This window comes from Salvia hispanica, chromosome 6, assembly GCF_029641045.1.
Source record: "Salvia hispanica isolate PSC_SH4W2 chromosome 6, Shi_PSC_v1, whole genome shotgun sequence".
NCBI classification, from domain to species: Eukaryota; Viridiplantae; Streptophyta; class Magnoliopsida; order Lamiales; family Lamiaceae; genus Salvia; species Salvia hispanica.
This window is the reverse complement of record NC_142697.1, coordinates 2,484,118-2,625,158: the sequence shown is the minus strand read 5'-3', so window position 1 is coordinate 2,625,158 and position 141,041 is coordinate 2,484,118. Positions and strand designations below refer to the sequence as shown.

Here is a 141,041-nt window from a genome sequence, read left to right as displayed (position 1 = left end):
TCCACGAGGCTCAGGTCGTAGAAGTCCTTCCCGGCGTCGCCGTCGAGCGTGAACTCGGCGAGCGTCACCGGCGTGGCGGCGCCGCCGCCGCCGCATTCGAGCTTGCCGGAGCCGCAATCGCCGGTGGCGCAGGAGAATTTTCCGGCGGGATCTTCGGAGCAGTGCGTGCGCCCCCAAAATCGGCCGCCCCAGGCGATGGGCGCGTTGATGATTCTGGATTCGCCGGTGTTTAGCGCGAAGCCGGTGGTGGAGAGCGGCGGGATTCCGGCGTTGGACAGAATGCCTGGCCACACAGTGAACTTGCATTTGTTTAGGAATGTGAATGTGGCTGTTGAATACACCTCTGAAACAATAAAAAATAAAAAAAAGAAGTTAGAAATTGAATCAATATTAGTAATTGATATTGAATTTGTGGATGAGGAGTAATCAAGTATATAATTACCTGCTATAAATGAATTAGAAAGAATTAGGAAGACAATATGGAAGTAAAGCTTTGCCATTATGTAGAAGATGAAGAAGTTTGAGAATGCGAAGAAACAGAGGAGGAGAAAGAGTTTGTAGGGGATGGGTTAGGGTGGTGGAGGTATATATATATAGGAGTGTAACTATATTATCAACTTGAAATATGGTAGCCTTGTGCAGTTGTGCTTCAGCTGCTTTCAAAAAATTATTAACTGACGACAGTTGTTAGATACTCCCTCAATTCCAGATAATTCGTCTCAGTTTTCCATTTCGGTCCGTCCCATATAATTTGTCTCATTTCACTTTTTACCATTTTTGGTAGTGGACCACATATTCCACTAACTCATTCATATTCATATTTTATTATAAAACTAATATATAAAGGTAGAACCCACGTTCCATTAACTTTTTCAACCCACTTTTCATTACAATTCTTAAAACCCGTGCCCCATCAAAGTGACCCGAATTATCCGGGACGGAGAGAGTATTTATTATTCTCATTAATTCAAAAAATTGAAAGGACTTTCCATTCTACTCCTAGTAATTAACTTAGAAAGCAAATAAATACTACCAAAACACCAAAACAACTCAAAGACTGAAATCCTAATATGTATAGGAATGCAAATTAAAGTTAATTAATTCCAACTATGTAGGCAACATTAATTTGAATCGTAATTTTGAGTTTTGTCTATTTTGAATTTTCTCTCGAATTTTCAATTTATTAAGACTTATCAAATGACATTTCACAAGACATCATTCGCTCCATACCCCGGATTCACTACATATAAAGCGGCTCATTTATCTCATTTGGGGCGTCATGCATTTACTCATATCAAGATTTGCGCCGCGTGCCAAGTTTATATGCCATCAATTCTCAAATTAAGAACAAGGACTGTATTAGCTGACGTTCACGTGTGATTTTTTCAGCAGAGGTATTAGATATAATTTTATTAAAAAAATGGGTATCGAATGATTGCGAACAAATTCAAATATCACAATATGATCATTCTTAAAGTTGTCACATGAGTTGTAATTTAATTAATATTCATCATTATTTACAGATTTGCCTTTTTCAGAAATCTAGTGCACTTAGTGCCTGTTCGGTTGGAGGAATGAGATCTCAGGATTAAATTAATCACATGTTTGGTTCACAAATTGGATCCCCCAACTCAATCTTAGATAGACAATCATAGGATAATAAGTCATGGCCATCCCCCTCCTACTAATTAATCTCACAACTTAATCCTAAATTGTATCTTACTACTATTTTATTTGTCAACCGAACACCCCCTTAGTTTGCACAATATTTTCAAATTTAAAATAGTGCACGATTTGCAAAATATTTTTTTTATCGAATTTTAGATTAAAATTTGCTATTCGATTTAGAATAACTATATTTTGGGTTGGCAATAAAGTGTTTGATTAATTGATTTATGATCCGTTTGGCATCATAAAATTAAAATTAAAGAAATTAAATTCTGATTTAATTTTAAACCCTTTGCTGTATAAAATTTAGTAAAATTAAGTAGTTCATGTGAAACTAAATTTGGTTTAATTGTGAATACTTCACACTGTATACTTTAAGAAATACTTACCTCTGTCCCTCAAATTTTGACACAGTTTACTATTTCGGTGCATCCCCCAAATTTTGACACACTTCACTTTTTACCATTTTTGGTAGTTGACCTCATATTCCACTAACTCATTTCTACTCACATTTTATTATAAAACTAATACTTTAAAAGTAGGACCCACCTCCCACCAACTTTTTCAACTCACTTTCCATTACATTTTTTAAAACTCGTGTCGGATCAAAGTGTGTCAAAATTTGGGAGGCGGAAGTAGCAGTAACTAACTAAACTCATTCATTAAATTGGGCCAACTAGTTAAACTAATTTAATTCAACACAAAAAAAATTATTGGTATTCCTTTATCTTTCCTAGTATTTAGTAAATATACAATGATTTGGGTTTGAACGTAACAAATAAATTTTTGAATAAAGTTACTTGAGCAAATTAAATACAAAAGTGGGTATTGTATATAATTGTCAAATATGCAAAATGAGATGCGTTTTGAAGTAACATTAGATTTGGGGCCATTTTCCTTTTTACTTTTGGATTTTGGGTACCTTTAGAGCTATTTTCTTGTTTAATTTTGGATTATGGGCTGCATTGAAGAAGTTCTTATTCTGTTTAGGAATTTGGTATGTCCTACCAAAAATCATTCTACGCTTTCCAAGATTTATAATATACTGTATTATTAATTTTGTTTGTTAATCTAGTAATAGTATTTTTTTTTAAAGATTTATCTGTGCAGAGAAAGAGAATGTGAACAATAGTTCACACTAAAATAATAATGAACTAGTCGAATTAGAGAATTTCAAAACTTATACAGTATATTATGGTTGGGTCAATATTGGGGGAGTAAAAAAAATGTGGTTAAGACAGTGATATTGCGGCTGCGGCTTTTTCTTCTCATTCTACTACAAGTCGTAGTTGTCGACGGTTAATGTAAATCCCACTTGTAAATAATTAAGTACATAAAAAATGCACGTTTTTATTAGATATTGTTACTTTTACTATTTAATATAAAAACCATAGGATAATGTTTTTGCTTTGTTGTTATATCCACTTACCAGAAAATCTGGACAAAAGGGGTCTGCATACTTGAGTATATAATATTTTATTCAAATTAAATACTACTATTATTAGATATAATAATATAGTAACTTGTAAAAGTACTTGGACATTCATTCAAATATTTATAAAAAGCCATATAAACATTATTCATGACACAACCAACACCATCTACTTTTCGTAGTTCATCGATAGAGACCAAAATAATACTCCATCAGATCAACATCTAGCATAATACTACATGAGATGAGATCAAGGCTTGTGTTAAAGGATCATTTCTCTTAACAAAATTTCGGCATTGTCATTGCGATCAATATTGGAGAGATAAAAGTCTATTGTGTGAGCTTGTCCGTCAATCAAACCAAGAACAATACAGAACTGAAATAAATACGTAAAATAAAATAAAAATAATTATATTTCTGGGTTGATGGAAAAGAATAGCTCTAACTTAATGAACAAGAAAATAATATATGAAAAAAATATAATAATATAGTAATGATAAACAAATAATAGAGATATGCTTGGCTTGCACCCCTCATGTTATCCAATTGTTTTCACCTGCTCCTAAAAATCAACATTAGTGCATTCATATAAAATATAAATATACGTATATATCTACAACACACAAATGCACACATAATATATTCCCGTTTCATTGAACCATATAGTCAGAAATGGAGTACAAGAATAAAGAAATTCAAATGTACGTGTTCGGATTAGAATAAGTAGTACAGTAAATTTGTTATATTATATTAAATCACGAAATTTCAATTTAATAATATTATATCAATATATAACCGTTGGTTGTTATTATGCTCAAAACGATAACATTTAAATAAGTAAGAATATTTTTCTCTAATTTTCCTTTCAATTTTTTATTCTTTTTATTTTGTATTTTATTGAAACAATGCCGTTTGAATGTCACTAGTAGACGTCGTTTTGAGCATGGGTGAGACAATTAAAATAAATTAAAACTACATAATTTAATATTCAAATTTCATATCATATTAAATTAATAGAATTTGACTAAAAAGTTTATGATTTAGTTATATTATGATTCCTGATAATTCATTTTATTAGTTGTTTAATTTCTTACTCTTAAGTTTGAAAAGATCTCAATCAATGCAAAGGGATAATATAAAGACTATTTCATTAATTCATATGGAGTATGTGAACACTCTTCGTAGCGGATTTTATACATTTCGAATTAATCATCCAAGCCTTTCTCAGCCACCACATCTTTTGACAATTGAAAACATCACCCAAATAATATCTTTTTAATCATATTGACATTTCTATTGATGTCTTATCTTGATAGAATCAATATCAATTTCAATCACGAAAATGAAAAATTACAGCTCAGCATTGGGGCAGCTCATTCAATTGAATCACTCTAACTTAAGATTAAAAAATTTATAGTCCTAATTTAAACGTTCACATTTATATTTGGATTTGAAACTTCACTATCTTTTTCACCTTGGCAAAAACTCAACGAAGCCTCATTTCATATTCCAAATCACACCACAACTCAATTTTTAACGTTAGCATTCCATCAAACAATGTGGTTGTATTGCAGAGAGGGTGAAAAGTGTGAGGTGGTCGCGACATTTGGTGCAATTGGAGCAGTCAGCGCAACGATGAATGAGGCCCGAAGATGAACAGTAGTTGTACTGGTTGCAGCATTGGGTGCAATTTTGATTTTTAGTTGAAAAGAGTGAAGCATATACTGAATGTTTCATAACTAAATGACTCGAAAGTAGTCCAGAATAAATTATTGTCTATTTCAAATCAATTATCTAAATTAAGGTCTATGAAAAGAGACCCAGTGAACAAAGAACTCCACAGATTAGCAATCAAAGATCTAAAACAATAAACTAAAAGAAAATCAGTATTAGAATTCTTCTGGCATAAAATGCATTCTAAAATAGCATGTCAGAAAATTTGTCATAATATATTAAGCTGAGTTCTTAGAGCATAAGAACCATTAGATGACAAAACTATAAAGACAAATAAATAGAAACAAAGATAAGAAGAGACTTTTTTTTATGTAACAAAATGATGATCTGTAAGAAGGTGAAGAGTGACTTTTGTGGCTTCAAAGAACAGATGTTTCCAAAATAGGCCTGTACATACAAGAAAAGTTAGAGAATGAGACTTTATCTCACCGATCAAGTTTTCGTAAGCAAATTAAGGAGAGATAAGCTGCCTTGTGTTCTGCTCTTTTCATCCGTTGTCACTTTCTTCCCTGCCTTGGCTCCCTGAAATGATATATCGCAGTTATATAGTTGTCATTGTCAATACAACGAAAGAAACAAGTATCTTATGTATGCTGAATAATAATGTGCACAAATCTAAGAATAACCATGGGGCCATTGCCTATGCTTTAAGGTTAAGAGATGTGTACAAACAGTTTGAATTCACCTTTGGTTTGTCATTTTCATCGTTGATGTCCAACATGCTCAGATCCTTTAACAACAGAGACGAAGCTGGTTGCAGCCTCCTGAATAAGTTGACAAAAGTGATTGATATGAGTTATTAGTATGTGAAGCGGCAGGACTTCCAACAAATCAACCATAAAAATACCTTCTCGGTTTCTTAGTAAGCTGATTGTTGCAAGAAGCAACTTTATGAGATTTGGGCTTGTTTTGGGCATCCATTCCTTCCTTCGGCAGTATACTACCCAGTGGCTTCAGCTGCCACCATATAGTTCAAGATTATCAGTTCTTTTCCAAAAGCCATAAACACTGAAAATTTCATAATTTTAGCTCTAGAAATGCATAAATACATCCTTTTAACACATTCCAGAATCAAAGGTGAATATAAGGTTTATTTCATGCATAAAGCTCAATTTTAGAGTGTCAAAAGTGAGAATTAGAAGTAACGGACTCTAGAGTTTATCCATTTAACAGACGTGCACCTCAATCACAACTTCACGAGGGCAAGCTGAAGGATTAGTAAACAGAAATTTGGACAACAGAGTATGCAGGCAGTGCTATAAAATATAAGTATCCCACATCGGTTATGTAACATAGGCAATAAAGCACCGGTTGGCTATTGATATGTATGCTACATTACTACACTGCAAGTGCACGTGCAAGTGAGAGATGAAGAGTATATTGAGCTTACAACAAATATCTGAGAAATGGTTGTCTTGTTGCAAGTTGCGACAATGAACACAAACATTTAGCAAGGAGATTGACATAAAGGAATAGAGACAATCCAGGTAAACTCGAATAATGATACTATTTGTTACTTAATGGAGTAACTGAGTAAGATGGAATTACAGCAGATTTCTTGGGAAGGTATAGTCAAGTAGTTCAAGAAAGGTGGAGATACATGCATTGACACGTCTGCTCCATTTCATTTTTTCCATTATGCTTGATGCTAGTAGTAACATAATGCATTTGTTGATGGAGAATATAAGGTTTAATCCCTTATACTCCCCCAATGGCCCCCCCTCCTAAAATAGAACCCATAAAAGTTATTGTCCTCTAGCATGAATGTGGAGTAACGTTGTATAACAATACTTTAGAAGAATCCTTCATGATTGTGTAGGAAAGACTAAGACGAAGTGCTAAGGTGAAATTAATATATTGTCATTGCTATACACCTTTATTTTGACTAATGGAGCGGAAGAAAATTCTCGTAAATGTCTCCCATGGTAAGCAAAGGCTAAGCATTGTCTGTTGGAAAAGACACAAATCCAAAATATTAATCTCATAAATTCTTGTAACTGAATAGCATTTTCCAAAGACAGGCATATATAAATAGATTGTGAAGAAAGATGAATACAATTTTGATAACATTCGAGGACTTGAAGCATCAAACTTACCGTATCCTCTTCTTCTTTCACATGATCACACTTTACACCATTTCGAGGAGATCTCGATAACTTAAGGTCAGCAGGCAAATTCTCTGACACGGAAACATTTTGTTCTTCGACCAATGATGTGTCATTATCTGCAAAATTGGCATGATTATCTGTGTCACCAATCTGACAAGATTCAGAAGACTTCAGGTCAGCATGCGAATGGGCTTCCATGGGAAGATTTTGATGCACAACCAATGATGTGCTGTTATCTGCAAAATTTGCATCACTGAGAAGGGTGCAGAATATAAAGGAATAAGCTAGAAGCTTCCAAAGATATTTTCAGAGTAATAAAACATAAGAGAGGAAGGGAAATTTTGTGTTTCAGAATCGAAGAGATTAAGAATCAGGTCCGGATCAGGGAAGAAAGTACTATATCTAGCATGCGTAAGAAAGAAATTGTATAACAATTGAACTTGTCATACCATTTTGCAACTGAGTTAGCTCTTCTTCCGTTTTTGCATCTTTCAGATCCTCATGGTCATGGGTGTTTCTATTGTTTTCATTTTCAAGATAATCCACAAGGCAAGATCCATTCAGTGCAGATCCACTCTCTAATTCCAAACTCTTTACACCTCCCACAATATTTAGGGCATCTTGTTCAGACTTGTAACTGGTACAGCTGGACCCACTTGTCGACTGAATAGCTGCCATAGAATTTTGCAACTGAGTCGGCTCCTGTTTTGCTTTTGCATCTTTTAGATCTTCATGGTCATAAGAGTTTCCGTTGCTTTCATATTCAACTACACCCACAAGACAAGATCCATCCAGCGCACATTCACTCTCTGATTCCAAATTCTTCACATCTGCCCCAGTATTTAAGGCATCTTGTTCAGAGTTGTGATTAATGCAGACAGACCCAAATGTCGACTGAATGGCTGTGCAAGAGATATCCATTGTGCCCATATCCTCACAGCAAACCAATTCTGGGGAGCTGTCAGTACTAGGTAGAAGTAGAAGTGCTGTATTTCTGAAGCATGTATCTGGTGTGGTTGTATCTCTCGAGCCCTTTGTATTTTCAGTGTCAAGACTACATTCTTTGAGATCTTCAAGTTGCTGATGAATATGCAATTGCAGATAAGTGTAACACATTATAAACAATATGAACTAGAATATTGTAGGAAAATCTTGCCCAAGGAAGTTCAAGGGAAAAAACAAATGATTGAGAACTTGCTTAAAATGTGTACCTGCGGGTGTTGCTCATTGCTTCCATCTGAACAAGAAGCAAAACATCTAACCAAATCTCTAGCCTGACCATTGATAAACTAATTTCAATATCTAACAAAGAGAAATATAAGGTGGTATTAAATAGAAATGTTAATAGCTTACTGAGGGATTGGCTGTATTCTCATTTTCAGTCTTGGAAGGAGATAAAATGTCTGACTTCACCTGCAAGAAATTTAAGAATGAACAAGAAGTTAATTTGTGAAATAGAAAAGGATATCTCTTATCTAGGAATTTCAAACAAGTTTAAAGGGTACATTCTACAAGGCATAATCGAGCAGTTTCAAAGACTAATAGCATCTGCATTGCAGATTCTGCAATAAATATTCAAGTAATATTTCACATAACGGGTCGAGGCAAAAGATTGAACCAACTACAAAGCAATTTAGATAACAAATTTAAAAGTTCACATAGTTATTTGGATATAGGAGAATAAATTACTTTGGTGAAGAGTGAAGCATTAGGTAAAAAAAATGCTTCCAAACGACTTTGATATGCATGCTTTTTCAATACAGAATTGGAAACAAATCATCCCTTCATTAATTAATACTAGAATACAGCCCAAATCCCCAATCTCAAAGACACAAAAGAACACGAACTAAAAGAAAATCAAGTACAGCCTAGATATTTACAGTAATCTGTTCCCGAGTCTTTTGAAATCTTTCACGTGAACTTTAAAAAAGGAAGAGATACAAATATAAAAACAAGGTAGGTATGAGATCTTGCAGTACCTCCGGAGTTTTAGCCATTTGATAGTGTGAAAGATCAAAATCAGATCCATGTGTTGACACTTCCAAGATATTAGCTGAAGGTTTACTACAAATACATCGAGACTTCAACTCCTTTACTTCATTTTCCAGGTCCAAGATCCTCGTCTTTTCATTGGTAAGTTCATTCTTGAGGTCCAGACTTCTTGTCTTTTCATTGGCTAAGCTTTCCTTGAGATGACAGTTTTCTATTTCCACTCCCTGTTGATAAATATTGTAAAAAATTAATGAATTGCATTGCATCTGGAAAGGTACGTATTGGATGAAGAATAATCCAAACATAAGAATATCAATTCATTTCCAACATTATTTCTCTTTCAAGGATTTAACACCTCAGAGAATAATCCAAACATAAGAATATCAATTCATTTCCAAATTACCTCAAGTTTTTCCTTGTACTGTTTCAGAACATTCCACAATGCTTTCGAAAATCCTTGCAAGATTCTGTACTCCCTGTCCTTTTTTACCTTAAGATTGTTGACATTTACCTTTAACATATTTTCATGAATCCCCAATCCAGAAATACCATTGGATAGAGCATGAACATTTATGCTCTCATCGTTGTCTTGAATGCTTTGATCAACAGAGCCCTCAATTGCTTTAACAGCAATCTCTGTCCACAAGACAATACCATATAAGGAATTTTAACATAAAACGAGCCGTAATAAAAGGGTTACTGTAATAAGTTGCAGTGGGATTTAAATGTAGGCTGCATTGGACAAAGCTAAAATACTAATACAACCTTTGTGCAAATTTTCTGGGAAACATCTGTCAGTTTTTCCTTCAGTAATCTGAAAGATAACAATAAGTCAACTCCATAGACATGATAAACTTGAAATAGAGGAAGACATTTGCTGGAATGTTTGAGTTAATCGAATAACAGCTGCAATATAAATTTGTAGTAAAAGACAATTGGCATCTTGTGAATGCTATATACCGAAGAATTTTCATTGCTGCCAAACTTCATTTTCTTTAGTTGCCCTGCTTGAGGCAATGCTTGGTTGGGCCTCTTGTTGGTTAAATTTATAGGCTCCTCCACAGTTTTAAACCTACATTAGTTCCAATAAACCATAACTATGTTGAGTACAAACCTTTCCCACATGAAGTAATGATACATGAAGATGCTTACTTTATTTTTGAAAATGGTGAAGCCTGCCTCAACAGGAATGATGTATCAAGATAGTCTTCTACTCCAGGTTTGACGGTTAAAATCTGCAGGATATCATATTCAAGATAAACAGCACTAACAATAAAAAAAATGAAACAGCAAGCCCACAAAAACAGGAGAACTTACCAACATCATCCTCTTCTTGCCTTCTAAATAGTCTCGCAAATATCTGGTTAGCTGATCAAAGTAAACCAATGTATATGTTCTTAAATATGATAATTCCAAATAAAACTGTCACTAAAGTAGCTAAGAGTACCAAGGAATTTTTGTAATGCTTCTGCAGTGTTTTATTACGGTTCTTCTGGTGCTCCAACAGTGACTGGAAATAAAAAATAAAATTTAATGAATAGAGGAAGAGATGCTTAACAGCTGAAAAAAGTGTGAATTGAATGTGTGATAATAGTAATGGATAATATAACAACACAATAAGATATACTAGGATGCAAATTTATTTCATACCCTCAAGCATTGTCCGAACACCATTGATGTATTGTTGATGAAATTACTTTCGAGCAATCTAGCCCCCTGAGAAACAATATGGGAACCATACCATTAGCAACAAATCAGTTTGAGTTTTACACGAAGATATGGCTGTGATACAGCTCTAGTAGTATATAGCTCGGATGATTTGGATGCTATTGATAAGACCTCAGTCTCTTTGCATAATTATGTCGAAATGCCTATTAATAACTAATATAACATCTCAGGGTATTATAGCCCAATGCTTTCAGAAAACTATTATTCCAGAGTGGAATTTTATAAATCATGCATAGAAGAAAGATAAAGGAGTTTAATTGTATCATACTTAGTGAAAGATAATAAAAATATAGTAGAGCAAGAGGATAATATCAAACTGTGCAATCTATCCAAACAAGAAAACATCATGATTATCCTTAACAAGTCTGATGAACTTTTAAAAATAAGAAAATGCCATTGTATTGTTTAAGATCACTTCAAGTTGTCCACAAAAATTTAATGGTTGATAACTAATTTCCACTTACGGTGTAAGCAAGCCAAGTCTTAATTAGGTTATTTGTTCTGGTTGTACTCAACTCTGCCATGAACGATGAATCTTGTTTAGGTTGTGATATTTTTTGTTATGAATGATTAAAAATTATTTAAGTTTGATCAATCTAATTGAACTTGCTTTGTATTTTGGCTTGATTTTGAATTAAAACATGCTTTAGCACAATATGTGCAAATTATCAAGTTGAGCTGAAGCTTAACGAGTTTGCCATCGAGTCAATCTCAAGCATGTCAAACTGGGCTTGCAAGTTGAGCACTTGAGCTTGAATTCAAGCATTAAATTTTTCATCGAGCTCTCAAGCTTGAAACTATCAGACTCACTCGTAGCCTAGTTGTTTAAAGTGATACAACACTTGCATGGAACTTATTGATTGAACTAATACCTGATTTCCCGTCTTCTTTTCCCTCTCTGCTCCAGCAAGATCTACAATTGTCAATGTGGTGTAGTTCGCATCACCATCAACTTCTTCACCACCTTGCTTGGAACCCCACCGTATGTTAATGATGCATTGTGAACGGCTACAAAAATTACAGTCACCATTAAAACAAAGAGAAGAATCATTAGCAAAACTACATAAGTATAAGTAGGAACAGACAATGAAAGAAGACTTGAGAAACTGACAGAAGTGAAATACAGAAGAATATAACACACAGCCAATATACCAAGATTCAACTAAGTGGAAATAGTTGTTAACCAGTTCAGTTCACATTCAAGATTTACCACTACTAAATTGAACTTGATCATATCATTAACTTATCTTTGAATTGTTCGACAAAAATAGAAAAGATAACGATCTCCTGGATAAATTGTCTATCATGTTATTCCTCACCACTAATCCTACACTCATAAAAAAGAGCCAATTGAGAGGAACGAGAAGTTAAGTTTTCACATTCAAGCAGTCATGCAAATTGCAAACTAATCATATTAAGACAAAAGACAGTTTTTCTTGAAAAAGTAATACTTAAGAAGAAAGCTACGCGTGAAATACAGACCTTGACTGACTATTTGAATTTGTTGTAGCTGTTGCTCGTTTCAGCATTCCATGTGCAATCAGAGACTCAGCTTGCTGAGCATCATTAACAACAGCCTATACAATACAAGCCAACCCAAAAATAATCACATGATTGTCAATATCTCGGTTTTTTATTTCAAGACAAGATGAACAAAAGCAACTACGCAATAAAAGTGGGAAACAATTCTCTATAGAAATAACCTCTCGAAGTCCTTTGAGAACAGAATGTTGCAAGCTGACATCACCGCCATCATGTAGCAAATCAATCATTTTTTCACCCTTTCCTCTCTCCGAAGATATCTCAAACATTGAAAGATAGATGACCCTGCGGACATAACAAGTCAGAAATTAATGAGCAACAACTGGTTTTTTTATTCTCCCCAACATTTATAAGAAACTGAATTAAAAGTCCACCTAGATGATTGAGCTGCGGTGCTTTCATCTTGACTGAAAATGCGACGAAGGGCTAGTGGTACCATACCAGGTTCTCGGGCACTCCCGAAAACGGTGTGAGTTTTCCCCGAACCACTAGGTCCCAAGGCAGCGAGCATCCCACTTTTCCCCTTGGAAAAATCGTCAACTAGAGGCTTCACCATTTCCTCATAAACATCATTCTAACAAGCCATAAAAAGGAGATCATTTCAGCTATCATTAATTTAAACACGAAAACAATATGTATAACCTAAGTAATTATGAACCTGAGATGATTCAGCAGGAAACACTCGCGAAAACCCCTCATACACCTCCGATTTGATCCTCTTCATCTCTTGCAGCGGCTGCGGAGTCGAGACTGTGACAGAGCGCAGATCTTCGTTCGGTTGTACGCAGATTTCAGTGGCCTTCTTCGTCTTCGGCCTTGCATTGGTCTTGGGATTTTTCGGCCAAGCGTTCTTCGATTCTGCGGTAGTTCTGCTGGTTTTGTGAATAACGGGGGGGCGAATTCGTAAGAATAGCTTGAGATTTTCGGGGAGGGTTGTGGTTGGAGAATCATCGGGTTGTTTGATGTGTTGGGCATTGTTAGGGTTGTGGTTTGCGGCATCAGTGGCGAAAATGTCTCGCAAAAGAGAGGGTGAGGGTTCCGGTTCACGGAAGGGGATGACGGATGAGGGAGTTGGACGTGCCCTTCGAGGTGGATTGCGGCGGACGGTGACGGTGGCTGGACCCGGCGAAGGCAGTGGAGATTTCATCTCTACTTTTTCAGCCGTTAGGCTACCTGGATTTGAATGAATTGGGGGGACGCCCGAATTCAAATATATAAATCAAATGGCCATTACAATTTTTTTTTATTTTTGAAAAATAAACACTTTTTGAAAAGGCACGAGTCATAAATATAGTATCAGTGGAATGTATAGTCTACTTCTTTATTCCTATATATTTTCTTATTTTATTAATTTTTTTGGATATAATTCTAAATGCAAAAAGATAAATTAAACATTTGGTCATGCACATAGGGGCATAAGAGATGATTTTTTTACTAATAAAGAACCGTGAAAATAATTAGTAGCAAATATATGAATTTTTGCTAAAAAAAAGTTAGAATAAATAACAAAAAGAATTTTGAATTACTCCCTCCGTCCTTGATTAAGAGTCACACTTTGACCGGGCACGAATTTTAAGAAATGTTAAGAAAAGTTGGGTGAAAAAGTTAGTAGAGTGTGGAACCCATTTTTTTATATTGGTTTTATAATAAAATGTGAGTGAATTGATTTAGTGAAACGTGGGACCTACTTACTATATGGTAAAAATGAAGTGTGACTCTTATTTGGGGACGGACCGAAATGGAAAAATGTAACTCTTTATCAGGGACGGAGGGAGTATATGAATAGCGTCTTATTACTGGCTATTTTTTTAGCGAGTACCATAGACATATCCGACATATCCTTGGTAAGCAAACATTCCATTCCATATGTTGCATGCTCACATTTACACTGATGTCGGCCAAAGCCGAGGAAACACCATCAAGAGACGGATTGGGTGGGAGCGGTGGCAGTTCCTATGGAAGAAGCATTCGCCTTTCCTTTCTCTTCGTCGCTTTAATCCCCATCAAAAGGCTCTGAGTGTAGGGTGATGATCTGAAGTTATTGGACTCTTCCTCCACCGCATGGTTAAAGTCGATGGAAGCAGCTCCACCGCTCGAAAAGTAGTCACCACTGGCTGAAGTTTTTGTTCTCTTCGGCAACCCACTTCCAGCCTCAGCCTCCGAGCCACCACTAAATTTGGGACTCCTTGGAGAAGTTGCTAGACTTGTAAGTAGAAATGCCTTCTTATCCTCGGAAAACAAGACATCCTCACCTTCTTGGCAATGTCAGCCAAGTTGTACTACTTCCGCACGTCCTTCTCAACCCGACCTAGTGCTTCCGGGGCAATTCATACCCACGCTTTGGAGTGCCTCTTGGTCTCAGAGCATTATAATTATCAGTAAACCGGTCCCACAATATCTGGAACTTCTGATCGTTTCTGACGATCAGATTCTCAAAAACATTGATGAAGCACCTTGCCAGCAGCATCGTCTCTTTGGCTCTTTGGCCCCGCGTCTCCCCTTGCCGCAACCCCTCGCGCCCCCTTCCATTTGACTGAAAGGTTCAACGGATGAGGGGAGACAATATGTGGAGTGTCGGTTTCCCACTCCGAATGGTTACTCTGTACCCAGCTCCTATAGGCATTAAACTAGCTCATCTCTTAGCGGGGGACGAGATTGTTGAAATGGAGATGAAGCTGTACTTGTATAATTTTTCGACTCTAACTTTTTTCTTATTCACACAACTACTTTTAATAATAAAAGAACCTCATATCCCACTAACTCAATCTCCTCATATTTTATTATAAAATTAATATATAAAAATAACATCCATATTTTTCTAATTTTTTTCATTCACTTACCACTGCATTTCTTAAAACTCGTGTCAAATCAAAAATAGCCAATTAATAAGAGACTAAAGGACATGCTTGGTATGAGTATGATAGAATGAAATATAGATTGAAATGGAATGAAAATAAGAATAAAATGTCAATTTCCTTGGATTTCCTTTGCAATTTCATCAATTCACTCATTCATTCCATCACACAGGCAAATGAATAGAATGAAAATTGGAATCACATTTCATTCCAACATTCCATTCTATCGTACCAAGAAGCTCCCAAGGGAATATATAAGAACAAAAAGGAAAGGGAATTTGTGATGGAGCTTCAATTCAACATGTAAATTAAATCTACCTACTAGTACACTGACATAGTTAAAACTATACAAAATATCTTACAAACTCTCACAATTCATGAAACCAGTCCAGCAGAAATGAAATCTTATTAACACATACTACCAGATAGCATTATAGCTATAAGCTGCAACCAAGTTTATTTCCTGAACAATACAAGGCCGGAGGGATCAGAGAGTGATAAGTTTAGGGGCAGCCTGCGGCGGATTGGTGAGCATTTGCACGACTTGGCGCATCGTAGGGCGATCGGAGCTCTCGTCTTCAACACACATCATCGCAATCTTGAACAAGTTGACCACCCCAATCAGAGGGTACCCGGTGAGCCTCGTGTCCACCACAGCCAGAACCACCGCTGCATCAGACGGCTGAGACAGCTCCGCTCTCGTCTTAAACACCCATCGCACAATGTCCACACCTTCTCCAAACTCCCCCACCGGCCTCCGCCCCGTTATCAGCTCCAGCAGCACCACCCCAAAGCTGTACACGTCGCTCTTCTGGTCCACTTTCAATGTGTAGGCATACTCTGTTTACACACCCACAAAAGATCATGATTTGATTATATAGATTCATAATTTTTAAATTGGAAACTATAACTATGATGAAATGGATGAATTTACCAGGGGCAATGTAGCCATAGGAGCCAGCAACGGAGGACATGCACTCAGATGCACCGGGATCTTGCAAGAACTTAGCCAAACCAAAATCAGCAACATGAGCCTCGTAATCAGAATCGAGCAAAATGTTGTTCGACTTCACATCCCTATGAATGATCGAAGGCGAGCAATCATGGTGCAGGTAACACAGCCCCTTGGCCGCCTCCACCGCGATCCGGTACCTCGACTCCCACTGCAGATGAGCCCCTTTCGAGCCGTGAAGCAACTCACCCAAGCTCCCGTGCGACATGTACTCGTACAACAACAAGTTACTATCCTTGTTCGACACGTATCCTAGGAGACGAACGATGTTCCTGTGCCTGATCCCTCCTAGCGTCTCTATCTCCGCCTTGAATCCGTGATCGTTGCAGCTGTTAGCGCGACCGCTCAGGCGTTTAATGGCCACGTCGATCCCATTAGGCATCGATCCTCTGTAGACGACTCCAGCTCCGCCTCTGCCAATGATGTTCTCCTCTTTCAGGCACTCCAGCACGTCCTCGACTCTCAGCTCCAGCCTCTGGAACGCAGTGAGCCTCGGCTTCTCCAGACGACGACGCCTCAGCATGAACAGGGCAGCCGAGGCCATGAACAGAGCAGTCACCAGCACAACGATCACGATGGCCGTGCTCGATGAATGCTTGTTGTGGGAGGCGGATTGCGTTGGAGTCGAAGCCGAGGCGCAGTGGGAGCTGCGAGGCGGGCATAGATTCGGATTGCCGGCGAAGAAACGGTCGTCGAGGTCGCTCAAGAGTCCAGTGGTCGGGCGTCGGCCGGAGAAGTCGTTGAAGGAAAGGTCTAGAACGGTTAAGTGTTTCACCAGTCCGATATCACCCGGTATAGGACCCTGCAGCCGATTTCTCGATAAATTGAGGAGATTCAGATTCTGGAGCCAGGAAATACTCTTCGGAATTTCGCCGCGCAGATCGTTGAGGCTGAGATCAATGAATGTTAGATCGGAGCATTCAGCGACGGACGGGGAGATCTCGCCGGTTAAAGCGTTGGAACTCAAGTTCAGCTTCTCGAGCTTCTTTAGTTTGAAAATTTCCACCGGGATTTCACCAGAGAGTTTGTTCATATCGAGAGATAAGGACACGAGATTCGTCAATTTACCGATAGCCGGAGAAATTTTCCCGGTGATCCAGTTGTTGGAGAGCGTGAGGATACCCAATTTATCGGCGAGAATCTCCTCCGGCAGCTCGCCGGTGAAGTAATTGTCGTCCAGCTCGAGCAATATGAGCAAAGGAAGCCGGAAAAAGCCCTCCGGAATTGTACCGTTGAGGAAGTTCTTTTTAATGCGTATCTTCGTTAGCGATTTGCATTGCCCTAACTCCTGAGGCAGAGCACCGTAGAAATAGTTCTCCATTAATATCATCATCTCCAACCGTCCGCCTTTGCACAAGTCTTTGGGAATCGGCCCCGTGAGATGATTCTTCGCGACGTCGAGCAGCTTGAGCCTGCCGTTCCGCCCGAGATTCTCCGGCAATCCGAGCGTGAAATTGTTGTTCCAAATCTGTAAAACCTCGAGATTGGGGAGATCGCCGATGAAGCCGGGGAGAGGCCCCTCGAATCTGTTCTGAAACAAGTTGATCAACGTCAAGTTTCTCAGCTCTGCGAAACTCTCGGGGATTCTGCCGGAGAGATTGTTGATTGAAAGGTCCAGCGACATCAGACTCGTCATCGCCGACAGCTCCACCGGAATTTGACCGGTGAGATTGTTGATCTATCATACAACAGAGATATATACATAGATATAAAACAGTGTTATGATTCAAATAGGAAGTATTTAGTGATCCGTGATGGCACCTGAAGGAACAGAGAGTGCAAATGCTTGAGATTCCCGAGACTCGCCGGAATCACACCGGTGAGATTGCAGGAGCCTAGGTCAAGCAGCTTGAGAGTGGATGTTGAGCCGAACTCCGGCGGAATTCCGCCCTCGTACGTGTTGAAATAACCTAAATACAGCTCTTCGAGATTGGGGATTTTAGCCAATCCCGGCGGAATTCTCCCGCTCAAACTGTTCCCCTGCAACGCCAAATGCGTGAGGCTCGTGAAATCGGAGTACATCTCCGGTATATCGCCGGTGAAGTAGTTCCCACCGAGCCTGAGAACTCTCAAATTCTCCAAATTCACGAACTCCGTCGGCAGATTCCCCGTGAAATTGTTGTTGTAGACGTCGAAAACCTCGAGGTCCGCGAAGCTGAGCACCATCTCCGCCGGGAACGTGCCGTTGAAACAGTTCCAGCTGAGGTTGACGTACTTCAACGAGGAGAGATTCGACATCTCAGGCGGCAGCGGCCCCGAGAGGTTGACAACGGCGAGGGTGAGGTTGACGAGGGCGTCCAGCAGCCCTATCTCAGGCGGCAGAGTGCCGAAGAGCGGGACGCCGGTGACGTTGAGCGAGGTCACGCGGGAGCCCTCGCACGTGACGCCGGAGAAGGCGCAGTGCGCGGAGGGGGAAGGGGACGACGGCGGAGTCCAGTCATGGAGGGCGGAGGCGGCGGCGGAGGGGCCGAGGAGAGATGATTTGAGCTTCAAGAGCGTGTGGAGGTCTGATTGCTGTGCATGGATGAAAATCGATGAGAAATTGAGGAAGATTAGGAAAAGCAGAAACATTTTTCAGGTTCCAGCGTGGTGGAGATTTTTGGATGGATGCGTAATGGAATTGCAATTGGGAGTAATAATTTATACTCTATTTTTGTTGGTAGATTTTCTTATAATGAATGATGATGGAAATGGAATTGTGGCATTTTGGTTCAGAGGTGGCGCATTTGAAACTGTTTTAGTGAGATTCTTCTTCTCTGTGTTGGACGTAATATGTCTAGCTATTGTTGTCACCGTTAACTTTTTAACGCCGTTAAGGTGTAACACTACAGCATCCACATTAGGGGGCACAGATCCTCTGCAGTTTTAGAAACCACAGCAGTTTTAGAAACCACAGCACAAGCTGCTGTGGTTAAAACGCAGCTAATTGTATATTAAACGCATGACAAAATCCTATTCGTTTCATTTTTCTGTTTGCTATTTTAGTTTTTAGTTTTGGAACACTTCATTTTATTTATACATTGAAGAACACTATCAAACAATTAAGTTTATTAATTAATACTCCACGCATCCTACATAATTTTACCCAATATTCCATTTTAATCTGTCCCACATAATTTTACTCATTTCATTTTTTATCATTTTTGATAGTGGACCTCATATTCCACTAACTCATTCCTACTAACATTTTATTATAAAACCAATACTTTAAAAGTAGGATCCACATCCCACCAACTTTTTCAACTCACTTTCTATTACATTTCTTAAAATTCGTGCCAAGTGGAACGGTGTAAAATTATGTGGAACGGAGGGAGTACGTATAATTGATCTTCACTATTTATTTAGGACTTTTAAATTCACCACTAAAAATACTTATAATTTGTAGTAGGTATCTTTTTTTTAATGGTAATTAAACTAAAATTTACAATAGCAAAAGGAAATAGGAAAAAGGAAAAAGGAAAAAGGAAATGAAGGGATTGTGTCAAAGTCTTGCGTTTAGCGGGTATATGGCTGCGTTTTAACCACAGCAGCTTGTGCTTTGGTTTTTAAAACTGCAGAGGATCTGTGCCCCACCTAGGGATGCTTGGCGGTAGGGCGCCCTGCCGCGGCCCGTTGCGGGTAGGAGTGACGGGCGCATGACGGGAGACAGGACACGGTCGCTCTGCGATGCGCAACGGCTGGGCATGCGGCATGTGAGGAGGAGGTTGGGGTCTGATTTTTTTAGTACTTATTTAGTCTCCGAAAAATATGAATTTTTTTTTATTCCGTCTATAAAAAATATGGACGTTCAAAATTTGAAAATTCTATTCTATTAATGAAATAAGAATCATTATCCACTAATAATACTTAAATCACTTTTTTTCTCTCTCTTATTTTACCAATTGTATATTAAAATTTATACTCCCTCCGTTCCATTAGAAATGAAACGTTTTCCTTATTGGTCTGTCTCATTAAAAATGAAACGTTTTTAAAAATAGAAACAATACTCTCTCTACTTTTTCTTCTCTCTTACTTTACTCTCTCTTCATTAACTCACAAAATAACACTATATAAAATCATGTGCCGAAAAACAAATATTGCATATTTAATGAGACGGAGAGAATATTATTTTAAATATTAGTAATATCTATTTTTAAGGAAAGAATAGAGTATTGGATAAATTTTCTACCTCAACCGATTTAAGAGTATTTTGCAAATAAATGCATAATGAATGGAATCTGTTTAACGTAAAAAGGAGAATATGCAAGTATAGAAACGAAAATAGAGAAGAGGGGCCATAAATTCAAATCCTAGTGCAGTAGACTCTGCAGTGACGGCGGCGGGTGTCAAATTAGCCATTCCTGATTTTAGCCGTACGGATGACGTGGCAAGCTAACGGCGTGAATTGGAGGGTTTGGGCCTGTCATCATCCGGAAAGACAGGTTTACCCCTCTCTGACTCGATTTTGGTTTTAACTACAAAGTCTACTCTGTATCTTGTGTTTGTACCATAGTCTGCCAACTTCAATCACTTGTGGGGCCTGATTCACAGCTTGACGTTACCTCTTCGCTTACATTTTTATAGTAACCTCACTTATGAATAACCTTAATATCGAATGGAAAATTAATTACTCTTTTAGCACCAACGAAGATGTATTTTGCACCCAATTTGAATTTTTATAAATACTCCACGTACTTTTACTCTCTTAATCATATACTTCTATCCAATCTAATCTATTTACTTCTCAAACGCAATAGCATTGGAATCATGTGAATTTTATTGTGCCTTTTCTGAATACTTCATCCACCTTAGTATAAGTTGATTTCTTAAGGATACGAGATTTAAGAAAATAATACTCACTTCGTTCCACTTTAAAAGTTCGGTTGAGTTTGGCACGCGTATTAAGAAATGTAAAGGAAAGTTGGTGAAAAAAGATGGTGGAATATAGGTCCTACTATTTTATACTCCCTCCGTCCCATTAAAAATGCAACATTTTCCTTTTTTGGTTGTCCCATTAAAAATGAAACGTTTCCTTAAATGGAAACAACTCTATCTCTACTTTTTTCATCTCTCTTACTTTACTCTCTCTTCATTAACTCACAAAACAACACTACATAAAATCCCGTGCCGATTCTCAAATGTTGCATTTTAAGTGGGACGGAGGGAGTATTAGTTTTATAATAAAATATGCGTGGAAAAAGGTAGTGGTCCATATTCCAACCCGGACTCCTAAAGTGGATTACTCAAAAATTGTAAACCGAGACTTCTAAAGTGGGACGGAGGGAGTATATATATTAAGTTAAAGTGGAGTGAGTAAAATATAAGAAATAAAAAGTATGATAGATAAATAGATAAAAAAAGTACTCCCTCCATCGCTAAAAAATAAACTAGTTTTTTCATTTTGGGTCGTCCAATAAAATTTGACAAAGTCTAAATAAGGAAAGTTTTGAACAAACACACACCACTAATAATGTGGATCTCACAATTCACTAACACTACCTCCACTATCTCCCCCCCTTCCCCCTTACTTTTTTATATATTTCTCTTACTTTACCAATTATGCATTAAAACTCATGTCATATCTCCGATAGAAAATAAAGTAAGGGAAGGGTTGAAGTTTTATTTTCAACTAACAAAGAAAATTGATCACTTATAGTGGAACAACCCAAGATGGGAAGTTTATCACTCATATCGGAACATGGGAAGTGTGATTTACACACGTGCTTAATATATCTCATAAGAATTACTATTAGCTATAAAAAATGCAATTTCAAATATATTAATGATCGAAATTCTCTTGATCGGGCATATTTCAAACAACTCTCGTTCACTTCTTCGATAGATTCTACACAAAATAGATCGTCTTTCATTTTTTACTACATAATTGAACTATAACTAGCTAATCACGGGCTAACACTCCTACGGATATGCAGTAAATAACTCCTACGACCACTCATGATTCATGAAATTTTCTCGGATCATGATAAAATTCTCAATTTCGTATTTTCTACTTTCTGCAATCCCGCTACAAAGTGATGGATTTCTTTTAAACACGAGATTTAAAAAAATTATATTTATTGAATTGTAGGAGATGATAATGTAAAAAGGAAAAAATGAATAAATATGTACGAGCCAGTATAAGAGAGATTTAATGTTTTATTTTTAACTGAAATAGGAGTACAAATCACTTAGTAGTGGAACAAACAATAAAAGAAAAATCAATTACCTGCAATGGAATGAAAGAAGTAAAATTCCACTCTTGAGTTTGAAAATTTTCACTCTTAAACTCTAAACTTTTTAACCAACAACACTAATACACAAAATACCCACTCAAAGAAGCAAAATGGATAAAAACATACAAAAACTAATTAACTAACTAAATCAAGAAAAGTAGTATCATATATGGGTTGCCTCCCCTATAATCTATATCATTTTTGTTTAACGTCGTTAAATTAACTCACTCTCGAACAGATTAGTCTTTTAGATTGAGTTCTCATGTTTGATCTATATCAACTTACCTTAAAAAATAATCACGATATATAGCCAATGTTTCATTGTGTCCAAAGTGTAGATGATATATTCTCGTAGGAGTACCATTAGACGACATTTTTTGTTTGTCTTTTTTTTTTCCCTTTAAGGAGTATTTTTATTAATGCCTGGGGCTTTTTTTACCCAAAAACTGAAAAACCCATTAAAATGGATTTATTTTACAATAGGGAAAAATGTGGAATTTTCTTTTATTTTTGTAATTTTATTCAATTACTGGTTTTATGTTTTTGTTTTTTTATTTAATTATATTATTTGTAATCAAATATAAAATTTTTATTGATCATTGCAAATTTAATTAAAAAGTGAACGTGCTGTAATCATTTCTAATGACATAAAATTTTGTTACTTATATTTATTTTTTATAATAATTCGTTTAATTATATTATTTTATTAAAATCTAATATGGCTGCCATATTATGGCATAAGTTTTAAGTTTTTCTTTCCACCATACTTATTCCCTTTAGAAAAATTCTCAAAACTTATGAAGTACTACTACCACATCACAATTAAAATAAATCCATAAAGCAACATATTCACAATTCACCGTAGATGGACGAGTACAATTGTCGTATGTCAACACATCAACATTTAAAATAAATGGGATGTGCAATATTCGTTAAAATTCATAAAGGCAGTATGATAAAAATAAAATAAAATGCTGCACCTTTATAAAAGGAGACTTGAATAATTAAAATAACTGAATTGGATTCAACTGTTGGATAAAGTGACATTAGGAGTGAATTTGTACTCACAAGTAAATAAATAGGCATAATTTGAAAGCCGAACAATTTAAGAAAAAAGGCAGCATATATTCCCCAACACTAGTATTTATCCACTACCTAAGCAGAACATATTCACATTCCAGAACTAAAGTTATTTGTATTTTTGGTGGAGTGAATTATACTAGAAGAATTATAATTTTAAAGAGATTGGTGTGAAAAGAGAATAAAGATGTTTGTATATTTGTTCCAAAGTAACTACTCCAATTTGAATGATGGTCATAGGTGCTTACACTTTGTGGTGAAGCAGATGCCCATTACATTGTGAATATTTGACTCTCTTTTTTTCCTAAAAATATTAATAATCAAATTCTTATATAGTGTGTGTTTCACATATTTGGGAATTGAAACTATGCCCATTTACTTGATATGCACCATTATATGGCAGCCAGTTAAGAGGATGCATCCAATATATTACTGGTTGATTATCGAATCTTGGTTTGGATAATTGGAGCCAACAATCATTATTGAATTGAAAATTTTTATAATAAATTGATGCTATCACGTAAAAATCCCACTTAAGGTCAGGTTTTAAATGTCCCACTAAAATTATCAAATTTCCAATAAGGTCGGCTTTTAAATTGATGTTACGTTTTTAAAGAATTGTACAAATAATTTGAAACTTTTAGAGTACTAAATAAAGATTTTCATCTGACAACTAGGGGTGAGAATACAGATATTGGGTATTGGGTTTACCCGTACATAATCCGATATTTGGTGGATATTGGATACCCAATATCCAATTTTATGGGATTGGGTATGAGATTGGATATTGAAATTTAAGATAAATTGGGTATTAGGTAACCCGAATGGGTATTGGGTATTACCCGAATATCCAATTTATTATTTAAAGAATTTTTTAAATTAGGTTTAGCCATTTTGAGGTTCAAGAGCTGAGCTAATTTATTTACTAATTACAACTTACTAGGTTAACTTTCTCTAAATTTATATAAATAAGTCAATCTCTCTTACTCTAGGTCATGACTTCTCCAAACTCTCACCTCGCATTCATCCTTTGGAATAATTATTTTGACTTTTGAATTATATTATTGGCTGCTTCTACAATTTAATTAAATGCGTAACTTTTATTATTTTACTTACATATTACATAACCAATCCCCACAAATATAATCGTATACTTTAAAATAAAAGTGACCTTTTTTTTAAGTTTTATACTACAAAATAAATGCAACATTAAAAATATTAGTCAATTTAAATATTTCTATATTTATATTAATATAAAAAATTGATTTTTTTTATTAGTTATTAACACATGTAAAGAGTTGGGTATTTGGGTACCCAATACGTCGGGTATGCATACCTGGGGCGGATATTGGAGTACCCAAATATATATCGGGTCGGGTTTTGGATAGACATTTAGATGATTTTTGGATTTGGATATCCAGTTTTTCGGATCGGATATCCACAGATACCCGTATTCCCACCCCTACCGACAACGATCAAACGAAATAGTACTAGGAGTACTTTAAGTACTGGTAATATAAATTCAAGATTTTATTAGTATATTTTTATAGCACTTAGTATATTACAGTTATGAATATAAATCCACATAAAATTACTGTAAAATGATGGCATATCATCAGAAAAGGTAATCCATCAGTATGCAAACCTTATTAAATTGATGAGTAAAAGTCAAAACTGGTTCTGAATATATGCATATTTTACAATTTTAGTCATATATTTTATCTTTTGAATTTTTGCATCCTGAACATTTCAACTCAGATCACAATTGATCTTACACTAACAATTCTGTCAATTTTTAAACGATTTTAACCCGATTTTGATCGATTTTAATGGTTTTAACAGTCTCATTCAGGTTAAAACCGTTTAAAAATTGAATTAAAACAGTTTAAAAATTGACTGAATTGTTAGTGTAGGACCAATTGTGATCCGAGTTGAAATGTTCAGGATGCAAAAATTTAAAAAAATAAAATATAAGACCAAAATCATAAAATGGACATACAGGTCAGTTTTGGCCTTTACTCTAAATTGATATAGTAGAGTTTTGTTGGAGAGGGTCTTGTTTAAAATTTGCGTAAATGTGTCCCTCCGTACATTTCTGTCTTATTTTTAACATTTTTTTTTAATTTTTGTCTTGTGTGCTTTTAGCCTTTAGTTAACTTTTGGTATGTATGTCATTTTTCACATACTATTTGTTTTATATTTCTTTAATTTATATTTTGTGTTCTTTAATTAATTTTTGTACGTTTTATCAAGAGTGCACTAAATTAGAGTATGTATTTATTTTTCGAAAATTTATTGCCACTTTATTGGATAAAAAATTATTATTAAAACTAAAAATATAATTGTATATAATTTTTAAAGTAAGAATTACCATTTGTATCAAAGTTCACGAAAAATAGGATAACTACAGTATTGAAATCCATTTGATATTTCCAACTCCTTTTGTGTTAGAGCATCCACGACGAGAGCTATTTGGCGCGTCCTGGAGGGACGGGATGGCGAAGGGAGGCAGTGCGGGTAAGGCAGCTCGAGCGGAAGAGAAAGGTCTTGTCCGCATTTTTTTTTGGGTTTTTTGTTTATACCAAATATAATTGAGTCGATTTTAAATGAAAATACATACCTAATGGGTCTCATTAGAAATGAGTCACTCACTCCCTTAAAAGGTCTTATAATGAAATAGCATCGTCACCAAGTCGATGTACTAGGACAGGATTCAAGAGATTTTAACACACCCCTGCACGTGTGGACCGGAATAACACATCAGACTTCTCTTGAATCGGATTATGCATATGTTCCGTTTTCGATCTCTAAATATGTTTCCATTCTTCGCCAATCTATCTCTTGTTTCGTTTTTGTGCCGATTGATTTTCGATTTTCCCGCAGCTTAGTTCGATTCTCTCTGAACTGTGTTTTCTTTGATGTTTTTCATTTTCAGCTCTGAGTAGTGGTTACAAATGGAAAACGGAATGCAAAGGAGAGGAATAAACTACCATGGAAACTGCCATGGTTGAGATAACCGTCGCCTATGAAAAGAAGAGAAAAAGGACAGATTTCTTTAATGACTAAATTATTAATGAGTTACAAACTACAACAAAGACTTATATGTAGACTAGATAAAATAAAGTGCTAAAAGTAACTCACAATAGTAGTAACAACTTTAACTAGCCTAATAATATTACTAATCTAAAACAACTTTATTTTTCAATTCCAACAACCTCCCTCAAATGAAAGCAAATCAATTGCAGCCATATATTAACAAGAACACAAACTACAATCTCAAACTTATTCTAACTATCATGACAACAACTTCCAACTACAATCTCAATCCATCTTGAACATATTACATTTTGAAATTCGAATTGTTGTATTTGGTTCAACTTTTCAATACAACAGCTTCCAAATATTTCACATTTCACTTCACAAAACATACAAGCTTCCAATCTCAATAAAATTAACTCTTCGAATCAAGACAAACATGATAATGTTCCACACAACACCAAAAACTTGAAAAACATGAAGAAGAAATCACCATTTATGTTGGACAATCAAAAATTGATAGGAAAACAGAGAAATCATCCGATTTAATCGGTGAGGAGAACAATATCAGATTTAGAGAAAAACAGAAACAGACTCAACCGATTTCAATTGTTTCAACAAAAACAGAAGAGATTTTTCAAGACCATGTTTGAGATTCACAAATTTCTAAGAAAAATGTAGAGATCCCCCGAGATTTTAATCGGCGAGACAGAAGACATAGAATTAGAATAACGAGATACAAAAAAAACACAGATTCAAAATTTTGATCGGTGAATAAAACATTTAGATTCAAACAGATACAAACCGATTCAAACATCGGAGAATGAGAAAAAGAATTTAGATTCAAACAGATACGAACTGATTCAAACATCGGAAATGAAGATTCAGAGAGAATTAAAGAGAGAAAACTGTTTTTCGTCAGTGATATTCGAGCGGGCCAAAATTCCAGAAAGCGCAGCGGATTTGCACTTCGATACCATTTTTGAAATGAGTCATTCACCCCTTAACAGGCCTCATAGTTATCCACTCTTATATAGATGACATAGGATAATCACCATGTCGACGTAGAACAAAATTCAAGAGATTTTAACACGTCTTTCTAGTATTTTCTCTATCTTCTTTCTATTCTATTTTCGATCTTAACATGCCTGTCTAGTATTTTCTCTATCTTCTTTCTATTCAATTTTCGATTTTAAGTGACTGTATTCATCTCTCCATGACTGAATTCAGCTACCGAATGATCTGACTACAGATGCAACTTCTTGAATTTCCATCTCAAATATGGTAGTAGAGTACCATAAATAAGAATAATTTTCTACTTCAAAGAAGAATTAGGAAATCTAATAAATCGCAAACAAGTTGTACACAATGGAGAAATCAACTCCAATTTTAGGTCAAGCTCCTACAGTTTATAAATGCATAACCTAAAAATCAAATGCTAACTGGAAAGTGAGCATTTATAATTCAATTTTGTCACACTTTTACCGGGCACAAGTTTTAGGAAATATAAATTTTATACTACTATAAATTTGGGATTAATTTCATTTTAAGTGTAATGAGACATCACTTAATAAAGTAGCTCTTAACTTAAACTAACATATTAATTATATGCATTAATTCTAACTTAAACTATAAATAGTGAAAGGAGTTTGTGACGAGCTGAAAAGCAACAGTGTAAGTAACATGAGACAGATGGAGTGATAAAATGTGAGTTGAAATGAGTTAGTGGAATATGAGGTCCGCTACAAAAAATGGTAAAAAGTGAAATGTGACAAATTTTATGCGACAAACAGAAATGGAAAAATGTGACAAAATTTAAGGGACGGGGAAGTATTATTTATATAAGCTATAGTGTAACATCAATTACTGCCTACTGAACAGTATTTCCATGACTTTACATGAACAAATAATGTTCCCTTTGAATAAAATGTAGTATAACACAATTTCTTTTTCTGAGTGTCCACCAAAAAGTATCATTTTCGATTTAGTTATTTTCCCACTCACATATGAAAAGTCATTTTTTCACTCAAAAATATTTTTACAAAAAATTTGTAAAAAAATGTATAGACACCAAAATGATACACTTTTGATAAAGAAATAAAATGTACTACGTACTATTTTTTTTAATAAAAAATGAAATATCATTTTTTTTATAAATACATGGAGTATAATATATATATATGGTCCTTTTAAATTGACAACTATCTTAAATTGATAACCGTCAATTATGTCAACAACCTATGTTATGGATGTCAACACAAGGCATACATATGTGAATTACATTTAGTTGACATACATATATGATTAATTGACACCTATAACATAGATTGTCGACATAGTTGTCAGTTATCAATTTAATATAGTTATCAACCGATCATATCATATCTTCTTTGAAAATAGTTATACATTTTGTCTGAATAAAAATACTACATACAGTAAATGAAGCAACGATAGGCCAAGCCCGGGCTGCCCGATAAAACATATAAACTCGATGGATGGGCTTGGTTTGGGGTGAGTTATATTTTTTTCAATTTGGAATTTTTTAGTCAGAATCGACCTAATTTTGGAAAAATAGCCAAATGGCATGGTCAACTCGATCTTTTGGCATGTCTATTAGTAATAGTGTGAAATAATCTCTTTGTTTCACAAGAATATGCACTTTTAGTTGGATACAAATTTAAATACATAATTGGTAATATAAGGAAGAGATAAAAAAAAAGAAAAGAAAAAGTAATAAAGGAGTACATTTTAACATATTTCACACGTGCTGCTTATACCAACAAGGCGTATCATCCTTTATGCCATTAGAGCATCCGCATCGCGTCTCGATGCGGGCTCGCTCTCATCTCCGAGACGAGACCGCATCGAGATAGCGATGCAGCCTCCCATCTCGTCGCCATCTCGTTGCGTGGCTCGTTCGGGAGAGGAAGCTGGCGAGCTCCCGTTCGTCCGTGACGCCCACTCGCCGGCCCGCGAGTGGGCTTCGTTTATATCCGTTGAAAATGTTTTTTTTTTTTTTTTAATTCCGAAAAAATATCCAAAATTAATAAAAAAAATTCCAAAAATTACAAGCCATTTATAGCCATTTTTTTTAATTTTTAAATTTTTTTTCTATTTTTTTTAATCCCCCAATCACTTCTATAAATATCAAATCATTCTCACAAATTATCCACCATAAAAAAACTCTCTATTCTCACTCAAACACTCTACATTCTTGCAATTTAAGCTTGCAATTTTAGTGTGCAATTTTTAATTTCTAGTTTTTTAAAATTATGTTTTTTTTAAGATTTTAATTACGTGTTTTTCAATTTTTTTAGGATTTTAAATTATAATTTTCTTTTATTTAATAAAGTGCGTTTTTATTAATTGAATTTGTTTGAAATAAAAATAAAAAATGAAATTGAATGAATAGTTAATAGATGAGATGGTTAAAAGATGGGGGGGTGCAAGTGTTGTCTCTTTCTTAGTTAAGAGATGGGGTGAAAAGTACATTAGGGTCTATAAATAGTGACGAGATGAGACGGTATTGAGACGATTAAGAGACAAGGATGCGGATGGCCTTATCTCGTAAAAGCTCTACAAATATATGTGTTTATCCTTGGACAATTCTATGATTATTGACTGTTAGAATGTTTCTCAAAACTTCATAAGGATAAACATCCTAGAAAAACTTATGTTAGTATTTGTTGGGAGCAATTGCTAGATTGTTACAATGCATAACAAACACATTCAAAGATCTTATATACATCCTTAATATACATTACAATTCCATATTATATGTAGGAGCTTTGCAATCAAACAAACAAGACAAGGTGAAGATTTTAAGAAAGAGGAAGACAGCAAATTTCTCTGCATGGATTTATCTAGTTTGTTTTATGTTTTTCATGTCTTTTATCTGTTTTTTATTTTAAACTATTTATCTATAAGTGACTAAACTCATAAAATTCTAAGGCACGAGGGTAATTGATCCGAATGTTTTTATGGTTATCTATCCAACTTCTAAACCTCATCTGATTTTAATAATTCTTTGCGATTATGCTTTTGATTGTTAGCCCAATATATGAATGATTTATTGTATTTCTACAAATCACGAGAGATGAGTATTAACATGTTGAACATAAAAATTGTTAACATCAAATTAATAATAACCAAATATATTTGTCACAAAGTGTAAGAGCACAATGGAGCCTATTCCTATACGTTATTAGGAGTTACAATACTCATGATTCGTAGTAGTGTCAAGTTTGTGATCGACATTGAGTTAAGTGGCATTAGTGATTATTATTGTAAAAGTTGAGTCATAATAATTTTATGTTGGATTTATAAATTGAATAACATGATAAAAATCTATAATTTCCTTCTTGTCCTGATAAAATCTCATTATTTAATTAAATTTAGTCTTTATATATATTTTATTATGTTATGTTTATTAGTTAAAAATCAATCTTAACATTTGTAATAATATTATACGTTGTGCGTGCTAACCATTAGCAATACCAAAATGACAATGTACACATGCAGTTTAGTTCTAATACAAACTTCGTCAATTTTCTTTTTATCATTTGGAGTAAGTGGTTTACATACTCTTGTATTACAATTATATTTTACAGTACTATAAATTTTTATTCCAATAATATTTTTTGCACTTTTCGAAATCTAAATCGAATTAAATGAAATTTAAATTATCGACAGATATTATTTTTACTGTATATTTGACCAATTCTATTAGATGGGACTATTTTTAAATGCGTGTTTATTGGTCTTGGAGAAATGATTATGCTGCATGTGATAAACTCATAGGTGGAGGCGCAGGTCATGTATTTATAGGACTGCAGATGGATTGATTTGTTGTCGAGATATTGGTGATAATGTTTAAAATATACTCCTACTCTCTCCTCTCAAGATTTATGTTAATCACAAATTTTAGCATAATCAAAATAAAAGTGAAAAAGAAAAAATAGTTAAATAATATTATAAAATCTATAATAATAAAATAATGAAAAGGAGAAATACTATAAATAATTATTTGACTATTTCTAATGGAAAAATTAAAAAAAAATGTAAATATGGTTTATTTTTGTAAGATGGAAAGAATATTTCATGTCTTCCATTATAAACATAAAAAAATAAAAATAAATGTCAATTCAATCAACCAAAATACTGATAGATGGAAATAAAATGTTGATGAATCTGGCGTCTGTCATAAGATTAATATTGAGATAAGCTCATTGTTCAATGTCCTAGCCCTTCTATTATCCAACCAGAATATCCCGTTTGCTCAGCTTTTCAATACCAAATTATGATGATTAGAAATTGAATCTTCGAAAAGGGAATACTCACTCCATTCGTCGGTCCCACTTACAGGCAACACAAAGTTTTAAAAAATATTAAAAAAATATACGAAAAAAAGTTAGTGGAACAAGAGGTACCAGTTATATATATTAATTTTAAATAAAATATAAATAGAATGAGTTAGTAGAAGACGGAATCCTATTACCACTTATAATAAAAGTAAACCGAGATTCCTATTCGCGAACGGACTAAAATGGAAAAACAAAACTCCTATTCGCAGATAGAGGGAGTAATTAATTAGCAAAACTAAATACTTTGAGGAGAAAAGTGTATTAATGTCATGATTTAATTTTAGAGGGCCGATAATACATGCGTATAACAAAAGAAAATTTTAAATTTTAAAATTATTTTTTAATTTAATAAAATGTATCCCATATTTAATTTTATTATGGATAATAAACAAAAGGTTTTAAAAGCAACATCACGATGAACTCGAACTCGAGATCTTAGACTTTGGAAATTAAATTGCAAGCATAAAATCACCACAATTGTATTTTATTTTATTTTTAATTACCATGGGTATGGATCGGTAGGCCCAATGACTAATCCTCACTCTAATTTGTGGGCACTTTAATGGATGGAATAGCTGACCCAATAATTTAAAGCTACTCCCAAAGGTAGGGATCATCTCCTGGAGATAGTAAATGTATATGTATTACTACCTCTGTCCTTGAAAGTTTGTGTCATTTTTCCATTTCCGTCCGTCTTCCAAAGTTTTTCCATTTCACTTTTTCACTATTTTTGGCAGTGGACCTCATCTTTCACCAATTCATTCCTACTCACATTTTATTATAAAACTAATATATAAAAATAGGACCCACAATCCACTAACTTTTTCAATTCATTTTTATTATATTTCTTTAAATTCGTACCAAGTCAAAGTGGGATAATATTCGTGTTCGGGTCCTCTTGTTGCTGACAACGTCGCATAGATGTATATCGATATAACCCAGAGTTTCCTACGTTTAAGTAAACGACCAAAATTAGTTGGACTCTATATTAAGCCTCATGGAAATGGGCCTATTCGCTATTGAAGTGGGCCTTTCTCCGTCGTTAAATTAAAACCATTGAATTTCAATATTCATGGATTTTATAATGTATGTAGGGTGTGATTACTAGTTATATTAGCAACCTTATTGATGGGATATTCATAAGTCAGATTCGGTAAATTACTACAATCAATATAAATTTCCTATGAAAAGGTATACTCATTTCCCATCATATACATAACTTTTGTGGAAATAATGGAACCCAACTTTTACCTTTTCCATTTTTTTAATTTCTCCAAAAGGCATGATTCCGGCCTCCGGGCGGGGGATTAAGTTGGAATGGATGTGTTCATAGTGGTAGTGTGGATAATAGCCGAGGCTAAAGGTATTGTGTTCGAGTTCGCCGGGATACATTCTTTAAATTTATTCTACTCTTTATTAATAAAAAGCTTGAATAAAATTTTACCCATAAATAAAATAATTTAATTGCAGCAAAAATATTTTAAAAGTCGAAAAATACTTGTAATGCCAAATGAACATCATTTTCATTGAAGCAATGCAACATGTAAAATCCATCATATAACAAGACGACTAAACTATGAGTAATGTAATGCCAAATCAATATGTATTATTTGGTCATTACTCATTAGATTAATTTTCTTTTTTTATTAATGTTTATTGATGTGTGACAACTCATCTGTGATAGCGTAAGATTGTAGTATAAAATTAATAATACTATTAGACTAGTTAAGCAAAAATCCAATAATATACATCATGTCTGCTACTGACCAAACAGGAGACACACATTAATTATGAAGAGTTGACAAGAAGCAAAATATATGTTCTAATTTCTTAATGTATGATTTGGTTTGATTGGAGAATTAATTATTGGGTTTGTGATTAATTATTTGGTGTGATGTAACATGCACCGACCAAAATTCAATAGTATCGCCTAATTCTGACCAATGCGGTTTCCTAAGAAGATCATTGAAGTATTACAGCTAATGCAAGCTGAGTGATTATCTTAAATCTTGTTGATAATTCCCACTAACTAATCATTTGTTATTAACAATTATTGATATCATCCGCCTTCTACTTTTATTTTTATTCCACTTGCCTTATTATTGTTTGAGTATGCACTTCGAATTAAAATTTATTTAAAATATGTAGTAGTAACATTTAAGAAATCAATGAGCGGTAATTAGCTTAATTAAAAATTGGTCGGTTTCAGACTTCTGAGTTTGGGTACGGACATCTACTAGAGAATTTGAACTTCCAACTAAATTTATAATCAAAACATATGCAACCTAGATTATAAAACAAGATCACTCTAGCTACTCTAAGGCCCTTTTTTTTTCTTCTTACAGTACATATCTATAGCAGTATATAATTCAATCTCATAATTTATCTAGACCACGTGTAATACAATGTTATACGTGTATTTGCATAATTCAGTATTTAGATCGATTTTAAAATATTAAAAGGGCAGTAATAAATGTATATAATTGTGCATATATAATCAAACTTTTTTAAAGATTTTACATTGAAAATCAATTTATAAATATTAATTTATTTAAAATAAATCACATACTAATCATGTTGCAACAAGTTAAAAAAATTAAAATTTTAAATTAAATAGTATTTGATCATATTACAATCTGAGATAAAATTTCTATATCATTCCTTTCTTATTGCTATATAATAATATAACAAATAACGAAATTAATTTTTAATTAAATTCAATTAATCTAAAAATTAAGGATATTATACACGTATATAATTTATGTACATTTTATCTTTATTTATATTAAAATATGTAAAATCGGCTAGTTTTTTAGTTTCCGTTTCTTTATTATCCAATATCCCATATATAAAAGTCCACAAAATCGACAAGAAATACTAAATTGAATATCAAGCATGTTTGCTCAATAAACAACCAGACAACCACACATATTATTTTGAATAAAAATGATAAACTGATAATCTAAAATAATCTTTAAAATACAAACAATCGTGATTCTCTTTTCTTGATTGCCAAGTCTATTATGAATGCACTCGTAGCATATCTTAAAAGCTATAAACGATATAGATAGATTATATAAAATGTGGAAAGAGTTCCACGTGAACATGGTCTAGTAATATGTAAAGATCTATGCATAAAGGCTTCATCAGTATCATGGAATTGAGCCGACGAAATTGAAATTGGAGGCTTCACTTTCATAAATTGAAATTGGAGGCTTCACTTTCATAAATGTTTTGTATCACAAAATATTTGTATTTGGATTTGGATTGAATTACGATTTCTTTTAGGCTGTGTTTGGGAACATGGAATTGGAGCTGTGGAATTGGAATTGGTGGCTCCAATTCCAATTCCATTATTTGGTAACACAAAAATGCAAAGAATTAGAATTAAATTTTAATTCCAAAATTTTCAATTCCATAATTTCAATTCTACAGCCCAACAGAAGAATTCTAATTCCAAAATTACAATTTCCGGGTCAAATTTTAAAAAAAACGCGGATCTTATTCGGGTCAAAATAAAAATCCGGGTCATAAATTTTTTTTTCCCAACGCTCTCCGCCTCTTCTCCTCTCTCACGACTCTTCCCTTCTCTCTGCAGATCTGCCTCCATCGCTGTTCACAGGATTCATCAAGGTAATTATTCCCATAAAAAATTTAGATTTACAACTATCTTCTTATGTTATGGTGTGTATTTTCTCGTTTTTGCATTTGAATTTGCGAATTTGTAAAAAATTAATCAGCCTAAAAAAAATTCAGATATCGATGGTACGTTTTGTGTTTATCTTAGCCAACGTTTTTGGCTTTTGGGTATCTATCTAGGGTTAATTTTTTCGGATCTCAATTGTAGTTGTTAGCTAGGGTTAATTTCTTTGTGCTCTTTTTAAATCCGCCACAAAATTTGTTTGATTTCCTAATCTTCTAAATGACTAGGGTTAATCCTAATCACATTTAGAAAATTAGGAAAATCAAAAAGGAATCGACAATCCTTATGCAGTGCGTTATCCCCAAATTAATTAAATTTTAAGGCACAAAACACACAAATCACATTCATTTTAGGGCTGCCTACAGCAGCGGTTATGCCCAAGCAAATTTTAGGGCACAGAACATACTAATCACCTAGTTTGATTTTCCTAATCTTCTGAATGTGATTAGGATTTAATTTTTAAATATGCCGATTCCTTTTTTATTTTCCAAAAATTTGGTTGATTTGGGAGAAGAATAAAAGGAATAGGTGTGAATATTGAACTTGTAAATTCAAGTTGTGAAAGGGGAAGGCTTCTGCATTTACACAGGTTTTATTTGGTTCTGTTGTGTAATCTGCGTTTTATTATGAACTCAACTCCATAATGGATGTTTTCAAGTATTTAAGTGGAAATATTTTGCTACTTTTCTGTAAAGAAATGCTCAAGATTTATTTAATTTTGTCCGTTTGACTGAATGGATACATAAACATATCTGGCTCCCTACAAAAATTCAAAGATTTAACTTTTTCGGTCTCATAACTGAGCATAATTTGGTACATTATACAAATATATGGTTAAATGAGTCATAAAAATTTCTCAACGATTAAGCATGTTCCAGTGAGTTACTTCTCTTGCAGGTTTCTGTTTCCACTTTCTCTCTCAAAATACACCTTTAGTATACCTTTGTCCTAATTCACCAGATTTTCTTAATTTCTTCTCCACAAATGTTCTTTCAAAGCACATTATTAGACTAGTTTTACATGGTTAGATGTATGAGTCATGAAATAAAACATTAATGTCCAACTGAAAATTTAATCAGCTTTCCCGATTCTATAAACGATTGCCTGGTAATAAATGGCATGTCCTCTAAATAAGTGTTACCACCAGCCCTACTACTTTTCATTATCTTATCCACAGGCTTGTCCTTATTGATGATGTCAGTCAATCTGTTAAAATAGCAAATTACAAGTTGAGTTTTGATTGATCTCTTTTATGTTGCTCTAATTTTCTTGTATGGGTAGAATATTATGTTAGGATTGCTAAGAAATTGCTGGGACATCGTTTATGAACGGTCAAATTGCTGGGCTAGCTCAGAATGGACAACAAGGTATGATGCAGAATGCTATGTCTGAACAACAATGTTGAAGCCAGCAATATCCTCCCCAAACACTTCGTCATATCATATTCAATAACAGCGACAACAACACCTCATCCAGCAACATTTAGCTTCTTCGCAGTTGCTTCAAAATTCAGCGGGCATTAACCCACAGCATTTGTCTCAAATGGTACAGCAGCAAACACAAGCCCAATCACAGATGCAGCATCCTCCACAACAGCAGAAGTCACCGAGAATCTCTGGGCCGGGAGGCCAGAAATCTGTGAGTATGACTGGATCACAGCCAGATGCTGCTGCATCAGGAGCAACTACACCAGGTGGCAGTTCAAGCCAAGGCACAGAAGCATGTATCCAAGCAGCACCATCTCAATTATTAACTATGCATCAATTAATATTTAATGAAGCTATATAAATTTTAGGGATAGTCTAGCCGAAGCTATGTTTCTTCATTATCAAAATAGGCGTAACTTGTAGTGTCGTGCTTATGAAACTAAATACTATGTAATAGAATTTGTTTTGTGGTACAATGTTTTGTGGTGTTTATTAATCTAAAAGTTATGTTTTGTGGTGCTTATTAGACTAAGCCCAACTTGATAAGTAAGTTGTCTTTCAATTTGACCTTTGTTAGAATTTGAATATGTTATGTATAGTCTAGTAGACTTAGTTTATGAAGAAACTAAAGAATAGTAGCTTTTAATGTATTGTTGAAACCTTAGTACATACCTTTTATACATAAAGTATCTTAACTCACATAATTAATCATCATTACTTTTATTATTATTATTATTATTATTATTATTATTATTATTATTATTATTATTATTATTATTATTATTATTATTATTATATTACGTACTAATTCTATAGTATTTTTTATCTTTGGAATATAAGAAAAAAAGTTTAGATTTACTTAGTTAACGCATATATAATATAGTATATTGTTCAAAGTGAATGTGAAAGTAATTATCAAAAGATAATAAAAAATAATATAGTACATAGTTCAAAGTGAATGTTATTTTAAAAATAATTAAATCAATTCCAAATCTATGTTAATTTTTTAAGTTATCAAACAATGGATTTGAAATTATAATACAATTTTACATCAATTCTGTAATAATACCAAACAATAGATTTGGAATTGAATTAGAATTCAATTCCATCCAATTCAATTCCATAGAATTCCAATTCCAATTCAATTCCAATTCCGTGTTCCAAACGCAACCTTAATTTCACAATTTGAATTCCGTATAAAAAATACATAACTAGAATTCTAAATAATAACTTATAAAATTAGGCACCTTCGTATACTACATACAAAAACACACTACATACAAACTGCACCTTCACACACACACACTACAAACACACACTTCACCGCACGCTCAATTGAGATAGATATTTATAATTATAAATATGGAACAAAGTATTTTATCCCAAATCCAAAGATAAAAAAGAAAAAAAGAATACTCAAGTTCATCATCATATTTGTGATAGAGAAAGAAGCAATCTTCTTTAAAAGGTAATTTTATTAAAAGTAACGATCCTTAAAGTTTAAAATGATGTTGAAATGAAGATCAATTTAAAATGTGGCATCGCAATTCGTATCACATAACGTAGTGAAGAGGGCAAGATCAACTTTCGGTAGTCGTAACTCATTTATCCCACCACTCAATGCTAACTTTTCAAATCATTGTCAAAATTCATATTTATGGAGCTTTCAAATCTCTAAATTTCTTTGTTGTTGCATGCATGCACCATTAACTTTTTACATATTTTTCTTGGATATAGTGCATGATTCGAGGAATGTGGAGCATAATTTAAGTTAATCGATTATTTACTCTTTAACATTTTTTAATATTTACTTTAATAGATTAAATAATTAAACTTGTTTTGATGATCTTAATTTTCTTACAGTGAATCTTATATTTTATCAATTTATTCTATTATTTAAAGTAAACACCATCTTAATAATATACTTTCATATTGCTCAATTACAGTACCACGTGTATTCTAATATTCGTGTGAACAAAACACAGGACAGAATCAATAAAATATAACCCCATCAAATTTTTTATATAATGAATAACATTCGGTATTAGTTATATTCAAGATGTAGTTTCAACCCAACCCGGCCCTGCCATATATATAAACATATATATTAATTATATTTTCTTATTATTTTTATCATATAAATTTTCATTGAATTTATCTGTTTTCCATTGATATTTATGGTATAATTAAAGAAAACTAAAGGGAAATAGATATATTGAAGGCCTTAGGGCATCCGCAATGGGAAGTGGAGGGATACGGACGAGGCTAGGTTGCGGCGCGAGCGTTGCTCGCTGCCACTTCGACTCACGCAGTGCTGCCAAGGTTCTATGGTTATTTTTCAAATTGAAAACCATATTGTATGTGTTTGTGAAAACGGTCTCGTCTCCAACAACTCCGAAGATGGCGTTGTTCTCCCAAAAGCAGGAGTGGCGATGTTGAGCGTGCGTTCGGAGTTGTCCAATCATGTTGGATGATAGTGCCCGTCAAGTTCATAATTTCGATGTATAATCTTCGATATATAATCTTTGACATTATGTATATATGTGTATTATAATGCATAATATGATAGTTGAAGATGTCAATGTCACACTGTGACATGACGAGCAGTGCGCTTCGTACCTCTAGACCGACCATCATCGATCCCCCAACTGAAGGTGCTCTCCAAGATTTCCAAGAGATCATATATTGATGAGCTTCTATGCTATTCCCTTCGTCTGGCATTAGGAGTCCCGGTTGAGTTGGGTGTGGGTTTTAAGAAATGTTTGAGTGTATAATAATTGGAGTGTATGATAATAGAATGTGGGACTTATTTGCTTGATTCTTTGGATGTGTTTTTACTTGTGCTTTTTAGTGTTTTATTTTATACTACTAATATTTTTATTCATTTTTTATGGAAATTACAAAACGAGACTCCTAATGTCGGACGGATGAAAATGGTCAACCGGGACTCCTAATGCTAGACGAAGAGAGTACTAAAATATCTATGATAACCTTTAAGACGACTTCACTGAAAAAATTATGACACACAATGTATTTCAATCCCGAATTATTTCAAAAAAAATATTTGTAGGATTGTACTTTATTTTAACTTTAATAAAGTCTTTTGTTATTTATATTGTTATGAATATCATGTACCATTATCTATAGCCAAAATAATGAATAGAAAAAGAAAGTATATTGGTGAAAAAAAAAAACAGACGATTTCGGATAATCATCAAACAGCCACAAAATATTATTGACGCGCTAAATCCAAATTTGGCGTACTATTCCATAAACACATCTTCCAGCAAATATCGAAGTTATCCCTCTTGTTATCTTGATTTATTTATTAAACCAAAGTTGAAAATATATTCGAAATCTGCCCAATCAATTTTTATAGTCTATTAAAATTGATTAATGTATTGCCTCCTACCGTTTTGTGCTTTGTGGTGCCAAAGCCCATATCCCTCCACGTGTAGGAACATGAGTGGCGTGTATGGCCAGGATCTCATCACACGTCGAGGATGAAAATCAACGGTCACCCTCTTGACAACGCGTACATCTCGTATTGCCATAATCCAACGGCTGCATTCCTTTCTGCGGCTGCCGCCCTATTTTCCTTATTATAATATTCCTAATAATTAAATAGTTATCGGAAATTCATCCAACTCGTCGTCTGCCGTTGTCGGGATTAAAAACATTACTCCCTCCCTCCACAAATAAGAGTCCCGTTTTTTATAGTCCGTCAGCGAATAAAAGTCTCGATCCACTTCTACCATAAATGGTAATAAGGTCCCACCTTCCACTAACCCATTTCACTCACATTTCATTTAAATCTAATATATACAAGTGGGACCTTATTCCACTAACTTTTTTTCACCCACTTTTCTCAACATTTCATAAAGCCAGTGCGCTTATAAATGGGACTCCTAATGATGGACAGAGTATTTAATAAATAATGGCACGTGGAATTAAAAAAATAAAATAAAGTAGCCGTTGTAGCGCTCTGATTTCTATATAATGGCCCTCTGCTTCAGTTTCACCAAAGTCGGTTTGCAGAGACACAAATTTCTTCAGCTTTTCATAGCTAGTTTTGGTACATATTTTAATTTTCTTCAATAGTTTCATTATATTAATCATTTTTTGCTTTATTTATCTTGTATATTCAATCTTAGATACATAGAATTATTGTAGCAAAATAGGCTTCCAATTTAATCGAGATCATAATTGAATGGAGGCAGTAATGATGCACGGATCGATGGATCAATCAATATCTCCATACAAATCCCCCAATTTCAAAAAATTCCATCAAAATCCAATTCCCTCCGACGCTTTCCGGCCGTCCCAATCCTCACAGCCGCCGCTTCTCCCCCTTCCGGCCTCCGCCCGCCGCCTCTCGTGCTCGCCCGCTAGCAGGAAGTCAAAATCCCCAAAAAAGGAAGGTAAAAAATCGAAAGGTGCTGCGAAAGTGGTGCCGTTGATCTCGATTGTGGAGAGTGATGCGAGAAAGTGCGAGATCGGCGACGTATTTTCGGGATCGGCGGTGTTCTCTCCGCCGCCGAGCAGTCTGCCTCTGCCGACCTTCACGATGAGGCCAAAGCTTAGCTGTCAGGCGGCGGGCGTGGATGCCGGCGCCACCGATGTTCTGCGGCGCCTTCTTCGACTCCGGTGAATTAATTAAGCAAAGCTGGAGTTGCTTTGTGTATTTGTTTGTGGTTTGGATGAGTTATTGGAGTGGAGATCCCATGTGTTTTTAGGATTGGGAGCTTCAGCTTTAGATAACTTGCTCAACCTAAATTACCTTCTTCTCTGTATTGATCTCTAGTGGAGTAGGAGTACTAATTAATTCCCTTGTAATTTGATTTTTCATGGATGAACTAAATGAATTTTCTCCTGTTTCTTTTACTTTTCATCAATTTATGCCTCTGATTTTGCTTGCCATAATTCTGTATTGTATGAGGTTTGACCTTAATCATCTTACCTAAAACTTAGTAATATGGTAATTTAATATTCTAATATGAATTAGAAGGGTTTAGTTATGTTAATATTAAGTTTCATTTTTGTATAGTAATTTTATAATGGAAGGTGAGTTTTGTGAAATAATTGAATTTGAAGTCCATTTACTTGTAAAATATCTTTAAATCATGGATACTTAAAAATAACAAAATGAAATATGGAGTATTTTTTTCATGTACTGGTGGACCGTATGGGTTCAGACTTCAGACCATGTCGAATTATTTGACATATGAATACACAGATTTGGATTTATTTTAAGAGTGAACTGCATAAATGGGATTTATTTTAAGAGTGAACTGCATAAATGGTGCATAAATGGTACCTGATCTTTCACTTTCGCACGTAAATGGTACCTGATCTTTATTTTATATCGTTTTTGGTACCTATAAATCACATTTTTGATATCTGATGCAATTTTCTTTCCAAAATGCCTTTTAAACAAATATATTTTTCCATTTATATCATAAAGGGTATTTTAGGCATACAAAAAATTAGTACCAAAAGTGATATTATAATATTTTCTCTCATTCTCACATTCTTTATACTATTATTATTAATCAATATTAATCTATTATTATGATGTTATAAATTAATAATTAATTCATTTTTAATACCATTCAAATATACTTAAATATAATATAGTTATAATTAAATTTAATTATTATAATAATATTATTGTTATAATACTAAAAACTGATAGTAATTAATAAATAATTCATAATTATAGTATAATTATATAAATTATGAATCACATAATATTATTTAATTATTATTATTATTATTATTATTATTATTATTATTGTTGTTGTTGTTGTTATTTTACATTAAATTAGTAACTAATTAATATAGTCTTAATTTAACATTGTGAATTGTATTTATAATGAAATAAAAAGTTGAATATTTTTAGTTAGGTGTTTTAACCTTAAAATGAGTATAAAATAATTTACTAAAAAATATTCAATTGATTTAATTACTTTAAATAATTAATTTAATTAGGTATTTTGTTTTTTATTTATATTATGAATGAAATTAGATGTATGTATAAAACACTAAAAAGAAAGAAGAAAAAAGAAAAAAGAAGGAAGAAGAAACATAAACTAAGGAGAAAAAAGAAAAAAGAAAGGAAGATAAAATACTAAAAAGAAAGAAGATGAAGAAAAAAGAAAGAAGAAGAAACCAAAATAGAAAAAGAGAAATAAAAAATGAAGAAAAAATAATCACATATTTAGTATATTATTTAATTGAAATTTCCAAAAATATCCTCTATAAAAAAAAATCACATATTTGGTACCTAGGGTTATTTTTGTTACTGTATGAAAAACGATATAAAATAAAGATCAGGTACCATTTACGTGTGAAAATGAAAGATCAGGTACCGTTTATGTAGTTCACTTTAATTACTGAATTTTTTTTTGGATTTACTTAATCCTGAGAAGGAGGTTTCCTGAGCTTTCATATTGGATTTTATAAAATATAGATTGGGATATGAAATTCGATTAAATCTCGAATTCAAAAAATTTATTATACTATATTTTTATTAATTTATCATTGTATTTTAGTTACATATGTGCTTCTGATCTACAACCATAGAGTTCAAATAATAGTTCACTTGAGTCCAATTGTAGGCGATGCCACCGTTGCCCCCTCTTGTGACTAGTTAAGAGCCATGAGCAACGCCCGAATGCGAGCATCCCGTCCCACCCATGTCGAAGGATGTGCCCACCAGGCAGGCATGCAAGGCGGAGGGTCAAGCCACACTGTGGGGCTCGTTGGTGGAGACTAGTGTCTTTTGGCTAATGAGAATGAAAGTGCTATGCATGTGTGTGGCTAAGTAAATTTTAAGCATATTTATTTATTTTATTTAGAATTCGTAATTCTGATTTTAAAATTTTAAAATGCATTGAATTTTTTTTTTAAAATTGAAGTTAATTTTTCTTAGGAAAATTAAAGATCAATTTTGTGAAACTTTTAAAATTGATTGAAATTATACGACTCTAAAAATCTTTATATAATCATAATTAATGTATAGTAATAAAATAACATGTATCGAAGTGGAAAAAGTTTTTTCACACAATTCTGAACCATGTTTTGAATTCAATTTGCCCAACATTGTTATTCTATTTTTCCTTTTAATTTTCTTTCAAATTTCATACTGCTTATAAATTAGCATATAAATTAAATTAGTATTAAATTTAAAAATTTAATGAATTTTATCGAATTCAAAAATTTTATGAAGTTTATCTTTAGTTAATTAAATTATTTTCATATTTTAATTAATTGCTTGCAATTTATATGAAAATAATAAAAAAATAAAATTTAAAAATAAATTCAAGATTTGATCTCTGTTAGTACTTAGTAGTGGTCACAATTGAAGGATTAAGTTATTGTGAGTCACACAAAATAGAGAGTAAAACATACAATATCCATGTATATAATTCGTTGGATCAATGTTTAAGAGCGATCAAACTCGAGCAGTGCTGTGGAAGACTATATAAATTTGGTGATAATTCTGACAAGATTTTTTTTAGCAATACATGAATTGTTATAAACACAATAATTAGATGCATAAATCAGAAAATTCATATTATATCCAACATCCTAATAGATTAGAAAGATCATAACATCCTAGACCAAAAGTTAAAATTTTTACAAAGGAAAATACTTCATATGCATACGTGAAGAGTGTTCCTAAGCCCAAAAATGTAAAGATGAGAAAAATTGTGATATTAAGCCCAATCTTTAAACTACGTCGTTTGGTTTTGTCTCCTCATGCTACAATCCACTTGAAATACGAGCAACAAGCCTCCTATGATTATATAATTCAAATATTAGAAATAAAGATTATACACATAAAATAAATATAGCATATTAACCCCCAAACCTTTATTTATCGTTCATTTAAATTTATTTGTAAATACAAAACAAACACTATTTTATATGCCTATACGTATCACATGGGTTAAAATTGTAATTTTGAGCTTATAACTATAATGATTTATAAGAGCTTTTAATTAGTTAGCTAATTAGTATAATAAATACAATAAATCTTTTAATTATTTGGAAACTGCATTACGGTTTTATAAGGTGTGAATTTGGTTGGAACAGAAGTAGACACAGTAGGGGCATATAGGTCATTTCAGATGGTGCTGGGACCAACTTTTCTCTCTCTTGGTGCGGCAGTGATGAGTGCCATTTAGCAGATTCCGAGCTCAACCATTTCCATTCGTATTCTCAAACACATTTTCGAATCCCTAATTTCTTCACAGCTTCACCACTTGGATCTCCTTCCGTTTTCATATTTTTTCGCTTCTCTCTCTCACATCGCAAATGCTTGAATTTGCACTTGTTCATTAAATTTTCCGCTACTTTTCACACAGCAGGTATATGTTTTTCTGCTCTGAAAATTTTGTATCGATGTGTTGTGCTTTTCACTTGAAGAACAAAATCTATTTCTTCTGAAGAAATGAGTTTAGGCATTTGCATCTACGTGTTTGCGTAGAGAAGCTAGGGTTTTCAGCATTTACAGTTTGATCCTAAAAATCTCTTCTCCGCGTTCAAAAACGGCCGATTGATATCAGCGTCAATCGGTCTTTTGTGATAAACATTGCTGCACTTTTCTTTAATTTTGGCCGATTTCGTTTTCCTTTTCAACTTTTAAGTTTTCTTATTGTTCATCTTCATCGAAAAATCACCTTCTTGAGAATAAAAAATAAACTGCCCAGTCGTCGTTTGAAAAACATGTTAGTTGATTCAATATTGTGAGTAGAAAAAACATATCTTCTGTTTCAGATTTTCCAGACTTCGCAGCTTTATTGTTTTTTATTTCTCTCTGTTGCTGTGTGTATACGTGCTGCATGGAGTGTTGTACGTTCAATTTTCAGAGGGAATATAATTAATTTTCCCCGTATTGTTTGCTGCGATTTCTATAACAGTATTTGCACCTTTCTGATCTGTAGCCGCACCATTAATGAGCTACTACTAATGGAAATTTTGTCCCAATCTTCATGTTTCCTCATTTTCCAAAAAACCTAAATCGCCAAACCCAGTTTTAATTTGTAGTAGCACTCTCTTGATTATTCTTCTGCACCAACAAATTAAGAATACGTTATAATTTCATCCGATTTTAGTTTCTTGATCAACGATGTTTATGTGCTGAATGTTGGCAGACGATGGTGATAGAGACCTACTACAGGAAACGCTCAAAGAAAGCCCATCAGCCCTGCATGGTTCCCTCTCTCTCTCTCTCTCTCTCTCTAGTGCTTTCTGTCTGTTATTTCTGTCCCACATAATATCTCACGCGCTACCAAAAATAGTAATCTTTCTAGCTCAAGGCTTTTGCTTTGAATAAGCGTGTGTGCTCTCTGCATGGTGTGTATATTGTCACTATTACTAAGATACCCAAAATAAAAAAAATGCCAAATCTTTTTCTTTCATCAATTACATGAGTGCAACCCTTTTCTTATCAATTACACGTGGATTTGAAAGTTGCAAAATGAATTTAAATCCCTGTTTGTAACAAACCCAGTTTTTTAATTGAAATCTTGAGTGCTGCTATAACATGTGTGAGGTTAATAACTTTAGTGGAAACATTTTCTGTTGATGCTATGCCAAAATTACAGAAGGACTGAACATTAATTACGATGCAGGAAATGGACCAAAAAGATGTGGTGCAAGGCAGCGTTGCTGCGGCAGAGCCGCGATGTACTCTTCTGCTTCAAGGTAGGTAACAGTACTGTATTATACGTGTTTCTATTTTACCATTTCTTTACCTTCGAAGCTAAAATAATAGTTGATGATTAACAAACATAAATCTTTATATATGCAGATAGCCAGTTCTTGATTGGTGGTGGTGGAGATAAATCCCCGATAGAAAACTATATGAAAGAGGGTTATCTTTACGAGATTGATCACGCTCAGTTACCTCCAAGAACCCCAGCTCACCTCCGCTCCATCCGAGTTGCTATGGCAAGAAATATGATTTTTCTATATTACCCAAAAAGCAACTAATTAGTACTCCATATATTTATTGTTATATGTTATTTAATGTTAATGAGCAATGTTTTGGAACTTAAGGTCTGCGAGAAGACGGAGTTGAATGTGGCAGTGAGGTATCCAAGCATGGAGTCGCTAAAAGCATTCTTCAACTACAGCTTGAGGGAGTCTCACCCTTCTTTGGATGAGAAGTTTGTGATGGGGTCGGCGCTGGCAGCGAGAGTGCTTGTTCGGATAGTTCCGGCTGAGATCTTCATGGAGCAGAAGTGTTGGATTGATTTCTGGGTGATTGCACAAAGGAAAGGAAGTAGCTGTCTGTCTGAGGCTCTCAAGGGGAGTGGGATGGTGACATGGGGGATAAGAAGGCAAGTTAAGTATTTGGGTAGGCATAAGGAGATGGATGATAATAATGATGTTTATATTGCTCAGAACTCATCTTCGAGTTTTGTCAATGGAGTTGAGGAATCTCAGATGGGATTATTAGCTACTGGTGATGATGAAGTCCAGAAACATGAAGATGCTGACTGTGGAGAGGAAGGGGAAGATATGGAAAATTGTGATGATCAGGAAAATGCAGAGGATGTAGAAGAAGATGAGGAAGAGGAAGAAGAAGAAGAAGAGGAGGAAGAAGATGAGGAAGAGGAAGAGGAGGAGGATGAGGAAGAAGAGGAGGAGGAGGAGGAGGAGAAGATCAAGGTTGAGGAGATTAATGAGAACATGAATAGAAAGAGGTACTCCTTTAGGAATTTGAGTATTAGGAAAACGAAGAAACCAAGGCTTGAGATCAGAAAGCAAAAGCCAAATCAGACGCAGAAGAAGAATCAGATCAAGAAAATCAAGGGTAGTAAGAAATCAAGGGGATCACTCGTTCACAGAGATCCAAAAGATCGTTGGTCTACTCAAAGGTATACGTGAATTAGGAGGCATATTCTATTTACATTGTCTGGCTGTTTCTACATCATTAATTTTGCTAGTTTTATTGATCAAAGCAAGAAAATTTGAAGGTACAAGCTTGCTGAGCAAAACCTTTTGGAGGTGATGAAATCAAAGGGAGCAACAGCTGAGAAACCGATCTTGAGGCCTCAACTGAGAGCAGAAGCAAGAAAGAGGATAGGCGATACAGGACTACTTGACCATCTCTTAAAGCATATGGCTGGAAAGCTTGCTCCAGGAGGGCAGGAGAGGTTCAGGAGGCGGCATAATCCTGACGGAGCAATGGAGTATTGGTTGGAATGCGCTAATCTTGTTAAAATCAGGAAGGATGCTGGAGTGACTGACCCTTATTGGGTGCCACCACCTGGTTGGAAACTTGGCGATTCCCCAACTCAGGACCCTATATGTGCTAGAGAGTTGAAGCTGCTTAGGGGTGATGTTTCAAAAATTAAAAGGTGGAAAATGTTACATTATTGTTTAATGGTGCACATAATCTTAGTATTACTTTTAATAATATTTGCTTTCTTGAACAGAAGTTTGGAACTGATGGCAACAAAGATGCAGTTGGAGGAGGAAGTTGGAAAGTTGAGAAGGTGTCGATATACTTATCCTATACTATAGTAAAAAGAGTAATGCGATTTTGTTTTAAATCACTAACTTCAATTAACATGATTGTAGGGAGATTGGTGAAATTCATTACAAGAAAAAGCAACAAGGTCAAGCATTCACTGAAGAATCAAACAAGTATGACATAAGTAAAAAGCTGGATCAGCTTACTGCTTCTTTTGAATCCTTAAAACGTGATTTTAGCAGCGTGCACCTTTCAGAGGTATAGTTAATGTATACTGTTCAGCTTCAGTTAGTTGATCATCAAGTTCTATACCTTGAATTAAACATTCTCTGGTGTTTTGGTTTTTTAGGAAAAGTACAAGGAACAATTGATGACCATCTCTGATTTTGTGAAAGACATTGAGGTATGTATTAAATAAGGGCAAATTAATGCCTTGAGACATCATCTAAAATTTAAGACAGTGAGTTAATGTCAGTTGCAAAACAATTTATAGCTACAGATCAAAAGAAATTACTTCTTCTTAGACTTAGAGATAGACATGTTCCTCATATTCTTAAGTTAATTATGCCATTTGTTATGTATGGAAATCTTGACACAGGGAAAATTTGAGAAGCTAGCTCCAAATGTGACAGAAACAGCAAAAACAGGGTCTTCATTAATGATAATGGGAATGGGAGAGAAAACAGCACTGGAGAGCCAAGAAGAGCAAGTACAGGATGATTTAAGTGCAGGTGGTGAGGGAAAAAAATTACAGTTAGAGGAAAAAGCAGCAAAGATAGAAAGGCTGAAGAGTGGTTTCAGAATCTGCAAGCCACAGGGCACTTTCCTGTGGCCAAACAACAACAACAGCAGCAGTTCTGTGAAGGTCCAAGTTGAGGTTCCCACTCCTCCTTCAGTTTCCTCCTCCACCATGCCACCTCAGCTTCCCTACCTCTATCAGCCACCACCACCACCACCACCACCACCATCACCATCCATAGTCAAACCCTTGGCTGAAAAACGTGCAGTAAAAGTCAATCTGAGTCATGCCGTGCCACCGGTAAGCAGTCATGTTAATTTTGAGCTATGCAAGAAATTCTTGATCTTGAAATGTTATCTTTTATTCCTCTACAGTACAAGGTTTCTGCAAATAGGCCGGCGTTGGAGAGTGGTGGTGGTTATACAGAGACGGCAACGAGCTGCTCTGAGGTAGGAAGCTGGTTGGCACTGTCTACTACTCTCAAGTCTGATTCCAGCCATGGTTGAATTGATAAATATGCTACATATATATTCTGCTAGCTTTCTTTCTTTCACAGTATAAAACAATATGGTATGATGCCATTTGGCCTTCATATCAGTCACTTGAGTCTTTAGATATTGGAGATGAGTAAACGTTGCATGCTATATTTTTCAAGGATTCTTATGATACTCATCATTTATCATACGCACTATTTCGTCTCTTATATTAACATGGTTTTCAGATAATAGACACATGTCTTCAAAAGTATGTTTATATATTTAAATCTATGATACGACTCGTGAGTTACTTGAATAATACGTTAAGTTTTAAAGGTCAATAGTATCAAGTTTATTATGTATATATCCTCGAATAAAAATTTAATTATAAGTTGATATCATTGAATAAACTCTCGAAACAATAGTATTGTTTAGTTGGTATCTTGGTATAAGTTTAATTGACGATAGCAAAACTTATTTTTATTGTTCTTGCATACTTTGATTGTTGGGCACATGTTCTAAATTCCTAGTTGTGCTTTGGGCTTTCTACGTTCAAGAGCTATGTTGAACATTTTAAGTTCCTATATTGAGCTTGCATGAGGCATTCTATGATGTTGTACATGATGATGACCGGAGAGGGTGAGAAATTTACTTTGAGGAGGGAAAGATGTTGATGGGTAAGGGAATTTAATCTCCTAGCTATGCAAGAGTGTTCTTTAATGAGAGTTCAACAATCGGCCGAACAGAGTGAAGAAGACAAGCAGGCCGAAGAAGACGGCGCACAACCAGTGCCGAATTAGGTTACAACGCCATGAAGTTCAGAACGCGCTAGGTGGCCCAAGAGGTTTGCGGGAATACACCTCCAAATAACAGTGACCCAATATACCTTTTGTTTAGTTAGATTATTAGTATTTTTTTTCCTTATTTTTGGAACAATATGTTTGATGGAATGGACGAAAAAGAAAAGTGTTCTTATTTTTATGGGACGAAGGGAATAAGATGTTATGTCCTAAAAAAGAAAATAGCATATATATGATGGATAAAAATAACAAGATCACATTTTTTTGGTGAAAAGAGTATTAAACTATTAACCGATGAAACCCAATGACAATTCATTATAGTACAAGCGAATGTGTGTGGTACATATGATTTGAGCTAAGATTTTGAAATTATCTAAAAGTTTATGCAATATGGCTGAGTAATCTACCATGTGGTCCATAAGCTTAGGCTGTCTAAAAAGGGGCAGCCATTGGAATCTCATTAAACTCCTAAAAAATACAAATTGGATTACCATAAATTGGAAAGATAGAAGTGGGTAAGAGGTTTGGTAACCCAATGCACATGGCTATTTGGATTTAAGCTTCATCCCATGTGCTCACTTCTTCAATGACGATTAATATATTTCGTACTAAACTTTTGTCCTCTACTTAATTATTTTTGTTTAGGCAACCCTCTACCAAGTACCAACTATGATTTCCACCCAACTTCTATTTGCAATTTATTGAATTTAAGATTCCAGTGATTGAAACTCTAAATTACAGTTTTTTTTTAATCATAATTCTAAAATTAAGATAAGAGCCACTTTATATTAACTTGGCCTTATTATATCACAATTCACAAGCAAGGCAATAGTATCTTTTTTCTAAGAAAATAAATTACCGGTTCTCCATTTCTCTTGATTGTGGCCATTCAGACGACTAATTTATTGGTCGGATTAAAAGTGTCTTACCAACTAAGTTACGTTTCGTTGAAATAATAATAAGAACAAAGACATTTGCAATCTTCGGTTGCTCTTCAATGTAACCCATGACCATTGAACGTTATGTTATCCACCTAATTTCACTTTTTTTTAAAATTTATTTAAAACTTTCAACGAAATTAATTTATCAATAAATAAAAATAATAAATTAAAAAGGAAAGTAAAATAATTGAAAAATACTGTATTTAAAATTAAAATAAATTAAAATAAGAATTAAAATGAAAATTTATTACTACTAAGAGAAAAAATGTGTTTGTAAAAAATGAAATTACTAACAAAGTGATGTGCATTCAAAGTAAATTTAGCAAGCAACCATTGAAACGTCGCCGAAAAAGAAAAAAAAGGAATTTGAAGGGGAGAGGTGCTCCACCTCAAACCCCACCACCCCAATCCCAATCTATGAAAATGATTTATGTGAGATTGAAAAAGCTGTCATAAAGTCCTTTCTTTTCTTTGCCAGGCATTGCATTTCTGTCTACCTGCTTCCTTCAAGGTGAATTCTTTTGCTTCTGTTTTACTCTTTGCTCTCAGATTCCTTTTCAATTTTTGATGGGTTTGCATCATTTTGAGTAAAGATTTGTCTTTTTTGAACTTGAAGTAGCAAACAAGGAAGAATTGACCATCCCCTGGAAAAAAAATTAGTTAGAAATGAGTGCAACCAGATTCATCAAGTGTGTGACTGTGGGTGATGGTGCTGTTGGAAAAACTTGCATGTTGATTTCTTACACCAGCAACACATTTCCTACGGTTAGTTCCATTTTTATCTTCTCTTCTTTAAATTAATCACCAATTTCTTTGTTTGCTAATCCTAATTCTTGATTTCTCTTTACATTCCCATTTGCAGTTTGTAATTGTTTCTTAGTAGTGCTCTTTTGATGATTATTTGTATTCTTGCCTTTAACTAAACGAGGAATTTAACCATTTGTATTGTGGAATTTATTATGCAGTAGGTAGATTATGTATCCATGTCCAATCAAAGAATTGAATGCATTTTGTTACTCATGTACTAGTTTATATGGATTGTTTTTTAGATGAATTGAATGAGGCTTGCTTCAGAGTCTTTTTCTAATTGGAAAGTGAAGGTTCATTCCAATAGACACACAAATATGGGGGAAAAAGAAATAAAAAGGTTATGACTTGAGGTTTCAGCTGACCCGAGGGCCGAGAGAGAATGTAATCACCGATTAAATTAAAAGTTATGTTACATTGAGAGTTGTATGTGTGTTTGATTAAAAAGTTGAATTAGGTTGGATTGGACAAGGGTCACCGATTAAAGTCTGCTGCGGTGTTGCTTTACTAATTTTGAGTTATGTAGCACGTTCCGTTTTGCTAATGCTTAATGGGCGTTGTAATGCTGATTAGAGAATTACTACATCCAACGTAGACCTTCGAACCCTCATCCTTATTCCGCCTTGCAATGCAGGATTATGTTCCGACTGTTTTTGATAACTTCAGTGCTAATGTAGTTGTCGATGGTAATACTGTAAACCTGGGACTCTGGGATACTGCAGGTAATTCCTTTCAAATATGTATATCTAATCAGTCTGTACATTTTCCTAGATTTTAGCGTTTTTTTTAGCTTCGTCTTACATTATGTTCAGGCCAGGAAGATTATAATAGATTAAGACCCTTGAGTTATCGTGGAGCTGATGTTTTCCTCCTAGCCTTTTCTCTCATTAGCAAGGCTAGCTACGAAAATATTGCAAAGAAGGTCAGAATTGTGGAGACTATTCTAGCTGTAATTACGTTCGTTTTGTGTACCAAGTAGTCTGATGCCATGTTCTTCTCTCTTTCCTTTTCGTTTTGTTAGTGGATTCCTGAGTTGAGGCATTACGCGCCAGGTGTTCCAATTATTCTTGTTGGAACGAAGCTTGGTGAGATAGTGATTTATTTCTTGTTATTACTCTATCAATTAGTCCTGCCAGTTACAAACATGTCCTTGTAGGTATCACTTTCATATACCATCAATTAGTATCTAAAGTTTTTAATTATTTAGGATCTTAAGTGATAACTGTGCCACTATATGTTTATGTTTCCTTTATTATTTCTTAGTTAAGTTAAGATGTGTATATTATTGTATAACAAAAAGAAATATTGCACTCACAGTTGACAAAAATATAAAAAGATACTCAACTTTAAAGATCCCATGATTTTGCTCATTTTTCTTATCCCTTTTGCATATCTCAACATTTGAATGTAAAATGTAGCATCACAGCTTATATGATTAACTTGTTATATTTTGCTCTATCCTTGTAATAGATTTACTAATACTACTAGCTTTACGCAATATTTAATTTTAGAATACCAATATTTTTGTAGTATGTGGTTTAAGGGCTGACAGATATAGTTTCGTATGACAAATTGACAATAGCTTTATGAAGGTATAAACATTTGAATGATTTATGAGATAGAGAGTCAAACTTCCATTTGTTTTGGAATACAAATAATCATATTATAAGTGATTAAATTTAAGTGTCACACTTGGTTTGTATGTTTTGATGCTTATTCTTTAAGGTAGCAACAGAGTATATTTGTACAAAATGTACTAATGCCAGTGGTTTCCAACAGATTATATTTGTAATAGTAGAACAACACACATGCTTGGTTTTTGTCAATTACTTCCTCACGATTGAAATGAGAGCACGGACTTGGATGTTGAAAAGAGTGTATCAGTAGAGCATGCAATGAACACATTCTTATTATTCATTCTTATTACTCAATCTGTATTTTTCCTCCTATAAATTGTTTTGGTGATTCTTAGATTTATTGAATTATGATTAAGCGTACAGAAGGAATGTGTTTGTTTGAAATGATCAAAATATCGTTTTTTCAATGGTAGTACAGATCTTAGAGATGATAAACAGTTCTTCATCGATCATCCTGGAGCAGTTCCGATAACTACAGCTCAGGTAACAAAGATATTACCAGCATACGATCATTCCTCCCGTTTCATGCCTCTCATTGTCTTCCATGTAGGGGGAAGAACTCAAGAAGCTAATTGGAGCTCCTGCGTACATTGAGTGCAGCTCGAAAACACAACAGGTGGTTTCAATTTGTGATTGTGGTGTGGTGAAACCTTTTTTTATTTTTCTCATTATAGCATGTGGTTTGAATGCAGAATGTGAAGGGTGTGTTTGATGCAGCCATTAAAATAGTATTGCAGCCACCTAAACAAAAGAAGAAAAAGAAGGGTCACAAAGGCTGTTCCATTTTGTAATATATTGCAGCCTATCTCATTTAACGCTTCGTCGTCTGTAATCTGGTGTTTAGTTTATGCAACGCTTCGTCTGTAATTTGACAAGTTTCTAATGTGTCTCATCTGTAGAAATCCTTTCCAAATCCGTTATAAGCCCTTCTATTTTTCATAATGCTTCGGATGATTACCATCGCCATGACTTTATTTTGTTCCCACATCAAGATGGCCCATCACACGAGGATAGTTAGAATCGTGACGATATCATCCATTTGCTGCCCCTTTTGGGAACACATCTTCAGTGGCACCTCTTTGGCCACACCTTCAGATAGCCTCGTAGTGTAGGCTGTCCCAATCAACGTTTACAACACCAAATTGATAAGCATACAAGGCAACACCAAATTGATAAGCATACAAGGCAGGGAGCCCATACTTAATCAAAAGTAATGGTCAGAGGTATAAGGGTGACTCTCACTAATATTCCACACATCCATGTAGAACCGATGTGGGATTCATATTAATTTCACATTATATTTAAGGTCATAATAAATCAATCCAACATTGTCAAAAGTGCGCTTCAGGCGCACAAGATTCGCCTGCAACCACCTGATACACCCAAAGATGGTTGGGGCGAGCGATGTGTGGGGAGTGTCTGGTGGAGCGTAAGTGGCTGCCCTAAGAAAGTTTCTTCCCTACGACTTTTTTTTCAGGTTATTAAATTAAAAGGCTTTTGATATTTAATGCCATTTAAACCTCCAATTATTGTGTTCTAATATTCTCAAAAGAAAGCAATTAATGTGTCTCCTATTTATGCATTATGAAATGTCTATATTTACACTTGTATTATTGTGTATTGTTTATATATTATCTTTTGCCTTGTTTTATTTTCATCTCGTTGCCATTTTATTCTACTGTATTCTCTCTTTACTTATCTCACTTAAAACAATTTTTCTTAAATACCATACTGAAAGAAACGTCTTTACTACAGGGGGCGGATGAAGTATTAAATTAAGTACTAAAAATTATACTTCCCCAATCCGTCATTAGTAGTCCTGGTTTGCCATTTTAGTTCGTCAGTAGACCTCACATTCCACTAACTCATTTCACTTACACTTTATTATAAAATTAATAGCATATAAAAATAGGTCTCACATTCCACTATCTTTTTCTACCCACTTTCCATTATATTTTTTAAAACTCGTGCCGAACTTAAATAGGACTCCTAATGGCGAACGAAGAGAGTAGTATTAAAAACGAAAGAAAAAATGTGATGCGGCCACCGAATATGCTTCAATAGGGCCACAAAATAAGCTATCCAGTCCGACTTTCAATCGTGGATACGCCTAATTCAACGTCGCCGCCCTAGACAAAAAGATGCAATAAGGCCATAAATTGCTACACACTGAAAGCCGTAATTTGCAGCCTTATTGTAGATGACCTAATACGTACAAAGTAAGTATTTTCTTTATTTATAGGAAATAGTTTTAATTTTGACCTTATAAAATTCTAAGAATCATCTTTCAATTTACATTTGTCTTACTTTCCGTGTCTTATTAAAAGTGACATGTTTTTATTTTTAGGTTGTCCCATTAGAGTCATCTTCATCTATTTACAACAAATTCAAACTTAATTTCATGTATATGTCACACTAAAAAGTAATTTTACTTCAACCAGCTACACCAAACTCAAATTAAGGTCATCTTCAATCATATATCAAATCTCACTTTGATATAGAAAACTTCTCCAATCATATTGCAAACTCAAACTCATTTTTTGCATTTTTCCTATGGAATAACATCATATATGGGTCCCTGCCAAAAATTGTGAAACATACTCAAAAATGGTGTAAAATTTGAGTTTAGTATAAATAATTAGAGTAAAATTACTTTTTGATGTGATATATACTCGAAAATGAGTTTTGAGTTTGGTGTAAATGGTTGGAGATGATCTTTACATCATCTCTACTTTTTCTCTCTCAGCATAACTAACCAAACGACACTATATAAAATTCTATGTCGAAAAACAAATATTTCACATAACATGGGATTATATTTTAGCCATTTATATTAGTAAATGTATCGTCTTCCTTTTGAATGAAACCAAATCAGCTTTAGCTTGTACAATAAATGTCGGAAGAAATTCATAAAAACAAATATTGGAACCATTGTGTCAAAAATGGACCATACGATCCGATTGTGGACCGGGTTAACTGATGACGGATTCAATAAAATTCTTATGATTTTTTCAAAATAAAAAAATGAATTTAAATCCAAAACCTGTATTATTTTGAACTTTAATTAATACTTCCTCTGTACTTCATCTGTCCTTCATTTAAAGAATTATTTTGCCATTTTGGATCGTCTATAATTTATAGAACTATTTACTTTATTCAATTTTTAGTATACGGATTCCACATTCCAACAACTTTTTACACTCACAATCCTACTAATACATTAAATGTGTCTCATATAATATTCCACGAGTAAAGTCTCTTTTTGGTATTTAACATATGGTGATTTTACGATTTTGGTCCAGAACATTATCTTTTGAATTATTTGGTCTCTCACAATTGAAAACGGGTCGGATTTGGTCCTTTTTGGATGGCCCCGTTAAAAATTAACGGTCAACTGCAATTTAAACTATTTTGACTAAATTAGAGACTTAAATTAGAATATTTAATATTTTTCTTTTTTTAAAAACAAATCCAGACTCTCTCTCTCAGGACTCTCTTCTATCCTTCTCTCAACACCCTCTTCTTCCCCTTCCACTCCACCACCCGCCCCCACCTTTGCCGTCGCTCCTGGCTTGTCTTCGGTGAAAGAGGAGAACTTGCACTTAAGGGTGGAATTGCAGTGGTTTTTTATGGCGTTGTCGGTGCGGCCATAGAGGAGGAGGCAATGGTGGCCCGTTTGTTGACGAAGCGGGCGTGTGCGTGAATGGTGGTGTCTTCCTCGTCGGGGTGAAGGCGTGATGCTTGACCTGAGGGAAGAGCTGGTTGCACCAGCGGAGGCGGCAGCTCTTACCGGAGGGGCGAGTGAATGAGGGATTTAGGAATGCGGCGATGGCAATAAGTCGCGTCGGAATCACCAGAGTTATTTATTTGAATCGATTGGATTGCTTTATTTGTTGTTTTTTGCTACAAGGGAATTTGAAGGAGAACAACGAAGAAACCTAATCTGCAACCCAAAAAATTAAGTTATAATTTAATTGTTAATAAAATATACTCCTACGTCCCACAAAAGATGTCACACTTGTGAGACGTTGCGAGATTTTAGGAGGTTTTGTTTTGTGTGTTAAATGGAAAGAGAAAATATAATTTTAATTTAGAACAATGACGGAAACAATTTAGGACTGAAAAATAAGATAAAAATTAAATATTTTTATATACAATTATAATTCTCATGCAAATTGCAAGCGATACATTCTCATTTCTTAGCCTCCAACTTGCCCGAAGAGAAACCAATACAAAAATCCTCGGGCAAAAACAATGAATACAATTTGGTCTATCCGTGTTATAAAATTCAAAAAGGAACCGTGTACGGCAATGCAAACATGTCCACCTCCGGTAAGTATTGTGCACGGGGCCACAATGACAACGTGTTCGAGCAGGGTATGCTGTCATCTCTGAGCACCCGCTTCTTTTCAGGCATTTCCAATTTACTCTTGCCCCCAAAGAGCCAATCTTCATCTTCGTTATCAACACAAACATCTTGCAGAATTTGGGGTGGAACCCAATTCTCAATCAGATTTTGGTAACGAAGCCCCTCTTTCTGCATTGCTGTCAAAACTATATCTGCTAATGGCAAAGCTTTAATTTCCAAGGGAGGAGCATTCTTGATCTGCTTAGAGGTAGCAGGCAACACTTTAGTTTCAGAGGGAGAAGCAGTCTTGTTCTGGTTAGAGGCAACATGAATCCGTTCTCCACCACTCTTTAGAACAAGACATTGGCTGGTTGACCCTGATGTGGAACAAAAGCCTGCACTTCTCTGTCTCTGAGAAACATCATTATCGATTTGGCAAGGAGTATGAATTCTACTTGATGTAGAACATGGTTTGTGCTCATTGCCTGATGGAGCATCAGATTGGGTTTGCTTCTTTGAAGTTAGCCGTATCCGGATAATTTTTCCTGATTAAAAAAAACAAGTGCATATGAACACACATTAATTAATGAAATATAGTTTTAGAAATTCCACAACATCTGAAATATCGTTACCATGACTGCGGCTAACATCAACAGGGGAAGGCTGTCTCTTCCTCTTGTTGCTATTCTCGGTGCTGTCAGAGGAAGAGCTCGGACCAGGCAAGAAAACAGGCTTTGCATGCTCCTCCGTGAGGCCACTCCGTTCCAATTGTTCAATCTCAGTTTTGTTTCCCTTTTGTGAGAAGTCACCTTGGCCATCACTCCAGAATTTTTCACCAAAATGACTACAGACAATATCAGTGTTGCCAAGATTCTTCAGACTACTCTTGTCTTTCTTTCTCTCTTTTTTATCCCTTTTCTTCTCCTTCCTCTGTTCCTCAGCTTGGACCTTTGGCTTTTGGAGCTTTAGAGCACCAAGATCAAAAAATTTAGAAATTGATTACAGGGAAGAGCTTATGCGACATGGCCGAGAATATGGCTACAGACCTCAGCATAATTACACTTCTTATGCAATCAGTACAAACAAAACACTTAGAGATGATCAAGCATCTCAAGTTACACTTAGCAAATCTAACATTTGACTGCTACATTCCAAATCTCTCGAGTCAATACAATTAAGATTCAAACACAATTTCTTCAAACAAAAGAGGAATTACACAATCACAATGTTTGAAATAAGTACAAACCAGATGTTAAGCAAACAAGCAAAATGGAAGAAAATTTTCAAAGGTTAAAGAAATAAATATTACTCAGAAGAAAGAGCTAAACTGAAGCTTGTAATTTAGTTGAGACTTCAGAAGATAAAGACTAAAAAGGTCCATAAAACCATACCTAGCGGATTTATAATATCAAAGACATATATCCCGCTACAATTGACTGAACACCCAGCCTAAAAAATATGTTAATTGAATGTGAAAGAGAATCATGTGGCCTCTTGATTCTCATTGGATACATACAATATACTACGTCCAAATCAAGTAACACAACTATGGAGAAGATTACAGGTTTAAACTTCTTGTTTGATCAAGTTAGTAGACTCACTAACATCCCCACAACACTAAATCAAGCTTGGATGAATAAAAAAGTACTTTTGCACAAGAAAAAAACATCACTAACATCAGAAAGCTTTCCCAAAAGAATCTCTAAATATCTCCACTCAAGACCGAAAATATCCTACAACTGTGTTGGTGCAGGCCTCTGATATTTATGTTAACACAAATTTCTCAATCACCAAACAAGATATTTATGCATACTACCCCAAAATCTAAGACAAAATAAAAAATGACCTAAAGTTGAGCACACAAATAAAACATACAAGAACCAAAAGTCAGACTCAATCCAACCCTACTTTTCAGAATCTTGAAATCGACAAAGTGCCTCCATACTCAATTTTTAAATAAATTAAATTAAATTTAATATGGGTTATCATTCGAATACAAAAACTATCTCAAATTTTCCAGAAATTCCAACCCATCCTCCACACAAAAATCCAGGTCCACTAATACAAACATTTTTCAAAGATGTATGTGTACATGGAAATCAAACACAATCAATTATCGGATTTGTTAAGAAATTCACATGTCCGCTCGGTACCAAAAAAAACCCACCACAACTCGTTAATCATATCGATGGGTACTCAAGCTCATGAATAAATCAATCAAGGAACTCGGTTCAACCAACCTTAATCGAATCGATCAAGGCATCTTTTCTGGCGCTGCTCAAAGCATAGCCCGGTGGTGGGTACGGAAAGCACCGAGACATTTCGAATCGGAGATTAAATCGAAGATTTAGCCGTAAAACAAATCACAAATCACAAATCCCACTCACGGCAATGAAATACAGGGTAGTTTTAAAGATTTAAGAAGAAATAATTCGAATCTGGAGGAAGGAGAGGCGCAGATCTCAGAGTGCCCTAGGGTTAGGGTTTCGACTACGACAGAGGAAACGCGGAATGAAAACGATTTAGGCGTAGAAGAGGTCATATATATAGGCCAGGTATGACCGACTTTGACGCGTTCTTTTAATTTTCAATTGGGCCCCTATACGTTTTCTTATTTACACTTTTGCCCCGATTTATTTCTGCTTTGAATATATGAAAAACAATACCGAAATCTAATAGAATCAGATTGATTAAAAAATTGTAATCTTCGACGAGAAAAATTAACTTTCCTATTTATTGATAATAATTGGAAATATTTTATTTGTTTGAGTTAGGGTTATTGATGGAAACAAAAATTATATAGATGGAAGGTTGTGTATGTGGTTATGAGATTAATTAATTTTTTTATTAAAATGCTACTCCCTCCATCCCGGATAATTCAGGTCACTTTGATTGGCCGCGGGTTTTAAAAATTGTAATGGAAAGTGGGTTGAAAAAGTTAGTGGAATGTGGGTCATACCTTTATATATTAGTTTTATAATAAAATATGAGTAGGAATGTGTTAGTGGAATATAAGGTCAACTACTAAAAATGGTAAAAGTGAAGTGGAACAAATTATATGGGACGGACCGAAATGAAAAACTTAGACGAATTATCTGAGACGGAGGGAGTAGATGAGTTTGGACTGGATTGATATCAGAGTAATTAACAATAATGTTATATTATACCGGTTATTAAACTTTAACTTATTTTAAAATTAATATTATTATTTAGAGTTTAATTTAATTTTTAAACTATTATATTTAAATTTCTCTGTTTTTTTTTTCCACCCAACCAATTTTTCACTTCGTTTTATATACTCCATTCTCCAACCATTAGTTTTTTTTTACAATCTGTTAAGTTAGAATTTTTTGAGGTTTGATGAATTATTCTCCATTTTTTTTCTGTATTATATTTGAAATCTTATTGGGATCTATATTATATTTAAAATCTTTTTTTGGATTTTTTTCTAATTCCATGAAAATCGAGCAACTTATAATGAAAAAAAAGAGAAAATAAAATAGGATTAAACGACTTGCGCTGAATTTACGAACAAGATTTTACCCAATCTTTGGGTAAGATGAGAGAGAAAAAAAATCTTTAATAATTTTTTTCAAGATTTGCCAAATCATTTAATAAGTTTAACTTAAATAAGAATAGCTAGTTGCCATTTATAATAAAAACTAGTATCACACTTGTGCATCGCACAGATTAAATATTTTAAAATAATAATTTTAAATTATAGGTTATTTACAAAAAATGTAAAACATTATAAAAAATGTATATAATAACTATGAATTATACGGCTACAACATATATATTAAACATGAAATAATTAAGAATGAATCATAAAAATTTGGAAAGCTTTAATTCATAATACGTGAATGGAAATTATTTGAAATAACATCATTTCATTAAGTTCTTCGAAGAAAAAAATAATAATCCATGTATCATGGAGTACTAAATAAAAATACTATTCCTATATTAGAATTAATTGAAAGTATAACATCTCACGAACTACTTTCTATACAAAAATTTCATAATTATGAATAAATAAATTATAAATCAATATTATTAGACTAATTCAAATTAACTTATTACTATTTTGTTATTAATTGACACACTTAATAAGAACAAATTTTAAAAATTGGCATGGAATAAATATAAAACAATAGCTAAATGATTCAGGCAAATATTAAAGTAAAACTTAAAAAAGAATTAAAAAAGAATTAAGTTATAATATATTATTTAATTTATAAGAGCATTAATACTTCCATAACTCAATTTATATAGATATGTGGGGAAAAAAATATTGATATAGTATAATTTTCTATCATGGGACAGAGGATATAGTAATAACGTCTTATATAAGTGATCCAAAAAGATGGTAATATATATTAGTGAAGGCTATCGCTTAGCCAAATATATAACGGACCAATAATATAGGCAAGCTTAAACTTAAAAGCCTAATAGCTCATCTTTATAACAAAAGGAATAACGGCAAGCTTAAACTTAAAAGCCTAATAGCTCATCTTTATAACAAAAGGAATAAACTACACTTCATCAGACTAATATAATTATTGAAGAAGATTATACCAAAAATATAAAGACCAATAATATGGGGAAGTCTAAACTTGATGAATAGCCTAATATCCAATCCACAATTAGTAGGACTATTAATAATATTATTATTTAAAAAGACTAAATATGAATATGCAAATTGGACAGGAGTATGCCAGCTGTGATGCTACACATAAATTTCACCATATCATCGGCCTTCGTCCACGCTGTGCCCCTCTACCTCATTCTCTGTCGTTGTGAAGATTAAAAAAAAACAAATAAACAAAACAAAACACACAACCACAATGAAAATACAACAAATGATAAACATGAAATTGTACGAAAAAACGTCACTTCCTTAAGTATTGCACCAAACTTTTCGTGTAAACTTCACGGAAAAGTTGCTTGAATGCTAACGCCCTAAGCAAAAAAAATATAATTAATGATTTTATATAATTTGCATACAAACATAAAATAACTCATTAAACAGCATACCGCACGGTAATGAAAAACACTATAACCCGATGGCATTGGTTATGGCTCCATGAGCAGTAGCTTCATAAACGTGGATGTAACGAACTTCGATAACAAAATAAATTGTGGAAGGCTCCAGATCATTGAGAAAGGTGAAGAATGATTCCATGATGTTGACCTTTTTTCATAAGATATGAACAAAAATATCAAACTTAAGTGTGAGGTAAGTAGGAATGTGTAGATAGTAAGTCTTCAAACGTCATATTTATAGATAAAAAATTAACCATGAGATGCTTTATAACTTCTCCAAATTAAAGTCATTAATTTGCACCTTTAAATGTGAATAGTAAGTTTCAAAAACTGAATAATTAATTAAAAAATTGATTGACGGATGGAAACTATATACGGACACACATTAATTTTATAAGAGAATTTAATATTTTGATTTTTTATTCTATTCTCATAGAGAATTCATGATAGCAAATATGTAACGGTAAAATAATGATGAGCATTAATTTTTGGATATTAAATTGAGTGTTACAAAGAAATGAAATGACATTTAATTAAAATAATTTTATATTACTCGATACTTATGAAATTAAAAGAGACTTAATCTTTTAATCTAAAATGGCAGATAGATGAGTTTTTGATTAAAATTTTTAACCTATGTAATACGCATATATACTTGTTTGGTTCTTAAATGAGAGTTAGTGATTTCCTATGTGCATAAAAATAATTTTGTACGTACATAAATTCTTTAATATATTGAAATAAATTAAGATACACACGCGGTGTGAAAATTATGTTAATTCATCAATATATACATGGTGGATTTCTATTTATTACTAACGCTTAACCCAACAAAAATTATTTCCCCACACAATAATGTGATTAGATTGTAACTGCCATTTTAAATTATCATAATTATTACTAATACAATTCTTAATTTTGAAAGAAGTTACAAATCCTATAATTATTATTAATACACTATATTGTTTAATACAAATATATTTTAAAAATATTCTAAATTAGTACTCAAAACACAACTTTTATATGATGAAGATGAAGATGTATAGATAGATTTTTATTTGTAATACCCAAAATGATATATGGACAAAGAAGATGCTTATTAATTATGATTCCCACATTTATCGGTTATTAAATAATTAATTGTTGAATTATAAATGCTATATGCATTGATTATCATGCCCAATTATCAAATATTTAAATTAGTTCATAATTTATAAGTATTTCAGAATGAGGATAAAACTTATAAATATTTTAAAAGAAAGCCAAAACTCGCCTTTTATATATATATAGATAAGTTTAATCTAACGGGTTACGGATTCGGGTCGGTTGAAAATGGATTATCGGTTACTGAGTTAGGCTTGGTCCACTCATTGTGCTGGGCTAACAATCTCAGGTTGAGAATTTGGAGTCATTTTGTTGGAATTAAGCCCAATGTGGGCAATATTATGTTTCAAAGACACAATACATAAAATAATATTTATATTATTAATTTATAAGTAATAAAATAGTTATTATATTAATTTGGAATTAATAGATGAAGAATACATTCGTTAATTAAATTAATAAATTGATATGTAATTAGCCTTTTATATTTTATAATAATAATATGCTTAATAATATTACATGTGTAGTTATGCTCCCTCCATTCCGGCCTAAGTGAGACATTTATATTTTAGCACATGAATTTAGGTAGTGGTGCTTAGTGAATTAAATTATTAATAGTAAAGTAAAATAAAGGGTAAAGTAAGAAAGAGAAAGAAAGAAAAAAGTAAGAGAGGGGATAAATTAAGAGAGAGAAAGAGAGAATAGTAAGAGATAGGAAAAAGTAGGAGAGACAAGAGGATACAATAGGAGAGAGGAGTGAGTTGATTATTACCAAAAAAGGAAACGTCTCACTTGGGTTGGGACGGAGGAAGTATCAATTAGAGAATAAAATAATATTTGGATAATTAAACTTATTTGTTGACCATTATTTGTTTTTCCAATATAAGAATTGTGCTATTTGATATTAGAGCGATGAACAAAGTATAGTTAATATTAAGTGCATAACTAGAAAACAAATCTCAGCCATTAGATTAAACGATCTAGTTCACTATATGAGCGTTTTAGTTCACAATATGAATTTAAAAACAAGGAGTGAACCAAAATAACTTTATAGTGAAGTATTTACTCCGTCAAGGAATTAGTTTACTGTAATGACATTTTGGATCACTCCTTGCGTGTAGCGAACTAAATCACTCTTATAGTGAACTAAACCGCTCTTATAGTTAACTAAATTCATGTTCTCTAGTTATGCATTTAAGTAGTGGTTTCCCTGGATCACTACTCTATTATATTATGTTCATTTATTTAATTGTAGTAGTTTGAGATTATTTTTCTTGTTGGGTGGGCGCATTCTAATATGTGTAGTATGTGTGTTTCTATGTTTGGATAGGCAACGCCCAATATGTGTAGTTCGTATTTTATGACTGACGCCTATTCAGTGTTTTGAAATTTAGTAAAGGATATTATGATTTTTATTATTAAAGTTAGTATACCGTAAAACATGTTCTGACATTGCTTGTATATGTAAAAGTCTTCCTCTATTTTTACTTATAAATGAGAAATAATATTTTGTTATGTTGTATTTTGTCTATTCATTTATGATATGTGACACAATGTTAATGTCTAAAAGCAAAAGCTTATAAGCTTTTTGTGTTATAAACAAGTAGCGGAACAAGTCATCACAATATCTGACTCAATCGATACACTGCTAAAGTACAAACCAAATTTTACAATTTAGACATGCCTTAGATACCTATTTATAATGATTTTAGTATTAGTTCAAACATTTCCTTCCCTATATGAAATTAACGACACTAATGTGATATATCAATAAATTAATCAAATTGTAAGACAAGTCCTTCCTGATATGTATTGGAATATAATTAAGCATATAATGTTAATTATGCATTGTTTTGATTTATCGAAAGGTGTGGATTTTTAATGATAAGTTGGATACTGATTAACGCAAGGATTGTTATGCATTGACTCATGTTTCCGAAGAAACGTTTGATAATATACTAAAGAAAGTAATTAAAAAATGCTTTATTATTCACAAAATTGGCCAATCAAAATTATTTCCATAAATATAAGTTAATTAATTAAAATCAATAGTATACTTAAATTAGATAAATGAAAAAGGGAGAAGAGAGAATAGTAAAAATTAAAAAAAAATACTCCCTTCGTCCCTGAAAATTTGTCACCTATTTCTTTTTCGTCCGTCCCTAAAAATTTGTCACCTTGTACTTTTACTATTTTTTGGTAGTAGACCTTACATTCCACTAATTCATTCTCACTCACATTTTATTTTAAAACTAATATATAAAAGTAGGACCCACATACCACTAACTTTTTCAACCTACTACTCCCTCCGTCCGTCAAATTTTGTCACCATTTGACTCGGCACGAGTTTTAAGAAATGTAATAGAAAGTAGGTTGAAAAAGTTAGTGGTATGTGGGTCCTACTTTTATATATTAGTTTTAAAATAAAATGTGAGTGAAAATGAGTTAGTGAAATATATGGTCCACTACCAAAAATGGTAAAAGTGAAAGGTGACAAATTTTTAGGACGAACGAAAAAAGAAAATATGTGACAAATTTTTAGGGACGGAGGGAGTAGTAATAAAGAGATAATCATAAATATGGTGTTGGCAATCTTGATATTATAAAATGGAAAAAAAAATTCATAGTTAAAAAGTAGAGAAAGGTGAGAAAAAGTTAAACAATAATGGAAGCTATAAACGTGATTACTTATAGCAACTGTCCATTGGCAATAATAGTAAAATTTACCCGGTACTACATATATGCAAATAATATTCCGTATAATGGTTCTAAGGACTGCTTTTTTATAAGTAAATTCTTAACTACTACTGCCCCCTTTTGACACACTTTGACCCGACACGGGTTTTAAGAAATGTAATAGAAAGTAAGTTGAAAAAATTGGTGGGACGTTGGTCCTATTTTTAAAGTATTAGTTTTATAATAAAATGTGAGTAGAAATGAGTTAGTGGAATATGAGATCCACTACCAAAAATAGTAAAAATGAAGTGTGTCAAATTTTCAGGGACGGACCAAAATGATAAACTGTGTCAAAATTTGGGGGATGGAGATAGTACTAATATAGTCACCACTAGCTAGCTAGGTCATCATGTTTTTATTACGGTCTATCCATTAAAATAAATCCCTATTTGATAAGTTTCTTCATCTAACGAAGTGGTCACATTTTCTAATACTACCTCCATTCTTTAAATATTGACACACTTTGATCCGACACGAGTTTTAAAAAATGTAATGGAAAATGAGTTGAAAAAGTTGATGGGATGTGAATCCTACTTTTAAAGTATTAATTTTATAATAAAATGTGAGTAGGAATGAGTTAGTGGAATATGAGATCCACTACCAAAAATAGTAAAAAGTGAAGTGTGTCAAATTTTCAAGGATGGACCAAAATGACAAACTGTGTCAAACTTTCAGGGACGGAGGTAGTAACAACAACTATATCTATATCTATATCTATTATACCTTAGTACCTTACTATATTGACCTTAAAACTCATATAATTCACTAGCATTGATTATGGATTATTTAATGAACTAAAGGGGTAGTAGTGTTACTTAAAAAATTGACTTCCTAAACCAACCCCTAATACATTCAATCCAAAGTATTACTCTGATTTCAACCATTTACAATAAATCTATGTGAAATAGGGTGTTTTGTGACCACTTTGTGTGTGTGTGCAGAGTAATATGAAAAGTGGTGGAGGGAGGGACAGTAACATCTGGAGCGGTGATGATGGATGTTTGCCCCATTAGACTGTACTTAGTTTTTAGGGTGACTGCGCCCTTCTATCACCAATTCTGCATGTCTACGTCTTTACTACCTAATCTCCTTCTGCATGTCTATCTTGCCTTGCCACCTTCATTCTTTTCCCAATACACTTTTTCCCTTTCACATTTCCATCATAATATTCCTTCACATTTTTCACCCTTTTCACCCTCTCTATATCTACCCCTCCAATTAAAAACTTCTTCCAAAATTCCACATGGATTTCGATGCTCAACATTTCCCCCTTGTTTGGTTTCACCCACAACAACTTCCAGATCTAGACGTTGCTTCCGAGATCCACAATCAGAATGCGGAGATCGATCATTTCCTCCACCTCCAGGTCAAGATCAAAATCAATATCAATCAAATTCCTTTTCTTTTTGAGAGTCAAAATATAAAAAAAAATCTGAAAATGTTTGAAATTTGAAACAGAGCAGCAGGCTGCGAATAGCAATCATGGAAGAGGAGGCGCGGCAGAGAGAGATAGCAATGCAGCGATACGAAGCCAGAGCCAACGCTCTCCTCCTCCACAAAGACCAGCAGATCGCCGCCGCAAGAGGCAGAACGATCGAGCTCCAGCGCTTCCTAAAATCGGCGGAGATGGAAGCCGCAGCGTGGGAGAGAGCGGCAAGAGAGAGGGAATCCGCTGCGGCGGAGCTCACCAAACAGCTCATGGAAGCGACGTCGTTTTGCTTCTCGTCATCATCATCCACGTCAGCAAAGGTAGTGGGCATCAAAAATTGCAAAGTGTGCCACGGTGGAGAGGCGAGCGTCGTTTTGTTTCCCTGCAGACACATTTGCTGCTGCAGATCTTGTGAGCCGCTTTTGGACCACTGCCCACTCTGCCAAACACTCAAGGAGGCTACTTTGCAAGTTTTTATTTAATTATCTTTTGGATTTTGACCAGCAGTTAATTTTTTTGTAATATGTGATGATGATGAAAGTGAAAGCCTAAGAATCTTGCTTTTTTTACTGAATGGGGCTAATTAATTGTTTTCCAGATTTAGATCAGAGCACAGATGATTTGATTTTTCTTTTTATGAGAAATTGCGAAACTGACACTGATGCATCTGTGGGACTGTCACGCCAGAGACTCTATATCACTGTTTTAAACATATCAAAAGCGCAGGCTAGTGTTCAATAAATGGACAAAGTTGAGATTTTTTTGAACAGTTTGCAATTTGCTGGCTGCTTCATTTAATTCAGACTTTATCGATCTTCACAAGTGTTGTTACTGTTTTTATGCAACGTGATCGAGGGCTTGGTGACTCAACTCTTGTAGGAAAACGACAATATCAAGGTGTTTTTTGTGGTGGAAAATAATGGTAAAGAAAATTGGAATATATATTTCCCCCATTGCATTGTAATGGAGGTGTTAAGTAAATGAATAATAAAGTAGAAAATGAAAAATATAGAGAGATGAAGATGGAATAACGTAAATGAGAAGAAATGTGTTTACTTTTACTAAAAAATAAATGACTCTACTACTATGAAATGCACCAAAATTACAAAATGACTCAACTACTATGAAACAGAGGAAGTAAGAGCATCTGCATCGCGTCTCGATGCCGGCTCTATCTCGTCTCGAAGAGACGAGACCGCATCGAGATGGCGATGCGGCCTCCATCTCGTCTCGACGAGACATGACATCTCGTCGCGTGTCGCGCGCGGAAGAGGCCGGCCTCGAGACAGCTCGCCACGCGCCTTGGCGACGTGGCGTGCTCCGGTTCGTGCGTGACGCCCACTCGCCGCCCCGCGAGTGGGCGTCGTTTATATTCGTTTAAAATATTTTTTTTTGTTTTTTTTAAATCAGAAAAATTTGAAAATAAAATAAATTAAAATATTGTAATTTTTAATTTTTGTATTTTTCAATATTGTAATAAAAATCGAAAATTAACAAATTAAAATTAAAATTAAAAATACTCCATAGGATTTCAATTATGTATTTTTTGTATTTTCGGATGTTGTAATTTTTGTGGTTTTTAATGATTTAATGAATTATTAGTATTAATTTAATATTTCAATGAAATATTAATTGAATTTGTTGGAAATAAAAATAAAAAATGAAATTGAATGAATAGTTAAGGGATGAGATGGTTAAGAGACGGAGGGATGCAGGTGTTGTCTCTTAGTTAAAAGATGAGGTGAAAAGTACAGTGGAGCCCATGAATAGTGAAGAGATGAGACGATTAAGAGACAGATAAGAGACAGAGATGCAGATGGCCTAAGTGGAATATTGAAGAACGTACTTTATGCTTCTAATTAATTGGGCATGATACAATGTGTAATATCTTTTCATAGATTACTACTCATAAAAATAAAATGTGGGAATTAGTATATATATTAAATTTAAAGGGAAAATGGACAGTACTTATTAAGAGCATCCGCAATGGGTAATAGGCCAGCCATAGGCCAGCCATTCTCTCCCCTGCCACGTCAGCAACACTCAAAAAACCACCTGCCACATCAGATTTAGGCCAGCCATAGGCCAGCCGCAATAAAAATAATTCAAAATATACTACATTTACGGAATTAAAATTACTAAAATACGGAATTAAATTTACGACACATATACGGGAAAAATAATCCATTCCATTAAAAAAAAAGTACAAATATTTTTTTAAAAAAATACATGATTCTTTTCTAAAAAAAAGGGCTTCAACACACGGGCCCCGCCGCTCTCTACTCCTCGTCGCCGTCTCCGTCACCGTCGCCGCCCCCGCTGCCGCTGCCGCCACTCGCGGTATCTGAGCCCACGTCGGAACCCGTAAGCCGTGCCCTCGCGGCGGCTAAATCGGCACGCATGCTCTCGAGCATCTCCTGAAGAAACATCTTCTCCGTGGGGTCTGTGGCGGCCCTCCACTCTTGTAAGACCTTGTACATCTGATCCCGCGTATGGTTACGCGAATGGAGAGTGTACTCGAGTGGGGCGGGTGGGAGGGCGGAGGACTGGACCTCGCGAGGCGATAGGGGGGATCCGCCCCTCGCAGCTTGCTGCGCCCGCTTCTGTCCAATCGGGCGGGCGCGACCTGTAAATGAAGGAGGAGACGGAAACTCCTCGACATCCGGGGGGAGGTCGTGGGATCCGCCGCTGCTGCCGCTGTAGTCGCCGCTATAGTTCAGTCGCTGCTTCTTCGGCCACCCAGCGTCGCACCCCGCCCGGAACTTCTCGGAGTCCTTCAACAACAAGAAGCACTCCCAGAAGGTGAACTCCTTATACTTCCCCTCCACGGGGAACTGACTCGCGGCTATCCTCCGGGCGTCCTCCTCGTTCTGCCCACTCTTGAGCTGACGGAGGGCGTTGGTGTACAAGTTCGCAAAACGGCCCACCGCGGCCCTGGTGCGCTCCCACCCCTTCCGGACCTCCTCGTTGCTGGGGCAGTGCCTCCTATAGGCAGCTCTGATCTTCGCCCACATGTTGACGACCCGCTGGTTGTTCGCAACCAGCGGGTCGTCGCACACCTCCAACCACCCCCTGGCCACCCCGACGTACTCATCCTCCGTCCACTTCCTCCGGGTCGGGGTGTGGTCAACAGCGGGCTGCGATGACTCGCCGACCGCCTTCGCCTTCCCCCTCGTCTTCTTCTTCGGCGCGGCCCGCCTCGCCGGAACGGGAGTATCCGGATCATCAAGATCGATCCCCATATCATGCAACGACAGAAGGTCATCGCCAGTGAACTGCGTCTCCGCTGGGGTCGAAGTGTGAGACGAAGCCGTAAAAAAATCAAGAGAGGGCCGATATACCGGGTCCCCTCCCGGTGACCCCTGCCCCTGCAATCCCCCCTGCATCCCGGGATACATACCCTGCTGCACCCCCCCCTGCCCCCCGCCCTGCCACATCATCCCCATCATCTGCTGCAGCATCATCTGCTGCTGCATCTGGGGCATACCCCCCCACCCGGGCGCTGACTGCCCGCCGCTCCCCTGCCCGCCCGTCATCCCCCACGGCATACCCCCGGCATCCCACCAGGCATACCCACCGGCGCACCAGCCATCATCCCCATCATCTGATTCCAAGGGATGTTAAACCCCGGGCCCATCTGCCCCCATCCAGATCCCACAGGTACCGTGGGAGTCTGAGATCCACTCGTCGCTGGGCTGGACTCGTTGTTGTGATCCATCGCTCGATAATGCTCTTGTACAGAAAGTTAGAGAGAGAGAAAACTCGTTAAAACAAGTGGTGCAAATGAAAATGAAACGAAAATCGCGTTTATATAGGTTTTAAAAAAAAAAAAAAAAAAAAAATCGGAAAACACCGCTGGCCGATCGCTAGCCGATCGGGCCTCTGCAATGGCGGCTAGCCGATCGGCCAGCGGATCGGCTAGCGACGAGCGATCGGCCAGCCCACGCCGATGCGCTGGCCGATTTCGCGCTGGCCGATTGCAATGGTTCAGCTAGCCGATCGGCTAGCGCGACGAATCGGCTAGCCGGTCGCTAGCCGACCATTGCGGATGCTCTAATACTGGAAAAAAATGCATAAGTAAAGACTTTTATTTTGTGATATCACTAAAATTTGCTATACTCACTTTCTATACTTTAAATATTTATTTAATAGTGAATCAAATCTTTTCCTCCTTAAAAAACGAATACTTAGGTCGGTAGTGTCCTCACATTTCACCATATAATAAAATAATAAAAGAAAATCATAATTTATCTACAATTCATTAGTTATTAGAATTGATATAAATCAACTTATCGAGGTGCTATCAATTAGATTAATTCTCGAACCGAATAGCTAATGTAAAAATAATCATTTATTAGAAATGCACCATTTAAAGGGCATTGCAAACTTTTTCACTTTTAGACAACAATGTGCCGTTATATAAATTGGATAAAAAAATACATAAATTATCTCCTCAATCTTAAATCATTCTTCAACTCTTTCTATGTATCGTTTAACAATTAACATAGTATGATTATTGATTAGTATCAGGGTGAGAACGTTCATTGGGATCGATTACATCTCAAAATGGTTACTCCTTCCGTCCAAAAAAATAGATCACTTTTTCCATTTTGGGACGTCCACAAAAAAATAGATCACTTTCTAAAAATGGAAAGTTTATCTCTCATACTTTTCTCACTTTTTCTTTCCTCTCTCATACTTTACTCACTTTTTCTCTCTATCTCTCTTACTTTACCTACATTTTCTCCTCATCTCTCTTACTTTACCAATTCTACATTAAAACCCGTATCGAACAACAATAGATCTATTTTTTTTGGACGGAGGAATTATTATATCTTGCAGTACGTTAATGACTTAGTGAAAGAATAAACTAAGCTATTATCAGGAAGTACTTTTTTCTAATTTCAAATCATCTGATTCAATCATTTGATCACATGATATCTTTGGGGAACATGTTTGGTTTTATTGGTAGCTCTACTTCCTTTTTGCTTGTGCAATTGCACCAATGCTGTCATAGCATAAAATGTAGTATTGCACAATTACAGAATATGCTCTTGATAATTGAAATTTCTGAATTGATGTCACTTTGTTTTGTGAAAATCAATTTTAATACTATCATATACTATAATGATAGTACTAAAATTCATCTTCATCGGGCAAAAATTGGAGAAGGTGCCAACTGCCAAGGGAGGAGTGTAGCGAGGCCTGCTGTAGAGTTCGGCCATTGATGAAGAGAATAAGAAAAAAAAGGAGGGAAGAAAGAAGAAAGACTTAAATACTTTATGTTAATTAATCTTATTCCTCAATTATTTCTTAATTTTGTGAACGGGTGCATTAATTTTGTGGATGACCACAGAAATTTTGTATTACTGCACAAATAATCTTATAGATGCAAATATTAATATACTACAAAATTAATGTATATTTGTATTTATGGGAATAATTGTGTTAATTATTCCTTAATCAATAATGGGATTACTTTGTGATGATTGGAATTGAAGCATGATTAATAAAAATAATTATGTTCACTATTTAATGAGATTAATGATTGAGAATAAAATTAATTTATTATTATATAACAAATAAATTTATTAAATTTAAAAATTATTATTATTATTATTATTTATTTATTTATTATATGTATTTGGAACTAATAATTTATGTGAGAGGTATGGAGATGGGCACCCACTATGGAAGTTGTGTCCTAACACAAAAAATGAGAAATGATAACAAATGAAAGCTAGAATTATGATGTGGCTCGAGATATGGACTGTGAATGCTCTCACTCTTTTCCTATAGTCTATGATAATAACCTTATTTTTTATTGTTATATATGATCACAATTTTTTGTAGGGACAAATTCGGTAAAAGTTTAAAATGTATCTTATAAATTATAATTACAAGAAGCATGTCGCGTATTTAATTTTACAATAGATATTGCATCATTCGTGAATGTTATCTTTTTACACTTGGTAGCTTCATACACAGCCAACGTTGACAACTTTTATAACACGTGGGTCCCAAAACGATGCTATTGGATTCAATCACATGTGAGATGAGATGAGATGAGATGAGCCCAACAATCTAAAATCGCTATAAAATACACATGCTATTCAATACTATCAAATTGTACCTAAAAAGTATGGACAAATAATAATTATCTTTTGGACTGATTATCGGTTTGCATGTATTTGAAGTACACTCATATTCTACTGATTTCAATTTAAATTTATCTAGCCACTATTATGAGTTAATGATTCATAAGTCACTATTTTAATTATATAATAGACTAAACAAATCAATTATTTGTAATCCTTTTATTTTTGGGATAGCTAGCAAATTTTAAAGATGTGGAAAAAAAATACATCCAAAAAATAGCACAGAACGCGGTCTTAATGTGGCCTCTAAGCACAAAAAGCAGCCCACAAAATAAAGAAAACAGTCAGCAATTAAAACCCAAACGAAGTAAAACTTGACCCAATCAAATTAAGGACCATTCTTGCATCCCATTGCACAATTGCAATATTAGTAAGAATGCAATTTGCTATGAAACAATTTGCAATATGTTAGTAATAATGCAATTTGCAAAGACTATAACTAAGACTAAAAAGTAACAAAAGCCATAATACCAAAATTACATGCTACAAAAATATAGTATGGGCTCAAGCCACTATTTACTGGGGATCAGGATTTGTCATCTGGGGGTACGAGTCGTATGATAAATAATTACATAACACTAAAAAATACTCCCTCTATCCCATGTTACTCGCACTTTTCATTTTAGGCCGTAAATTTGAGATTGATTTTTTAGTGTAATAAAATTAGAATTTTAAGTGTAATGAGACGTCACTTAATAAATGACCTCTTAACTTAAACTAACATAATAATTAAATGCATTAATTCTAACTTAAACTATAAATAATGTAAGGAGTTTGTGACGTGCCGAAAAGTAAAAGTGCAAGTAACATGGGACGGAGGGAGTAGAAAATAGCGGTAAAAGAATATTTGAAATATTATTCAATTTTGAACTCGTTTATTTTAAAATAAAATAAACCAAAACCTATACATAACATCTAATTTATTTTTCTACGAGTTTTCATTTCCTTAAAGCGATGAGCTATATATCATCATCAGAGACTTGTAGAAACATTTCTTTTTCAATGAAAGTCACCAAATAACCATTTAAAGGTTGATCACCAATTCTATTTCGCAACTTATTCTTCAAAAAATGTCATTCCAAAAAATACTCTCTCTACACTTGCCTAGCAATAGGAAGAATCAAAATCAACTTGATAAGCAAAAAGACAAAGGGGTAAGCCACATCCCTCTTTGTTTTAACAAGCTTCATTGAAAGAGAACTAAAATCTTGCAAATTCTGAATGTCATTATCTCTTCTCATATCCTCCATGAATATATCAAGTTGACAAAAGAAGAGAAGCCATCTCTAGGACTAAAGCAAGTCTATATTCTAATTTATTTCCTTAAATGATTCTTTCTTCAATATTTATATCTATCTTTTGGAAATTTTTGTAAAATACATTACTAATAAAATTATATATATAATAAAAGTAGTTAAAAAAAAAAATTTTTGGGGATACCACCGTTCCCCTTGTTTTGAATTCCCTCCGCCACTGCCACTATCTTCTTCTTGTGTTGGAAGCATGGCAACCACCTCTGAGATGGACAATTTGTGAATCAGATCTGAATCGAAACACTTGCATCGGAATCCTAAGATCGTAAGGTACTTCAACTTTACTAAAACTGCGATTTTGCATATTATAAAAACCACCTCCTTCCATACTTCTTATGAAAACCACATTGCTACTGCAAAACTCCACCGCCACCGGGTGTTGCAAATCCAAACCCAAACCTATATCTCTCATATTCACCACCGCCTTCTTTTTTCCATTGCTCCACACCTCCATCTCGCTACGATCTTCTTTTTCCTCAACTTGACACATAAACCCTAATTCCCCTTCATATTCCACCAACGCCGGCAACGTCCATCTACACATGGGAAGGCATCCTGGCAGCGCAGAGCATCGAAAACGCCTCTTCTCCACGTCCAACGTCAGCACGCTGTCGTTTAATGTGAGCCAGTGCACGAATCGGCCTGCGGTGGTGACAGAGGGAGAGCAATTGATGACAATCTCTCCGTAGAGAGGCGAATTATCGATCTTCTCCCATCTCCATCTCTCTGAATCGAAGATCTCGCAGTGGAGCTGGCTCCCTAAGGAGTACAATCGAACTATGACGTAGCGAAGGGGATGGGAACGGGCAACGACGACGGCGACGGATTTGGTTTGGTAGCGGAGTTTGGGATTTGGGAGAGGTTGCCATTGGGCGGTGGCGGGCTTGCAGGCGTAGAAGCGCTTGTTGCGGCATATTCCTCTCTCGCAGATGAGGATCCCTTGATCGCATGAGGCTAGGATTTCGACGCCCTCGTTGCGAGGCCACGTCGAATTGATGGCTCCGGGGGCCGTGGAGACGAAGGCGGAGTGGGATTTCGAAGATTTCAAGGTTTGGAAGAAATAGCCGTAGAGGGAATTGGTTCGTTGGGAATGGAGAGGGATAAAAGTGGGCTCGTAGATGATTTGTTTCCATTCCTTTGAAACGGATTTGCATTGTTCCAACGTTTCCAAACTTGTTCGGCTCAGAATCTCGAAGAACAATTCCGAAAGCAATTTTGCCTCAGACTCCATCGGTTCTTTGTTAGAAAAGATAATAGAGAAAGAATGATGAATTTGTTAAGAATGAATGGATATTGCATGTGGATATACATAGGCAACTCTTGTACTATTTGAACTAGTGTTATCGCCCCTATACTATTTCAAATAATAAAGATAAATTCGTAAAAGCAGGATTAAAAAAAGAGGATAAAGAGAATATTAATGATGTTTTTAATTAAGGATATGTTTTAATTACAATAATTATTCATAACACTATAAACAATTAAAAATATTACTACCTCCGTCCCCTAAAATTTGATACAGTTTACTATTTCAGTCTGTCCCTGAAAATTTGATACACTTCACTTTTACAATTTTTGGTAGTGGACCCCATATTCCACTAACTCATTCTTACTCACATTTTATTATAAAACTAATACTTTAAAAGTAGGATCCACATCCCACCAACTTTTTCAACTCACTTTCCATTACATTTCTTAAAACCTGTGTCGGGTGAAAATGTAGCAAATTTTGGGGGACGGAGGTAGTATAAATAATAACAAAAGAGAAATGTACTTCTCTCAACCCATTTTAAATGAAACATTTCGTATTCAGCAAACGTTTTTATATAATTTTAATACTATTTGATATGAGTTGAGTAAAATAAAATAAAACAAATGACAAAGAGGAGATGTGCGACTATGGATTGAAGACTTTTTTTAAAAATAATCCAACATGAGAGACACATTGACCTTGACTTTTGTTAATCGTCATTGTATACGACATGGTCAAAAGGAAATTGTCGTCGTTGGAATTTGTAAGGCAACCTTGGATCAAATGGTATTAACAATTATAAAATAATAATAAAATAAAAAAGAAAAAATAAAATTACATTTCGAGCCAATCCAGTGATGATCATAGTTATCCACTTATCCATATATATATATAGTAATTTTTATATCACAAAAATTTGTGACACTTGTATGGTAAAAAAGAATTATAGTATTTGCACACTTGCATACCCAATTACATAAAAGAAATGATAAAATATTTAGTTAATCAACTTATATTCCGATGCATAAAAAAAAAATTAAGGCAAGTCTTTCATTAAAAAATGACATTTGAATAAGCATTTACAAAGTTAATGATATTCAAAACAAGAGTGAAAAAATTTTACCTTCGTCTCAATTTAAAGTTGACGAAACGAAATTACTCTCATTGACTCATTCACAATATTATGAATTTTGTTTACCACGAACAACATCACTTATAAAAATATGATTTTCAACGGATTTATCCACACCCGCTAAAAAAATACATGTATGCATTTTTAATTACATAAACAGAATTATATAATTAAAAATTTAGTTAACAAAACTTATATTTCAACCTAGTATAAAAATGTGTTGAAGATAAAAAGTCTCATGAAAAAGTGCCATTCCTAAATGCATTTACATATATACTGGAGTACAAAGGATAACAATTCGCACTTTTTAACATATTACTATAACAATAATAAAAATCAAAAGATAATAAAACGTAACATAGCCATGTAGTTTTTTCCATCACCCAATTATAAAAATGAGTAAATAAAACGTTGCATACCCCGTGTTGATATTTTCTATCACCCGAATATCCAATTATACTACTCCCTCCGTCTCTATTAACTATATAAATGTTACATTTTTCTTTTTAGTTTGTCTCATAAAAGATGTCACGCATCATCTTTTGAAAAAAGTCTCTCTCACATTACTATAAACTAGTATCAACCCCCGTGCATTGCACGACCCATTGAATTTTATTCACATAAAATTAAAAGGCCAATTAAATAAATAAAATGATAAAAGATAAAATTATACAAGATTTATAAATTACAAATAAAATTATATAAATTTTATAAAAGTAAATAATATTTATAAAATAAAAAATAAATAGAGACAAACATAAAAATTAAATAAATAATATCATTAACAATGTTAAAGACTTTATTGATCATGTAATCGAAACACAGACAGTAACTGACCCGTGTTCAATCTATTATCAATCCAACCTCCCATAAAGGTGAACTCAACAATATAAAAGAATATTTTTCAAATAATGAACACATTTGAAGTCTTTAGAGAATATTAAACCTTGAAAGACAATATAAGCAGCTTACATCTTGAAGAATCTTATTATTCTACCCTTACAACAACATAAAATTTTGGTCTTTTGATTTTAAGATGATTTCCCCAATGGTTCTTTATGCCAAAAAAACATCCCATAAGAACAAAGAACTTATGCATGGCATCGTCGGTACTATGCAAAACAATATACATAAATTATATTAACACAACTTTAGATAAATCAACAAAAACAAAATGTTGGAAAACAAAAGAAAAAAAAACAGTGAATCAACACTTACCGTGAATCAGCAATTTTAATCTATATAAGTTGAGAATTTTCATGTGTAATAATCTTTCCAGAGTCAACAATTGCTCGAATAATATCTATAAAAAATAGAAGCAACAACAATGTTAAAAAATAAATAATGATAATATAATTTAAAGATATTTAAAAAGTGTCAAACAGTGCATCCTTTAAGACAATGTTAATACACAAATAATAATAACAATAATAAATATTAATACAATTGCAACAGTAGTACTAAAATAGGGAGTACTAAAGAGTGGCTCTTCATTAGTTTTTTTATCTGCTTGATTAGATCATTTGTTTTAAATGTATGCATAAATCTTGAAAACTTGGAGTCGTTGACTTCCGATATCCGTGTTCTAGAGCACATAGTAATTGTGAATTCATGATCTGCTTGATTAGATCAATTGTTTTAAACATGGCTTGAATCCTAGTGCCCTACATGGAAAAAATAAACAATTAATGGTTTTAGATAAATAGCTAAAAAAATGTAATAAGATAAAAAACGAAATACATACCACACGGTCGTGGAAAATACATTCCAATGAGATTACATTGGAGTTGTCTCCACGTTGAATGAATTCATAAACACACACGCACCGCATCGAATGACTGACAAAGTATTGCACCGTACCGCATCAAATTCTTTTTTTGCAGAATATTTTGATGCAATGAGGAAAGGCAAGAAAGAAGTGAATTATAATCTTGCTCATACTACATATTTATAGAACAATATTGAAGAGTCCTACTATTTTGGATGTTACAAACCCTATGAATTATTATCATAAATATAAATATTCACCTATAAATTTAAGTTTGTAACGGTTGTAAATCATTTAGTATTATTCAATTGAAAACCGTCCATTGGCACAATCATAAAATGTTTAAATTAAAATGCAATATTTGATTACTTATGGAATTATAACATAAAAACGTCATCTACCAAATTTGATAATTATTAGTAAAATATTCCCATATCAATTTAAGCTAGTAACGGTAATAACCTATTTTTTTTATATAGATTGTAACTGTATTGACTAATTATGTTTAAATTATGCTTAAAATTTATAAATATTCAAATTTATACCCAAAATTTATAAATGTTCAAATTTATACCCAGATTTCATAAATATTCAAATTAAGGCTAAAACTCGCCTTTTATTTGATATATATATATATATATATATATATATATATATAGATATAATATTTTCTCTTGAGGGTGTACTATAAAATTGAGAAAGGCGGCCGAAAAGGTCCTAACATCAACATGTACTACAAAATGGTGGAAGAAAGGAGGCTTGTGCTACAAAATTTGAGAGGCTATGCAAAATATAAAATTTGGATTAGATACTGACCAAAAGGGGATTATTATTTAAGGTAACCATATTTTATAGCCATAGCCATCATTTTAAATTGCAAAAAAACTAAACATGAAAAAAATGCTCCAGGTTAAAAATCATTGTAGTATGAAATTAAACTTACATAGTTTTATTTATTATTGCACAAATTTTGACAGAATTTGTTAAATGAAGTGGTGATAGGGGAGTTTCTTGAGTCTTCTACAATAACAAAACGCATGATTACTACAAACATCAAAATCCAAGGTACACACTTCTAGCTCAAATAAATTCAGATGTGTGATGTGTTGACACACAAAATTAATATGTTGCAAAAAGCCAAATTCTTTCATTCTTGATTGCTTAACACAATCACTATATATACACAAAAGCATAGCTGAATCAGCCTAACATTTAAAATAGTGAAAAAAACATAAAATTAGCCATATACTACCTTGGTTGCTGAAAAAATTTGTTGCGAACTTAACACTGCATTAATGTCTTGGCCATACTCTTTCAATTTGTACAGCTGACTTAAGTTAGACCACTATAGGTGTAAAACACCAAAAAATTGACCATTATGCCAAGTTTTTACTTGAAATAGAAATTGCTCTTCATTTAAGTATTCAAATTAGAATATGACCTAACACATGGTCTAACAATTGCCAATTGTATAGATAGTGGTGGATCATAAAGGATAATACATCATTAACTTCTACAGCAGTGTAGAGAACTTCAAATTAGATTATTGCAGTGCCAATACAAAGACATAATAAAGTTGCTCGCCACAGCAGCTTGATTACTATTAGTTGATGTCAAAATCCAAGATAGAAAACAAAAATGGCTTCCAACAAAGATTGAGATGAACAATCAGATAATTAAAAAAAGGCCTGCAAATTAACATATATTCTCACGTAAACCACTATTCTGTCACTTCGGTTGAAATAACCAATTTCTTCTTGTTTAGAGCATTCACCTCATCGTAGAAATAACAAATTTCTCATGGTTCATATCACAATCACCAATTTCTTCTTCTTGTTAATCTCACCACAAACTGAGAACTCACCATCCATTTTTCCTTTTAACTGAGCAACACATATAGCATCAACCTGATTTTGTTAAAGTGGAAAAGTTAAGTGTGAACTTGGAGTCACCTTTCTGAAATTAAAGAAACAAATATTGTATAAACAAATGAGGTGTCAAGTGGGCCGGGCCGGCCCAACCCACTTTGCACTCGCCTCCAAATTTATGTAAAAAGAATAATACACTTATTATATATAAATTCCTCATTTTTTTCCATTTTTTTTTCCCATTCTCATCGTGTGTTTATTATTTCCTGAAAAAGGGTGCCTGTGATCGGAGGGAAGGAGCTCAATCTGCATTTGCTCTATGTCCAAGTTACCACAAGAGGTGGCTATCACAAGGTTTTATTAATTAATTAATTAATTTCCGATTATCATTTTTTCTTTTGGGAAAAGAGAATTTGGGAAAAAAATGGCTTAGGTGGTGGAGGAGAAAAAATGGAGGGAGATAAGCGCGGTGTTTGATTTTTCTCCGACGACGACGAGCGCCTCCTACGCTTTAAGGAAACACTACTTCTCTCTCCTTCGTGGTCACGAGCAAGTCTATTTCTTTAGAACTCAAGGCGCCATCCTCCATTTTTAACATCCTCAATCCTAGTGAAGGAATTTTTTTTAATACAATTAAAGATGTTAATTTGTGTTTTTAAATATACCACCAACGCTTCAAAAAACGTTCTTGTTGTTGGTACTATAATTAGATGACGCAAATAGAAGCGTACTAAAAAGAAAAAGATCAAGTTAAGTTATCATTGATTTAAGGACACTTTCTTTTACGTCTTAAATTATTATTACTTTTAAAAACAAGACGAGTAATTGCGTCTTGATTTTTATGTCATTTTTTTTAGTGTTGTAGCAATAAATCAGACATAAAAATCATGAATTTTATTAGTAGTATTGTTTTCATGACAGATATATTTTGATTTCATATTTTATACTCCTACAATTCATATGCGGTTTTGTCCTTTTTGTATGTCACATTCAATAGAATTTCATTCAAATTGGACCAAGAAATTAAGAAAATATTAAATTCATAATTTTAAGGACTATTTTCAAGGCCATTAATGGTGAAAGAAGCATGCATTTTGATGGAATGTTTGGTCTTTGGAATAATAGATTTAAAGTAGGATATTATCCAGAGAGGAAAATGTTGGGCCTATGATATTTAGGGTGACATTAATTGAAGTGCTAAGTTGATGAAAAATACCCACCACACATCATTTAATTTCTCGGCCACTAACGTTATTGTTCGATTTCCCAATCACATAGTGACAATTTCATAAATTCAATCTAATCTCTGATTGGCAATTTTTTTTTGAAGACAATGTATATTAATGAGATTGTTTTTTCATGATATTGTAGTAGAGGAGAAGGAGGTCCACTAATCTTTATTCCAATTATCTTCCAGTAGTTAATATGCACACTTTATTTGCTTTTCCATCTTTGTTTCATTTACTTCTTTTTGTTATGTTTTAGGAGCATAAATGCAGTTCACTGGAAATTACACTTGTTATGGTTAATTAAAGATAAACTATTCACATTTTCATAAGATATGTGGAAAATATGAACATCCTAATTTACAATTTTTGACAACAAATGAATATTTGGTGCATGCCCTCTTTCATTTCAGGCTGTAGGAACAATCGATGCTAAGTTCGACTGCGGTTACCTCGTTTCAGTGAAGTTAAGGGACGAGACGCTCAACGGCGTGCTCTACCACCCGGCCCCTCCAACGCACAATGCCCTCGTACCTTATGCTCCCGTGCTTCATAAGCCAGGCCGCTGCACAAGAAGGAGAAGGTCGGGTGATCCGGGCCATCCAAAGCCCAACAGGAGTGGCTACAACTTCTTTTTCGCAGAGAAACACTCGGCCCTCAAATCTCTCTACCCGAATAGGGAAAGGGAGTTCACGAAGATGATTGGTGACTCGTGGAACAAACTCTCCCCTGAAGACAGAGTGGTGAGTGAGTACAAGTGATGTTGAAACACAATCCTAACTTTTTGTTTGTGCAGGTTTACCAGAACTATGGGTTAAAGGATAAGGAAAGGTACCAGAAGGAATAGAAAGAGTACAAGGAGAGGTTGAAGATGGGGCAAACCTTACCTTGTTGAAGCCTACTTCTACCAATATTTTACAATCAAGACATTCATTTTGTGAGATTGGCTTCTTTCCATTGTTTTTCAATCTTCATGGATAGGTTCTAGATCAGTTGACACAAACTTTTAAATTTATTTTTTGTGTCAAATTCAACAATAAGATTCAAATGTGGAAAGTATCCATAATATAAAAAGATTTCACTAACAGCAATAAGATTCAAACAGAGGTTAGGAATTGCCTCACTTTATTGACACTCATTCAGACTTGGCCTAAGCAAAAGCATCATAAAACATCAACCTTTCATGCCTTTTTTGGAGCTGGTGGACTCTGCATTTCAAGAACCTTCTTCCATGACTCTCGGTTTGAAACCTCGCCCCACCACCTCTCGACGTTCTTCCTTGTCCTGAAGAGCTCCCCAACATCGGTCCCATTCAGGTACTGCGCATTGGGCAGGTGGGAAAGATCCGCAAGCGTGAAGTCGTCACCAGCCAAGTACCTACTCTCGTTCAACCTCCTGTCGTACACATCCAGCACGCTGGCAAGCTTAGCTTCATTCTGCTTGATCAAATTCTCGTCTTGCTTGATCTTCATCCTCGGGGCAAAGGTTAGTTGGAAGACGAGGATGGAGCTTGGTGGATTGAAGTTCTGCCCTTCAGCCTCTAGCCATTGATCAATTGATGCCTTCTCTAAAGGATTTGTTCCAAAGAGTCCTCTGTTTCCTTGGTTCGCATATTTGTCACAAACGTATCTTGAGATGGCTCGGGATTCTGGTTAATCAAAAGGCATGAGAGAAACAACAAATCAAGAACCTAATTCAAGACTTCAAGTAGATATTCTAGAACAAGGCCAGAATTTGTAAACCATTTACTAACACCTCATGTCATGATATTGGTTTTTTTTTGCATATCTATTGCTTAAGCAAGCACATTACATCGCCTATCTCTGCATCATCAATACACATATATGTAAAAAAAACACAAGGGGGATTTCTGTTTAAAACAGTTTGGCAGTTTCCCGCAAACTCAAAACTTGATCGCTGATATCATGAACTTATACTTTGTAGCGAATTTTCCACGAGTTCAACTTCACTAAATTGAATTTGGCGTGACATGTTAGCTCATATAGTTGAACAAAGCGGTCAACATAAATAGGTGTAAACGACGTTGTTTCGTATGTTACTAGAGTTGTAAAATCTCCCACAATTTTGCCAAAATTCCCAATCATGGCAAATTCACTACATTTTTAAGTTTGTGGGAAATACCAAATTTCGGCCAAAGTTTGTGCTATTTGTGACCAATAAGCCCTATGGTATAAAGTCAAATGCATCATTCATCTTAACGTTCCTCTCTAATCAAAGCTAGCCATCAATTTTGTACAATGTGAGCAATATAGATAAAACCTAAAACAGTGAAAAGATAAGAATGGGTAATAATGTTACCAAAGATAGTAACCCCTTCATCTTGAAATGCTGGTACTTGTCCAAATGGCTGCAACAAATCAAGAAAATACAACCACATATTATGTTAGCTGAGCAAAGAGGAAAGAGATTGTGGCAAATTAGGAGTAATTTAAAAAAAAAAAGACCTGAATTTTGAGGTAATCGGGCTTCTTGTGTTCACCTTTGGCCATGTTAACAGGAAGGAGCTGAAAGGGGACATCTTTCTCAAGGAGAGTGACCATAACCCTTGCCACGGCGGTGGAGAAGGGAGGGCCGTACACTTTCACCGGCGCCGCCATTGTGCAGTTGAGAATTTGCTGCAATGTGTTCAATTGTGAACCATTTGGATGAGGTGCTTTGTTTATGCCTGCCTTGAGCAAGATGCATGTGGCCCACCAAACCTTTACTATATCATTTATTCCTCATTTAATTTCACTTTTTATTATCCTTGAATTATAAAATTTCCAAAATGTTCTCATAAAAAATACAGTTACTATATTATTTATTCTTAATTTTTGTATTTTTGGGAATTCTGTTTTTTTTTTTCATTTCAGTCATGATCTTTTCAATTTATAATACCCCATTAATCAATCCATACACAAAATTAAATTATATTCTCTTTCAATTTCACTTATATCATCCATCAAACCAAACACTCTATAATAAATTATTTTTGTGGAGTTTCATTCGTTCCTTAATACTATGAGTTTCACTCGTTCCTTATGCTTATAACTCTTTCTAAAATTAATAGTAATGAATTATGCATTCAAAGTTAGATGAGACAATAAATGATACTTATAAATACTTTGAAAATCAATCCAACTACTACTGCAAAATTATTACCTCCAACTAACTGCATAAAAATAAGATGGTTCGGTATAGTAACGAAGCCTTGTCAAAGTTCAAGTGTGCCTCAATACAAGCCTTGTCAAAGCTCAAGAAACAAATAATGAAATAAATGTAGATAATTAAACAAAAAATTGCAAAAAGAAGGATGATTACCTTTAGCAACACTCGATCTAGAATGTATACATTTATATCAATTGATAAATCAATAAAAACAATCACAGTGAATATAAAACTCATAGGAAATGCCAAAATACTTTCGAGCCTTCTAGTTGGCCAAAAAATTAGAAGACTCCGAGAGTATTTCGTCGTTCTTTTTGTTAATGAAAAGCTTGATATTTATGTTATGGTGGTTTAGAGCATCCGCAGCGGTGCTCTTAGCACCGTCCGTCCGTCCGTGCCGCTGAGCACCCATACGTGACAGCGGCCGTTGGCAAATTCGATTTTTTATTTTTATTTTTTTAAAATTCAAAATTTATTTAAAAAAATGTTATTAAATAAAAAAAATATTTTTCCACTTCCAAAAAAATTATATTCGTTTTCTACATACTTTTAATTTATTTTTCATTTTTTTTTCCCCAAAATTCACATTTTCATCTATAAATACCTCCACTTCAACACAAAAAAAATTACATTCTCTCATCTTTTTTTTTATCATCTACATTCTCTCATCTTTTTTCTCATATTCTCATCATATGTATTTTTATTTTTTAAGATTTTAATTATGTAATTTTTATTTTTTAGGATTTTAATTATGTAATTTTTATTTTTGAATGTATTTTTATAATGTAGAAATATTTTTAATAATTGGAGTATTTAAATTGAATAATATGGTGGGACCCTTGAGCTTGTCCTTAGCTAAGAGTACGGATGTGGGTGTTGTGCTCTTAGCTAAGGACAAGGAGTAAAAATGGGTCCGGGCCCACTTCTAAGAGCACGGATGTGGATGCTCTTATATAATTGTTTCCAATATTCAATTTTATATGATATAATTGAATATATTCTTATCCGATTAATCCCAACTTAATTTTGTTCACAATGGTTAAACTCATGACAAGAATAGTTTATCCTAATATTAGATGTCAGTATGTCACCCATCATAATTCTCAGTAAATTCATTCATAGATTATTCATTAGTAAAAATGGAGTCCATTCAAGAAAGATGGACATAGAAAACTGTACAAGAAATACCAGTATCCAAATTATAAATATAATTCAGCTTCTGCTTCATCTCTTGCGTCCACTTCTGCTCTGCTCTCCACATGTATATTACTATAAATCAAGCCGAAATAGCATTCCAGTTAGATGGTACTCTAGTCGAACTTATAGGCGGCATGTTGCGTACGTTCACATCGAGAGGCAGCATCCGGTACTCGATATCTAGCTCCCTGAAGATCTTAACCATTTCCTCTACAAGAAGTGATCTCCTTGCCCATCTCTCACCCATATCTTGAAAGTTCATCTTGTGCGATAGCCACACCGAGAACTTCAACCTGTTCATGTCCTCCATGTCTCTCATCACGATCAGCGGTGCAGGATACCAGTGGTCGCTCCGGTTATCAACATACCTACACCCATTGCACCTCAATTTAAATCTCTATGATTAGGATATATATAGAGAGAGATGAAACAAACAATGCCATCATTTCATACCTTACTATCCTTTCCTTCATCGTTGCAATCTTCTCGCTTGGAGTGGAAATGTGGATGCTAAAATCGATTGCATCTCCCATATCCGGACTGCGGTAGTAGTTGTAGATTGGCTTTGTGGATAACACACTATTTGGATAATAGATTTTGTGGTTGTCAAACTTCAGGAAAACTGTTGTCAATATGTTCATTTCTTCAACAATCATCTGAAAATTTTCACACCCCAGCAGGAATGAGAAATCATGGTTATGCAGAAAATTAGATAGAGCAAAAAAAGCACGTGGCATGCTCGAAAAACTTACTTGAATTCCATCGACTTCAACACGGTCGCCCACATCAAATGGGTGCATCACAAATAGAAAGACGATTGCTTCGAATGTTGTCTTGCATGTGTTCCCGAACATGAACACCACCAAAAGGAGTTGGGAGCTCAAGAAGATGAAGAACTGAGTTGTTGCAACTTTGAGTATGAGAAGCCAGATGACAACAATGAGAATCGCCACTAGAACGTTGAGCATGTGGTGCAGTTTGTCGACCGCAGTTTTTGTGTCATTTAGCGATAAAGCAAGAGCTCTCCGCTCCCTAAATGCATTCACCTGTAGTCAAAGAGATCCATCCTCAACACATGTAGTTTCACTCCACGTTTCAATATCTCTAAAAGACTAAAACCATTAAACGTTGGTTGCAGACCATGTGACCAAAAGTAAAAAGGTATGAACCTTAAAAATTTTGGAAAAAAAGTAGCACCATTCACATAATATGATGACTTCTAGGATTGTCTAGACTAAATTGGTCAATGCTCACATGCTGCTGATAGGGTCCACTAAGCAACAAACACTGGTCCAGACTCAATGCAGCTTTTTGACAACAAACAACAAATTCAACCAAGTGTATATTTTCTCTCACATAAGTTGCAAGTTCCCCATATCAACTGAAACAAGTTCTAAGCCTATATATACTTAAGTTTAGCTAAAGACCATTTTAGGACAGATGTTAATTGCTGTAAGCTACTGAATTTCGGATTTATGTTTAACAATAACAGAGTCGGATGAAACCAAGACAGGTAAAACCTTAATAACTAGACAACACTGCTTACCACCCAATTTTTAAGAGCGCGTTTGCTGATTCCCTTTTGCACCTCATCTTCGAAGAGACGAATAGTCTTTAGCACCTCATCCTCCCGCATGAAACGCATTAGATCCTCCAGGTAAATATATCTAATCACAGAAATAACATGACTTATGTAGCAATGTGGTATAATCTTGAAGTTATTAAAACACGAAATGCAGATAATTAGAAACTGACTTTGATCCTGGCTTGGCAACATTGAAGAAGATCTTCTTGGCAGCAATCTTAGCCTGGTTTTCGCTTGTGATATGCACGGATGCCTCGTCATCAGTGGTGGAGCCTTGAATCTTCTCATCGAGAGTTGAGAGCACGCCTTTCCTCACTATGTTGGTCAGCCTCTTCATGTTCCAAGCAGATATATTCTTCTGATTCAACCTGTGGAGGTGATCAATGGTTATACCTTTATGCTCCTCCTCCTCCTTGGCCAGAACTTTAGAAAACGCAGGGCTCTTGGCGCCACCACCTGTCATCGGAGTGCCTGTTTGTCTCCCACTCTTCGGAAACATATTGGCCTTGAGTTCGGGCGGAATAGTCGCCCCTGCACTTTGAAGCTTCTGCACCTCAATTATCACCCTCTCCTCCTCTTCCTGCTCCAGCTCAAGCTCGATCAATGGCGGCCCCGACAGTGTCTGGATCACGTACTGATTGAACAACGACTCCTGAATCCGGTCGAAGAACGTGCTCACGTGAAACGACGAAGCTAGAACCTTGACCAGCAGAGTTTTGAGCAGCCAGAATAATGTCCCCACCAACAAACACACCCAAACTTTAGTCACATAGGGCAAAATGCTGCTGTTTGTCACCCTCTTGACCTTCTTGTCAAAGATACACTGCCATGCAATCAACACCAGCGCTAACCACACGCAATTCTGAACTGCGTTTCTCAATCCGTAGACGAAATACAAAACGCGTTTCCGCAGGAGGAAATTGCGCTCGATGCAGAACACCACGATCCGAATCGCCCAACCGGACACCAATCTGCCGGAGATGAGTACCAAAACCATCAATTCCCACTTCCACAGATCTAATTGAAAGATTGTCTTCCTTTTGAAGAGTTCAATTGTTAAGCTACATACCAAAGCCGCGATGATGATGATCAGACTCACCAATTGCAAAACAGAGAGAATGTTGAACTTCATTTTTTTGTAATGCTCAGGTAAATCCTCCTCCAGGAACGGATCTTCCTCGTCGATCTCGCTCGTCGCTCCTTTTCCGAGCAGCTGCGATTTCCCCGACGCTCTCAGCATTTGCGATCTCGTCGGATTATCCTCCGGCAGATCTAGCAGCCGCGACTTGGTTTTAGTTCTCATGAGGCTGGATTTCCGGCGGAATGAGTTGTTGGAGGAGCAGTGAAGCACCTCGTCGCGCTGGTTCTCAACCGTCTCGTTGAAGGAGACGCGGACATCTCGCGGCGTGAGCTGGCCGTAGGCGTTGGCGGCGGGGCTCTCGGGGATTTTGGAGAGCGGAGACTGCTGCGACACCGGCGACTCCGTCACGAAATCGAACTCCTTGGAGGTGGAGGCGGTTCTCATCACGGCGTCGTTCGAGAAATCGTAGCTTGAATCCCTCCACATTCGGTTCTCATTTCTAGCAGCAACCGTTTCTCCGGCGGCTTGATAGTGGCCGTTGATTTTAATCGGCGGAGATGGAATTGAAGCGGCAGAGGAGGAGGATGAAGAAGAAGAAGATGATGCCATGGTCGCAGAAAAGGGAATCTCTTCACGCAGTGGCTGTGAGGATTTGTTTGATTTTTGGAGGGTTTCCATTAGAAATTAAAACTCCACTGCAAAAAAAAATTAATTTATAAGGAAAGGAGAAGCGTATAAATTATGAATTAAATAATGGTGGTGAAGGTGATGAGCTGGCGCTTTTGAATTGCAAATCATCCGCGCCGTACAGATGTGGCGAATCGACGGCTGGTGTGGAGTTTTACGCACACTATTTTTATTTACTCACTCTATCCTTATTTAGCTCTATTTTGTGTGATCTCAGTATAATATAAACGCGTAGAGTTTAGCTTTGGAAATTAATTTGTGAACAAGTTTGTTAATAAGAATTGAAACGAATTAAAGATTTTTCTTATATTTATTTCCCTTTTCTAGGTTGTTCATTGTTACGGAAGTACTACATTTATGTAGTAGTGAATGAGATATTCTAATGAATTTAGGCACATTGGAGGAATCGTGTTTGTTACGTCTTTCTGTTTGAGTAATAATTTTGGCTAATATTATTTTTATTTAATTATTAGTGACATCATTACTATATTTACTAGTACTAATTATTTAGTTCTAAATATAGTGTCATGACACAATAGAAAATAATTGCATAGTACTATCACAAATAATTCGGTTATACATGTAATCGAGCAATATTACTAACATGATAACTTGTGGTATTAAATTTAATTATTAGTAATTTAATTGTTACAACACAATCATGAAAGTAGATATATATTATTGGATTGTTGTAGATATATGTAATTTTAATAGTGATAAATTAAATTTATTAACGGTTGATTTAGTCATCAGAATATGATGACTAAATGTTGAAATATCATATTTGTAATAATTACTATTATTATTTCATTATTTGGGTTTGGGTTTGAGTTTGGATCAATACGATTCGTATGAATTATCCTACTCTACAAATAAGCAATCTTTGCAATTGTAAAATTCTAATTTCTAAAGTCGTAAAATCTTCAATAAACAATACTATTATCTTTTAAAAGATAAATATAATGTCATAAATTTAGTTATTTAATTTACTAATATAACTATAACATATGATATTTAAATCTATTTTATTATCAATATTTGTCAAACAAGTTTTAGTCGAGTTAATCGGTATATTACAGGTTTATTACTATGTGGTTACAATAGAGAAATTGATTATTAGTATGTGGTTATAATAGATAAATTGATTGTTTTTATATTTTAATATTTAACTAAAAGTGTTTATTAATATATAATGTAAATTATTTTAAATAAGTTAAGATTACGCAATGTGAAAATAAAGATTTAGTTAAGATTGCGGTAAGATATTACATGAAAAATACTATGATAGTCTAAAGGAATATGTTACATCATAATGAATTTTTTTAATTCTTTTTAATCTTTTTGGCTGCCAACATTATGAATATTAGCGCTACTTGTTTTCTCTCTGTCTTTTGCCATTTTTATCTATGTGTTCCTTTCATCCAAAAAAAAAAAAAAAATTCATCAATTTTAAGGTCATATTAAGTGCTCATCAGATAAGTTGGTATGTCATTCATGTTTACCATCAATGTTTTTAGCTGAGGTGGTAACCGGTAAGTAAGGTTGGTCGGAAGTAAGGTAAATGAGGAACATGCATGCAAGTCTGACTTATTTGACAAATCTCCCAGTATTACATTGTCGTATATGATATTTTTTTGGATATTGAAATCTAATATCATAAAAATATTTAAAAATTTATTTTTTTTATAAACTTTGAACTTAACGTATAATATCACAAACTTAAGTAATGATTTAATTTTTTCTGCTAGCGATAAAATCCAATTCTACGGTAAAATGAAATGAATATATGTATAATTATCTTTAGCGGAACGGAACGTGCAGTGGAAATCTATTTATTAGTAAAAATGAACCGAGATTTCGTACGGATCGAAATGGCAAAATGAGCCTCCTATTCGCAGACTGAGAGTAATTATTTTAGAAAAATTAGGTGATAATGTACTACTATAATTTAAAATATTTATTAGATCAATTAAGTAAGAATTCACTAAAATAATTTAAAATGTATGAATAGTAAATTACTACCTCCGTCCTCCAAATTTTGACATACTTTGACTCGGCACGGGTTTTAAGAAATGTAATGGAAAGTGAGTTGAAAAAGTTGGTGGGATGTGAGTCCTACTTTTAAAATATTAGTTTTATAATAAAATGTGAGTAGGAATGAGTTAGTGGAATATGGAGTCCACTACCAAAATGGTACAAGTGAAGTGTGTCAAAATTTGGGACGGACCGAAATGGTAAACTGTGTCAAAATTTGGGGGACGGAGGTAGTAGACCGTAAATCCATATAAAGAAAAAAAAAAGACTTTGAAGTTGAAGATAAGAAAGACCAATAACAACTCCCTTGTTCTCACTTATCTGCAAAATGCCAAACTATGCCTTATTACAATCACATGATACATCGCACTAGATGAACATGAACTTGTATTCATATTGGCAAAAAGTAAAAGAGTAGATAATGAGTAAATTAATGCCTTATGCCAAAGAATAAAAGAATGGAAAAGAATAAGTGAAAATGGAGTCGTTTTAATCTGCATATCTATATACGATATCGGTATTATCTAAGTCAAGTTTCACACGTATTTAGACACATTTCGAGTGAATAATTAATTTAAATCATACTCATCAAAATTAAGTTATATTCAAATATGGTAAAGGCAACTAAGTCAAGTGTACAATACTAAATTATTTTTAAAAATCTGTATATATAGGTAAAGGATCGGGCATGTATTGTTTTAATTTGCATTGAAGAAGTTGTTTACTTCTAATTAATTACTACTATTAAATAATGTAAAAGATGCTTTTAGTTTGAAAACAAGACAACAGTTGTTCTTATCTTATTGTTTTAGATTTGCTGCTATCTCCTTAAATAATGAAAATTGAGTACTTATTTAAATTGGGACAGATAAATAATTAGAAGAGATAAGAAGAAAAATTAAAGAAGAAAGACAAAGGAGCAAAGAACATGCAAAATAAGCAAACTCATGACTTTGGAGACCTGATGTGATACTCTTATTTTAGTGTAGCGAATGTGTGAAGCAAAATCTTAAGATTCTTTTATATATGATTCGGTCAATTTAGTAAAGAAATATTGACACTGTCCCATAATAATTGCAATTTTTTTCATTTTAGTTTGTTCCATAATAATTAGCACATTTTATATTTACCATTTAGTAAGTAGTTCTCATATTACATTTACTCGCTTCACTCACATTTTATTATTAAATTAATATAAAAAAGTGAATTATATTGACTTTTTCAATCAACTTTTTTTTACAATCCTTAAATCCGTGCTAATACTAAGAGGGACTATTATTATGAGATAGATGAAATAACATAACCTGCAATAAAATCAATTTAAATGAATCAGATTAAATAAAATTGGTCCATTCGATTTAAAATTTAGAATCATTTATGTTCGTTTTTGTGTATTTATTTTCCAATAATATTTTCTCCGAGTATACAAATTTTTTCGTATGATTTGTAGACGAATCAAATTGAAAAGAGTAACACGATTGCGACACTTAAACCATTATACCGACTATATGATTGCACGTGTAAGTGTAACAATGTTGTTGCTGTATTTAAGATTTTATATTCGGACAAAAGTCCCAGCTGTGCTAATGTGTTTGACTCCATATTATATTTATAGTGGACAGCGCAGCGAGTTGCGGCGGCGCTACGGAGCCACGCCACCGCGAATGAAGGTAAATTAGGACAGTTGTCTATCAAAGTTTGCCTCGTTAAAATAAATTTATCACTTGTAAATCTCAACATTATTTTATCACTTGTAAATCTCAATCTTTCTACTATAGTCTATAGACATTACAGTATTATGATACCACAATTATTTTCATATTTCGATTAAGGTCACGTTATTCTGTTTTAATTTTTTTATAGTAATATGTGTGAGACTGTGAGAGAAAAATATGAATATTTGGAAAGATACAGATTTTGATGCATGTTTAATAAAGTTAGGAGTGAATGCAGAAAATAATACTCCTTTCAACAAACAGTAAGAGTTCTATTATTCTATTTCGATCCATCCTGTAATAAGAGTCATATTTCATTTTTATCATAAATGTTAAGTAGACCACATATTTCATCAGCTTATTACACTCACATTTTCTTATAAAATTAATATATATAAGTGAGATTCATATTCCACTAATTTATCCAACCAACTTTTCTTTACTTTTCTTAAAACCTATGTCATATCATATTGTGAGACAGATGAAGTATCAATAAAAACTATATTTTCTACAATATTTTTAATAGTATATTTTTGTATGATTCAGATTATTATTAGAGGCTTTATATAATAATTTGTGTTAAATTTGGATAAATACAAAAATTTTATAAAAGAAAAATATTAAAAATATAGTTTTATTGAATGCTTTTAAGCCTATGGTCCGTCATGAGTAAAGTAAGAAAAAGATAGAAAAAAATACTCTTAAGTAACTGGAGTTGAAAATATATACTTACTAGCTTTCATAAATACTCTAAACAAACTAGAATGAAAAAAAATAATACAAATATGTAAAATTATTCAAAGATGGAGATATGCACGACATCACCGGCTGTGAGGATCCCAACTCGAAAAATCTCATCTGCATATTTAGAAAACAAATAAAATTCTCAAATCTTCAACTGCTCCAACATCTAAAAGAAATGGTGACTGAGTAGGGAAATGTGGAATGGCATTGAACATTCACTGATTTTGTCGTTATTTAGCAGACCCATTCATTGGTGTATACGCATCACCAATCAGGCCCACCAAAAATATATAAAATAAAAATCAAACAAAAACATAGCCAAATCAATCAAGATACTATGGAGTATATTTTAGAAAACCAAACTTGAATATCTGGAATGGGTTCTTTGTTCTGATACGAATATATTCTTGGATTGTTTGATTTCAATTTGATTTTTTTAAATCAGTACAAAATTTTTGTATTGGCAACATTGCTCGGTTCAAATTTTAGTATACCAGTTTTAATTTCTACAAATATACTATCTGACAATTGATGCAGCTTGTAAAAACTCTGACTTTCAATAATAAATAGAGAATTTTATCGAATACCTGATATTCATTTTTCCAATCCCATTATTAAAAAATAAAATATAAAAAATTCTATTAATACTTTATAAATTACTAGTACATTTTAATGAAAACCAAACCTAAAACCATAAATATAAATTTTTGCTCACCCGTCATATGTTGGTCTAACTTTTTAACTCAAATAATAACTTGAGCAATTATTAGAAATAATAATTTTTATATAAAAATAGTGATTGAAATAGTTTTGAGAGGATATATGAATTGAAGGTAACCAGTGAAAAATAGTGGGATTAGAGAACAATTTAAAGTTGGGTATTATAAACATAAAATGTATAAATTGGAGAATAAAAATCAATCATGTTATGCTGGAATAATAATTTCCTTCCACCTTGTAGCAACACTAATCATGCTGTAAAACAAATATGCTTAGCTAGTCTAGACTATTTTTTCATTACGTCTCAGGCTCTAAAGTAAACTCCATAATTTGTTCATTGCCATCTTTTTAGGGAATTACATATGCCTATTATTAATATTCCTTGTCGATTTTCCAAAATTTTTGTTAGATACGTAAATCATCTAATCACATGTTACTATACTACAGTACCTTAAATCCAGAAATCAATCTCATGAACATATAAACATATACCTCCAATAATATGCATAGACTGGTAATTATATTATCGTTTTATCGATAAAAGACGCATTTACCCTCGATCCTTGGTTCTCGAAAAAGGATACGATAACTATACAAGTTGTGCTGTCTCTAAAGAAGCAGTTTTGTGAACCAAACTTTTGTTAGATTTACCTCAAAGGTTGGTTCTTTGTTAGCTTGGACCTTTTTTTCGCGTTTCCCGTTTAGGATTGCAGTAAAGATAGACGGATCAGCAAGTTTTCTTAGCCGTCAGGCCCTTCTTTTGTCATATAAAACATCATGGCTCTCCCAGATTTCTCTTTTTGGTAGCTCTCTTCTTCGAAGATCTGTACACAATAACATGTTTAGCACATCGTAATCAAGCTCTCGGAAGAGGGTAAAGGGTGATAGAACTACCTTTTTGCTGATGCTTTGCAAGATCTCAATAATTTCAGAAAATTCAGGCCTTAAAGATGGATCTTGCTGCCAACACCGTTCGAGCAACTCCACCACTAACGGATGAGTGTGCCTCGGTATTGTTGGTCTTAGACCCTGTAGTTCGTGACGAACAAAGAATGAGATGATTATTCTTGATAACATTCAACATTGAAAAACAAGTGTACTGTCATTGGTTGGTAAATCAAAACACAAGCAAGCTTTAAAAGCTGAATAATTGATAACGGGATTGAAGAGTTCGAATTTTTAAATGGACACATACCTTCTGGACGACACCCACAGCTGCCTGCAAAGGAGTAAGTTGTGCATATGGAACCTTTCCAGTTAGAAGCTCCCACAACATAACGCCAAAGCTGAAAACGTCGGCTTTGTGATTATACGGCTTGTGCTCAATAACCTTCCAATCAACAAAAAAACAAGTAAGAGATAGTATCTAATGATCCACTGGAAAGGAATGCATGTTACTGGATGGGTTATGGCTTTCTGAGAAGAAAGTACGTCGACAGGATAAGAGAAACAGGATCCATCGATCTCATGTACCACTAAAAATAAAGATAAGCACACCTCCGGTGCCATCCAGCGATAAGTTCCGGTTTCTGCAGTCATAACTCCTGACTGAACTAGTACTCGAGCAACACCAAAATCAGCAATCTTAACCACCTGCACGGGATAACTTCTTTACAACTTGTAATAATGTGATGGAACACAGAAATAGATATATCCTTGTGATTTCTTACTTCATTTTCGTCCATTAAAAGGTTGGCAGCCTTCAGGTCCCTGTGAATTATGTTATTTTCATGTAAATAGCACATTCCCCTAGAGACGTCAATCGCAACCTTCAACATGGCTGGAAGCTTGAGAACACCCGTTTGTTTATGCAGCGCATCATACACACTTCCACCCGACATGAATTCTGAAAAAACCCATTAAGTATGAAGTCAAAACATAGTCCAGGGAGCAAACTTCATCAAGAAACCAAGCTATATTACCAGTAACGATGCACAAGAGTGGAGGTCTCGTACATGAACCAATAAACTGTACCACGTTTTTGTGCCGAACTTTCCTGAACCACAGAAAAACATCTGAAAATCAAAGAAATGGAAAATGTAGAAATACAAGTTTCTCACAGAATATTACCTCAATATGTAGACTTCCTGAGAGAACTCCCGTTGCATATCTTTATTTAGGGAGTCGGTCTTAAAACATTTGATGGCCACGTCTTGACTACGATACAAACCTTTGTACCTGCATTTATTTCTGAGTTCAGATGGCTCAATCCAGGTGACATAATTTATCGAAAATTATTGTGACAGAACTCACATGTCTCCGTTTGACCCTGCAGCGATCTTGTACTCAAACTCCAACAAATCGGAATCAATTTCCCAGACATCACTCCCATCAATAGGAATTTCCACATGGCATGATTGTATACTAAATCCGATCTGCTCCAGGCCGACAGCAGGGGATACAAGCTCGTGTTTAACCAACCGTTTCTGCAGAAAAGATCAAAGTATTGGGTTCACAATAAACTACTAGAAAATATGCTCTCTAGACATCACATGGTTATTCTCTTTTTACCTCAATGTATGGAATTTCTTTCACTAGCGTGGCTTTGAGACGATCAGCGCCCTGAGGTTATCATCAATATCTCAGCAGACCATGTAAGGTAGAGTAAGGGTAGAGAAATCATCTAGTTACATAAAATGGAGTTTCATGGATGTGCACGATATTTAATTAGGACATTTTAGCCATGAGATTAAAACTTCATAGATTATGTAATCCCCGGTTATAAAGAGCAGAAATTACCTCTTCCCAACCACCAACAACGAAGACATCAAGTGAATACCCGTCAATCGTGCAAAATGCATGAGCTTCTTGGATGTTCAAGCCAATCTCAGACATAAGAGATGTTAACTGAAAATTTAGATACAGACTTCTTTTATCATCAATACATCAGTTGGAATTAATAATATAGGCACACTAACTCGAAAATGATCAAACTTAAGTGCACAAAGCTAAAGAAACAAACACAATAGCTTATGACATCACATTATGTATTTAGATATAAACAAGTAGTGTGTTCTCCACGGATGAGAAAAACCAAATGCATTATCCAATATTCCAATATGAGGAAACGATAGCAGTAAAGAGTCAGAGCAAGCCAATATCAACTAGTATTAAGTTCAAAAGCGAGCATTTGTGTTAGGCTGGTAAAGCATCAAAAGATATAGCCAAGTGCATAATGCAATATCAAGAATCTATTGTATTGCAGATATACACAGATTAAAAAAAAAGATGAAATGGAAACTCGAACTATGTTGGTATATTTCATATCCAAGTAAGTCTGAAGCTCGGTTTTTAAGGATTGCAGCACATTCATTCACCTCCACCTCTTCTTCTTGAGAAAGATGAGATAACATAGTATGCTTAACAAATATTAACAACGTTGCATCAGTAAAACTCCACCTCTTCTTGAGGATCGTGTACTAGAGCACAAGAACTCAGGAAGCACTCAACAATTTAATTTTGTGAAGTAAATCAGCATTATTACCCCACTAAGCAGTTTTGCTTTGTCTTTTGTTGATATTGTTATTTCATGCATTGGCCTGCAAAAATAGAAGCAGCAAAGAATGTCCACCGACCTTCATTCTATTAGATGAAAGCCCAACGATTTAGGGGCAAAGTAAGACACTAACAGCAAAGAAAAGAAAGTTCATCTGGCTCAAACCTTTCAGAATATTACCGCAATAAGTACGATTTCCTACTCACAGAACTATTGTCATCTTGGGCATTGGATTCATTTGCTTTGAAGGCAAGTTCAAAATTTTCTGATGGGCCAAACACAGGTGGCACGCTGAAATTTTTAAACAAATATGGATACATGAATACCCGTTTTATCATATATTACTAAGCCAGTAAAAGGAAGTTCTAAGATGTTTTTTAACATGGCAAAGACCCCACTTCTAATACCTATCGGACAGGAGCGCGTTCCCTCCCTTGGTGAAGCTTGAATGGACAGTATTGCCTGAATTTCCATCGCAGGTGGGCCTACCCTGCATCATCGAGAAACTATAAAATTCAGTTCTCCATTGTGATCGCAGATTACGTGAAAGGAAAACTGTAGAATCAAAATACACTAAAGCAAGTTAAGATATCCAAGGCTGAGGTGTACAGCATGCATCAAAGCTAGTGGCAGCATAAATATCATCAACACTACGAAACAGTAAGATTCATATCATAAACTGTATTAGTAGTATTTTAGTAAAGATTGAGAACTCGAAATTATCAAGAATTTCTCCCTTATGCAAGATGTGAATGTCATCAACTAGAAACTCAAGAATATGTGAGATTGCCCTGCCTGCCATCAAATATCAACAGCAGGAAAAAATTCCAAAATGTTCTTTCAACAAGCCACAATGAAATATTTCTAGGTACGAAAGGTTGTTAGCTAGATTACATGCCTGCAGGCAAAAATGAAGTTACAGCTGCATATAATAACGGCATATTCTAGGATATACCTGCACGGGGCGCACATCAACAGCTGGCCGTGTAAGAGGATCACGCGCCATGCTCAATAATTTCTTGTGCACCAGGGCATCCTCGGCCCGTTCAGTATTGAAATCCAAAGCATAGCTACAGGAGATGAAAATCCAGTTACACAAGGCAAAAGAGTGCATTCTTACCCACAGCCTACTTAATTAAGCATAAATCACAGAATTCATCCTACAATCTGTTTTAGGCAGAGAATCACATTACACAGCAAGAGGCATGACAGAACAAACTTGTCTATTTTCAGGTTCAAACTAATTACTACTGATCACACCAAATGTACTACTCTACCTCCCTTTTCTTGAATTCTTGGGCATTCATAAACAAGTGCTCGAGTTTACTCTCTCATACAAACAACAATTAATAGAAAAACAGAGAAGAACAAGCATTGACCCAATTCATTAATACTCCAAAAAACAAAAGAAATTACCGAAGAGGAAACATGTTAAAATGTGCCCAAAGTTCATCTTCAAATCCCGGTTCAGCAGCCTCTTCGATTTCCAATTCTCTAAGCCTACACAAAACTTCGTGAAACACTTCAATTTTCTGCCGCCTTTTTCGGGTTTGAAGCGGTGACCACTCGGATTGCCGGCTGCTGCAGCTCTCACTATCTCCCATCCAAAAACTCAAACAAAACTGCTCCACTTCCAAAACCCACACCTAAAACTCATGGAATATGCAATTTGATGCAGATTCCTGAGGCAGTTTGCATGAAAAATAAAGTTTAATCAGTTCAACGAATACTAATAAAGAGTTGTTAAACAAAAGTCTCCATTTTTGTAATGAATGTTGACGTGGATTCAAACGAGGCTGGAAACTTTGCTTGTATCACACCGTTGCTTGTCTGCTTCACCCATACTTGTTTTCTTATTGCTTAATCCACATCAAGATTGAATCTTTATGTTAAATTAATGCATGATTCTGCAAAAACAATCGCGGGTGTGACCCACCTTGCGAGTTTATCCAATTGGATTGTCGGTTTTACAGATTGTGATGTTATTGTTTTCTATTGATTTGGGGTTTTGTAATTGTGACTGGGTTTTAGTCCAATAGATTAGTGGGGCGATGCCTAATTTCTTGAATTAATTAACCTATGATGACATGATCTTTTTAATATGCTTAAACATGTTGTTTTCCTTCATCAGGTATTAGAAGTCTTCGTTCATGCGTTATCATGAGTCTCATTCGAATTCGACACAGCGTTATTATGAGTCTCATTTGAATTCGACACATGTTTAAAAAGTATAAAGAAAAATAGATTGAATAAAATAATGGAACGTGAGATTCATTTTTATATAGTAGTTTTATAATATAACGTGAGTGAAATGTGAGATCCATTTTTATACATGAATATTAATATTATAATAAAAAAATGTGATAAACTAGTGGAAGTTGTGATTTACCTGCCATTTCTTTATAGTAAAAAAGTGAATCGAGATTCCTAACGACAGATATACTAATAAACTGAGACTTTTAATAGCGGACAAGAGAGTATCAGCCATATGATTATATTTATTGATTTTCAATGAGAATCATCTTCTGAGAAGGTTTTTTATTTTCATAAGATATTGTTTTCAGAGGGAGTATTAGCCATATTGTTTTCATAGATAATTTGGTCATTAAAGTACATGATCTCTTGAGTATCAATATAAATATATGAAATGTAAATACATGGATAATTTGGTCATTAAAGCACACAGATCGCGGGATATTTATGTTTCAAGCGAAGAATCAAATCTTTATAGATTCGATCAATACACTTAAAATATAAGATTTGAATGATGCAAAAATGGTATTTTTGAAATCATATGAGAAGATAACGATTTTCATTATAATTATTGACAATATTGCATCGAATAACTACTATAAATAAATATCCACTAAATACTTGTATAGACATTATCGAGTAAAAAATAATTCCTCTTATGGTATAGTAGTATAATATTAATAGGGAGATAGTGATAAAATGCAAATTCATATATTTTTAAAAAATATCAACTGATGACAAAATAGTAGCAGCAGAATATGTCAACATAATATCAACCGTTGACAATGTGTTGACATTTTTTGTGGCTACTATTTTATCATCTATTGATATTTTCTAACGGTCCAGATCATAGTTGGGAGTTTGTACAATATTTAGAGTTTGGATTTGATTACATTCCCTAGTGATTAATGGTATTAATCTAGTGCTGTCACATATAAGATATCTGCACCTTTTAATAATAACAATATATATTCACCGTATGGGATGTGATCAATTGCTAACTAATTAGCAATCCAAAATTGAGACCAATTTTTAACCATTAGATTAGAAGATCTTGTGGTTGATATAATGCCAAGCGTAATATATTTTAAATTTAAATCATTATTAATTAAATTAAAAAGGTATTAATGTCAAATCCTATATGTAGTAATTATAACTAATTATTTTCCCTCTCCTCAAAATTATCTCAAGTCTTTAAATTTACGTAACCTCTCAATTTAAATTATTTTTTCGCAAAAAATATATCAAATTAAAGATAATTTAATAAGGATTCCAACGAGATCTCAATTGCATATGTTCCGACGATGTTCGGATGATGAAATTTGATAAATTATATTTCAATTTTCGTACATGTTGATAAGCAGCTTTTATCAACAAATGCAACAAAAAACTCAATATATTACAGGCAAAATCTCAATATTATGCATGTTCAATCTCAATAAAAATGTGTTGATATTTTCTTGTCCTTGTATTGATATTCTAATGTCATATTGTTGATATTTGTAATACACAATGTTGATATAAAAAAACATCAACGAAAATTATCATATGATAACATAATGACGATATTACCCTTTTGTTGATATTTTGTCTACTATTTATTAAGATATGCGAGCTTTAATCTCATCCACTCATTTTAAAATCCAAGAGTGAAAATTTAGTCTTGATTTTGAATTAAAGTGCTATAAACATTAGAATAGGACCCCCTATGCATTACATATATACACATATTAGAAAACTTAGAAACTAAATAATAATAACTCGTTTACTATTATGAAGAAAAATACCCCACAACACAAAAAATAAATGTAATAGTTTGGAAGAGTGGGTGAGGAGTAATTAATATGGGAATCTTTGTCTGATGGCAAAACAAAACATTAAAAGCACACGAACCACCTTCACCTCTCCCACTCTGTGAGCAGCAGAGATTCTCTTGTAATTTATTGTGTAACGTGCTTTAGGCAACTGCAACTGCAACTATATACTTATGTATTTACTTCACTCAACTAACCCAACCTATACACTCTAGTTGTTTCCATTACCAGCATCTGTAGCCTTTCAAAACGTCAATTTTCAAGCAACACTCCAAACACTTAAAAATACTTCTTGTCCCAAAATAACTATCATCATGTTGAAGATAATTATGTTAAGCTTAAAATGATCAGCTTGACATTAGCCTCTGTTTAGAGTTTGGCAGAGCTATCAAATTTATATTTTTATTTGTTTATTCATGCTAGAATCATTACCTCATATGAAATCATTAGACCTTGTTTTAGGTGTAGTTGTACCGTTAATGAAAAACGTATTTTGTTAGGAAAAAAAAAATAAAGCTTTTAGTCATTATTTTCTCGCTTTTGGATAGAGATTATGTTTATTGGCAAACAGCGGCGGATGCAGAAAATAATATTGATGGGGGTTATATTTTTGAATTTTTTTTAAGAGTATATTTTTAGATGATTTAGATGATCTTTGCATAGTAATTTACACTTAAATATGGATAAACATATAAATTTTATAGAAAAATAGTATTTTAATAAGGGCTTGAGCTCTTTTTTGAATAAAACTCTATAAATTTCTATTATGATATCAGTATAGTCCTCTAACTGTAGATTTAGTTTAACTGATTAAGGGCCACTTCTATTTTAAAATAGAACTCTGTAGACGTGGAAGGAAAATCTATATATGGTGTTAATGCCTATAGATAAAAAGTTTGGTATCTAACCAAAAAACAAGAAAAACAAAGAGAAAGGAAAAGAAAAGAAAACGGTTTTGACACTTTCTTTAGGTAAATATCATAGAGGGAATTATAAATACTACCTTCGTCTATAAATAAGTGTCCTAAGTTGTCTTGGTGCGGGTTTTAAAAAATGTAATGCAAAGTAGGTTGAAAAAGTTAATAGAGTTTGGTTCCAAATTTTATACTAATAAAATGTTAGTGAGATGAGTTAGTAAAAGGGAAATTGGTCCATAATATCATGAACTTTGCCCAAAGTTTGGTTTTTCCCATGAACTTTCAAATTAGTACCATAAATCATGAACTATTAGATTAGTTTGGTATTTCCCCAATAATTCAAGATTTTTTTTAAAAATTCACTAAAATGTCTTCCTAGCGTTTGTGAAAGAGAGAAACAAGGTTTTGTGTTTTAATTTTTGTAGCGTAGCGTCACAAGTGTGTGTTTCTAATTGAATTCTTTATGTTTTTATTAAATTTATTTTGTTTTCTTTATTTTTAGAGTTTTATTTTGTTAAATAAAGTAGTATTGTGTTTAATATTCCAAATAGATATACCAACATGACATGTCACTTATAAGAATTCTGCTAAATAGGATTCAAAATGCGATATAAGCTAGCCGGATTTTACTCTTGATCTGCCGTGGGAAATACCAAACTAATATGAAAGTTCATGATTTATGGTACTAATTTAAAAGTTCATGGGAAAAACCAAAATCTTGACAAAGTCCATGATATTAGGGACCAATTTCCCTTAGTAAAATGTGAAGTGCATTACCAAAAGTAATAAAAAGTACTCCCTCCGTCCCAGATAATTTGGGACACTTTGACCCGGCACAGGTTTTAAGAAATCTAATGAAGAGTGAGTTGAAAAAGTTGGTGGGATGTGAACCCTATTTTTAAAGTATTAGTTTTATAATAAAATGTGAGTAGGAATGAGTTAGTGGAATATATGGTCCACTACCAAAAATAGTAAAAGTGAAGTGGAACAAATTATGTGGGACATACCGAAATGGAATAATGGGACGAATTATCTGGGACGGAGGGAATAAATAACACATTTATTCGTGGATGGAGGAAGTACGTCGTATCAAAAGATAGAATCCCATATTTTTCAAATGACTTATAGCATTTTAAATTTGTGAAGTATTAAAAATGACATATTTCATTCATTGTTCAAACATTCTTCATCGTATCAAATAACAGAATTTATTCCATAAAACTATCCAACCACGAGATATAACTCATTTAGTTAATAATTATATATGATCAATTATCCTTTACAAATACCGACGTTTGTAACAATCAATTCCTTGGAATACTGAATACTGAAGTTTGTAACAATCGATCACTCTTAAAGGTCAATGTCCTTGTTGTCCAGAGCCTTTGTCCTAGCGGCAAGAAGCTTAGACATCAATGTATGAGGTGCCGAGTTCGAGCTTTTTTATTTTTTTAAAAAAAGGTCAATGTCCTCGTTGGTCTTGATTAGTTCCTTTGCAAAGCCACCACATGACTTTATTTGTAATTTCCTCCTTCATATAGGAGTTAATTTTTTTTTTTTTTTAAAAAGTCAATGTCCTCGTTGGTCTTGATTAGTTCCTTTGCAAAGCCACCACATTGAGTTGACAACCAAACGTTCTTCTTGTTTACAACCATGCATGTTAGTCAAGGCTGATTTTGCCACCATTAGCTTTTAAGTGGGACGTACCAATGTTATAGATCAGACGAGAGAACTCATCTCCGAAGTCTATTCCTAGTGATGTCAATTAGGCCTATAAATTCACCAGTTGCCTTTCACCACCGGCCGGGTAGGATATTTAAATTTGTAACATATTCCTTTGCATTTTACATAGTGTTATTGGATTAAAATATTATCTTTGTACTTCCCAATTCCACCTTGGGTTATAGCTGTTTAGACCAACGAACATTGCAATTTAATTGTATTCGTTCGTTTATAAAAATGAGTAACTAGGATACAGATCTTAATCCCTCTTTCTGCAACTAAAGGAAGATTATATCTGAAATTATTATTATTATTATCAAATTGTCACAATAATTAAGTTATTAAAAAATTGACATTAAATAACATTTGACCTAATGTATCATTTTTGTAAAACGAGTAGCAAACAAGTATTCAATTCAACTATATATTTGTCATCTCACACAATAATCTTGACGGCGATAGAAGACATTAATGGATATAATTAGAGCTCGCAAGTCGTGCTCGTGCTGGCCTAGGTTTAAAAATGGGTCTAGTTAGCCTAAAAATTCATCAAACCGGATAAATTAAATAGATCCCAAATAGGCTTGAAAACACTTTTAACACGGTGAACTATTGAGTCGGGATAGGCTAGGTCGGTTTCGCTAATTCTGTGGAGTCTTGCTCGGTGCAAAATTTCAACGTAACGGACCTAAAATTCCTAGTCCTACTTGACCTAATACCGAGCCATCCTGTTGGACCAGGCCGGACTTGTTTTGTTAGGACCACTCATACTCACATTCACATACTAATTTCACTAAGTAACCTGATGCTTTACTAAATGAGGTGAAACATCAAGCTGCATTTTCTCATCATAAATGATAGTATCATTAAAGAGGCTAACAAATTATAGCATTTGAATAATTTATTAATATACCTTCTATTTGTTCAAAATAAGACCTCCACAACTCTGATTTATGCAAGTTGCAACTACTTCGAGATATGTAAATCTGAAAATAAGAAATGCTTCAAAGAGATTCTTACAAGTATAATACGGATAAAAAAAGATTAATCTAATCCATAACATAAATCAAATTAATTATAGCATATTGATCTACAGAAAAACATGAGAAACACTCATTCACAGTATTAGCTAAAATTTAGCCAAACCTCATAAAAGAATGTTGTGTTGGTGTATACATGAAACCAACACAAAGATATTGGCACGGCTCAATCAGACTTCAGCCGTAGGAGTTTGTCTGAGTGAACCGAGCCAACATCACCGTGATTGTTTCAACATTTTCTCACCACAAAACCCTAGCTAGGAAGAAGAAGAAAGAAGAAGAGAATGAGAATTGGTATAGATTGATTGGTATATAAAGAAGAAAAAGAAGAGAAAATAATGTAAATGTGATGTAGTGAGTGCATTTAAAATAAGAGAGTAGCGAACCCCAAAAGAAAGAGGACCATGGCCATTAATGGCAACAGATGACCCATAAATACATAATATTCCTTCTCTCTCTCTCTTCAGATTGTAATCAATTTTGGAGGAATCTCTTTCCCCCATAACTCTTTTTTTCTTCTGAAATTTGTACAGTATATTTATTTCTATATGCATGCGATCTCATCATCTAATAATGATATTACATGTATATATATCTAGTTTGTTTTGTCATTATATTATTGCTTACTACTTACAACCAAGTTGCAGTACCCAACTCAATCAACTCATGCCTAAATCAACTTTCTCTTTAATTTGTTCTAAACCCTAATACCGCACTACTCCTTCAGTCCCACTTAAGATGATACGTTTTTCTTTTTCATATGTCCCAACTAAGATGACATATTTCCTTTTCTGTAAACTTTTCTCTTCGACTAATGCACCCAACCACTTTTTTTTTACTTCTAATAAAATATTCATCTTTCTTTCTCTTCTATATTAATACCACACCTACCTTTTATTTCTCCAATTAAACACATTAATCAATAACTCCTAAAATCTTATGTTGGCTAAGAAATGTGTCATCTTATGGATATAGTTTATCTGACAATTAATGGTTAGTATAATATATTGCAATTCATCATTTAGTGGTAAATTTAGGGATATAGTTTATCTGACAACTAAATTGAATTTTTTTATAATTTGAATTCTGTTTAATGCCAACTAATGGTTAGTCATGTCTGGAGTATGGACCAATTAGGGTATATGATTTTAATTAATTAATGCTTACGAAAGGATGCAAGTTTATAGGTCCAAAGCTTGTATATATACTCACAAAAAGAGAAGTGGGTGAATTTTATTTGACAAACTAAATTTATAAAAATGAGACAATTGTTTGGAGAGGGGCAGTGATGGACGCAGACAATAAAGCTTGTGGGGTCGGATAATATACATAATTAATAATAATAATAATAATAATATTTAAATGATTATTTTAAAAATTAATTTAATTAATTATAAATATAGTAAATAATTATTTTAAAAAAATATTTCATATTGTGTAGTCATATCTTTTGTTATGAATGATATATATGTTTCCTAGGAATATCTATATTTAACAAAATCTACTTAAAAATTTCTTTCATCATTTTGTAATAGTATTAATTGAATGTTTCTCGCTCGATATGTATTAAGACAACCTCCCAACATATTTTTGCAGCTTATTCAAAAGAATTCAGAAAATACATTTTCGGTCGAATATTATAAATTCCCTTAAAAAGTTACTATATTTCAATATTATAAAAGTAATAATCGCTTGATAATTTATAATTAACTTCAAAAATCCAATAAATGAAATAAAAATAGCTTGAAATTATGGGTAATAACATATATATTCTGTAATGATCATGGTGACTTAATCTATAACCCAAATAATTTTAACTACATAAGCCATCTATATGTTGATGTTAAAAGGGATCGACTAATTTTAGTATTTTAAAAATAGGCCGTGCGTGATGCCCTTTCATTTAATTTAATTATTAAAATAATTGGAAATAAAAGAAGTGGAATCGTTTCCTTTATTACAGACTATATCTATTCTTTTTTACAGTCTCTCTCCTCAAATCCCCAATCTTCCTTATTACTCCAACTGATTCGTCCTCTCTGTTACTCCGACGAAGGCCAAACCATGGGGTGGAGCTCTGCTGTGTGGGGTCGGAGATGCTGCTGCATAGGGTCGGAGGTCAAAAAACTGAAGTTTCTTGGCAGGCTCAATGGACGGCGGTGGGGTCGGTCGACCCCACCCGACCCCACCTACATCCGTCGTTGGAGAGGGGGGAGTATATCTCTTTATTGTGGAGAAATAAATCAATCAAGTTGTGTGTGTGAGTAGACCTAATTGTTAGAATGATTAATCATATGTCAGGGATTCGAGTCCATCGTGACACGACCTTCAAAAAATATCTTTTCATTTTTCTATAATAAAATCATGAGTTTAGAATGTATAACTATTCTTTCGCGAGACAAAATAATATGTATGTTTAATCGTATATTTATTCTTTTATCGAATTGGCAATGCATGTGTTTATCGAAAATTCACAACTGTAGGATTCAATTGATTGTGGAAAATAAACTACCACTCCCTCCATCCTATAAGAATAAGAGCATTTGGGACAGCACAGAAATTAATGCATAATTAGTAAAGTAAGAGAGAAGATGAGATAATTAAAATAGTGTTAGTGGATAATGAGACCGATATTATTATTAGTATTTAATGGTGAGCTGTAGTGATATAAGCTGAGGAGAATGATAGTTAAAATAGTGTACTTAGTGGATAATGAGACCGACATTATTATTAATATTCAATGGTGCACTGTAGTGATATAAGTTGTAAATATATTGATATATATGAGAATTGAGCTGGAGAACTTTCCATAATGAGCTATTTTTATGGGACATACGGAAAAGAAAAAGTCCTTATTTTTATAGGACAAAGAGAGTAGTACTACAGTACCTAATATGTAAGTTGTCTAACTGCTTGTATTTAAATGATCAAGGTGTATTAATTATGCATCTAGATTTATTTCATCTAAGTAATTTTCGTTGAATATTACTCCCTTCATCTGCCAATAAGATTCCCATTTTGTCTTGGTTCGGGTTTTAAGAAATGTGATACAAATTAAAGTGAGTGAAAAGAGTTATTGAATGGCGAATCATACATTTATATTAGTAGTTTTATAATAAATTGCGAGCGAAATAAAATAAGTGAAATGTTGGATTAGTACTAAAAATAGTAAAAAGAAAAATGGGATAGTTATTTAGGACGGATGAAAATAACAAATTGGAATGATTAATGGCTAACCAAGGGAGTACTAATTAATGTCAGAAATTCTTAACAATGATTTTTAATTAATTTTGCAAATTGTGGATTTAGTTTATAATAAAAAAAATTTAATTGGGATCCAGGAATTGAAATTAGACTTCAATTCTTCGAATATTGGTCCGAGCAGGACATGATTGTTACGTAATTTCGAAAAAATAGGATTGGAAGCAAAAATCGAGAATTGAAATTTGCAATTGGATTTCAATAGTTTTTGAAATTAAAGTTGAGAGCAAGTCGCCTGCATCTTTACAACATGTGGTTTGATGTATCCGGCCGAGTGTCGGACTGTTGCTACACAGATCATGGACCATAGTTGGGCTTCTCTTTCTTGTTTTTGGGCTTCTCTTTCTTGTTACAAATTAGTAGTAGTAATTGATTCGTTTTTGGGCTTTGTCCTATTTGCAAACTTTCCCTTCCAAAAAAAAATAAAAAATAGTCTTATATTTTTATATTCACCCTTATATTAAAATTAATTACTATATATTTTCTCATTGAGAAGTGATCAAGGTCTAACTCATTTTAAGTGTATAACTAGAGAATAAATCTCAGCCACATGTTATCTTAATCCAATGACTAAAATAAGTAAATAACTTTAGTTAATAAAAATTGGATAGGGGTATTTTAGGAAATCAACTTTGTTCTCATATTTTCACATACACACACCATTCACGCTTACACACACAAACACACACTCTCTCCTCTCATGACAGAGGTGGCGGAGCACACTTGCACCTCCTCTCCGGCGACACCCTCCTCCGGCCTGCCTGCCTCTCACGGCTGCCTCCCTATCTGTGCCCCCCTCCTCCGGTCTGCCTCTCGCGGAGTACGGCTCACCTCCTCTCGTGGGCACCGACAATATCTCTACACCTGTGCCCTCGTCGCCTCCTGCTCCCGGACTAATTTGTTATATTCTCCATTGCACATACTCATGCTCAACAATCTCCATAGCCAATTGAAGAATCTTCATCGCAAGAACTCATTTACTCCATCGTCAATTATCGATTTCAGAATATGCAAATTCGCTATACTCACGCAGATTCTATAGATTTTTATCGCTAATGCTGAGATTTTCCCTATTTCCATCACTCACGTTGATTTGTTGTGATCTCCCAAGCCAATTATACAATCTACATAGCTCCACTCATGTTCAACAATCTCCATCATCAATTGCAGATTCTTCATCGCAAGAACTGATTTCTCTATCGTCAATTGTCAATTTCACGATCTGCAAATTTGCTATTTCACACAGGCCACATGTCTTCAATTGATCAAATGGACTTGGTATCAATTCTAGAAGAAGCCTAATTCGAATCTGATTCATCTTCGTATGAAGTGAATATTTCTTATAGTGAAGTAAATCTGACTTACAGTGAAGTATAACGGTTCCTAGGTGTATGACATATATAAGTAACTAAGACATTATGAAGTGAATATTTCTTATAGTGAAGTATATCGATTAGCTCCTATACTGAGACATTATAAAGTAAATATTTGTTATAGTGAAATAAATAAGACTTATAGTGAAGTATAATGGTGCATAAGTATATGGCTTAAACTAAGACCATTTGAAGTGAATATTTGTTATAGTGAACTAGTATATGCTTTCAGTGATGTATATTGAGCATATAGTGATGTTGTCACGACCGCACTTTGCTAAGGATAGCGAAAGCGGGTAAATCGCGACTAATGAGAGGGATTAAAGAAACGGGGAAAGAAAAGAGGAAAGAACTTGTGAATATGCCCAAAGGCCAAGTCGATCATATCATAGAATAGAAGTCAAATGTACCATTACATGGTCTTAGAACTAGAATAAACATTACATCAATAAATCAGAGTTCGAAGGTGAGATTCTAAGATGTCTCACTTCACAAAAAAGCAGCGGAATAAGTCCATACTAGACGACTTCGTGTATGAAGACACGAATCACGAAAAGATCCACTGGATTATTTAGTAGCATCGACTCCGATCATTTCTCCATCCTCTTGACGTTCAACCTGCACATTTATAAATACATGCAGGGCTGAGTACATGAGTACTCAGTGGACACGTGCCGAAAACAAAACATACAATATACATAGTTGTCATCCATTCACAGTATTGCACGAGGGTTTTTCTTAAAAGGCCCGAGCATACTAAATTCTTTGTGAGCTAAAAGTCTGACTGATCAGTCTAAGTTCTTTTGAATCCTCGCCTTATCTGAGAATCGTGTACCGTGAAGGTGGCCACCTTCAGCGGACACATCGCCCGCCAACTGCTGATGGCTCACGGCTCGCGTGCACGTTATTCCGAACAGGATTTGCGGTCCTATTGGGAACCGAATTCGTTAAACTCGGGCTGGCATCGCCAAAACCCACGGGCTAAAACCCCAACAGATAGGCCTCAAAACAAACATTTTATGGCATGACAACAACTTTAAAATAATCAGTGCTTCATTTTGAGAAAAGATGATTTTTCATAATTTCACAAGTATTTGCTTTATATCCACACTATATATAGTGCTGGATATTAAAAGAAAGCCCACCTGATATACTTATGTCTCAACTCAAATACTTGTTTTGGCCTCACTCGCCCTTGAGCAATTTATCCCTTGAAAATAAATAGCGTAGCACGCTAATTAATACTTGAACTATTTTTCTTTAGAAAGAATGCATGCATCCTATTGGATAGCACCTATATCTCAGTCTTGTCTTATAGGATTTTTCTTAATCCTACCTCGGCTTTACTACTCTGCAGAGTTTATTTATTCTCTTTATCAACTTTGGAGAAATTCTATTTTCTCTAAACAAATACTCGGCCCTTATTTACAAGAATAGGAATTCTTGGAAAGTCTCTTCTAAAATTCTTTTCTTCGGATTTTTCATAAGGCCGCCCATGGCGTCGCGGGGCGACACCGGTCGGCTTTCGCGTCTCCCACTCTACTACTTTATTTTCCCGGAATCTAAATAAATTATTTGGAAATTTATTCCTCGACCTTCGGGCTCCAACTCAATATTTTCCATCTTCGGAAACTTAGTAACTTTTCGGGAATTAATTAATCAAGCTCCAACTCGATCTTTAATTAGTTCCTACTTCTCATAGTTAAATCTTGGCTCAACAAAAGTCTCTTGGCCCACCAATTAAATAGCAAATCCCTCAATTAAAACTAGAGCCCAATATTTTATAATCTCTAGGCCTAAATCGCCCTTTTATTTAAAATACTTCCGGCCCAGACTTAATTAATTAGAAACCCAGCAACAATAATTTCCTTGGCCCAACAATAATCTCCACTTATTTCTTTCATTCATAAAAATCGGCCCACCTACTATTTTAATTTAAATCTACTCAAGCAGCCCACTTAGCCAATTAAATGGCCCATACTAAAATTAAAAGAGGCAGCCCAAATAATTTAAATCATCATCCCATTTTCCTTCTCCTTTATCTTAGTCCATCGATCTCTCTCTTCTTCTTCTTCCAACTCAATTATTCCGAATCCCTAAATTGAAGAGAACACGACGACGCATCTCGCCCTCAACCACACGCCTCCTCGCCGGAGTTCGTCCACTCCTCCGCCGAATCTCCTTCCTTCCTTTTCTTCCTCTCTATTTATCTCAGAACCAACTTAAATTCCCAAATCGAAGAACACGGCGGCGTCTTCTCCTTGCGCCCGCCGCTGCTCCGTTCGGCGCCTCATCTGCGTCGCCGGCAGCGCTCGGCACGCATCGCCACCGCCTCCTTCCTCTTTTCTCTCTCTCTCTCATCACTGCTCCGTCGATCTCTCCGGGAGGCAGTACGCCCTTCGTCGAATGCCCTCTGTTTCACGTCCTCTGCCGAGCGCTTCCACCCTCGGCGAATCCGACAGCAGAGAGGAGGCATCGCCTCCTTCTCCCTCTCTCAGCCGCGGCTTGCAGCTGCTCCGCAGAGCTCCTTGGAGTCCCGCCGTCGCCGGTCAATTTTACACTAAAGCTAAGTCCTCTTTCCCCCTTTCCCTTAAACTTATTTCCTTGCTTTGTGATATTGATTTAGAACTATTTTGTAACTGGAAATTTGATTATGTTGTTCTAATGTTGATCTTGAGAAATAGTTTGGCTACTGGAAAGAGTCCTTAATTTTGGCCACTCTGCCATTATTCTTAGCTTCAAACCAAATTGTGAATTTTCTTGCTATTGATGTCTTATTGCATAGGAAGTCTACTGTGGTGATTCTATTCTCTGAAATGAGCCTTTAGATATCTATGCTACTGTTCCATACTTGATGTGAGGATCTTATGGAAATTTCTAAGTTCTTGTGCTATCTATTTGTTGTTCTACATGATGCAAAGGTTATTGGGTGTTGAGGTTGTTACCTCACTTTTATGAATCCTCTCGGATGGGACCGATGTCCTGCCTCAAACTCCTCCTTGCTCCTCCTCCACTTCTTGCTGCTCTCTTGAATATTTGGTGATCTTATAGTGTTGAGAATGAGGGGAGGAGAAGGAGATTGGGGATGTTTATATAGTGCTCTATCTTTGGCCTTCTGTGCTTGATACTTGGAGGCAAAGGCTCCTATTTTGGGGCTGCCAGCTCCACTACTTTTGAGCTTGATGTTCATGCTATCCTTACTATTTTGATGTATGTATGGTTGTCTCTCTCTTGGCTGTTTCCTCAGCCTTGATCGATGGGAAAACAAGAATCTTGCTCATGTCTATATTGGGCTTGTGTAGAGGCTCATTCTGCTATGCTCTCTTGTCTTGGTTCCTCTTTGATGCTAGTTGAGAATGTGAAAAAAATATGCTGACTTCATGCTCTAAATGGCAGCCTCCTAGCTGCCCTACCTTGCCTACTACTTCCCCTTTCCTAATTGAGCTTGTGTCTCCCTTCCTTTTTATTTGTGAGCCATCTTCTAACCCCTATTCTTGTGCTAATTTGCAGGTACATGGTTGGAGCTTTGGAGTCTTGTGGCTGCTCCCTAATCGAGAAAGAGAGTGAGGGAGAAAGAAAGAAGATACTCCTCTAGAGATCCTTTGGCTCTATCACCAAAATAGCTAGCTTCCAAACTTGTTGATTAGTGTTGTAAGATAAAGGGTGTAGAATAGATGTGTGTGTTGTCACTCTCACATATGTAAACATGTACTACTTGTATTTAAATTCCTCTAAGTACTTATCTAATAAAAGTATAGCTTTACTTTTATCATTGAACACATAATTTCCTTGCACTTTATTTCTTCCAACGAAAATACTTAAATTACTCCAAAGTTGAATTACAACGAGGAAATGTACGATTACACATCTTCTAAGCGAAATTAATTAAGCTAATAAATCCGATTTATCCCGAAGGAAAGGAACGAAATTCTGGGGCGTCACAGATGTATATAGTGAATATAATGAGTTCCATCTGTTGAGGTCCTTGGATATCTGAGATGAGTTCCACGTTAGGTTCGTCCACATTCTCTTTGCTATGATGGTGCAGCTCTGGCTTGTCGCCGTTTCATCATCGTCGATAGTTATGATTAATTTTGGTGTCAAGGTGAAAGCGTGGCCTGGAGCCTTCATTGTACGGCTTCCAAAAGGTTTGCTGGGGTAACGAGGCGGAGTGAGGACTGCTCCTGTTGAAGAAAATGCAGGAGAAAATGGATAGTCCTAAGTGGTGGTTTTAGTTCACTTCTTACATGTATTTAGTTCACTTTCCAATGGTTTTAGTTCACTGTTAATGAGTTTTGTTTCATTGAATTTTTTTTTTCGTTCAGCATACTTATTTTGGGTACACTATAGGTGAGAATTATTTAATTGCTTTATTCAAATGAACTACATATTTTATGTGATGAGGTAATGCAACTGATTTATTTTCCTATTAACTATAATCTAGTTGTTGTGAAGTATTGAATTCATATAATGAAGTAATATAAATGATCTGTTTATATAGTAGGTTTTAATTACTAAAATGAAGTAATAAAACATTATAATGAAGTAAATGACTCTAGTAATGAAGTAATAATACATTATAATAAAGTAACATCTTTAACTGATGTGTTGTTTGCACATTAAAATGAACTACATATTCTTTTTAATGAAGTAGTAAATTGATAAGATGCAGTAATAAATTATGATATTGAAGTAATATAAATGATCTGTTTATGCAGTAAGGTTTGTTACCGAAATGAAGTAATAAAAATGATAATGAAGTAATAGTCTATAAATATGAACTATATGTTTACTGAAGTAATAGTCTATAAATATGAACTATATGTTTACTGTTTTGTATGAGTTTAGGATTTTAGAATTAAAAATAACTGTTGCATTGTTTGCATATTCAAATGAACTACATATTTTATGTGATGAGGTACTGCCACTGATCTGTTTTTCTATTAACTATAATCTAGTTGTTGTGAAGTATTGAATTCATATAATGAAGTAATACATTATGATAATGAAGTAATATAAATGTTCTGTTTATACAGTAGGTTTTATTACTAAAATGAAGTAATAAAACATTATAATGAAGTAAATGACTCTAAAAATGAAGTAATAATATATTATAATGAAGTAACATCTTTAACTGAACTACATATTCTTTTTAATGAAGTAGTATATTGATAAGATGAAGTAATAAATTATGATAATGCAGTAAGATATAAATGAAGTAATATAAATGATATGTTTATACAGTAAGATTTATTACCAAAATGAAGTAATAAAAATGATAATGAAGTAATAGTCTATAAATATGAGTATATGTTTACTGTTTTGTACAAGTTTAGGATTTTAGAATTCAAATTAACTGCTGCATTGTTTGCATATTCAAATGAACTACATATTTTATGTGATGAGGTAATGCAACTGATCTGTTTTCCTATTAACTATAATCTAGTTGTTGTGAAGTATTGAATTCATATGATGAAGTAATAAGTTATGATAATGAAGTAATACAAATGATTTGTTTATACAGTAGATTTTATAACTAAAATGAAGTAATAAAACATTATAATGAAGTAAATGACTCTAAAAATGAAGTAATAATACATTATAATGAAGTAACATCTTTAACTGATGCGTTGTTTGCACATTAAAATAAACTACATATTCTTTTTATTGAAGTAGTAAATTGATATAATGAAGTTAGTTGTGTCTTTAATGAAGCAACAACGACAAGACGCATTTGTCCAAGGTGGTGACTCGGCAGCAGAAACAAACACGGTGAGCAGAGGCAGCGCGAAGGAGATGAAGATGATGTAGCTTCGAGCGGACATAGGCAGCGCTGGAGTTAGAAAACTCCGAGCGCAAACCGACGGCGGCCGCGGCGGCAAATTTGCAACAATGACACACCGGCAGCGGCTCTGGTGAGGTGACGACGCTGAAGCGGTGCGACAGCCGTGAGAGTTTGGCGGCAGCACATGCCGCCTCACGACTGCGACGACGTCTGTACCGCGAAAATGAAGATGTTGAATCGGCGAATTTAGATGCTGAATCGATCGATGGAGATGTTGAATCGGCGGATTTAGATGCTGAATCAGAGATGGTTATCTTCGATTTCAGTTTAATCGATAGGAGATGATGGATGAAGATGAGAATCATTGCTTTTTCATAGAGGTTTTGAGAGAAGAAGAGGCGGGGAGGCGGAATGTGAATGAGTTGATTTTTTGTAATCTATGAACTCTAATTTTTTACCCTAATTATGAAATGATGTAAATACTCCCGTGTTGAAGTAAATTGTGTATGCAATGAACTGCGAAAAATAACCCTTGATTATCTAATCTAGCCCTTGATTTTCTTGATCTTGTGGCTGTGATTTATTCTCTAGTTATGTACTTAATGGGCACTTGCCCTATATCACTACTCTTTTTTCATATATCCGTTTACTCCCAGTTTATATTTATCATATTTCTTTTATTAACATTTTCTCTTTTACTTTATTAACATTTTCTCTTTTCCACTTTAACCATATTTTCACTTTCCTTTAACCCATTTTATTTATATATTTCTAGTACTTTACAAAATTTGCATTAAAATCCATGTTATTCCCCAATGAAACTAATGTTTCTTTAATAACTTTAAAATAAACAATAAGAGAAATAATTATCTTTCGCTAACTTATTTTGACTCCGTCGATTAAGAGGGGAATTTGTTTTTTTGCTCTATCTGATAATCATATGCACTTATGCAGTGTGGTGGTGAACGATTACAAACATCACAACAATTATGACAATTAGTCAAATATGTCAACTAAATAGGAATTGTCCAATTTGATATGTGGTAGTGAGCAATTACAATTATCACAACACAACAATTATGACAATTAACTTTAAATAGGAAAACTCCATTCCACACCGTCAAATGATGTGTTCTTTGGTATCACAATTTAATTCAAAAACTCACAATCATAACATGAAATTAATACTACACTAATGTGAAATTTTTATTTCATTCACAAATTACTACTACTACTCTATTTTATTAAAATCCTTGTAAAAATTGAAAAAGGATGTTGAGCCTCGATTTATTATCAGATTTTTGAGACTAGACAAATAATTTTTATTTCATAATCATGGCTTGAAACTGGACTCAGAAAAACAATTTTAAACTTTCTGTTGTAGTAATAAACTTTTTGATTCAATTTTCTTTTATTTTTCTCTTTTAGTATATTAAATACTCCCTTCGTCCCCGATTAAGAGTCACAATTTGACCGGACACGAATTTTAAAAAATGTAAAGAAAAGTTGGTTGAAAAAGTTAGTGCAATGTGAGATCCATTTTTTTATATTAGTTTTATAATAAAATGTGAGTGAATTGAGTTAATGGAATGAGAGACTTACTTACTATTTATAGTAAAAATGAAGTGTGACTATTAATTGGAAATGAACCGAAATAGAAAAGTTTGACTATTAATCGGGGACGGAGCTCTATTGTTTTCCTTTTAATTTATTAATTAAATCCTCGAGTCAAACCTCTATAAAATCCCATCGACACCTCTCTATTTGATTCACAACCAAAATAGCAAAAAAACGAAAGGAGCAAAAATGGTGGTGAAGGTGTACGGACCAGACTACGCTTCTCCGAAGAGAGTAATCCTTTGTTTGATCGAGAAAGAGATCGATTACGAGACTGTCGACGTTGACCTCTTCAAAGGGGAGCACTTGTCTCCTCAGTATCTCAAGCTGCAGGTTTCTCCCTCTTCTGTAATTAGATGGAATTTTGGATAACTTAATTTTTTTTAAATTTTAAATCTTGCAGCCTTTTGGAGTTCTCCCTGTAATTGAGGATGGAGACTACATATTATATGGTGAGTAATACTCATTTTCCACTCATTTGCTTGCGCTCTTCTACTTCACATATGTGTGTGTATATATATAAATATTCATATTGATGTTATCCTTATTTTAGAAATTAGAATTTCTTTTGAGGGGATTTTGAAATTAGAAATGAATTCAATCCAAAGTCTTGACCTTGAGTAATTTGGGGGTGGTCATGACTCATACCTAAGTATTGATTCTTGTGATCATGTGTAGTTCTTGGCTAAATTGAATCAATTTAAAGTGAAATGATACCAAAGTTGTGTGCAGAATCAAGGGCTATCATCAGGTACTATGCAGAGAAATATAGGTCTCAAGGTAGTGAGCTATTAGGTAAAACAATAGAAGAAAGGGGCCTAATAGAGCAGTGGTTAGATGTTGAGGCGCACAACTTCCAGCCACCGCTCTATGACCTCGTAGTTCAACTCTTGATTAACCCGAAAACTGGCGTTGCATCTGATCCAAAACGCATACAAGAAGACGAGGAGAAACTTGCAAAGACTTTGGATGTGTATGAAGAGAGGCTGTCGGTGAGCAAATACTTGGCGAGCGACACCTTTAGCCTGGCGGACCTCAGCCACATCCCCTTTGGTAACTACTTGGTGACCACTCTCAAAAAAGAGTACTTGATTAGGGACAGGAAGAATGTCAGCAGATGGTGGGATGATATTAGCAGCAGGCCATCTTGGAAGAAGGTGCTTGAGCTCCATCCACCGGTACTCTAGTTCTTCTGTTATAAAATGTGTCGCATCCTATCTTATACATAAACGGCGCTAGCAGTGAAGCCGGGGATGGGAAGGTAGTCTGAAATAAGTGAGTTGTATTTGTGTCTTTTTCTTGATTGATGGAAGAACTAGTGTGTGTTGTCTTGTGCCAGTGTTGCAATGTTGTTGTGATGAATAAATATCCTTTTTAGGTCCTTTTTGGTTTTAGTTTCTGTTTCTTCAGATCATGTTGGAAAAAAACTTGATATTGCTAAATATACAATATAATTAGAGAGAATACTCCCTAATACTCCCTAATAAGTTAGTTATCTAACTGATGTATTAAATGATCAAGGTGTATTAATTATTAATCTAGATCTTATTCATGTCATGTCAGTAATTTTTGTTGCATATTACTCACTTTGCCCGCCAATAAAATTCTCTGACGTTGAGTCATACTTTTATATAACACTCTTATAATAAAGTGCGAGTGAGACAAAATTAGTGGAATGTTAGGGTTCATACTAAAACTAGTAAAAAGAAAATGAGACCGTTATTAGCAGGCGAACGAAAATGATAAATTAAGATGATTAATGGCTGAAGGAGGGAGTACTAATTAATGGTAGAAATTCTTAACAATGATTTTTAAATAAGTTTGCATCTTATTGAACTGTGGATTTAGTTTATAATCACATTTTTTTATTGGGATATAGGAATTGAATAGACTTCAATTCTTCGAAAATAGGTTTGAGCAGAGCATGATTGTTACGTAATTTCGAAAGTTAAATCGGATTGGAAGCAAAAATCGAGAATTGAACTTTGCAATTGGATTTCGAATAACGGAAATTGGATTTCAATAGTTTTTGAAATTAAAGTTGATAGTAAGAATGGTTTTGGAAACAATATCACTTAGTTCTTTACAACATGTGGTTTGATGCATCCGGCCGGGTGTCGGTCTGTTGTTACACGAACCATAATTGGGCTTCGCTTACTTGTTACAAATTAATTGATTTGCTTTTGGGCTTCGTCCTATTTGCAAACTTTGGTGGATTACTAATCAGTATATAATGGTATGTCAAAAACGAATAGTCTTATATTTTTACGAGGAACTGCGTGAATAGTTTCTGGATTATGAGTTTATTTCACCAAACAATTTTTGGATTTTAAAATATCATCCATGATCGCTGAATTTTGCTATAATCACGCCGGAGGTACTTTTTAACTCTTCATGGTGATTTTTGAGCGAAAATATATATCATCCAAAGCAATGACGGACCCAGGAATTAAAACTCGTGGGGTCGAATATAATAAAAAATAATAATAAATATAATATTTAAATAATTATTTTAAAAAAATATTTACTCCATAATTTAAATAGTTTATTTTCTAACTTAAAATATGTTATTGAAGTTCAATTTAACTATTTTAAAACTAATCTTATTGATGTTTTATCAATAATTTTACATAAAAATTTAATAATGCATATAATAAAATTATCAAATGAACATTATAATTATAATTATAATTATAATTACTCTTAATTAATCTATTACTACTACTTATTTGAACTCTTCTCAGTGGTAGGCCCAAGCCCATTTCATACAAACGTAAAAATTAGATCTTCTTCTCCATTGATTCTTTCCACAGGCGGCAAGTCGGCGACCCCTCACTTTTCATCTCCATCTCTCTCGTCTAATCTTTCACTGTTATTCTCTATCCTTTTCATTTCCCGCAAAGGATGAAGATTTACGGCGGAGATCCGTGGGGTCGAAGGTGGAGTTGCCCGGATCTCGGAGGTCCATCAATGGAGTTTCCGGCAGCTCTCGGCGGACGACGGTGGGGTCGGTCGACCCCACTCGACCCCACCTGGGTCCGTCATTGATCCAAAGCAATTTTATAGTTGGAGGACAATTTTATCCATTCATAAAAATAGAATATTTTACTGGGTATGATATTTTCTCTATCTATCTTTAGTATTAGGTTTGAGATTTATTTTATAATTTGAGTGCCTGAAATGATATTTAATTTTTCCACTTCACTTTTGTAATTATTTTATATCAAATCCTCTTTTACTATCTTTCTCTTAAATTTTTAGAAAGTACAAAATTAAAAATAATAAAATACTAGTATGATATTATTAAATATATTAATTATAAAAATTAAAATTATAAATTTAATTATGAAAATGACTTGTAGTTAAATTTAAAATTTTGAATACTGTTCAATAATTTTTTGAGTGAACTGCATAAAAGGGCCATAACTTTTCGGCTTGTTGCACCGGAGACCCCTAAAAAAAAAGTCTCACCACAGGGATCTAACAAAACATACAATCACAAACCACGTATTTTCGGACGATAACACCCTTAGGCCCTTAAAGGGCATTCTCGTCTAATTGCTCCAGCATGCTCTGACGCAGCCTCTGTAACATGCACTGTGGCTGACACCTACTAATGATATGACCCAAAATATCATGTCTTCTCTTTCTCTTTCCTCCAATTCACTTGGATTGTTATTTTATACTTAAACATTAAAAGACTTCTCTTTCTCTTCCCTCTAATTCACTTTCACTCTTTTCTCTCTCTCATTTCACTCCACTACATCACTCCATTTTCAAGGTTTTCACTCTTCATTCAATTTCTACCTCTTTCAAGTGGAGAGTAAGGCGGTTATGGAGAACTCTACTACTAGTGCTTCGCTGCCCCCACCCGACTCTTCTCTTCCTCTTTCTATGGAGAGTAAAGCGACTATGAGGAATTATGTTGCGAGTGCTTCGCTGCTCCCATCCAACTCGACTCTTGATAGAATTTCCGAGGCTGCTGACACCATCAATCATGATATGTTTGCCCGAGATTACTTCGATCTGCTGGCTAAGGCATCTCTAACAATGCTGAAAAACGGAAATTTCCAGTGGAAAACACCTCCAATCATACTCCAAAACGCATCCCAAATCGTCCTTTTTTGCGTTTTTGGAACAGTGTTACGGCAACAACATTTCACTTTTTGAAGTTCCTGGAAATTGCAATTGGCCCCCTTATCCTTTGTATTTTCGAATGTAAGTAGTGATTTTGGAGAGTTGTAGATGGTTGAAGAAGTTGTGGAGGAAATTTGAGATGCAGACCAGAGAACGAAAAATCAGAGAAGGGGAGAGAAGGGGAAGAAGAAGATACGGCGGGCTGGGAGAGAAAGAGTAAATTAGGTTTAAAATATATTTAATGACATGGGCTAAATATTTAATGGTATGGGCTAATTAAACTATATAAAAATTAATGGTATAGGCTCATTAATTATTATATTTATAAATGTAATGATGCATAGTTTTATCAAATAATTAGTTCAAAAAGTTAGTTGATATTTAGTTTATTTTATATAAATTATTAGTATTAATTATTCATTTTGTGTGATTTGTGATATAATTTATTAAATAATTTATTGAGTATTAGTTATTTTATAGTTGCAGGTACTCATCATAGAAAAGTGGGAACAAAATCTTCTGTGACTTGACAAATCACTTATAGATAATGTAGTACTGACAGAGTAGTGTACAGGGTTATTTAGGTTTGGGGGATAATGAGACTAAATTGCCCTTCAACCCATTTGGGCATTTTCATCAGAAAATTGGTAAAAAACACAAGGTTTGTGATTATGTATTTTGTTAGATACATGTGATGAGATTTTTTGGGGTCTCCGGTGCAACAAGCCAAAAAGTTAGGGCCCTTTTATGTAGTTCACTCTAATTTTTTTAATATAAACTATCAATTTAATTATCAAAATGACTCTTTCAATTTATTTGTACTTTTTTCGATGATTTAATTATCAATCGAACATTGCACGACTTCTCATATTTGTATAAATTTATTTTTGAATCATTCTTTTTCTTTATTGGATATTTTTTACATTCTTTATTATTTTTATACTATAAATTATTTATAATTAAGGTCTAGTATATAGTACTATATTTTATTTTTAACAATCTTGTTTAGTTAAAAGTTATTTAAATAATTAAATTTATGATTTTTAATATTAAAAAATCAAATCATAATAAAAATTAAATTTAGCAACAAAATACTTTGATAATTAATATATTCAATAATATCATACTATTATTATTATTATTATTATTATTATTATTATTATTATATATATATTTTTTTTTACTTTCTAAAAGTTTAAGAAAAAGAAAGCAAAAGAGGATTTGGCATAAAGTATAGTGAAGAATATCATTTCAGAGGGGTCATCTTCTATTGCTTATAGCATCATAATCCAAAATCAAGACTAAATCTCCACCCTTGGATTTTAAAATGAGTGGATGAGATTATCACACCCCAACTCTTATGACTTATTGATGCACTATTTATTAGCACTAAAAATACTTGCAAGTATATATGGTAGATCTAGTATAGCTAAAGGTCAGTACCGTGATATCGAACACGGGGAATATAATTGCAACTGGCTATCATGTACTAAGCGTCAAATACTATTTAGAGTAACATAGATTTGAGTTTGAAACATATAAAAATAGAGATAACGTAAAACAATAAAAGCAAGAAGATAGAGAATTAGGCGAATAGAGGAATTTCAAGGATAATGATTTCACTAACTCTTTAGTTATTTTAATTAGTTCTACGTTCATCCGACTCAAGTTTTACCACAATCTCTCCCTATCATGCATCAATACTCATGTCACAATTATTGTATGAACATATAAGATAAACCAATCAAAGCTATCACCGATCAAAGATTGACAATAATCAAGGTAGCGACCAATTAGTCGAACAAAGGTTCAAGAAAAATCAAGTGGAAACGAGTTCTGAACATTAAACATAAAAAGAACTACATAAAAGTCAATTACTATCAAAACTCAAAATTCTATTGTTTAGCAATCCATAGACAGATGAACTAAAACAATAATTAAAGTACGAGACATGAAATAAACAAACAAAATCCAAGGATGAATCTTGAAGTCTCCATGATCCTCTTGCCTTACTTCAATCTCCAAGAATGGTGATGGAATGATGGATGAAAGAATTAGGGTTGGAGCATGGAGGGGGAGCCATGAAGGCTCCCCTTTTGGGGGCTATGGAATGGTTGAATTCTATGAATGAGGTTATGGGTATATATAGGCTTGAGAAGGATTTAAATTTGGTAGTAAGTTTCCTCCAAGCATTAGGAAAGATGTAATTTTCGTTCCCCATAGTAGAAGGAAAAGATTTTGCTTCACAAGGTAATATATGCTTTCCTTCTTTGAATTTCCGCCTAGACTGCAGCTGGCAGCTTTGCGTGACTTTGGTAGAACGGCCATAACTCTCTCCACATAACTCCGATTGAGGTGATCTTGGTACCAACTTGAAGCTCTTTTCAAGACGAAGAGAATGGTGTGTATAACTACCTGATCGGATATCAGGATCTCTGGAAAATTGAGTTTGTAGATAGCTGTCGTGTGCCGCATTTTTTGTGGTGGGCCGCCGCACCTTGGCCGGCGGTTGCCGCGCGTAGTCCAGAAGCTTCTGACTCTTTGTGGCGGTCGCCGCGCATTTCCCGGCGGTCGCCGGGCGTGTCTTTGTCTCCGCTAAGCACCGGCGGTCGCCGGACACCACCTGAAGCTCTCCCGATTTCCTACTTCGTGTTTTAACTCCCTTTTTAGGCTCAAATATGCACATTTCTCACAAAACATGTCAAAATAGATAAAATATGCAAATAATGGACATGTAATGCAACTTTGACATTAAAACCGAACCACAAAATGGCCTTAAAATAGTGCAAAATACGAGCTATCACTTATGCACTTACTAAAAATAAATTCAAAAATTTAAAATAAAGAACCCACATGCCGAGTAAATAAACACACATATTATATAATTTTTAAAAAAAAACAACATTTATCAATTTCATATTTCAAACCATTCTAAACTGCAGTGGGACCCTCTCACCACTCTATATACTGTACATTTATCTATATGCAAAAATGATGAGGAGGAGAAGGTTGCCAAAATGCGTCAGCCGCCGACCCTGATAACATGTGGAGTTCCTATGACTCACGTCAACGAATAATTTCACTGATATCTTATTCCTGAAAAATATTAGTGGTTTATATGAGCCACAACTCAGTGCATATAAACCTTACCTTTAATTCCACAACCCAACAATCAAACATATTATTTAACCAATATATAAAATAATAATAAAAAAATATTAAATTGATTCCATATAAATATGCATATGCCACTCTGTTCAGTTTATTATTCTGTGACAGTTCAAGCCTTGTATCTGCCCGGAATTTCCAATATACCACTATGATTTGACCCGAAGGTCCCATTATGATTTGACCCGTAGATCCCACTGTGAATTGACCCGTATGTCCCAATATGATTTGACCCGAAGGTCCCAATATGATTGACCCGAAGGTCCCAATATGTCCACTGTGATTTCAAATCCAGGACAAGACTATCACAGATCATCTTTAACCAAATGATTCATGTAATTCCAATACCATATGCAAAACATATCTATTGCACCAATCACATATTCGTATCATATTCCATTAAATAATACCAATATAATAGATAAACATATACATTGCACAAATCACATATCCACCCCATTTACACCATCAATATCAAATAACACAACTATATCAAATTCATATCATATAATCCAAATATTCACTTCAAATCAAAACATAACAATTAATCATATAAAGCATGTAAAATTAAAAGTGTGATTTATACACACCTGTTTAAGACAAGAATCAAACCAAACTCCTAATTCCGTCTCTTTATTCACCACCATATGTCCAAGCTCCAACTATGAATTTATTCCTAGAATTTGATATTCCCTTCTGTCCGTTGCCTTTCTTTTTCTTTTCTCATTCCTCTTTCCTAAGCTAAAATCGCCTAAACTCTCAACTCTTTCTCTTCGTATAATCACTTGAGTTTATCTCTCGCCTTCTGTAATATTACAATGCATCTCCTCTATTTTTACCAACTAAGACGTCGGTCTAACCCACTTAAATATATCATGCTAAAGTAATAAACGTGTGGCTAAGCTGCACTTACGAAATATATATATATATATATATAGCAAACATTTAGATATATTCATGAATTGGGTATTTCGATCAATACAAGATATTTAAACAATTAAAATTATGACAAGTGTTATAACATGCATGTTGACATCTCGTTAGAATCCTTATAAAATTACCTTTAATTTGATATATTTTTTGTCCAAAAAATAATTTAAATTGAAAGCTAATTACCTTTAGGATAATTTTAATAAGAGGGGATTGATATTCATACACTTTAATTTTATTTAATAATTATTTAAATTTTAAATAATACACTTGCCATTATATCATCTACTAGATCTCATAATCTAATGTTTAAAAATTAGTCTTAATTTTGGAGCTAATTAGTTAGTAATTGATCATCTCCCTCTTTTCAGACACTCGAATAAGAAAATATCAAACTCAATACTGAGAAAGAGAAAGAAAATACTTTAATAGTGAAAGTGCCTCCGAGGTGATTATAGCAAAATTCTAGGATCATGGGTAATATTTTTAAAGTCAAGATACTGCTGATGAAATGAATTCATAGTTCAGAAACCATTTGTATAATTTACTCTATTTTTATATTCATCATTCCATTAAAAATTAATTAGTATATACTTTTTCATATTTCCATTTTTCTTTTGTCCCCTAAAATTAGTTACCATATGCTAAAAACAGAAAAAGTTACTCCCAATTTATATTTATATAGAATTTATATTTTATCTTTATCTATTATATTTTATTAACATTATCTCTTTCTTTCTCCCACTTTAACTCTCTAGCTTTATCCATTTTATATAATCCTTCTGTTCCATAGTAATAGAATCATTTTATTATTTTGGTACGTTCTATAGTAATAGAGTCATTTCCTTTTTTAGTAAAAGTCAACACATTTTTCCACACCTACTTTACTTTCTCTTACTTTATTATCTCTTCATCTCCCTACCTTTTTCATTTTCCACTTTACTCTCCCTTTACTTAACTCACCTAACACAATTTTTCTTAATCTGCGTGCCGAAAAGAAACGCCTCTATTACTATGAAACAGAGGGAGTATATCTCTTTCATATTTTACAATTTTATATTAAGGGCATCCAAAGTGGGACGCCCTAAGCGACGCCCTATGCACCGCCACGTTAGCATTGCATTTTATCCTCCTCCCATTTCACCTGCAGTGGGGCGGATTATAGCCCGCCCTAAGCGATGCCCTAAACATTTTATCTATTATTTGAATATTTAAATACTTCAAAATTTGGAAAAACAATTTCATTTCATTAAAATTCAAACATCACAATACGAAATAAAAAAAAAACTATAATTTCTCAACGGCGGCGGTTGCGGTTCCAAACTTCTTCAATCATATCGGTCATGAGCTGAGTATGGTCTTGTTGGTTGCGTTTTGAGGCCTATCGCTGTAGAACCGCACCGAAGCCCATCGGTAATCCTCGAGTGACAGGCGAGGTCGCCGTGCAGGAGCTAGATCCAGCTTCATCATCCACCCAATCGGTGACATGTCCACTTTCTTGTTCGACTATCATGTTATGCATGATGATGCACGCATACATGACGTCGACGATGACTTCCTTGTACCAGAAACGTGTCGGACCTTTCACGATTGCCCACCGCGATTGGAGCACCCTAAAAGCCCGGTCCACATCCTTCCGCGTGGACTCCTGCTTTGCCGCAAACAAGACTCTCCTCTCACCAATTGGACAACTGATCATCTTTAAAAACACAGACCACCTTGGGTATATGCCATCGGCCAAGTAGTACCTCATATGATGTGATCGGCGAATAGGGTGGACGAGTTGAGGACGTTGATGTCGTTGTTCGACCCGGCTACACCAAAGTAGGCATGCCAGATCCAGAGGCGGTGGTCAGCGACGGCTTCTAGGATCATCGTCGGGTGGCTGCCCTTGTAGCCGCTAGTAAATTGGCCTCTCCATGTCGTCGGGAAGTTCTACCACTGCCAGTGCATACAGTCGATGCTCCCTAGCATCCCAGGGAAGCCGTGCACCGTCTCGTGCATCCGCATCAGGCTCTGGCAATCATCAGCAGTCGAGCGTCGCAAATATGTGTCGCTAAAAGCCTCCACAACTAACTTACAAAATTTCTTGAGACATTCGCGGCCAGTTGTATCCCCGACGTGAAGGTACTCGTCGAACATATCCGCTGTTGTGTCGTAGGCCAACTGGCGGATCGCAACCGTGCACTTCTGCAACGGCGTAAGTCCGGGTTTGCCGATCCCGTCTTCCCGATACTGGAAGTACTCATCACGTCCCTCCAACGTGTGCACAATGCGGAGAAAAAGATCTCGGCTCATTCTAAAAGGTCGGTGAAAAACATTCGGGCCCCACCTTGGATTCTCGGCAAAATAATATGTGAACAGACATTCGTGCGCTACGTCATACTCGCGGGGGACATGCGTCCGACGTCGTATCGGGCGAGGGACCCGCGCCACCGCCGCCGCCGCCTGCTCCCGCTGCATTTGTGCCAAGCATTACGCCTTGGTTTCATTAACGGCATCGAACAAGACTCGAGTCAAGGCCCATCTGCAGCCATCTGATGTACTCAAATCGTAGTCGTCGGGATTAATTTTTGAGACGATGAGAGAGAATAATTGAAGAGAAATTGGAGAGATGTGAAATTGAAGTGTGTGAAATGGTAGAGAATTATAGTGTTTAAATAAGAAAAAAATTTCGAAAAAATTCAAAAAAAAAAAAACGCGTGAGGATTGTGCGACCCATCGTCCACAGTGGTGGAAGATGCGACTGACGATGGGGTATCCTCCGCGCATCGTCCGCAGACGATGTATCGCGCGTGGACGTCGTATCGTCCGCACCATCGCGGATGCCCTAAAATCCATATTATCCACCGATGAGATCAAATGCATTTTGAATTTGGCTGTCGATTAAGAGGGAAATTTGTTTTTTTGCTCTGTCTGAAGTGTGGCGGTGAACACTCGAGTGAAACCTCTATAAAATCCCATCGACTCTCTCCATTGTTTTCACCACAAAGAGAGCAATAAAAAGAAAGGGGTAAAAATGGTGGTGAAGGTGTACGGACCAGACTACGCTTCTCCGAAGAGAGTAATCCTTTGTTTGATCGAGAAAGAGATCGATTACGAGACTGTCGATGTTGACGTCTTCAAAGGGGAGCACTTGTCTCCTCAGTATCTCAAGCTGCAGGTTTCTCCCTCTTCTGTAATTAGATGGAATTTTGGAGAACTTAATTTTTTTTTTAATTTTAAATCTTGCAGCCTTTTGGAGTTCTTCCTGTTATTGAGGATGGAGACTACATATTATATGGTAAGTAATACTCATTTTCCACTCATTTTGATGTTATTCTAATTTTAGAAACTAGAATTTATTTTGAGGGGATTTTGAAATTAGAAATTAATTTAATCTAAAGTCTTGACCTTGAGTAGAATGGGGGTGGTCATGATTCATACTTATTGATCATGTGTAGTTCTTGGCTAAATTGAATTAATTTAAAGTTCAATGATACCAAAGTTGTGTGCAGAATCAAGGGCTATCATCAGGTACTATGCTGAGAAATATAGGTCTCAAGGTAGTGAGCTATTAGGTAAAACAATAGAAGAAAGAGGCCTAATAGAGCAGTGGCTAGATGTCGAGGCGCACAACTTCCAGCCACCGCTGTACGACCTTGTAGTTCAACTCTTGTTTAACCCGAAAACTGGTGTTGCATCTGATCCAAAACGCATCCAAGAAGACGAGGAGAAACTTGCAAAGACTTTGGATGTGTATGAAGAGAGGCTGTCGGTGAGCAAATACTTGGCGAGCGACACCTTTAGCCTGGCGGACCTCAGCCACATCCCCATCAGTAACTACTTGGTGACCACTCTCAAAAAAGACTACTTGATTCGGGACAGGAAGAATGTGAGCAGATGGTGGGATGATATTAGTAGCAGGCCATCTTGGAAGAAGGTGCTTGAGCTCCATCCACCGGTACTCTAGTTCTTCTGTTATAAAATGTGTCGCATCCTATCTTATACATAAACGGCGCTAGCAGTGAAGCCGGGGATGGGAAGGTAGTCTGAAATAAGTGAGATGTATTTGTGTCTTTTGTTTTGATTTGATGGAACTAGTGTGTGTTGTTGTTGTGATGAATAAACATCCTTTTTAGGACCTTTTTGCTTTTAGTTTCTGTTTCTTCAGATCATCTTGGAAAAAAACTTGATATTGCTAACTTTACAAAATTAGAGAGAAATAAACAAAAATGTAAGAAGATGGTAGCTAGGCTAGGTAGTCAAAGCATCAGGCAGATTAGTTGGAGCCCCTAATACCTTACCACCAACGTCGGGAAAGGATTCGAATCCCGGCAGAGAATTGACCTTCCCATCAGCATCGATCTCCACTGGATATTTGAGGAGATGTCCTTGCAACGCCGTGAACTTGTCAGCTGTGAATCTCTTCCAGTTTTCTTGTGCAGCGGCGTTAACATAGTTGACACACTCCAACTCGTTGGGATCCTTGAAGCAAGGATGGATCTGCCCCAAATGCTCCGCCCACAGTGACATTCTGTACCCATACACCTACCCATTTGCTTGTGCTTAGTACATACATACACAGACATAGACATAATGTAGTGGAGGATGTGGAGAGAGAGAGAGAGAGAGAGAGAGAGAGAGAGAGAGAGGTGCGTGAGACCTGCCCGCGTGGATGGTACTGTTTCTTGGCCCAGGTGTGATGGGGTTGGTACGCTCCCATGGCGATCTCTGTGTCTCTGGAACCGGCCATAGAGCGTTGGTTGATGTTGGCTGAGCCGATTATAACATATTCATCGTCCACTATCATTCCCTTGGCATGCACGTATATCATAAACCGACCTGATCTTACCTTCCCCGTGCTCGTGCTTGCTTCCTGCACCCAACATTTCTGTTAATTTCAATCCTATCATTCCACATCTATGGCAAGAAGAATTTCAGAGGTTACTACATTATGATGTGACGAGGCAGTGGAATGGCTACTCCCATTCGATGATTTCTTCTGATACTCTTCGCGGTTACCCAGACAATAGAAATTGAGATAGTCGGTTGGATGCGCATTCTCGAGATTAGCTGACTTGATTTCTTTAGCGATTAGTTCATACATCATTTGCATCGTCTGCGCCTACACCATCAAATTTCGTGACATTTATTACTATTTTTCGTGGATGAAGGAAACGAATGGATAAAATCTACCTGCCAGTAAAGGATTTCTTGAACAGCAGAAGAACTAGGCACACCCTCTGGCCACATTGGAATAACAACATAAACTCTGAACTTCTCCTTGGCCCTTATTTTGCTTACTATTTTCAATACCAGTTCCATTGGGATTAGATTGTCAGCCCCTTCCATAAATAAAAATATATTAGTAATATACATAAATTCATTCACTTTTATGTTCCTATTTTTGTGTTATACCTACCTGCATGTCTGTAGTCAGGCCAAGCATAAGATGAGCCAAGGAAATATTGATTCTCAATGTAAATGAAGTGTTGTGCAGATCTGATTACTTGGATATAAGCCATTTGAATGCTTTTATCTATCACCACATTTTTAGCACAAACCAGATTCTGAAGAATCAAACTCCCATCATTCAGACATTAATCTGACTGAAAACAACAAAACTTGTTCAAGATTCAGAATTTACTTGCTTTTCTGCTGCATGCACACTCTTCGGAAATCCCTTGAGTGATCCCGAATCTATGGACCGGAAAATCTGTTCAAATCAGAAACAATTTAATTCGGCAAATCAAAAAAGAAGAGATTGAAGTTGAGTAGCTACCTGAACATGCCAGTTATCAGGATCGTTCTCCTCGTAAACCCACAACAAAGGATGATCGTTTGGGACATTCGTGGAAGGACTATTGATCCACGAGATTTTTTCGATCTTGATCAAAGCATCGTGCCAATGTGAAAATCCCGTGAGCTTCTGACCGATCTCGTTCCATTTAGTGGCTTTCTTCCATCGCTGCTCAAAATTGGTGAGAATGTCGTAAGCAGCGGGACCTTCTATCTTGCAGTGTAGATCGTGCCACGGCTGTCTTGGACCCTTTGTTCCTTGCTATCAAATATGTAAACACAAATGCAGGCTACTGGTGAGACTGCTGCAGCTATAGGTTGAGACAGAATGTCAAAAGAGAGAGAGAGAGAGGGAGCTAACACCAAATGTGGGATTATGATAGTCGCCTTGGAACACGGTTTTGAGATCACGATAGAGTCGGTGCTCAGGTGTGTCATAGCGGCCGTCGCAGAGGTCCAGACCCCCGATGAATGTAGTGATTTTCCGGTTGTTTCCGTGGTGTTGAGTGTCCACAATCACACATTTCTGATGGTGAGTGTAAAGTGTTCCCACAACCTGTTGTTTGAAAATGCTAAGCTTATTGCTTCCGTAACGAGGAGCGAGCACGCAGGTGACAGACGAGTGCTTAAAAAACTTGCGAGTTTCTTCGTCATGAGTTTCCATTACTCCTGTCTACATCAGAAACAAGACAGTTAGGGGCAGTTTGATAGGGAAGATAGCAGTTTAGATCAGATATCTCAAAGATAAAAAGAGCAGGATTGATGAATACATACGGTATTGATGAAGAACTTGCTATGGGAAGTCTTATCATCCCAAACCAAGAGCAACACCCTCACCCCTTCCTGTGATTTATACTTGAGGAGCTCCCCTAGTGTGAGTTCGCCGCCGCGGGGGATCGGCCGCAACGCCTCCCTCACGAGCCTCACCTTGTGGTATATCGACCACCCCACAATGTACACAATGTGGTGCGCCTCCATGATGGCGTGGCATATGTCCTCCCAGCACTTTTCGTGCTCGAACTGCCGCCCACCCTCCACCTCGATCTCCGGGAGCATCCCGTCCGGCACGTGCGCATCCTGATACAGCGTCACCTTCCCCCCGTGCCGCAGCGGGAAGTAGCTCTCCCGCAGCCCGTTATCCTCCGTCACGCCGTGCTGGTACTCGGGGTTCGAGCTGCACGGCGTGAACGTGATCTGCAGCCGCACGGCCGTCTCCGGCTTGTACGGCCGGCCCTGCGGCCCGATAAGTGGGATCCACTCGTCGATGGTCTCTCCCGACGCAATACGCCTCGCCTCCACCTTCGATACCCCGATCCTGTCCGCGCCGAACATGTCGTTGTCCTTCACCTCGAACTCGATCTGCATGAAATTACTTCCTTCTTTTTTTTTTTAGAAATGTGCCACTCACCCCTTAACAGACCTTATCAATGCGGGACAAGAAGGGGTTTCGATACATTTTCTGTTTTGATCAAGAATTGGGAAAAGGGAATTAATTACCTGTGAGACAGGGTGTGCCAGAGGGATCTTGAAATGCTCGTTCCAGACAGGGTTCTGCGAGTTGGAGATGACACGGGTGCGAGCGACGCGGGCGCCAGCAAGGCAAACGGTGACGTAGGGGTCGCTGGTGATGATCTTGCTGTGCTGTATGATGCGACGACGGTGGCGGTGGGTGGTCAGGGGCTTCTGGACGGACTTGAACGCGGTGAGGAAGCGGCGAACGCGCTCCACCACGAGGTCCATGTTAGGAAGGCACCGCGCTTCGATGATCTTCAAGTCAAGGTCGCCATGAAGGTAGATTGTCTCGTTTCCAGGGGTTTCTTCCCCCATTTTCTCTGACTGCGCCGTGGCGGAGAATGGTGGTGGTTCTGTCGTGTTTCCGCCCCCACCGACCGGAATTTTCTACGCAGGAGAAGCTGGTCGTTTTTTGTTTGGTGTCTGGTCTGCCTTTATATTTGGATACGTGTGTGGTCTTGTTTATACACAAATTAATTTAGCTTTTTTGTCTAATCATCGTTGGTTTACCTATGTAAGGTGTTATAAAATCAGAATATATTTTCATTGGTTAAAATTCTCTATGCATATGAATCTTTAAAGAAAGATGAATAAAAAGGATCACAAAAAAATAAATTTTCCCATATGATGTTTGATAACATATACATTCATGAGAACTATTTTCATACATTTCTATTTTCTATATTTCCTTCAACATGCCTAGATTCTGATCACTATAAACATGATAGTACTAATGAATACCAAGACACAATCGCGTGCGGCTCAAACTAAAGGGTCCGCGGTGCTGGAGCTGCAAATATCGCTCTTGGAAGGTGTCGGGGGCGGCCTTATCGTTGTGCTATACACGAACGCAATCATCTACCAAAAACACAGAAATTAAACTATAAGTATTATGACCTTAGTGATGTACATTATCAAATATTTTTGAGGAGAGTTGCTTACAGAAACTAAGCCGGCGCACATAATGCTGAATCCCGGGAAGTGGAAAGGCGCGTTGTCTGATAAAAACAGAGCTAATGCCGACAAGAAAAATATGTTAGATTCAGAATTATTTGTCATTTTTGTGTATTCAGCAATAGTTTCTGTGTGGTTACCTGTTAGAGGGCTGAAAGCAAGAGGCGAGACGATGTTGGCGAAGGAGCCGATCCCTGTTATGCAGCCTTGGACCTTCCCCTGACATAGATCAAGACACCAACACATATTAGTATTTTGTTACACACCTAAAATAAGATCAAAATAGTCCTTGGCAGTCACCTGTTCGTTCGGTCCAGTTTGTTTGGAAGCGATACTACGTAGCTGTAACGAAACTACAACTGTAAGAACTTTCACAAAACAAGAAAGTTCATAACCAAATCAAGAAACTTACACATGGAAGAGCAAAGCTAGTCAGAAGTGACAACGTTGCTGCAGCGTAAGGTACCTGCATAATTCCACACACGCAGGTTATCGCACTGCCAAACAATGTAATAAAGGAGAAACGAGCAGGTGAAGAACGTACCCAAGGTGCCCACGCGACACTGTAGAGTACAATCTGTATAACGGATGTATAACATAGTTAGACAAGTATGAGTAACGTGTAACTCTTCAATATCAGTTTATTATTCTTACATGAGCGCAGGCGAAAAACAGTCCAACCGAGAGCATCTTTTCTTCTCCCATGAGTGGAGTTAGTGCAGGCATGATGATGAGCTGAAATATATTCAAATGTAAGTGATCAATCTATACTAGTATTGAATAGTGATAATAATATAGGAAATATTGTTACCTGTGATACTACTCCTGCGATTCCGGCTATAATCATAAGATCGGCGAATTGATCTTTATTGAAGTGGAACTGAGCCTTCAAAAAGTACTGCATGAATATAGGAATGATCTCACATTATTCTTTGATATATCTAAGAAATTGCTAAGTGGAAAGGTGTGAAGATTTGCTTTGCAACTTACTGTCAATGAAGAAAAGAGGCCAACATCTGCAACTGTGATGAAGAATGCAACTGCAGCTGCTTTGGAAAATGTTGGGCTGCAAATATTCAAACAAAGATAAGAATATTTAGAAAAGAAAAGAAAACAGTCTTAGCCAATTGGAAATGTTGGTACCTAGTCTTCAGCAAGGAAATGGATTCATTGAGAGATGGAAGAGTCTTGAAAAGGTTCCATTTTTTGGAGGGAGATTTCTCGAGAAGGCATTCGGTTTCCGAGCTCTTGCAAGAAGCGACGTTGCTGGCGATGGACTCCTTAAGAAAGACTCTCATGTACACCAATGCGACGATGGACATCGCAGCAGCCACCTATGCATGAAAAGAGTCTAGTTTTTCAGTGTATGGTTCGCATGCTATTGTACGAGAACGTGAGTTGAATTAACGCACTAAAAGGTCAAAAAAATAAGAAGGGAAGGAGATGTTACTTGGAAAACAGCTGAAGTGGAGAGAAATCGAGAGGATAAGTTTCCAAGGACGAAGGAGGAAGAAGCAAAGCCGGACATGATGCCGAAAACTGCAGCCCGTCTGCTCTCTGAAACGTTATCGGCCTGCAACGACAGCATTGAATGTAAATGAATTTGAAAGTAGGAGAGATTGTGATGAAGAGAAGGAAGGAGGTTTGATATATTACCACATAAGCAAGAGCAAGAAAATGGACACTGCCTTCAGTAGCCATTGAAAACAGAGTTTTCAGCGCATAATAAGCATAGAAGTAATATCTTGTCCTGCCATACGCCAGAATCACTGTCCACATATGTCACATTTGTTAACATATAGCTTCATTTTTTTATCGATAAATAAATAGAAATTTAAAGGCCGGGTTAAAAAAAATGGAAGTTATTCGAAAAGATGATGGGCTTAATATTTGAAATCATTTGGTATGTGTTTGAACCTTATGTTACTGGACTTGCTGGTTATGGGTTTTGATTTAATTAATTAACTAGGCCCATTAAGTAGTTACAAGTGACAATCAGATGAAAATTGTAAGGAAAAAGTAAAATAAAAATAAAAAGGTTGTGATGCAGATGCAACACCATAAACACTAGACTTCCTAGTACAAAAGATGAATGGGTTGAAAAGCTTTAAGCACTATTGCAATTTTCTTTACTTTTTTTGCTTTGTTGGGTGCTTTATTCCTTCTTCTTTTCTTAATTAAACTTTTATATACTTCTATCATGTGTAAATTCCTAGTTTTAACTTTCTCTTCTTTACAGTTAATATTCCTTCAAAAGAAAACCGACACTTAGACTTGTACTTTAATGTTTTTATTGCTCTCTTGTCTAATTAATTCACTATCAATCCATTCCCAATCTCACACAAACTAACTACTCTACTACCATTAAATAGCAGCAACTTCAGTTGAATATTTTGAAAAAGAAAATACTAGTATGATGGAGAAATTTAGTAGTAATTGAGAAGATGGCTTACAAAGAGGAAAAATGGAGAGAGTAATGGGGAGTGTGAGCATCACTTTTCTTCCATAAATGTCGGAGAGATTCCCAACCAAAGGCATTGTCATGAGTGATCCCAGTCCAGTTACCTGCACCACTTACATTACATATCATTATTATTTCAATTCAATAAAGTATCTAATATACTAGTATTAAAAAAAAATATCTACTTCTACTAAGCACATGGAGTAATTTACCTGGAATTTTAGTGCTATATATGCACACAAATACATAATCTTCCATTTCAACAATCATATAATAGTGGAATTAGGGCATATCTCTATGCATGCTGCCATGCAAGTGGATTACAACAAAATAGTGTGTTGGTGACTTGTTCTATCTTTTCATTTCATTTATCCCATTATCTACTCCACTACCTACCTTTCCCACTATGGAGAAATTAACGGTTTTTGTTGAGTTGAGTTAGAAAGTGTTTATGAAATTTTAATATATAAGCTGTTTTTTTTTAATTCTTAAGTTCAAGGATAAAATTTCAACATATTTGAGAAGAGCAAATAAAAACTTTTTTCCTCATAGTAAACTAAAAAAATCAATATGGCTCGTTGATAATTGTGTGATTTACAAATGTTGAAGTTTATAATATATATAGCTTCTATTAAAACAATTTTCTGCATCCAATCCTGTCTATAGATTTAAAAATGATGAATAATACTTTCTCTGTCCCTCATTAATGGGCACTAATGAGATAAAGAAAGGTGAAAGCTTTCTAACTTAAAAATAAAATAAAAATAATAGTACTAACAAGATATGATGTAGTAATTGAAGTGTTGCATGTGGGGGGCTTTTGCTTTATACCATGTTACTTGAGATTAGGGGAGAGAAGATGAATTAGAGAGATAGAGCTCTTAATCTAGGACAGAATTTGAGTGGACATTAAGTAATAAATCTGGGTTTCCACCTTTTGTGTCTTGCAATCCAAGGTATGTGTGTAAATTTTTTATTAGTTTCTCACTCCAAAATCCACTACTAATTGTTAGCAAATGTAAACCATTTCATGAAGCAAAGTTGAATGAAAAGAAAACGTACACCCACGAATTTTTTATATCGTTTTACATAACTACTTGTAATGTAATTACTCTAAATCTTATACTCCAACAAAATTTGTCCAATTTAAATATTAATTGTGCCATATCAATGCATATAATTTGTACCAATAAAATAATACTATTTTCATACATCTTGCTAGCCATTTAGTTACCACAAAAAGGACTCGTAGCCTAAAAGTTTCAAAAGGGCACTATGTTAAAGATTAAAATCCCAAACCTCCAAGCAACGTTTCTTTCAACTAACTCCTTTGTTGTTGGAGTGTAATTTCAGACTTAATAAATGTATACACTTTTTCTACACAAGAACTTTATAAAGTTCATTAAATATGAAAACTGAAAACAATAAGAGGAAACAATATGGTATACTTTTTCCGAGGAATCAAGATTTCTATATTTATTTTAACCAAAAAAAAAATCCTAATTTTATTATTATATTTTTAATAAATATGAAAATAAATCTTCATTTCCATCTTGACTCATGTCAGTAAACTCATGTATCTAAATAGTACTGTACTCCACTAGTATGAGAAAGTGGCAATTTAATATTTACACTCTAACCATTTTCTGTACCATTATCATTAACTGATTTAACTAATTGTTGATAAAGGGTAATATAATATTGTTACGAAGCTTCTTTGTTTTCCCAAACTTCTACTAATGAAAGAACACAAAAGGAAATTATTATCGTCCACGTTTATTTTCCGGCTAACGAAGACATGTGTTAAAAAGGTAAAAAGAATCTAAATTAAAATTAATATCTTACTAACTATATTATCTTTCACTTCCAAAGGTTGTTTATTTTATATTTCGAATCTTATGCTATACTTATACTCGTATACATTATTATTCGCTACTAATTATATATTAATAATAGTGAAACATAAGATGTAATGAAAACATACTCAAATAACCTTTTTCATTCAATATGAAAACGTTGCTTCAACTTAAAAAGAATGTCTAGTTGGGTTAGCATTTGTGGAAAAGGACAGCTTAGCTTTATTAAAATCCGGATCAAATTCAGTGATTTACTTTTATATAAAATTAGTAATTCAAGAAATTCACATACGTACGGTTGATTTTGTTTAGTTTGAACAAATAATTATACGAATGCATTCGTCAAAAAAATTAATAATATTATAATATCGAAGATACGTACCACTTGGTGAGCTCCGGTGAGATATATGGCCAAGGAGCATTCGTCTTCTCCGGGGCAAAGCGCGGCCATGGTGACGTCTGTGATGGCCGGAGCCACCATGAAGTTTGCGAAGCAGTGGAGGAACACCGTCATGAAGAGGTGGCTCAGCCCAAATACCTTCTCCATTGTGTGTGTGTGTGAGAGAGAGAGAGGAGGGAGAAAATGAAGTGAAGAAGTTATGAGCTCTCTATATTTTAAGCTTGCAAAGGTGTGTATATATATATGCATAGTGTGCATAAGCAGCCCTTTATTACATTGCTTCATAAAGATGCTAATGTCTTGTAGTAGTAATTAATTTGTGCATGCATTAGCCCCGGAGAAAAATTAATGGAAACGCTAATGGTGCGAAATAGATAAAAGGGGGATTGAAGAATAAATGTTATTCCACTTACCAACATAAATTTAATAAAATACACTTCCTTTGTCCCATTAAAATAAGTCTTAGTCCATAA

General features: G+C 34.7%; 16 protein-coding genes and 1 long non-coding RNA gene across 27 annotated transcripts in view; 7 read left to right on the top strand and 10 right to left on the bottom strand.

The window, feature by feature from the left end:
• Positions 1-592, bottom strand: part of LOC148923031 (thaumatin-like protein 1b) — a 2,452-nt gene extending 1,860 nt beyond the window's left edge. The window contains exons 1-2 of the mRNA XM_089060865.1: positions 443-592; positions 1-343 (exon numbers count right to left, since the gene is read on the bottom strand). The exon at positions 1-343 is cut by the window's left edge and continues 351 nt beyond it. Of these exons, the coding sequence (XP_088916991.1) occupies positions 1-343; positions 443-500 (401 nt within the window). The 5' untranslated portion in view covers positions 501-592. The remainder of the gene's footprint in view (positions 344-442) is intronic.
• Positions 593-4,987: 4,395 nt separating this feature from the next.
• LOC148923030 (ATP binding microtubule motor family protein) lies at positions 4,988-13,378 on the bottom strand. 2 transcript variants are annotated; one of them, XM_089060864.1, is made up of 21 exons: positions 12,863-13,378; positions 12,579-12,778; positions 12,366-12,489; positions 12,145-12,239; positions 11,535-11,670; positions 10,585-10,650; positions 10,382-10,444; positions 10,252-10,302; positions 10,087-10,169; positions 9,895-10,006; positions 9,700-9,748; positions 9,338-9,570; positions 8,922-9,158; positions 8,296-8,355; positions 8,154-8,216; positions 7,392-8,022; positions 6,931-7,178; positions 5,682-5,791; positions 5,520-5,598; positions 5,305-5,356; positions 4,988-5,221 (listed from the first exon to the last, which is right to left on the bottom strand). In XM_089060864.1, the coding sequence occupies exons 1-21, from the start codon at positions 13,349-13,351 to the stop codon at positions 5,142-5,144; spliced, it is 3,261 nt and encodes a 1,086-aa protein (XP_088916990.1). In that variant the 5' UTR covers positions 13,352-13,378; the 3' UTR covers positions 4,988-5,141. The 2 variants fall into 2 exon arrangements, 1 of the variants encoding a protein (XP_088916990.1); XR_016132707.1 differs by lacking the exons at positions 4,988-5,221; positions 5,305-5,356 and adding an exon at positions 6,709-6,781.
• Positions 13,379-15,327: 1,949 nt separating this feature from the next.
• On the bottom strand, positions 15,328-18,785 carry CLV1 (Leucine-rich receptor-like protein kinase family protein). Its single transcript, XM_089061257.1, has 3 exons — positions 17,833-18,785; positions 15,994-17,749; positions 15,328-15,899 (listed from the first exon to the last, which is right to left on the bottom strand). The coding sequence occupies exons 1-3, from the start codon at positions 18,640-18,642 to the stop codon at positions 15,547-15,549; spliced, it is 2,919 nt and encodes a 972-aa protein (XP_088917383.1). The 5' UTR covers positions 18,643-18,785; the 3' UTR covers positions 15,328-15,546.
• Positions 18,786-40,909: 22,124 nt separating this feature from the next.
• Positions 40,910-41,776, top strand: LOC125204141 (uncharacterized). Its single transcript, XM_089060607.1, has one exon. The coding sequence runs from the start codon at positions 41,103-41,105 to the stop codon at positions 41,541-41,543; it is 441 nt and encodes a 146-aa protein (XP_088916733.1). The 5' UTR covers positions 40,910-41,102; the 3' UTR covers positions 41,544-41,776.
• Positions 41,777-46,960: 5,184 nt separating this feature from the next.
• On the top strand, positions 46,961-49,754 carry LOC125205250 (protein DYAD-like). Its single transcript, XM_089060199.1, has 7 exons — positions 46,961-47,784; positions 47,884-48,267; positions 48,346-48,405; positions 48,491-48,641; positions 48,733-48,786; positions 48,982-49,422; positions 49,497-49,754. The coding sequence occupies exons 1-7, from the start codon at positions 47,006-47,008 to the stop codon at positions 49,626-49,628; spliced, it is 2,001 nt and encodes a 666-aa protein (XP_088916325.1). The 5' UTR covers positions 46,961-47,005; the 3' UTR covers positions 49,629-49,754.
• A 1,933-nt stretch (positions 49,755-51,687) lies between these two features.
• On the top strand, positions 51,688-54,725 carry LOC125203590 (rac-like GTP-binding protein ARAC5). Of its 4 annotated transcripts, none has more exons than XM_089060054.1 (8): positions 51,688-51,850; positions 51,956-52,104; positions 52,781-52,868; positions 52,959-53,068; positions 53,168-53,231; positions 54,202-54,266; positions 54,334-54,399; positions 54,458-54,725. In XM_089060054.1, the coding sequence occupies exons 2-8, from the start codon at positions 52,006-52,008 to the stop codon at positions 54,467-54,469; spliced, it is 504 nt and encodes a 167-aa protein (XP_088916180.1). In that variant the 5' UTR covers positions 51,688-51,850; positions 51,956-52,005; the 3' UTR covers positions 54,470-54,725. The 4 variants fall into 4 exon arrangements, with proteins under 4 accessions (XP_088916180.1, XP_047957928.1, XP_047957927.1 ...); XM_048101971.2 differs by having other exon boundaries at positions 51,689-51,850; positions 51,959-52,104; positions 54,476-54,725; XM_048101970.2 differs by having other exon boundaries at positions 51,689-51,850; positions 54,476-54,725.
• A 3,184-nt stretch (positions 54,726-57,909) lies between these two features.
• On the bottom strand, positions 57,910-60,643 carry LOC125203589 (uncharacterized). Its single transcript, XM_048101969.2, has 3 exons — positions 60,372-60,643; positions 58,764-59,094; positions 57,910-58,676 (listed from the first exon to the last, which is right to left on the bottom strand). The coding sequence occupies exons 1-3, from the start codon at positions 60,450-60,452 to the stop codon at positions 58,072-58,074; spliced, it is 1,017 nt and encodes a 338-aa protein (XP_047957926.1). The 5' UTR covers positions 60,453-60,643; the 3' UTR covers positions 57,910-58,071.
• Positions 60,644-67,995: 7,352 nt separating this feature from the next.
• LOC125198454 (BOI-related E3 ubiquitin-protein ligase 1-like) lies at positions 67,996-68,990 on the top strand. Its single transcript, XM_048096791.2, has 2 exons — positions 67,996-68,380; positions 68,473-68,990. Exons 1-2 carry the CDS (start codon positions 68,258-68,260, stop codon positions 68,923-68,925), a joined length of 576 nt encoding a protein of 191 aa, XP_047952748.1. The 5' UTR covers positions 67,996-68,257; the 3' UTR covers positions 68,926-68,990.
• A 7,082-nt stretch (positions 68,991-76,072) lies between these two features.
• Positions 76,073-77,145, bottom strand: LOC125205249 (uncharacterized). Its single transcript, XM_048104079.2, has one exon. It carries the CDS (start codon positions 77,143-77,145, stop codon positions 76,081-76,083), a length of 1,065 nt encoding a protein of 354 aa, XP_047960036.1. The 3' UTR covers positions 76,073-76,080.
• A 6,151-nt stretch (positions 77,146-83,296) lies between these two features.
• Positions 83,297-83,715, top strand: LOC148923028 (uncharacterized). The gene is made up of 2 exons (XR_016132365.1): positions 83,297-83,353; positions 83,574-83,715. It is a non-coding gene; the product is annotated as an uncharacterized LOC148923028 (long non-coding RNA).
• On the bottom strand, positions 83,439-85,852 carry LOC125203964 (glutathione S-transferase-like). 2 transcript variants are annotated; one of them, XM_089060076.1, is made up of 4 exons: positions 85,626-85,852; positions 85,480-85,528; positions 84,339-84,808; positions 83,439-83,889 (listed from the first exon to the last, which is right to left on the bottom strand). In XM_089060076.1, exons 1-3 carry the CDS (start codon positions 85,776-85,778, stop codon positions 84,342-84,344), a joined length of 669 nt encoding a protein of 222 aa, XP_088916202.1. In that variant the 5' UTR covers positions 85,779-85,852; the 3' UTR covers positions 83,439-83,889; positions 84,339-84,341. The 2 variants fall into 2 exon arrangements, with proteins under 2 accessions (XP_088916202.1, XP_047958451.1); XM_048102494.2 differs by lacking the exon at positions 83,439-83,889 and having other exon boundaries at positions 84,224-84,808; positions 85,626-85,851.
• Positions 85,853-87,428: 1,576 nt separating this feature from the next.
• LOC125204878 (mechanosensitive ion channel protein 8-like) lies at positions 87,429-90,898 on the bottom strand. Its single transcript, XM_048103634.2, has 5 exons — positions 89,281-90,898; positions 89,072-89,192; positions 88,278-88,571; positions 87,979-88,181; positions 87,429-87,893 (listed from the first exon to the last, which is right to left on the bottom strand). The coding sequence occupies exons 1-5, from the start codon at positions 90,867-90,869 to the stop codon at positions 87,605-87,607; spliced, it is 2,496 nt and encodes an 831-aa protein (XP_047959591.1). The 5' UTR covers positions 90,870-90,898; the 3' UTR covers positions 87,429-87,604.
• Positions 90,899-95,315: 4,417 nt separating this feature from the next.
• Positions 95,316-101,493, bottom strand: LOC125204879 (serine/threonine-protein kinase STY46-like). Of its 4 annotated transcripts, none has more exons than XR_016132542.1 (16): positions 101,004-101,490; positions 100,543-100,657; positions 99,995-100,077; positions 99,768-99,878; positions 99,576-99,630; positions 98,831-98,938; positions 98,603-98,653; positions 98,345-98,517; positions 98,162-98,269; positions 98,014-98,087; positions 97,762-97,937; positions 97,565-97,684; positions 97,287-97,421; positions 96,986-97,120; positions 96,743-96,915; positions 95,316-95,485 (listed from the first exon to the last, which is right to left on the bottom strand). XR_016132542.1 is itself a non-coding variant. In XM_089060502.1 (16 exons), the coding sequence occupies exons 2-16, from the start codon at positions 101,189-101,191 to the stop codon at positions 96,832-96,834; spliced, it is 1,716 nt and encodes a 571-aa protein (XP_088916628.1). In that variant the 5' UTR covers positions 101,192-101,269; positions 101,368-101,493; the 3' UTR covers positions 96,565-96,831. The 4 variants fall into 4 exon arrangements, 3 of the variants coding, with proteins under 3 accessions (XP_088916628.1, XP_088916629.1, XP_047959596.1); XM_089060502.1 differs by lacking the exon at positions 95,316-95,485 and having other exon boundaries at positions 96,565-96,915; positions 101,004-101,269; positions 101,368-101,493; XM_089060503.1 differs by lacking the exon at positions 95,316-95,485 and having other exon boundaries at positions 96,565-96,915; positions 101,004-101,269; positions 101,408-101,430.
• Positions 101,494-119,515: 18,022 nt separating this feature from the next.
• LOC125203293 (glutathione S-transferase F9-like) lies at positions 119,516-120,751 on the top strand. Its single transcript, XM_089060374.1, has 3 exons — positions 119,516-119,702; positions 119,773-119,821; positions 120,102-120,751. Exons 1-3 carry the CDS (start codon positions 119,559-119,561, stop codon positions 120,554-120,556), a joined length of 648 nt encoding a protein of 215 aa, XP_088916500.1. The 5' UTR covers positions 119,516-119,558; the 3' UTR covers positions 120,557-120,751.
• Positions 120,752-130,498: 9,747 nt separating this feature from the next.
• LOC125205626 (glutathione S-transferase F9-like) lies at positions 130,499-131,741 on the top strand. 2 transcript variants are annotated; one of them, XM_048104673.2, is made up of 3 exons: positions 130,499-130,767; positions 130,839-130,887; positions 131,102-131,741. In XM_048104673.2, the coding sequence occupies exons 1-3, from the start codon at positions 130,624-130,626 to the stop codon at positions 131,554-131,556; spliced, it is 648 nt and encodes a 215-aa protein (XP_047960630.1). In that variant the 5' UTR covers positions 130,499-130,623; the 3' UTR covers positions 131,557-131,741. The 2 variants fall into 2 exon arrangements, with proteins under 2 accessions (XP_047960630.1, XP_047960631.1); XM_048104674.2 differs by having other exon boundaries at positions 130,579-130,767; positions 131,092-131,741.
• Positions 131,389-135,308, bottom strand: LOC125205624 (phospholipase D delta-like). Its single transcript, XM_048104671.2, has 10 exons — positions 134,883-135,308; positions 134,160-134,744; positions 133,747-134,058; positions 133,369-133,647; positions 133,234-133,302; positions 133,009-133,156; positions 132,783-132,931; positions 132,538-132,711; positions 132,250-132,462; positions 131,389-132,134 (listed from the first exon to the last, which is right to left on the bottom strand). The coding sequence occupies exons 1-10, from the start codon at positions 135,210-135,212 to the stop codon at positions 131,841-131,843; spliced, it is 2,553 nt and encodes an 850-aa protein (XP_047960628.2). The 5' UTR covers positions 135,213-135,308; the 3' UTR covers positions 131,389-131,840.
• Positions 135,309-135,495: 187 nt separating this feature from the next.
• On the bottom strand, positions 135,496-140,790 carry LOC125205625 (Major facilitator superfamily protein). 2 transcript variants are annotated; one of them, XM_048104672.2, is made up of 14 exons: positions 140,551-140,790; positions 138,305-138,416; positions 137,508-137,620; positions 137,302-137,424; positions 136,995-137,185; positions 136,842-136,917; positions 136,663-136,749; positions 136,506-136,586; positions 136,396-136,428; positions 136,264-136,317; positions 136,152-136,193; positions 135,992-136,070; positions 135,840-135,910; positions 135,496-135,755 (listed from the first exon to the last, which is right to left on the bottom strand). In XM_048104672.2, the coding sequence occupies exons 1-14, from the start codon at positions 140,713-140,715 to the stop codon at positions 135,660-135,662; spliced, it is 1,323 nt and encodes a 440-aa protein (XP_047960629.1). In that variant the 5' UTR covers positions 140,716-140,790; the 3' UTR covers positions 135,496-135,659. The 2 variants fall into 2 exon arrangements, with proteins under 2 accessions (XP_047960629.1, XP_088916890.1); XM_089060764.1 differs by having other exon boundaries at positions 138,348-138,416.
• Positions 140,791-141,041: the final 251 nt, after the last annotated feature.

Bases quoted from the DNA above. Each gene is read 5' to 3' on its own strand.
- LOC148923030 (XM_089060864.1), bottom strand. From the start codon at position 13,351: ATGAAATCTCCACTGCCTTCGCCGGGTCCAGCCACCGTCACCGTCCGC. The intron at 12,490-12,578 runs GTGGACTTTTAA...TTATGTCCGCAG, and splicing joins ACCGCAGCTCAATCATCTAG to GGTCATCTATCTTTCAATGT. The intron at 5,792-6,930 runs GTAAGTTTGATG...ATATGGTGGCAG, and splicing joins TGAAAGAAGAAGAGGATACG to CTGAAGCCACTGGGTAGTAT.
- CLV1 (XM_089061257.1), bottom strand. From the start codon at position 18,642: ATGTTTCTGCTTTTCCTAATCTTCCTCAATTTCTCATCGATTTTCATC. The intron at 17,750-17,832 runs GTGCCATCACGG...GTTGTATGATAG, and splicing joins TGCACTCTCTGTTCCTTCAG to ATCAACAATCTCACCGGTCA. The intron at 15,900-15,993 runs GTAAATTCATCC...GTGTGTAAACAG, and splicing joins CTATGGCTACATTGCCCCTG to AGTATGCCTACACATTGAAA.
- LOC125204141 (XM_089060607.1), top strand. From the start codon at position 41,103: ATGGAGGCAGTAATGATGCACGGATCGATGGATCAATCAATATCTCCA.
- LOC125205250 (XM_089060199.1), top strand. From the start codon at position 47,006: ATGGAGTCGCTAAAAGCATTCTTCAACTACAGCTTGAGGGAGTCTCAC. The intron at 48,787-48,981 runs GTATGTATTAAA...ATCTTGACACAG, and splicing joins ATTTTGTGAAAGACATTGAG to GGAAAATTTGAGAAGCTAGC. The intron at 49,423-49,496 runs GTAAGCAGTCAT...ATTCCTCTACAG, and splicing joins TGAGTCATGCCGTGCCACCG to TACAAGGTTTCTGCAAATAG.
- LOC125203590 (XM_048101971.2), top strand. From the start codon at position 52,006: ATGAGTGCAACCAGATTCATCAAGTGTGTGACTGTGGGTGATGGTGCT. The intron at 52,105-52,780 runs GTTAGTTCCATT...CTTGCAATGCAG, and splicing joins CCAGCAACACATTTCCTACG to GATTATGTTCCGACTGTTTT. The intron at 53,232-54,201 runs GTGAGATAGTGA...ATGGTAGTACAG, and splicing joins TCTTGTTGGAACGAAGCTTG to ATCTTAGAGATGATAAACAG.
- LOC125203589 (XM_048101969.2), bottom strand. From the start codon at position 60,452: ATGTCTCGGTGCTTTCCGTACCCACCACCGGGCTATGCTTTGAGCAGC. The intron at 59,095-60,371 runs GTTGGTTGAACC...GGTGCTCTAAAG, and splicing joins CCTTGATCGATTCGATTAAG to CTCCAAAAGCCAAAGGTCCA. The intron at 58,677-58,763 runs GTAACGATATTT...TTTTTTAATCAG, and splicing joins TGATGTTAGCCGCAGTCATG to GAAAAATTATCCGGATACGG.
- LOC125198454 (XM_048096791.2), top strand. From the start codon at position 68,258: ATGGATTTCGATGCTCAACATTTCCCCCTTGTTTGGTTTCACCCACAA. The intron at 68,381-68,472 runs GTCAAGATCAAA...AATTTGAAACAG, and splicing joins ATCATTTCCTCCACCTCCAG to AGCAGCAGGCTGCGAATAGC.
- LOC125205249 (XM_048104079.2), bottom strand. From the start codon at position 77,145: ATGGAGTCTGAGGCAAAATTGCTTTCGGAATTGTTCTTCGAGATTCTG.
- LOC125203964 (XM_089060076.1), bottom strand. From the start codon at position 85,778: ATGGCGGCGCCGGTGAAAGTGTACGGCCCTCCCTTCTCCACCGCCGTG. The intron at 85,529-85,625 runs GTCTTTTTTTTT...GATTTGTTGCAG, and splicing joins CCGATTACCTCAAAATTCAG to CCATTTGGACAAGTACCAGC. The intron at 84,809-85,479 runs GTAACATTATTA...TTGATTAACCAG, and splicing joins TGAAGGGGTTACTATCTTTG to AATCCCGAGCCATCTCAAGA.
- LOC125204878 (XM_048103634.2), bottom strand. From the start codon at position 90,869: ATGGAAACCCTCCAAAAATCAAACAAATCCTCACAGCCACTGCGTGAA. The intron at 89,193-89,280 runs GTCAGTTTCTAA...TTCTGTGATTAG, and splicing joins GTTGCCAAGCCAGGATCAAA to ATATATTTACCTGGAGGATC. The intron at 87,894-87,978 runs GTATGAAATGAT...CAATGGGTGTAG, and splicing joins ATGAAGGAAAGGATAGTAAG to GTATGTTGATAACCGGAGCG.
- LOC125204879 (XM_089060502.1), bottom strand. From the start codon at position 101,191: ATGGGAGATAGTGAGAGCTGCAGCAGCCGGCAATCCGAGTGGTCACCG. The intron at 99,879-99,994 runs GTATTAGAAGTG...TAAAAATTTCAG, and splicing joins AACGCGCTCCTGTCCGATAG to CGTGCCACCTGTGTTTGGCC. The intron at 97,422-97,564 runs GTACATGAGATC...GTTGATTGGAAG, and splicing joins GCTTATCTTTATTTTTAGTG to GTTATTGAGCACAAGCCGTA.
- LOC125203293 (XM_089060374.1), top strand. From the start codon at position 119,559: ATGGTGGTGAAGGTGTACGGACCAGACTACGCTTCTCCGAAGAGAGTA. The intron at 119,703-119,772 runs GTTTCTCCCTCT...TAAATCTTGCAG, and splicing joins CTCAGTATCTCAAGCTGCAG to CCTTTTGGAGTTCTCCCTGT. The intron at 119,822-120,101 runs GTGAGTAATACT...AGTTGTGTGCAG, and splicing joins TGGAGACTACATATTATATG to AATCAAGGGCTATCATCAGG.
- LOC125205626 (XM_048104673.2), top strand. From the start codon at position 130,624: ATGGTGGTGAAGGTGTACGGACCAGACTACGCTTCTCCGAAGAGAGTA. The intron at 130,768-130,838 runs GTTTCTCCCTCT...TAAATCTTGCAG, and splicing joins CTCAGTATCTCAAGCTGCAG to CCTTTTGGAGTTCTTCCTGT. The intron at 130,888-131,101 runs GTAAGTAATACT...AGTTGTGTGCAG, and splicing joins TGGAGACTACATATTATATG to AATCAAGGGCTATCATCAGG.
- LOC125205624 (XM_048104671.2), bottom strand. From the start codon at position 135,212: ATGGGGGAAGAAACCCCTGGAAACGAGACAATCTACCTTCATGGCGAC. The intron at 134,745-134,882 runs GTAATTAATTCC...AATTTCATGCAG, and splicing joins TGGCACACCCTGTCTCACAG to ATCGAGTTCGAGGTGAAGGA. The intron at 132,932-133,008 runs GTAGGTATAACA...TATTTATGGAAG, and splicing joins GCCTGACTACAGACATGCAG to GGGCTGACAATCTAATCCCA.
- LOC125205625 (XM_048104672.2), bottom strand. From the start codon at position 140,715: ATGGAGAAGGTATTTGGGCTGAGCCACCTCTTCATGACGGTGTTCCTC. The intron at 137,186-137,301 runs GTAACATCTCCT...TTTCATGCATAG, and splicing joins CCACTTCAGCTGTTTTCCAA to GTGGCTGCTGCGATGTCCAT. The intron at 136,429-136,505 runs GTAAGAATAATA...TCCGTTATACAG, and splicing joins TGTTTTTCGCCTGCGCTCAT to ATTGTACTCTACAGTGTCGC.